At 41.2% G+C, this 121,136-nt stretch overlaps 2 protein-coding genes across 3 annotated transcripts; one reads left to right on the top strand and one right to left on the bottom strand.

The window, feature by feature from the left end:
- The first annotated feature begins 17,059 nt into the window (after window positions 1-17,059).
- LOC108928679 (opioid-binding protein/cell adhesion molecule homolog) lies at window positions 17,060-70,036 on the top strand. Of its 2 annotated transcripts, XM_029255267.1 has the most exons (8): window positions 17,060-17,292; window positions 46,219-46,303; window positions 58,151-58,386; window positions 60,477-60,602; window positions 67,883-68,017; window positions 68,391-68,511; window positions 68,714-68,865; window positions 69,732-70,036. In XM_029255267.1, the coding sequence occupies exons 1-8, from the start codon at window positions 17,232-17,234 to the stop codon at window positions 69,830-69,832; spliced, it is 1,017 nt and encodes a 338-aa protein (XP_029111100.1). In that variant the 5' UTR covers window positions 17,060-17,231; the 3' UTR covers window positions 69,833-70,036. The 2 variants fall into 2 exon arrangements, with proteins under 2 accessions (XP_029111100.1, XP_018598242.2); XM_018742726.2 differs by lacking the exon at window positions 17,060-17,292 and having other exon boundaries at window positions 45,549-46,303.
- A 6,447-nt stretch (window positions 70,037-76,483) lies between these two features.
- LOC108928697 (opioid-binding protein/cell adhesion molecule homolog) lies at window positions 76,484-108,488 on the bottom strand. The gene is made up of 9 exons (XM_018742756.2): window positions 108,422-108,488; window positions 88,634-88,724; window positions 84,542-84,774; window positions 82,325-82,450; window positions 79,788-79,919; window positions 79,230-79,350; window positions 78,816-78,967; window positions 78,363-78,404; window positions 76,484-77,305 (listed from the first exon to the last, which is right to left on the bottom strand). The coding sequence occupies exons 1-9, from the start codon at window positions 108,483-108,485 to the stop codon at window positions 77,217-77,219; spliced, it is 1,050 nt and encodes a 349-aa protein (XP_018598272.1). The 5' UTR covers window positions 108,486-108,488; the 3' UTR covers window positions 76,484-77,216.
- Window positions 108,489-121,136: the final 12,648 nt, after the last annotated feature.

Genomic DNA, 121,136 nt, shown 5'->3' on the forward strand with positions numbered 1-121,136 from the left:
AATGGACAGGGCCGCGCGCTGTTGGAGACACAATGCTGTGTGAATAATAAGGCTTTTCCTGGAATATCCTGGAGTCCAACAGGTACATCCCCCACATGTATTTAATTTTGTTTTTTATTATACAGCTAATGCCACCTGGCTGTAACCACAGCAGTACTGTACATATATCATCTCATGAAAATATCCATAGCCTATTTCCCAGATCCCTCTTATTTCTGTGTAGCTCGTCAGGGGCAGCAATGCAAGCAAACAAACGCAGTGGTTCTGAGGAACACGCAGTCCTCCACTTTATTACCCAAGGAGCAGCAAGAACCTCCAGTGCTCCTGGCTGGTCTCCTGCCTGGATTCTGAGGTCTGGCTGGTTTCCATAGAAACGCTGCCCAAGTTCAATGAGAACCTTTGATTAAATAAAAACATGTACTCCAAAAGTATGGACTGGTGGTGGAGGAGCTAATTCTCATATCTTGTAATGAAGAAAAAGTGTGTTTTTTCCCATTAGTATTATATTTCTTAATTTAGCAGATGCTTTTCTCCAAAGTAGCTTACAATCTTACCTACAATTATTTACCCATTTATACAGCTAGGTAATTTCTACTGGAGCAATTTTAGGGTAAACCTTGCTCAAGGATACTACAGGAGCAAGTGAGATTTGAAATAGCAGTCTTTTGACTAAAAGACTCCATCTGTATGTAAACCCCATAATAATAATAATAATAATAATAATAATACCACCAGCACAACCACCACCACCAAGACAGACCCAGATGCCCCATGTCCAGAACCCCCAGTAGTTAAACTGGATGTTAAGGGAAATGATGATGCTGAACGGTATAAACTGAAGATTCTCATCACACTAACCAACCTTTTTGTTCTGTTTGATGGCCCTGCTACTGTCCACATTGTCCACCACATTGTTCTTTGTCAGGGTTTGTCCATCGCATGATGCTGTGCTGCAGTGTGACATTCACCCACTTCTGCCCATATACTGAAAACCCATCTCCTCACACTGAGCCTGGAGGATTTCGAATGGGTTCGAACGACCCTAATGGGACTATTTCTCTCTTTTGTAGCGTTTTGTAGTCACAGTATAGAGATGAGTCAGTAAAAGGTTTTCAGCAAACCTATATTGCTGTACTGTACATTTCTGGTCTTAATTTATGAGACCAACTTTTCAACACGATGGTTACTACTTCTTTTATAAACCTTTGTAGTGAGAATAACGAGTGCACAGTTGCACAAACATCACTGCAGAGCAGATCATTTGCCAGCATTACAGAACACTGTTTTCCCTGTCCTCTCTTTAAAATGACACCTGAAGCCAGTCCTCACATCCAAGCATGGAAGGAATTTGGTCTTTAGCCATGGCCAGCTGCATTATGAATTTCTTGTTCCTACGGGGTGGATGGGAGCCTTGCATGAACTCTAGATGGGATGTCTCCAAGGGCAACTGCAAACCCACCCTTTCACTTAGTGTTTTATCTCTGGATCCAGCCACACGCAGACCACACAAGTTTTGAAATATGCGCATACAGTATTAGATACTTCAGCTCATGAAGCATTCAGCAGGATCCACGGCAGGACAATTCATCTTTGCAGGTTGCCTTTGGGATACTGGGAACAAGAGCATCCCTTCACTGGTGTGGTATCACTGTGGCCTACTTAGTTCAGAATCAAACATTCTGTAGGGCAAAAAGTTCATCAGTGCTACAATTAAACTACTACTGTGTTTAAATATGTATATTGTTTTCTCTTTAATTTATTCTTTCTATTTTTTGTAGAAGTATACAAAATATAGCTTCTTCTCTCCATAGTTGAACAGTGTCTGTCTGAATGTATGGTGTATTGGAATGTGATTTACTACTGCCAGCTTGTGGCAACGGTGTAAAATGCGTCCAAATGTGTAAATGGTCTGTGTTGTCCCAGCAAGTTATTTCCTTGTATACTTCTGAGACACAGAAAACCATTAAAAGTGTGAAGCTCTTCAGTATTAAAAAACATAAAATAAAGTCTCATCGGTTGGATACTAGCACAATTCTTTATTAAAATAAAAAGTACAATGAAAGAATGCTTTCTTCTCATACTAGTTTATTGATTATTATTCCCAAAAAGGGGGCGCGGTGGCGCAGTGGGTTGGACCACAGTCCTGCTTTCCGGTAGGTCTGGGGTTCGAGTCCCACTTGGGGTGCCTTGCGATGGACTGGCGTCCCGTCCTGGGTGTGTCCCCTCCCCCTCTGGCCTTACGCCCTGTGTTACCGGGTAGGCTCCGGTTCCCCGTGACCGTGTATGGGACAAGCGGTTCTGAAAATGTGTGTGTGTGTGTGTGTGTATTCCCAAAAAGAAAAAAATACAGATGAGCGCAAGGAAACAAAGGGAGTAATTTATATAGACATGAATTTTCCAGTATTCTGGAGACAATTTAGAGACTTTTTCACCAAATGCAGTTTTTAGGTAGTAAAAATGTGCTGTGGCCTGTTGTCAACATTCATTTAATTGTCTCATTCTTCCTCGTCTTTCTGTAACAAAGAAAACTTGAAAACCGTTCTTGTGACCTCCCTCCCCTACACTAGAACCATTGAAAAGCACCTTTAATTCAATTATCATACAACTATTACTCCTCCCTCAAGGTTTGACCCATTCCTGTCTGAGATTTCGGAAACGATGGTTACAGTTCAGGGAGTTGTAACTTTCTTTGGTAATTGGGGGGGAGGTGGTGCAATGGGTTGGACCGGGTCCTGCTCTCCGGGGGGTCTGGGGTTCAAGTGCCACTGGGGGTACCTTGTGATGGACTGGTGCCCTGTCCTGGGTGTGTTCCCTTACACCTGTGCTGCCGGGTTAGGCTCTGGCTCCCCGCGACCCCATATGGGACAAGTGGTTTCAGATGGTGTGTGTGTGTGTGTTATCTACAGTAATAACCCACCAGCCAGCCCTCACCCAAAAAGCATGGCAAGTGCAATTTGGACCAAAGTCTGTTCTTAACTCAATTTGTTTGTAACTGAAAAGTCACTTTTCATCACGATGCAATCACTAAAAACTGAATAGCACATATGCCCATCCACTTTTTAAGAGCTTAAGGTTCTGTGAAAACCTCACACAAAACTGTAATAAATAATAATAAAGAAACACTTCCCTCCATCATTTTACGAAAACCAATTGTCCACTGCAGTTTCAAGATGTCTGCAGCCTATGCCGTAACAAAACAAATGTCCCGTGATTTATTTATGGTTACATTAAAAGACAAAAAAAACTTTGTAAGACTTTTAATTTGAATGAAATATATAACTTTATACCTTTCCAACACTTATTACCTGGCTGGAAATAGAGCAGCAATTTCTTCAACCTTTTCAAGATGGCCCCTAGTGGCATAGATGTTGCGCTCTGCTTTCTCAGGCTTTCTTGTGTGTTTACTGATGTCCAAAATGAAATCCATTTGATCAGAAAGTCACCAACCAGCGAGCTATAAACGGAGGTGGGAGCGGTTTAATAATTGATGTCCATACCTTCCAATATGGATTTTAAACAGCATAAGACTGCTCACATGCCCCTTCAGTGTGTGAAGCGCCAATTTCCCCCGGTCCCGTTGTAACTGCGATCTGAGTCCCAGCTGGCAGGCCCTGCTCTTTATTGTTATGGAATATTGAACGTAAACTTCAAAATGGAAATTTAATATTGTATTTAAGCATTTTCTAACAAGCCAAAGATGACTGGGGGGGAAAAGGTTGCATTCACTCAAGCAATCCATAATTAAAGCAAATAAGTATTTGGTAATACAGTCAATTCTCATGTAAAGCCTGTTTTGATTACACTCTTTGGACATAATGTGACGAATAACACAATTTATATAAGTGGGACTTGGGAATAACCCTATCTCATTCTGAGGACTCTAACTTTGTACTCCTCATGTTTTGCAATAAATATTTAATTCTGATCTTTGATATTACAGTTGTTGGCAAGCACTGGTTGGCAAACAGTGAAATGAAGGGTTCTGGTGGTCCAAGTGGAGTTTGTATAAGAATAGCTCTAATTGAAGAACAGAAGATGGTAGTTATGAAATACTTTGACAGAAATGAAAGAACAAAGAGTCATAAACTGCACATTCTTTCATTATTGTCAGGTGTTTTATCATTTTTAATTGGATTATGTTTATTGATTGGTTTTACAATATTTGTCATGTAATTTTGGGTGAGCTATCTATCTTCCATTTTTTAATTATGCAAGTTTGAATAACAAATTTTTCCTAGGGACACAGCTATGGATTTACAGCAGAACTGATTGGAGAGTTTCTTTCCATTACTACAGCTCTTCTTACCTGGGCACTCTGTTTTGGAGGACAACCAGTTCTGGGCAGATTCAAAGTTGTTCCCTATTTTCTCACCTTTAAAATGATGGACTTCACTGTGCTTCAGGAGACATTCGGTGCACTGGAAATTTGCTTACATCCTTGCCCTGCAATTTTCAAAAACTTTGTCTTGAATCTCCTTGGAATTTGTTTTGGTCTTCAGGGTTCAGGGTTTCTTTGGAGTGGGGAAGCTCCCAGACTTCATGTCAAACACCTCAACTACACACAGGTGCATTCCACTCAAGTAACTACTCAGTTAAACACATCATGAATCCATGCTGTAACACGATAAAATGTAAAAAAATTCCAACTCACAGTCTTAAACTACTTATTTACCTATTTAAACATCTGGGCAATTTTACTGGGTTAGTTTGGGGTGGGTACCTTGTTCAAGGGTACTACAGCTGGAGATGGAATTTGAACCTACAACCTTTGGGTTCAAAAGCAATAGCTCTGACCACTACATTACCAGCAGCCTAAACAAAGCTTTTCGCCTGGGATTCAGTAAGACACATATTATCACACTGTAGTCCTTGCATCCACCTCCGTGACACACAGAACCAGCACACGTTTTTCCAGAGGGTGAAAACACAATCTTTACTGACATATATAAAATATTTGACTTGATAGTTTCTGCCGCAAGGGGCTACGACTCCACGCGCCATCCCGCCCCCTCCTGCTGCCTGAAAAGCATTGTGCCCAACCCCCATGTTGGACCTTGAGGGTGTTGGGTCCACATGGCCCCTCCACGTTTCCTTTTTCAGCAGAGCCCAGCTGGCTTACGTGGGGGTGCCTGGCCACCAGGGGCTCGCCAAGGAACAGCACCCCCAGGCCTGGCTCCAAGGGTAGGTCCCGGTGACCCTATTCCAGACAGGGTAAACGTTCTCTTGTTTACAGTTGCCATAGGGTTTTTTTTGGATCGTTTTAGTCTGGATCTTCACTCCAGACCTGGATGCCATGGGAGACCCTACCAGGACCATACTGCTCCCGGCGATATAGCTCTGGAGATCCCTAGATCACGCAAGCCCTTCCGCCACGATAAGGCCCCAATCCAGGAAGAGATAGTTTGTAATACAGTAACAAGTTTTTAACAGGAAAATACATTCTGAAAGTTAATTTTCCAAGCTAAGTTAGAAGCTATCATGTCAAATGTATGTACGCATTACTGTCTATGGAGTGTATAGTACTGAAATATTAAGGTTTAATGAAATGTGTGCAAAAAAAAAAAATAACATAATTGTATTTCCATAAAAATAAGAGAAGTGAAAGTGTCAGGAAGTGTTTTTAATTTCTTTCACAGTGCACCTCGACTGGGAAAATGTAGTAATTCAAGTGAACACCAGGGGGTAGTTTTTAATCACAGTTGCACATCCTTGAAATGTGCAAATCTTGTTGTAAAGCTTTAGGTGAACTGTTCTGTTTCAACGCATCTAAGTGTTTTTTATTTGGCGGTTAAATGGCAAACCCCCTCTACTGTGGCATTTCAGATCTTATTTTGTGACATCCGAATATTACACGATGATATTTTCTGAATTTTTTGCGACGCATATGGTTCAGAAACCGAAAACGTAAAAATTACGGCTGTCATTTCCAGCATTTTTTCGAAAAGAACATCAGTGCTTTATGTCATGGAAATATCTGGTAGTAAATTCAGAAGTTTAGATTCAGCTCCCATGTTTCCATGGAAGCAATGGACTGCAGTTTCGGAGAATGAATACGTACTCGTACGCGCAAAATAATTCTGGGCCATTTATGTGGATTTATTCATGGGAGGACAAATCCCCTGAAAAGATGTGGGGTAGCATGTTACAACCCTCAGACCCTAATGAATAATTCCAGTTACTAATTCTTGCCGTAGGGAAAGGGTTTAATAGGTTTTTTAGATGATCAATTACCCAGTGTAATAGGTTATTGTTTAAGGGTTCATTAAGAAATGGTAGGATATTAATTTTAATCAACAGTCCATCCATCTGACCTAGAGAATTTACCTTTGCTTCTCTTTTTCGCTGTGCCTTTTCTTCTATTATGCCCGAAGAGCACATGCACCCTGCTGAGACTAAGAATCATACACTGCTTTTTGAACTCACTGTAATGCACTGACATTTCAGTAGAACTTGATGAACATTTACCATACATACAGTGCCTGTAACATGCGATATACCGTACACATTCGGCACCAGTCAAAAGAGTGAGTACACCTGGATTACTTGTATGAGGCATGCTGGATGGGGAGTGAAATCAAAGCAACCCACAAGTGTCCCACAGGTAGGGGAACTGCTGGAGAAGAGTCGGGAAAACACGTGGACTCATTTCCTGATCAAACTTGTGAACCAAATGCCTCGTGAACGGATTTTTTTTCAACTTTTTTCAGTTTCAAACTTTAGACTGCCGCTCTACATTCGCGGTAGGCATTGAGTTTTGGCGGGCTACTGAGAGACAAGTTAAACTGGCTTACAATCGCATGTTTTACAAAGGATCTCAAGAGGAAGGTTAACAGTCATTCTCACAATGTATGGATTGAGTTACAGTTGTTCTATTGCTTTACTGTGCGCTCAGGAAAACCTTGTGTCCGTTATAACACGTCCAGCAGCATTCGGACAACTCAGTGGACTAGTGAAACCCAGCAGAGTACATTAATGTCTCCTTATGGAAACATGCTCTAAACGTCTGTGTTCTTGGGGTCTCTATTGTACTGTACTGTGCTGTGTGTGCTCTGCTAAACAGTGTGTGTGCTGTACTGTGTGTCCTGTTGTACTGTGGTGTCTGTACTGTGCTGTGCTGCAGCCCGTAATTGTCTGTGCCAAGAAGGGTTCTACTTCCCAGCACTGTGCTACCCTGTGTTGGAGGCAGTGATCCTGCGTGACCCTGGAGGCTGTGCAGTGTTGTGCTGCACTGTACTGGGTGCTGTAAACATCTGTGCCCCAGGGGGGCTGTGCCGAACTCATCCTTGCACTTCGCACTGTTGTCTGCCAGCATCTCTGATTCATTCCCCTGCTAGACGCTCCTGCCCAACACCAGCGCTACCCACTGTCTCCTTCGCTGTCCTTTGCTTCTGCCGCTGCTGCCTGACTGCACTTTTTCTCATGGGGCTCTATGAAGCAATGTGGAAAGTGGCTTGACACGAGAACTCTGTTGCTCTGGGTCTAATTATGGAGGGAGGGCGATAGCGCTGATTGCACAGCAGTGCGACGTGCTCCATGTTTTCTGTGACCGTGTGTCTCCCACACAGCTGAACTGCTACCTCACGACGATAAGGCGATGTTTTCCTTAAGGCTCCGCTGTCTTTTTGAGAGCGGTATTACCATCACATCAACACTACACAAGGAAGAAAAGAGAGAAATAAAAGTGAAGCAGAAAGTTGAACTTTAACGAGCTGCAACAATTAAAGTGAAAATCTGTGGAGGTCAGTTTGTTAGAACTTAATGCCTAGGATAGGCCATCTTTAAATGTTTATTTTGATTTTCTGTTTTTTTAAAACAGCTTTTTTAAGCAGTTTGGTGGTGCAGTGGGTAGCCTCACACCTCCTGGGCTCTGCGTTCAGACTTGGATCGAATTGAACTTCTCTGTGTTTGAGTGGGTTTCTCTTCAAGTGCTCTGGTTTCCTCCCACAATCCAAAAGCATGTGTTTCAGGTGAACTGGTGACTCTAAATTGTCCAGTACTCTACCTCACTCCAGGTGCTTTTGCGATAGGCTCCACATGACTGCGACCTTGCATTGAACAAGCAGTTATTGATGATGAATGGACTAATAAATCATTTTTAAGGACTTTTAAAGCTTGTTGGAAAAGTAGAATCCATCACACATAATTCCGCCTGTCTCGAATTTCAAAATCCCAGCAATTTTCTCTGCATAGATTTGCACGCCGGGCCTCCCAAGCTCTGTGGAAAAGTATAGTTGCAATAGTGCGAGACAGGAGGTGTCTCCTAATGCTCCAGGTGTCTAATGTGTAGCGTGATATGCAAAGTCAGGCACTCGGCCCGCAGAATTTGGAACGAAATGATCGTCCCTCTGTCCTAATTGAGGAGAGTGTTTCGTTAGAGAGGTCTCCGTTGTACTCAAGGGATTTTCCAGGCAACAGCAAAATGCAACTGATCACAACATTAAGATTTCTGTAATGTCCTTTAACCAAATTGCATTCTGAAGGTAAATACTACAGATGAAAATTAGCATCAAGGCTAGTGCGAGAACAACAGCCGATTTTGAATAGTACTTGTTGGGTATGCATGGGAGAGCACGAGGATGAGGGAATTCATTATGTGTTTTAAAAGCACTTCCATATTAATGAGTGTTCATTGTAATTCATTTCTTACTTGTGTAATGAAGGCCCATTTGTCTTCCATCTCGGGCCTTGAACCGGAGAGATATATTCAGCAGGGAACCTGATTTTCACTGCCATTGCATCCACAAAATGAAATGAAGTGTAGGAAATAAAATAACATGAAATAAAATGAAATAACACTGAAAAACTTCTCCACAACCTCAGCATCCATATACTGTTCATCCTTGAAAATCGTAGTTCTTCTAAATGACAGATATTCTAATTTACTTGTATCCTTGAAATAAAAAGTGTACCATGGTTTCATTTCAAAGTCATTATGTTAGTTATTGACAACTATACTCTATTTACCAATAATTCTTCAGCTGCTGCTTCAATTAATTATAGCATATGAAAATACTGTATATGCTGTACGCAAACACATGTACTTTGTTCTCCTTACAACCGTGTTCAAAGAGCAGAGTGTCACTGCAAAATTAGGTACTTCAACAAGTTTTTTTTAAAGGAAACCTAATGGATGTTGTCAAGCAATTTCCATGCAATAGTGTTCTCCTCACAGCCTGCCTGCCTGGACAAACAAATCAACGAAAGTGGTTCCTTCATTTTTCCATTGAAGAATATGTGTACTGTGTGCGTCTTTAATCAAATCAAAAGACTGCTCTTCCTGTCCCTAAGACCACTTCCCCATCCATCCATCCATCCATCCATCCATCAACAACCAGAGGACATAACACAGAGGATGCTGTGGATGGGACGCCGGTCACACACGTACACACACAAATACACAACTCCGACAGACAATGTTGAGTCACCGTGTCTTTTTGTGCTGTGTAGGGAAACAACTTGGAGGAAACCCACGGAAACAAGCGGACACCACGCAGACTCCACACAGGCTGAACTTTACATAGAGAAACGATTTAAAAAGGTGTCACTGATGTAAACCAGTGCACCTGAGAACCTATGTTTACGGTTGGGAACATTTTCTAAAGCTAACACGCTGCAGGCCATGTGAGGATTTAGAATGGGGGGATGCTCTATGAAGCATGTTGCTGTTTGCTGGCCCTTGAACGCCGAACTAAATGTTAGAAAGAAAAGGCAAATAAAAGCTTTGAACCGCAGTCAGCGGAGGAAGCCGGACGCTGATCTGTTATTTAATTTGGGTTATGTAAGGGTGCCGAAGTGCTCATCCCACTTCTATAGCCTCAGTCCAGTTTGCTTGTGATCGCATGCACAGCTAAAAATAAAACACAACAAACGCCTCGAGCAAGTCCTCCAATGGACACGTTCCCAGAGAGATTCATGCCGTGCCGGCCCAGCCAAACGGGAGAAGTGCATCCCACCTCCGGTTTATCTGGGCCAACTTTTCGGCAGTTTGCAGCTTTTATTTTCCCTTCTTCTCCTTCGCAGCCTGTTGTTTACAGGCAGCTCATGAGAAGGACTTTCCTCTAGGTGCAGCAGCCGTTCCCTCCTTCTGCAAAAGCTCCCAGGTCCCTCACACGAGTTCTTGCCCAAAAGAAGAACCTGAGCGCTGAGATCTACAGACAGCGATGGTTCAATGGTGCTGTGCTCCTCACTGCTCTCAGCTCCAGCTCAACATCAAACATCCTCCTGGGCACATATGCATGTCTCTGAATATCTATTGCTCCCACCAGAATTTTAGATGTTAGGTATGGCGAATGTGGATAAAACCAAACTTTGCTGTCAGAAATATTCAAACAGCATAGCATTATTCACATTAGTACAGACATCTAAAGAATGATATTCTACTTCAGGGTAGCCACTCTGAATTGACACAGTGTTCCTTGGAGACTGAAGATGCTTCTCAAAAATATATTTCTCAGTTAAAAACCTGAAGGGAAATATAAACTTAAAGTAAAGAAAGATCAATGGGCGAATAAAAATTAATAATAAAAAGAAAACATTATTTTAAAATGATTTCTTAAAGTTTAATATTCCTACCACGAAATTGCCCACTCAGTCTGTTATTATTTATAGTATTTTGTATCACTTACAGCTGTGCCTTGAAAATGTTCATGTTTTCAAAACCCTTGATATCAAAACCCTTGATATCATTTTTCTTATTTAATGAAGAATGGTCTTATTTAACGATAGTTCTCCTCAGCTCTGTGATTTCTTTAATAAGCCAGGAGCTGTTCTCCTGATGTCATACTCTCCTGGATTTTCCTCCATCTCTTAGAGGTAAATGAAACCACACAATATTCACGAGTGTGATACTCTTACACCGTCCCGCTGCTTCCCCTGTCGGGGTATGTATCGCAGTAAACCCGCTGAATTCGTGTCTGCTCGCTGCCCAGGGTGCAGATGTGTGAAGTAAAATGCACGTCGAGGGCGCTGTTATTCTGATGTGGGACTCAGGATCCCAGCTTGTTGGTCTGCGAGATATTTAAATATTTAAATAGCTTTACCGGGCATCCAGTTTCCGTGGGGTGGAGGGCGTCAGGGTGTACCATGTAGCCAGTCTATCGGCAGGGGGTGGCGTGACAAGATGCATCTCTCAGCCGGGTTTATCGGGAGGAATGCGTCAGGGTGAACCACCCGGGCTGAGAATGCTGGCACTGAAAAGTAGGCCAGCTTTTTCCCCCCAGGAGCAAACATAACAAGTGTTTGTTAGTGCTGTTGGACCAGGGAGCCCCGATGAGCCCGCAGACGCTCTGCTCCGAGGGTGAGAGCAAACAGCCTGGTTCCTGTGTAGGATCAGGCAGTGGGAGATGTTTACCCATCCAGAGAGGTGTGTCTCTTTCAGGCTGCTCCTTTCATAATATTGTCTTAACTAATTCCTTTACACCCCATGGATCATCTCAGGGAGCAAGTGATGCGAAAGCATTTCAGCTTCGACTTGAGAAGAACCAAATGGAACCCCTCAACTTGCCCTATTTAGCTCAGTGTTCAGCTACAGCTGGCATCGCACCTTGCTGTGAGCTATGACTGATGGGATATCGCAGGGCGTTATCTATAACATACAGCCGAGGGAAACGCGGAGCAATTTTATGAAACCACTGAAAAAGGTAGATTTAAAAACATTGGGCTCCCAGTTCTGGCACGTTTTGTTGCTTCGCTTGCGCCGTTATCTAGACGCTTACAGTGCTTAACTCGAATACCTCGGCATATTTGTGGAACAAATGAGAGTTAGCGCTTTGCTCAAGGGGACAACAACAGTAACAGGGAAAAGGACTTGATCTTAAGCCCTTTGCCATTACATTTCCTGCAACCTTAGATGGCCTCGGGACTGATTTCGTATCCATGTATAAGTGGTCATTATTTTTTTTTTATTTTCCTTACACGTAGTTTACAGTGACTAAGAAGCAAACCATGTAATTGCATCCTTCTAGCAACCCATCCCAACACAGCTGGGACTTTTAAATTGAAGTACAGCCTTTAAGTTAAAAGAAGGTTATTTAGATACACATATACATATATGCATACAAAGACAGATACATATACAGTATACATGCTCACTTGAGTAAAGTCTTTCAAAAGGATATCCAACTAAACGTATATAACGAATTTATTGTCTGCATAGAGCAGAACTGACCAAATAATCAGCAATGGCACCACAGTGCTGTAGGAATGTGTGAATGTATGTTTCCTTAGAGAAGTGAAGTGCATCTATTGTTAATAGAGTCTGGTCTGTAATTTCTTGCACTGTTTTGCAGTCCAGCTGGAGACGTCTCTGTTGCTCAATGTGGGAAACAACCAGACCAACGCCAGCATCAGGGCCTCGGGATGGAGGACACACTGGGACATGATGACAAATGACCTCCTGTCTGCAAGTCCTCCAGTTTAACAAAGCGTAAACATGTACACCCGGCCAGATGTTGACGTGGTTACCCCAGACATTGTGTGCGAGGCAGTTTTATTAGGAAGCCATCCCCAGAGTCACAACACAGCCAGAGCACATATCCCCTCAGCTGGAAAGATAACATTGCATTGCAAGGTCGTCTGAATCCACCGCAAGAGCTTTAATAAGTCGAAATGCGCTGGGCTGTTGCATTTGTGCACCTTCGCTGTAACCGCAATTGCCAAGAAGATAAACGCTCACAGCGCAAAAAACAATGGGCTCTTCTCAATTGCAATGGAAAAAATCTGTTAATATGATTTTTTTTTGTAAATTTCGGAGTCTTGATAGATTTAAAAATACAATGCCGTAAGGGTATAAAACATGCAAGGTCAATGAAAAGTGCCAAAACGCGCCCAGCGCAAAGTACTGCCGGAGAATTCCGTGGTACAAGCCAAATTGCTTTGTGTTGTAGATCTGAGTGCTTTGAAAGAATATTAATCTTTTCTATCTTAGACCTTGAGCACTTCAGAGTGAAGATTACTCAATGCCACCATGAACCTTGCAATTGTGGTTGTAATGTCACAGGGATTACAGAACCCTGGCTTTTCTTACACTGCTTGTGCCTTTCTGTAATTTCTTATGTTATGAAGTGTTCCTGTATTATGCCTAATGTATCTAATGCTTTATTTCCATAAGCTTCTTTTCAAAACCTTGAGACATCCCTCATATACATACTATATGCAAAATCATGTATCAAAAATGTTTTTATGACACAAATGTCACTTCTTAATGTGCTGCAATAATTTTTGGTTCAGTTAGTTATACTGACACCATGCTGACAGTGACTTCTCTATTTATTTACAAGTATTACAATTTTTTTCTATTTTTTTCACAAGTGAACTTGTTGGATTGTGTGTATGTTGGTGAGGGCAGCAATGTGAGCAGCACTAGTAGGCCATCAGAAGATGGATCTGGCTGTGAGCTGATGGAGGACAAGTCTGGTGCTGAACTGGTGTTTGGTTACATTGTTTTTACACCACTTTGACCCATTCACAAACACACCATTTGCCCTCAGCAAAGTGTAGGCCAACCCGCATAAACTCATATCTTCATTTCTGAATCCGTTCAAACACACACGCACACACGCACACTGTCGGAAACTGCTTATCCCGAGCGGGGTCGCGACGAGTCGGAGCCTAACCCAGCAAAACAGGGAGTAAGGCTGGAGGGGGAGGGGACACACCCAGGACAGGACGCCAGCCCATTGCAAGGGACCCTAAGCAGGACTCAAACCCCAGACCCACCAGAGAGCGGGACCCGGCCAAACCTGGTGCACCACCTCACCCCCCTCTCTGTTAAAACACTCCATTTTAAAATGGCTACAGCCAAGGGTTCTATCTCAATTTCTGCATTGAACCAGGTTTAGTCTATACCCGCAGAGAGCTAAATACCCTTTTTCTCACTATTTGTAACTCTGCAGCTCAGCTGTTTCTATATCTAGCTTTGCGTGAACGTTGTTCCCATTCAGGAAAATGCTCTAAACTGACTGAAAATCCTATTTCACTGGATCTTACAGAGCCCTCTGCACTCACTTTTTCACAATGGGAAAAATATAATGAGGTTTGTAACTAAAACCCAGGTCCACATCTAGTAAGAAAGCCACATCCATTACAGACACTTTTCACACACACACACACATTTTCTGAACCGCTCATCCCATACAGGGTCACGGGGGAACCGGAGCCCAACCCGGCAACTCAGGGCGTAAGGCTGGAGAGGGAGGGGACACACCCAGGACGGGACGCCAGTCCGTCGCAAGGCACCCCAAGCGGGACTCGAACCCCAGACCCACCGGAGAGCAGGACTGCGGTCCAACCCACTGCGCCACCGCACCCCAGATACTTTTCAGCTAAACATATTTCTAAGTTCAGCCTCCTTCAACCCTGTAATTGTTGTGATCAGAGATGCAATCTGCAGAAGACAGTAGATAAACAATTGTACTAAAAATATTTAAAACCGCCTGTGGTGTTAACAACACTTTTGCAATGGATTTCTGTTTATGTAGTCAAGTATGACTCAGGAATTTGGTAAACCACACCGAGGGGACAGGCAATGACATATCTGTGGTCCCAAAAGTGTTCCTCTTTGTGTGAAATTGGATTCCACAGACTCATAATGACAACAGGATCTTGAGCTGTGCGGCAGAGGCAGAGGAGGAAAAATGTTTAATTTCTGAGACGGTCTATGAAGAAAGCAGACAGACAAGCCGGGTGAAGTACGGCGGGCTCCTTTTAATGAGGAGATGGGAGGGGGAGCCGAGAGGGAATGAAGGATGTTTTCGCTTCTCTTCACCGTGGGTACGAAAGGGCCTGAGAAAACGCAGTGGACGAAGTTCCCGTAGAAGAGCTTACATCACCCATCTGCTTGTGGGTTTTGCACCTCTTCTGGCAGTCAAAGTCGGTGTCGGTCTGCCCACTCATCTGATAACACGTTTTGAGCTCGTTCACACCAACGTCCTCCACAAGGCTGAGACAGCTCATCGCAAACATGAGTTCAAGTACCTGCCTTTGTCCTGGAGGTGGATTCACGCTGATACCCGAAATGCTTTAAAATCCCACTAACACTGTTGAGACAGCAGGGAACAGCAGGGCGCATAGTTGTAAGTGATGTACACCTGGTACCACTGCTGTTATGCCGTTGAGCAAGGTATTTTACCTGAAATCCCCAAATGTACAGATTGGTATACGTTGCTTTGCGAAAAGGGTCAGCAACATGGGCAATGCATAATTATTATATACTAGTTGCTTGCAAGCTATAGTTTTCCTCTATTATCATTAGTTGTTACTTTCAGCCCCATGCAACAAAAAATCTACTACAATGCCTCTGAAATATATCTTTTTATTCAACGTACTTATTATTCAGTACAACAACATTTCAATGACCCATTATACGGTCATTTTATTATGCACAAAGGCTTCTATCAGACATTTTGGGACAGAGGTATACTCTTTAAGTCTCGAAGGAGGTGTCCCGCAGCGGTTTCTGTCTAGCTTTTTTCCTTCTGGTGAAATCTATTGTTATTCAACTAATTTCCTCTCTTTCCATACAGGCACTGGGTACAGACATATTTTTTCATGCACTTTATTTGCACGGTCACACTTATTCCATCACGAAATCAAATACTGTGTGCTTTGAAGAGTGAAAGACAAAAAGTGTCATTTACATTTATTAATTTAGCAGGCGCTTTTCTCCAAAATGACACACATCTCAGAGAAAAATACAATGCGTGCAGTACACCAACAGAAGAGACTTGGATGCACACGTGTGATTCTAAGGCACACTCGATTTGTCATATTCCACCATATGAATCAATGTACATCACATGATCAGCTGCATAAAGGTTTATCCAGAATTCTACGATTCTCAACACAGAATTCTTAAACATGAACATTTATACATTTATCTTTCATGCCATCTTTCGAACTTCATTTCATTAACATCCAGAAGTGAAATGATCAAAATGTCTCTGTCCAGGGTGTGCTCTCTCTCTTGCTCTATGCTTCTGGAACAGATGCCAGACCTCTGTGACCCTGCCTTGGACAAGCAGTTATTGATAACAAACAAATGAATGAATGAATGAATGAATGAAAATGTAAAATTGAAATAAGGGGAGAAATAATTTCTGCAACAATTTAAAAGATAAATGTTTGTACTTTTACCGGAAGCTACTTGAGGACGTGTGCAAGCAAACTAGTGCTATAAAACAAGAAAGCCGTTGCTTATTATTGTGTATCTAAAACTCTTCATGTGTTGTACAATACAGTTTTGTTTACTCTGAACTGTATATTACTAGACTTTGGAGAAATGCTTCTACCAAAAGCCTAAATATCAATGTCACTTTTGTTTTTTGTCACTTTTTTAAGAAATATTTTTGTTGATTCAGTTCTATTTGACACATCCCCCCATGGGACCAAAAAACTGAGATTTGTTTAGCTTGGCAGTTATGAAGTTTGGAGCAGTAGGGTACTGCGTGCTGGTGAGGCCTAATATCTGTGACTCCCCCTGCTTTTCCACTGTGTGTGTGTGTGAGTCCATAACCTTTCATAGGCAGAGGCTACATTTGTTTGCAAAACCACTGCGATACAACAGGGCAATTTGCTATACATGTACATTTCAAGAATTCTACAAATCTATAATTTCCATAGTTGTGACCAAACTGTTTTTGCTGTGATCTTTCATTCACAGTAACAAAATGCTAATATCCTACTATTGAAATGATAATATCGAGCAATGTATTATCGAAAAGATTTGGGTGCTGAAACACTTTATCATTAGAAATGTAGCACTGCCAAAGGTTAAAAAAAACTGTGAAAATAAGCAAAGGCAAAGTATTCAAAATCTTCCAGGGAGGTAAATATAATGCAGCAGAGTACATTCCGAATAGCCACTTGAGTACGGTTGCTGTCCTGCTGTATCCTGCAGACCTCTGGAAGAACAGCACAGCTTGTCTGTCTCAACAGCTCAGTGCCAACTGCGAGTGACGGACAGAGGCGTCAGCCAATCGGAGCTGGCCGGAGGCGGCCCTTTCCTACAGATTGCTGCTTACTCCTGCATCAGTGTAGTACAAGTGGGGGAATAATCAATGAGAGTCTCGCCTGTCTCCCGTCTCTGCCCAGGCTGGATACAACTCTGCATCAGAGGAGAAATCTAAAGAGTTTAAATAAATTAACGCAGACTAAGGAATCACAGCAACACTGTCCGCTCTCGTAGAAAAGAGGAAAAGGAGAAGAAGAGCACGAAAAAGAGAAGATTTTGAAGGATGCTTGGCTCTGTCTGTTTCCTCATCTTTCCATGGATGTGTGCCCTGCTCATGTTTTCAGGTAGTGTAACTTCTCTGACTTGTTGTAGAAGAGGAAAGATTTTGCTGTGGCGAGGAAGATGTGACCCCAGTACACAGCAGGTCAACTCAGCTTTCCGTTGTACCTTAAGTAACCCCAATCTGTACGTAGAAAATGTAATGTAAAGTGTTCTGTGCATTTACAATTTGTTCTCTCCTGTCAGCTAAACTATTGTTTCAATATTTTCTTGCACTTTTACAAAATTTCATGGCTGGAAATTTTACTCACCAGTTCCATTTATATAATTTGCATGGGGCTGCAATTGCAGGGCCAGATTCTGGGAGTTGAATCTGCAGTCTTCTGGTCCCAAGACCCGTTGCTTGTCCCATAGTGATCATTAGTAGATGTTTTTATGCGAATGTATGCAGCTCCTTCTCGCCAAAAATCAAGAGTCTGACACACATGAAAAACAATGCTATTATTCTGATAACAAACCAAGGTTGAATGAGGTACTTACTAAAAGGTAATTGTTGCTGATGGTTTGGAGATAATCTGGTGAATGAGAAGAAAGCTTTCAGCTCCATAAAGTCAGGGGTTTCTGGTGGGAGGAACGTCTCTCTCAACAATACCTTTAAGTTTAGAATGAGTTTTATAGCCATGGTGGTAATCAAGCGAAGGCCCAGAAGTACGTTGGCGTTCTTTGTACATGCTGTAGTTTCCTCGGACTCCAGCACGGTGAGAATGGATGCCTGGTGAACTGATCTCACGGGTGGAAGACAACATTACACTGCTTCTCTGAAAATTCCAGCTTTCTAATGATTTATTTAGGCAACAGGGAACAACAATAGCTGCTGTAAATGTGAGACATGAGTAGTGTGCCTTGGACTACAGAACAACAATTACACTTTAAATTTCACCTAATTCCTAAGGCGCTATTTTTTTACATTTTATTATTGTTCTATACTTTTTCATGAAGGGCCAGAGAGAAATCAACGCACGGCTATAGCACCCTGCAAATACCTTAGTTAAAGCATCAGGTGCACCAGAGTACCAAAATTACTTTTACTTTATATTTTCTATATAATCTATTTTTGTAACAATGTCATGTCATTTCACCAGCTTCTGGGTGTGCTGCTTGTTGTTGACTCTCACCTGCTGTTTGAAATGAGTTTTCAGAAAGAATTACTGTGCCCTGTGGACTCTTGCTTGTCAGCTCTGACAGTTCTGTTCATTTCAACTCTTTCAGAATTAAGAGATTGCTGGTGGAAGATTAGTGTTAAATCCCTACTATCTTTAGCCTTTTCTGTTTGGTATAGTATTTCTATAGCATTACTGGAGCTGTATGGTGTTCTGAGAAGGCTTTAACCTCTGTGCATCCCAGAAGATTTGCATGCAGGAGCATAATGTCCAGTGAACGTACGGTGCGATGTGATCAGAAACTGCAGATCCTTTACGCACTGTGAGAAAACCTTGTAAACACAGAACGATGTGGTGGCATCAAATACCCCCCTCTGCTCCCACAACACTTTGTGCTTGTTCCTCCTGGCTAAAACAACCAGAGGACAAGTTTTGACTGTGTTTTTCCCCGTGGTGTCCCACAGGGGCAGGGTCAGTGGCACATGACCTTGCTCTTTGCCACCTTCAATGAAATTAATTTGCAGAAAGTTTCCTTGTAAACATTACAGCGGTTTCAGCAGGCATATGTGATTTCTGTTATTCGTAATTTAAAATTTTAGAATTAATTAAGTGTGAATCAGCAGCTGTCAAACCTGCAAACGTGTTAAATCTTTTCATTTTTAGAGTGATGAAATGTGTACATTGCAGGAGAACAGATGTGGGATTTTTACTGGGTTTTAGGTGACACTGGAGAGGAAGCAGGGGAAGCTCAGAGCCTCCATGGTGGGACAAAATGCATGCTCTCATCTGACTGTTCAGTTTTCATTTTGCGTTGGTGTCAGCTCCTTTTGTCTGTGTGTTTTTGTGTCCTTACAGGAGGCTATAATCAGTCCCTGAGTTGATAGAATAAGTAAACGGTCTCTGACAAGATAGGATCAAAAAGATACAAGGAGGTCTGACCACCTTGTATTCATATGGAAATGAAGTGAAAAGCATCTGCAGTGTGTTTGACAGATGCTGTAATCTTAGTTCATTCACACCGCCATCGCGAAACGTTGTTTTACATGTGCAGCATGCTGGGTTCAGTTTCATAAGGCTCTAATGTAGGGATTCCCGGGTCACGAACAGCAATCACGTCCGCAGGAGAACGGCGAGACGGTATCCATATCAGTCAATAGCCACTTGTCAAAGTTTTATGTGCAACTGCAGAGCAAACTGAGGTTTCATGTGGAAGTAGGCAGTGAATCCAGGCTGAATTGTCTGATTTAATGTGACTTATTCCTTACACTCACTGTGCACTACATCAGTGTGAACAGGGTCTACTCGGCCATGGTGTGTCTTTCGACCTTTGAAAGTTTGGTTGTCAAAAGAAGTGATATTTATGTTTCTCTCAGGGGCCATTTCTATGAACTCACAATGCTTGGCAAGAACAGGAGAACATTTAAGAACCCTTTACATTATGTAAAACCTGCAGTTTAAATCTTTTCTTTCTCTCATAGAACTTCTGCAGCCTACATTAAGACATTGCAGTGGATTGTATAATGATGCTGTTTTTGAGGGATCACATGCATAATTTAATATCAGGCTTTACTCTGTTAAGCTTCATGCTGCAATGACTTTCATGGTGTCCTTTACTGTGGTGGGGATGAGTCGTCTTGCAACGGGGATGACTTTCTGTGTTTGTGTGCAACAGGGATGTGCGTCAGTTTGTCTCTGTGCGACAGGGATAAGTTTGTATTTCTATGTGCAGCAAGGACGAATTTCTGCTTGATTGCCTGTCTATATGTATGCAGCAGCAACGAGTCTCTGCAGAAGTCAGTTTCTCTGCTGGAATGTTCATTTGACTTTGTACTTTCATTTGAAGCAGATCATGGCTATAAAATCGAGGACTCACGTAGAGCAAGCAGACACATCCTACACCATCATTACGGCAATTAGCCCCCGGTGGAACCCCCCACGCTGAACCAAGCCCCGGAAGATCAGGGTTGGCTTGTTGTGATATAAAATTATCCACAGCTGTCACCTCCACCTGGCAGCTGTTGAGTTCCAGCATGTGTGCCATTGAAACTGCATTATAGACCAACCAGAACGGATCAAAAAGGGCGTTTACGCAACTGGGGGCTTTACTGGATTCAAAACTACCCACCTAGGGATGAATCCTGGCTCAGAGAATTTCTCTGCCTCCTGCCTATGGCCTCTGCTTCGCAAAAAAAAAAAAAAAAAAAAAAAAAAAAAAAAAAAAAAAATCAACACTTTTCCCCAGAAGAAGGATCGTCTGGGTGACATGATGAGTGAGAGAGAAAAACCAGTATGGAAAACCACCAAGCTCTCTGGGGCCTGAAATATTGAGTTAAATTAGTTTGTGGGAAGCTCAGCATTTTGCGTAATCCACCACAATGTTTTTAAATATTTTTTCCACCAAGGTGGCACTTTGGCATCCCAGTTATGCCACTGTGGTCCTGGTTGGGAGTTGGCAGTCATGGAAGATCAGAGCAGAGTGAACCCCCTCTTACACTTGCATTCTTCTTCTGTGGGACCAGGAGCAAAGCACACACTTGTCTATGGGGTTTCGTTAGAGACGTGCACACAGGAGCCTGTAGGCAGGAGTAGTCTGGATTGGGCCACAGATCCCCAGTGCTGCGTAAGGCTTTTTTTGCAGTGGTGGACACAGATGGTGAATCTCCCTTTGGAAAAAGTTAAAACCGCTAAAAATGAGTAACTTTGGAAGAGTAACTCATACTGTTTACAAGGACAGATTGCAATGTGACAGCCTTGACACCCTTTCTAGATATCCCAAGCCATAAAAGAAGTTTCAGTGCCGCACAGTGCCCAGCCGAGCAGCAATTACCATGGCGGGTGAAGTGTTTTCGCTCCTTCTCTATTGCTGTACTTGGTACACAGCATTCACAAAGCAGTGTTCTCCATACAGCAGGACGCAGTGACGCTAGCCCCTGCGTTGCCATGGTAGCGGCTGGCGGGTGGCAGGTACAGGAGAAACGGTTGGCATGACAACGATGGATGGTTTTCTGAAGCACTTAAGGCACAGAAACCTGTAGTAGTTTGAAGGGAGTTCTCTCACCAAAGATCCAGAAGATATTCATGTTTCCTCCTAAGCATTGCAAGTGCAGGTCATTGTTGGGTCACAAAGAGTCTGGGTGAAAAGAAATGAAACCATCCGTATGGGTTTAGGAATTTGGAAAGAAAAATGTTAAAGACTAGTTTGATTGTTTCTCTGCTGTTACGAGATTTGTTTTTTGCACTGAAATTCTGATGTTATTGTGGGAAGACAAAATAATTATAATATGCATCCAAGTAACTGTAAAGTCAGTATCAGGCTTGTATGTGTAGAATTTAGTTTGATACATTTTGCATGATCTTATGCCAAAAATGTTTCCATTGCTGCTTGTAAGCAAATGACACATGAAAAGAGTGTACAGGAAAGCAAGACCTTTGAGTTGGCAGAATCTGAATTATTCATTAATGTACAAACACAGACTCAGAAATTCTGCTCTCAAGGGCTGACAGATTTTTATTATTTTTTTCTTTCTAAGGCTTCAAAGGGAATGTAGTTTTTTCATATTGAACACAGCAAATGTGCTCTTTACAGCTGACAACTGCCAGTTCTCAAACGCAGAGCAATGACATCGTAACAAACTTCACTACATGGTGGTGTCCATCCGCCTGAACAACTGACAACGTGTTCTCCAAATCAGAGCAGTGGCATCACAACAACAACAACAGCAGCAACAACAACAACAACAACAGCAGCAGCTTCTCCCTCTGCTTTTCAGTAAGAACAAGGATATACAACGTTCAATAAGAACACATCAAAGACAGATTGCCAATAAATTACAACTGTGAAACATTAAGGAAATTACAAAATATGAAGACAGTATAGTATGAGTAAAATCCTCAATTTGAAGGTGCCCAGAGCAGGAGACTCCCTGATATTCTTGGGAAAGGAATTCCACAGTTTGAGGGCATAGCAAGAGAAAGCCCAGTCTCCCCTGGAATACGGGTCAGTCTGAGTGAAATTTAAGAGGCCAGATTTAGAGGTGGGGAATATAACGACAGAATGCTGGAAAGGTACAGAGTGTAATGCCGAACAGAGGACATGGAAGAGTTTGGACCCAAGTGCAAGTGAGTTTATTTAAAATTGGAGGACAAGGCTGGAAGTCATAGTCTGGGATGGGCGAGGCATCAGGCGATCAGTAGTCGGAGTGTGGGCGAGGATTCAGAGAGGTAGTCAATCGATGGGGCGAGGGGTCAGGAACCAGGAAACGTGGAAGAGGTTGCGAGGGGAAAGGGGAGCCGGACATTGGACGCAGGAGGCACAAAAGGGATAGTTGTCTCTGACGAGATTCCGATGGAAGTGGCGGCGGACCGGCTCCCTTTATATCTGATCTGGTTGATCGGGATCAGGTGCCTGGGGCACGGTGCTGGGCGTGACACAGAGGTGCAAAGCCATGTGATGCTTTATAGGTAAACATGACGATTTTCAAGCCAACAGAGAACATTACCGCGCAGGGATCCTGACACAGGATCTTGGTCAGGAAACGAGCTGCTGAATTCTGAACATACTGAAGCTTGTTTAATGTGACTTTCGAGGCTCTAGTGAGGAGACTATGACAGAGTCAATTCTGAAGAAGAATAATGTGTTAACCAGCTTTTCTGCAGCAGAACAGGATGACATTGGACACAGTCTGGCAAAGTTTCTCAGTGTGAAAAATGAGGTTTCAACAACGTTCTGCACATGTGCATTAAATGTAAGGTAGAGCTCAAATAATATTCCTAGATTTTTCACAAAGGTTGGAAAGTCAGTAGAGAGGTGGTGTCCATCTGTTCCATACCCCCAACAACCTGTTGTGTCAAAGACAGGGTAATGACATAACATTGGTCGAGTAATAAACATACCACTTGCATCCCACTATTCAGTTTTGCTGCTTCATGTAATCAAAACGGCATTTATAAATCAAGAGAAACAATAAAAATCAATGGTAACTCTTGTCTGATATTTGTTTTTTGACCAATTTTGTACATTTTAGCTGATGAGAGCAAACTCCAGCCCTCAAGGTCGGCAAGCTCTATGACTTCCAGCATTTAATTGCCCTAATGAAGTCATTAACAGCATTGTATGCCTCTAATTGAAATATATTATCTACCTGCCGGACTCTGGCCCTCAGGGACCGGAGATGCGTGCTCCAGATACTCTTGTTAAATCACTATGATGTCCTTTTGTGGTATATAGATATGAAGATAAAAGCAAGGGCTAGAACCCGTTTTGTTCCTGATTGTGTGTGTGTGTGTCTGCGGATGTGTGTATTTATCTGAGTTATGGTCTGCGGTCATGAAGGCCGGCCGCTGATCCTCCAAGCGCACTGACAGCAGAGATTGCTTTGTTCACGCCTGCTTGTCAGAGATCTCTGTTAAAATAAGGCTGCAGCCACTGGCAATGAGTGGGCTGGCTTACAGGTGGGAAATCACTTGTCAAGCACTGGGCTTAACTGTAGCAATTACACAGAGAGGTTGGAGGATGCGGACCCTGCTGTCACACACACAGAGTGGTGTGGGGGGACGAAATTGGCTTGGAAATACACAGCGCTTCCACTAAGATCCCCTTGAGCGGCTAAAATGGTTTGTTTAATATGCTGCTGGATACATTGTAAAGGAAATATTTGCAGAAGGACAGATATCTGTATTGTCTTTGTTATGGCTAATTTTCATGACCAGCGATTCTTTAATCTGTCCCTTGTTCCAAACACTTTCAGGAACCATGCGGTTCAACTTCTGTGGCATCTTCAAGCGATTTCCTGAGAAATCTCGGTCAATTAACAGTTCATGAATTGTCAACAATTCCTTGTTGTAATACAGGGTTTTGGTAGTCTGGGGCCTATCCAGGAAATATAAGCTGTAAGGCAGTGTACGCCCTGGATAGAAGTAGACATTGTTGTACTCTAGAGTAAGGTACTTACCCAAAATTGCTCCAGTAAAAATACCCAGCTGTATAAATTGGTAAATAATTGTTGCCATGTCCACGCCCACAACTCAGCCGAGAGCACCTGACTCTGGTCTAGCACCTGACTAACTGCTCACCCTTTAAAAGACCCTCCTTAGCTCCCATACCTTTGCGGAATCTCGTCAGAGACAACCGCCTTCCTTCATGACGGCCAGTGCACACTCAACACTCAACACTCAACACTCAACACTTGTTCTCTGTTCTCGTCATCCGGTTTTCCTCCCTTCGCTTTGTTTCCCGACCACGTCCTCGGATCTTCGTTCCAACGCCAACTGCAGACCGACCAACCTTTCGCTTCGTCCCCTGACCTCGCCCATGGATCCTCGCTCTGACTCCGACTGCTGATCGACCGACCGTTCGCTTGTCCCCGACTCCGAGAACTTGCCTTATCTCCCGAATCCAGACGAACGACTCCGCACTTGGGTCCTGCCGTCCCGGTTCTCTCAGCCTCGTATGACAATTGTAAGTTGTTTTGGGGAAAGCATCCGTAAAATGAATAAATATAAATGAAAATACATATTTCTTCTAAAACAAGGTTGAGCATGATCAGGGTCTGTAGAGTGTGTGACCACTGTAACCCCTGAAGTACCTTTTTAAACACCTTTTAAATGACAGCTCTTATCCTTATTTTACCTAGATTACCTTTTCCTTTTGCATGTGGATTTTTACCTACATTTCATAGCCTGTCTGGACCTACTTACAGTAGTAACGTGTGTTTCGAAGCATTCAGCAGTTGAACGTTTAGCTTGCTAACTGTATACAAAAACATTTGTCACATCAGAAAGTAGTTACAACTTTCCCCCAGTTCTTTAACTGAATACTGTAGGCCATTTAAAAGCCCGGTTCCCTACAGGGAAGAGCTGGAAGTTCGATATTTGAAAGTGAGTACAATTGCACTGACAGCTGCCTGGAGCATCTCTCCGTCTCTCTGTGCGCTGGCTTTCCGTGCCCCCGAGGACAGAGTGCTGTACAGTGCACGGATGGATAGTACAAGCGAAGCCGTTTCTCCTCAGATGCAAAATCCAGTTCATATTCATTACAGTGAGATAATAATGTGCTCTGTATCTCGGCAAACCTCTTTTAATTATAGAGAGAGATTTTTTTTTTTTACATGATCACGGTTCCTGGGATCAAATACGGTCAATTCCTGTGCGCACCGGGTTCTGCTAATTACAGTTAAAGCCGAGCTCAGCTTATTACAGGTGAGAGTCGATCAAATATTACTTTGTCTCACAGGAATAAGAGTTGGCAGATGGATTTCTAGTATGTTGCTTTAATTTAAAATGATTAAATGGCTCTAATGTCTGAAACATTAAGAATTGTTTGAGCAGTACAAGATCACACAATATAATTAAGCTATAGAGTTATGCATCTGAGCCTCCATAAACAGTGTGCCGAACGTCATATTTTGGTTGCTTGCTGAACGCCAAACTGTCATTCAGCAGCGCACACTTCCGCAGCTTTTGTTACTTTACAAATCGTTCTCACACCTCTTATTGCCTTGAAGTAGCTCAGATGTAGAGCATAATATGCAGGGGCTGTGTTAAAATATAATTTGGTATCGATACCCATTATTTTGAAGTGTCAAAAAATAGGTATGATCACAGAAAGATTTGTGACATGGGAACCATCAGTAGCTTTTTATCTGTAGCTGTCATATGAAAGATTTTGCCTCCGCGCGAAGCTTTTTGTAGCTAACATTGCATCGACCTTCACATAATTGCAGTTTTAATTCCCCACTGTTTCTAAGAAAAAAGAAAATATGGTTCAGGTAAAATTTTATTTTGAACCGTAATTACCCAGGACAGGTGATAATGTGAAAATACCAAGACTCATATAATACGATGTCTGTGGAAGGGGGGAAAAAAGAGAATCAAAGACATAATTATATTTAACTAATATAACTGTCACAGGCAATTATTGCTGCAATATATAACCTGTGTTTTCAACACCCAGAGGTACAACGCTTTTCTATTGCCAGAAGCAACTACTGGGTACACTGGGCAACACTGGAGTCTCTGCACTCATGCTCTCGGGGTTCAGGTGTGGGTTCACATCCTAGCCTGTGTGTGGGCTTTCTGGAGGTGTCCTGGTTTCCTTCCAAAGACATCTTTTTTGGTTATCTGGTGACTCTAAACTGGCCTTAGTGTATGTAAATGTGTGCGCTGTTATCTCTCTAAAGGCACTTTAAACTTACCATAACTTGCTGATATACACACACACGCACACACACATCTTCAGAGCTGCTTGTCCCATATGGGGTCACGGGGAACCAGAGCCTACCCCGTAACACAGGGCGCAAGGCCGGAGGGGGAGGGGACACACCCAGGACGGGACGCCAGTCCGTCGCAAGGTATCCCAAGCGGGGCTCGAACCCCAGGCCCACCAGACAGCAGGACTGTGGTCCAACCCACTGCGCCACCGCACCCCCTCCTTGCTGATATACAAATCGGTTATTTTAATTTCTTTTTTTATTCTTTATATTTTATCTGCAGCTACTTGTGTATTGTGTACTGTTCATATGGTGGCATGTGACAAATTGAGTGTATTCTAGAATCACGTGTCTGCATCAAAATGTGTCCTTGTGTCAATGTGAACGGGGCGTGGTGGTGCAGTGGGTCAGACCGGGTCGGACCGGGTCCCGTTCTCCCGTGGGTCTGGGGTTCGAGTCCCGCTGGGGGTGCCTTGCGATGGACTGGTATTCCATCCTGGGTGTGTCCCCTCTCCCTCCAGCCTTATGCCCTGTGTTGCCGGGTAGGCTCTGGCTCCCCGCGACCCCGTGTGGGACAAGCGGTTCAGAAAATGTGTGTGTCGATGTGATGCTCTCTGAGATATACTGTATGTCCCTTTTGGAGAAAAGCTTCTGCTAAATGAAGAAATGTTGAATTTTCCAGTAGCTTGTTTGTGTCCCAGCATCCCTCCGTACCAAATCTGGACCAACATCTGCAGAAGGCCTCTCCTGGCTTACACACACCCACTGACACTACTTGGTAACTGGTAAAGATGAAGGAAGGTGGGATCCCCGATGGTAAAAAGTGTTCTGAGTATTCTTTCTCATGAGCTGTGAGCACAGACAGAGCACATGGTAAGTGGGCGCGTGGGTGTCTTTTGCTGTATCTTACTGATTTCATGTTGGTATTGATGCTCTTATTTTTTTTTTTTTTAACTCAAAAGGTTTTCGCTGCTTTGGTATACTGTATATTTTCAAACACAGATCATATTCCAACAATGAGGTCACCTGAACAGCGTGTCTTATTAGATTTGGAGAGGGAATTTTGACACTAAAAGAGAGTCTGCGCACATTCGGTATGAATCTGAACTGGACCTTAACTCAAGACTCGTAAAGCTATTTAGTTATTATGGATTTTATTTTATTTTGACTTGGTGCGTGTAATCAGAATACTGTATTCTATTTCTGTCTCCCTATACTTGGTGGGACATTTTTAAAGAAAATATACTGTATATATAAAAACATGTTTTCACACAAAATACAAAAACATTTCTGTTTTTGACATGAACCTAGCAACCATTTATTGTGTGTGTGTGTGTGTGTGTGTGTGTGTGTGTGTGTGTGTGTGTGTGTTTATTTCCCACAGCAGTACTGCCATCTGCTGGGCTGGTATTAGGTTTGGCTGAAAACAGAACAGCTCCAGAGCCATGTTGTGTGGTTGTTCACTACCTCCTGGCATTTCCGCCTACAGCTTCACGTTCGGATAACTACCTGCATGATCACCTGTTCATATTGCCTGCCGGATTTATTGTCTTGATGTTTCCATTATCTTAATGTTTATGATAATTGCCGAAGAGACTCGAGCAGGCATTTAAAAATTAACATTGCATGTGCGTTTGGCAGATGGTTTCCTCCGAAGCAAAGTACAGCTCGGCACTATCAGTTTGATTTGTGTTTTAACATTTTCAACACCGCAACATTAGTCTTTGTTTGGAGTGAATTCAAAAATTCTCTTAGAAGTGTTTCCATTTTAATTTTCCTTCCTCACAGATGTCCGGCATTGTCTATGCCCCTGGAAAGTCCATTATTCTAATGCTCAGTCTCATCAGGGACCAAAAAGAAGTGTATGAGATTCTGATTGAGATGAGCACTTTATAAGACAGTGCTGAATATTTAAAAGAGGGAAATAATGATAAAAACCTAGATGACCTTTGCCAACTTTCATGGCAGAGAATAGAAAGTTACATTTCGAAGAACGTCTCATATCACCTGACTAGAGCCATTAGTGTGAAGGAAAAAACGTGTCTGTGAAGAAAACACGTTTGGAGACGGCAGATAGAGTCCTATATAATGCACCTCTATTAGAATCAAGGGTGAAAACTCATTCACAGAATTTGGCTTAATCCAGTGTACCTTTCATGTGGTTTTTCCAAGTACATCTTAGCTGGGTTTCAAATGTAAGGCTGCTCTGTTTATTCTAGGGATGTGACAGGATTCTAGTTTCCTGAAACAATGTTCATTTAGCTGTTCCAAAGATCCATTAAGTTTTTGTCCACCTCTGTATTTCTGTTATACCGCATCCAAATTCTGTTTTTGATGAATGTATGGAAAGTTTGTGGATAATTCTTGCATGGTTAGCAAGAAAATACATTTTATTGCTATAATCTCGAGGGGGTGCGGTGGCGCAGTGGGTTGGCCCACAGTCCTGCAGTCCGGTGGGTCTGGGGTTCAAGTCCCGCTTGGGGTGCCTTGCGACGGACTGGCGTCCCGTCCTGGGTGTGTTCCCTCCCTCTCTGGCCTTACGCCCCTGTGTTCCCGGGTAGGCTCCGTGACCCCGTATGGGACAAGCGGTTCTGAAAATGTGTGTGTGTGTGTGTGTGTGTGTGTGTGTGTGCTATAATCTCTGCCAAATTCTCCCTCAGCAAACATGAGTTTGACTTGAATGTTTGATGCTTGAGCTGCCCAGCTTTTTGGACCTTCTTGAATAGTTACACAACCAACCCCATCCCTGCTAAATATAGTAACTTTTTGCCCTTGTGCTGTACATATATATTTGCATTTTATAGGTATGCTAATTATTCTCTTTGTTTGGTTGTGACCCAGTTCTGTTCTGTTGATAATTAAAAAATTAATTAAATTAAAATGTATAGAGACTACAGAGAAAGTTTGGCATGGGTGTCAGGAGACTGCAGACAAGACCCTATAAATGTGTAGGGGGATGGTAGAGGGGGTCCATTAAAACTGTGGAGATCGCAGAGGGGGTCCATTAAGTGTGAGCGGAGAGCGCAGTGAAGGTCCAGTAAATCAGTGGCGAAGCCAATACTCACTGACGGAAAAAGGTCAGGTCCTCACAATGCTTCCCTGAGCAATTTTGGGCTATTTAGATCTGACCTTGTGTGAGACACTTGCTCATGAAATAACCAATGAAGTTTTTATTGTCTGTTTGGTGTCTCTGAAGGCAAGGTCAGGTTTTTTCAAGTTTTGCCATTTATTTCCATGAAACAATTCCTTCCTTAGGCCGGGAGCAGGGCAGCTGAGGCTGTGCGCTGATTGCCATTTTTCGCAGTGCACTTTATCCCTGTCTGATGAGGTCACCTCGCAGGCTCCGCTTCCTTGGAGCTGCAGCCTTGCTGTTAGACAGAGAGAGCACTTGAAGATACTGTTCATGCAACCGACCAGTTTCCCATCTTTCCGTGCCGTCCGCTTATCCTCCACCGGCAGTTTCACAGACGTCGCATTCCGAAATCTGCTTGCTCACATGTTTTTGCTTGAACTTGCATAATTATTTTCTCAGTATGTTCAGCTGTGTAACCGGGAACTGCTGTGTTTAATTGCGAGACGATGGCGATGGCATGGGACAAGTTGCACAAGGCATCCGCAGCAGGAACGTGCTGCAATTCTTCAGCCTTCCACCGTCTCTCCTTTCGAAGCGCTCGGCCCGTCTGTAAGCTCAGCCAAAGTTTAGGATCACCATGTGATCTGAGCACGATGAAGGCAGGAATTGACGCTTACATTCGTGTAGCTAATGCTTTTCTCCAAAGTAGCTTATAATGTTAGTCTACCTACAATTACTTAACCATTTATACAACTGGGTAATGTTACTGAAGTAATTTTAGGGTAAGTACCTTGCTGAGGGGTACTACAGCCAGAGGGGTACTACCAGCTGTTTCAGTTTCATTCATAAGTTTAGGAATTGGGGGAGGGGAAGGGTATGGCTGGGGTGGCTGGTAGCATAATGGTTAATGCTGCTGGCTTTAGAGTCAGAGGTTGCAAGTTTGAGTACCACCTCCAGCTTTACTATTGTTGAGCATGATACTTACTCTAAAGTGCTCCAGTAAAAAAAAAGTATCTAACTCTGTAAATAATTGTGAGTTGCTTTGGGGAAAAAAGTATCAGCTGAATGAATGTGATATTGCAAGAAATTGTTCTTTGCTGTAACATTCAATTTACAAGTTTCAGCAGAAAACTGTGGTGACAGCTAGAACCACTCCACTACCATGTCTTCCCAGCAGTTCCCAGAGATGTAAGACATTTGCGGGTTGTTTTGCTGTCACTCTTCTCTCCATCTAATCCCACTCAGGTACTGGCCAAGGTGCCAGGCTGTGCTCAAACTTTTTACAGGCACTGTATACTGTTCACTCTGCTCCTCAACATCTGGATGCTTAAGTGACATATCCAGAGTCATTTCTGGGTTATATAGAGAAAAGATTGAGTCCACAGGGCTTATTCTGACATGTTCAGCCATATCTGTATCCAACTGCAGTGCAAAGGAAATGCTAGCATAAATATGAGTAATACTAGCATTACCACTGATGAGGCAGATAAAAGCACAACATGCTGAAAAGAGGAGTTCATTAAAAAACTGCAGCCTCATCCATCTGAGTGGCTGTAGGCGATCCAGATGCCTCCGTAATGGAAGACTTGCTGTTTTTTAAATTACTCCATATTTTAACAATTTGAAAAGTTAATCTCGGACAAGAATTGAGTTTTGCCACGCAGTAAGTTGAGAAACAACACATCTCTTTCTTTACATCCTTTTATATCAGCGTCTGCAGCTCTGGTGCATCACAGCTCCTTGGTCCTGGGTTTGGGTCTGGGTTCGAGTTTGGCTCAATCTGTGCAGCGTTTGGGGGTGTTTCCTGGGTGTGTGTTCAACAGGCGTCTCTGTACTGCAATTCTTTGACATTACAGGCATAAAATAATGCAGGAGCCATGTCGAAACCAATTTTCAGTGTTCTGCTCAATGTTTCTACCTGTTCTGTTAACAGCTGAAATGCACATGAAACATCCCAGGGCTATTAGCACAGTGTGCTGTTCACATACTGTGACACAGTTGTTTCTTGGTTTTCCAGGGCTCTATAAACCTCAGCATGGGGAGACAATGTGCACTGATGGGTTGCAGCATTAATTACGGGTGAAACTAATGTCTTGGTAGTGAACACAGCTATCTGTCCGCAGAATTGATTTGCCCTTCTGGTGTTCTGGGTAAAGGAATGCCTCAGGACCTGTGTAATAACATGCCGGTTTCTGATGACCTGAGAGGAGGTGTACTGGGGACTCTGGCTGTGGATCGGGCTGCTGAAATCATTGCTGTGTCTTTGCCTTTAGGGGAATTGAGCAACCCGAGTGTTAAATTAGGGCCCTGGTTCTGCACCAGGTCCATCTGGCCTGAGTCTCATCTACTTTGGCAATCTTTCTGTGAGACCCTTTAAACCACCTAGCAAAAAACAAAACACAGAATAGATGTTCACCTTAGGTCAGTGGTGTACTTGGGGCATTGTGTCCCTGCTTCTATATCACTTGAAAATATTTCAGTCCCATTGTGTGGTTAGGACTCTAGAGATATGTTCTGACCAGCATAAACTAAATAAATAACAACAGTACGCAATGCTTAAGTGAAACTGAACGTAACCTGTGTGCACAATTACATCAGTGACAATTCAGCACCTTTTCACATTATGACGAGGCCAAATGACAGCCCTTTTGTCTTAAAGCCACTGTCGCAGAGATCGTAATACCCCAATGTTGCAGTAAAAGTACACTCCACATGGGGTCACAGCAGCACTGTTTATCTCTAGATAGAACATAAGACATGGCAACCTACTTGTGTCAAAGTATTAAAACATTTCTGACAAGTGAACAGAAAAAAAAAAAACAGATTATACCGTACAACTAGAGGATACTTGTCACTCCAGCAGGCTTTTCATCTCACAATACTCACCCCGAATGGACTGAAACGGTCTGACTCTTGGGTTCGACATGTAGATTTCAGATTAGCATTTACTTTGCTTATCATTTCGGGTCCACAGTTTATCCAGGAGCAGCAGGTAACACAGCGACAAGAGCTGTTGCCTTGGACTCAAAATGACCCTGGTTTAAATTCCCTTTCCCTCTATAGTACCCCTGAGCAAAATACTTACCATGAAATTGTAAATTGGGGTCCATCCCAAGTATAACTGCTGTATTTCTTTAGTATATTCCACATCGACCTACATTAAGTCACACTAACACGCTTTCTAAACACTCATTGCACAAAAACTCACTTTTTTGCATTACAGCTATTAAATCTGTTTACATTTCTGTTTATTGTACATTTTATTGTACATTTCTATTTACTGTATTTAGTTTAGTAGTTAGTATTGTGAATTGTACCGTAATAGTATATGTTGTATACGTTGTCCTCTGTGTCACGCCGTGGTCCTGGAGAAACGCCATATTACTCTGATCTATGTTCCAAACATATTGTGGAAGTGACAATGAAGTTGACTATGACTTTTAAAGGCTTACTTCTGAGGAAGGAAGGTGTCTTTTCTGCTGTATTTGAGGCTACACTAACAGAATCGCATCTGTTGGTGTCCCAGAAAAGAATATGAGAAGTCAAGCTGGAGATGTTAAAGTTCATGGATGTTACCATATGCCCTTGAAAGCTGCTCTGGTTTGAGGGACCCTGTAGTCAACTGAGACTGGAGGTCACTGGCATGTAAAAGGTTTATTTTAGGATGACAAATGGCAGCTGAGAATGAAGTCATTTCTGGGAATGATAAAACACACTGTTAATATATTTCAACTTTACTTTTCCTGTTTGTGTAAAAATTCATTCTGTTATACTTAGTTAATGGAGGTAAAAATAACTTTCTTGTAATGAGAGTGTTGCAGTTCCTAGACCTTGTCCTTTCATAGAGTAATACGACCACCATATTTCCAGTTTCATCAATCTAGGTTACAGGGCTTAGTTTAGCTTTTCTACTTTAGAATTTTTGTAAGTATTTGCAATTGTGTTGCACAGATAAACAGGAATGTTCCAAATATTCAGCTCATTATAATTTAGAGTGATGGCACCATAATCATTCCATATGATCATTGTAAATTTAGTTACAGAAGACACCACAATTCAATAGACTCAGATCTTCTGTTTGGAAACTTGTCCTCAATCTTGAACGTAGCAGCTTAGGGACACCATGCCAGCCTTCTGTTGCCGGGTCCGATACTTTGCTCCAAAAGCAGTATAATTTGGTTTTGAAAATGACAATAGGAAGTGAATTTCAGACCATTTCCATATTTTTGGTTGCATTTTGCTACAGCGGGGTTGACGAATAGACTTGGGTCCTCCTGCTGCCAGCAGAACTTTGCTGGGTAGATGACAGAATGGTAGCCAGCTTAGTCCTGAACTCAGTCTAGTTGTGGGCTTTTCATGCATGATTGCACAAGGGTAGTGCTGGTCACTCTTTCACAGTGTGATGCTGTTTAGCCTTCACACTTCGTGGTGCTTCGGATGGTCGCGGCACTGTGACCAGTTTAACATTGCTGTGTTACGTCTCCAGGAAACGATCAGCCTCCTAGGCAACGTGTATGGAGCCTCTGGAATGGCTCACACATGGAAACCGGTGTCTTAATACAATCGTACATCTCCTATTGAACTGCCAAAATTGGTTAGATTATGGGTCATTTGTTCTGAAATTAAACTCTTTTGTTAGTCTTTTCTAAAAAAAATAGTAGTATGAACATTTATCAGTGTTTAACTTTTTACGCAAAGGGAGTTTTTTTTGTCAAAAAATGCTTACAAACAACGTCAAAATACAAACTGCAAAAGTCTAGTTAATCTAATTAAAGAGCCCACTGATCTGGCTAATGGAGCTTTCTGAAATATTGCTTGTTCTTCTCTGAAGACTACATTTTTGCACAAGGCTGAACAAACAAGAAACGCAAACCTCCAGCTAATATAATCCCTTCAGTCGACACATGATATCAAACGTACCACAAAACCCAATAATCTGTCACCAGAATCAAATTTTATCAAACTCAATGGAAATTCAATGCTGCTGTCCTGCTGCATGATTAATATAGTCTATATTCTTCATACAAGAAATGTCATACTGTGTAAATACTTCTGCAAAATCAGACTTACAGATTTGCTTGCAATGTGAATTTTGCTCTGACTCCTTATCTGGCACTGGGCAGATGTGATGTAGCCTTAGATAAAAAATAATATATATTTAAAAGTTTTTTTTTTTCTTTTTTTTTTTTGCAACTGACTTCTCTCATTCGTATGGAACTATCAGATGGAGACTGCAGAGTAACTTTCCATAAACAGCCTCGCAGCCAGGTCTAACGGGAACGTTGTGTACGCAGATGCCTAGAGACCGTGGTCATAGAATAGGGCAGCTTCTGTCTGGCTTTCTGTGTCAGACAGCCTGTGGAAGAACTGGAGGACAAAACGGTAGAGAGCAAACAGGATGGACCACCTAATGGGATGTTACTTCCTTTCTGAGGGTGTATGTGTCTGATATCAGCACTATATGTTGCAAAGTTACGCAATATTTTATGTTATATAATGTTCGGCTGATTGCTATTGTCAGCATTTGTTGTCATCAAAAATTCAGAAAATGATTACCAGGCAGCACTTTGTTCTGGAGGTGTGGGGAGGAATCAAACGCAGCTGCTTGATTCATCCCTGTCAATAATTATGTCTCTGATTTCAAGTGATTAACTGAAGTGTTCAGTGAATCAGCCTGATTGTTGCTGTGCTGCTCTTTGATAGGTACAAATAACATCAGTCTGATGCTGGACTCATCAGAAGCCTAAAAATAATACATTAAGGAGCGATACAAATATCTGTACAAACACATGCACATATCCATCCATTCATTATCAATAACTGCTTGTCCAATGTACAGTCACTGTAGTGTGTTACTGTAAGGAGTCAGGCAGGATACACCCTAGATAGGATGTCAGTCTGTCACGGGGCAAGCACACGGGTACTCGCTGACACCCACAAAAGACCATTTACAGTCACCGATTCATCAGATCGGTTAGCTGTGGGAGGTAATCCATGTGAACATGAGAAGAACACGGAAGCTCTACACGGACCTAGTTACATTGAAACCGACAACTGACAACAGCCCAGGATCTCGGAGGCTACCTGCTGTGCCACTCTGGATGCACACACACACACACACGCCTTCAGAACCGCTTGTCCCATACGGGGTCGCGGGGAACCGGAGCCAACCCGGTAACACAGGGCGTAGGGCCAGAGGGGGAGGGGACACACCCAGGACGGGACGCCAGTCCGTCGCAAGGCACCCCAAGCGGGACTCGAACCCCAGACCCACCGGAGAGCAGGACCCGGTCCAACCCACTGCGCCACCGCACCCCCTATATATATATATATATATATATATATATATATATATAAAAAATATACACACACACACACTACACTTTACACTAAAATAACATGTACTAAATCTCGCCTTAAGTGTTAACAAGAGAAAAGTCAGCCGAAGAAATGCTTCTATTTTAAACTCATTAGCACCTTGCATCGGACAGCTTCTGTTACCGTAGTAGTAGCAGTAGTAGACGCGGGGGGTCAGCCATGTGAAGTAATTAGTTAATCAACACCCACAGTTGTGCCTTTACGCTTCTGTGTTGTGTTGTGGGCACTGCATTCTCCAGGAGTGATGTGTGATCTTCTCCTTTGCTCCTGTCTTGTGGGTGTAATGTTGCGTGACAAAGCTTGGACTCGCATCCTCAGCTGGATGGACGCAGAGGCCAGCGTATCGCGCCCGGCGGGCACACTGAGCCCAGGCTCTTTTTCCACATGGCTGCCAGGTGCATTTGGTGTCAAATCCCACACGGCGAGGGGGCCAGCTGGTGTCCACAGTCCCCCACAGACACAGGCCCCGAGACAGTGGCACACACAGTATATTGCAGCGTGCCCTCATTCCTGCACAAATGGTTATTAAAACTGCGTTGTTAAAGCCCACCCATGATGTTAAAGCCCATCCGTTAGAGACAAGCTGTCAAGGGCAAACGCTGGGGCAAAATCAAAACATGAAAAATACAGAAATTGGTCCTGTTCCAGCAAATCTATCCAATGATGCTGCAGTGTGACTTCTAGCACATTGTTTTGATTTTGAGTATATTGACCAACTTAATGAAGCCGGTTATGCCTTATAGTTTCTGCACCGCCAAGTGCTGTGGGAGGAGGAGTGGGCAAGATTGAGCTGTCAAGGGAAACAGAATCTGTTTAACACTTGGTATTTAGAAAACCACTGTGATTTTAACAGAAATACTGAGATGTGAAAAAATACATGCTGGTTTTAAATTAAAAGATATTTTGTCTTGACATTTAGCAAGTCTACACTGGCACTTCCTGCGGACCGATTTCCACTGCTTTGTTGTTGGATCACCTGGGAGTTTTATTAAAATTGTCTGAAAATATGTTTAATTTTTCTTCAGAATGAGACATTTGGTTGAAAGACCACATGAATATCAGACTTTTTTTTCATGTGGGTTTGCACCTGCGCAAGTTTTTTCCTTTTGAACATGAAATGGATGCGCAATTTCGGCATGTGTTAATGATGTTGAGAAGGACAGCACACCCTGTTGCTTCTATCACAACTGTACCTTGAAGCTGGGTAATCATATGCAGCAAGGCTATGGTTATTAATGTCCTTCTACCTGGCTCCCCCAGCGTTCCACTCCGTTTAACAGCAGCCTGAAGTCAGGAAACGGCTTTGAGTACATCGCCATCACCGTGTGCTGCAGGACGATATGGCATTACCCACTGATATAAATGATTACTCGAGGTATTATCGTTACACAACATCAATTCATCTCCTCTCTCATTGGTACCCCCATTTGAAGAGTCAATTACCGTTCCTCTGTTTTTCTGATCAATACAACACAACCAGTTTATCCGAACATGTCCGGTTTACATTTCCTTTTTACGGGAAACAACAGCTTCCCCGTTATCTTGCGTGGTGACATTCAATGGCACTTTCATTGCCTCTGCAGGGGGGTGAAACAGAAAATTCTTGAGACAAAACCTTCATGGAATCAAACTGTTGTACCAGACATAGGCAGTGAACCTTCTAGATGCTGACAGAGTTATTCATGATATAGACTTTCAAAAGTCAAGGGTGACTTGTTTCTGCAGACTCGGTTTCAGATGTGGTTTGTCTCCCTGTTGCTCAGAGGTGATACTCGGGATGAGTAAGTATCTTGTTTCCCCAGTTTCCAGGATTACTCATCAGTTACATTCATCCAGTGTCTGTAGCTGTGACATTTACTCCTTTAGCTTGAGGAAATTTTTAACTGAATTGTTAAAACGCTGCTGCTATTCCGTGTGCCTTAATCACTGCAACATCAATGATTAAAACTACACTGCATTTTTAGGCGGATTTTTTTAGCAAAACACGACTGCCTTTGACAACAAAATATATAAAATTAAGTTCAACGGAATTAAAATAGTGCCACATAAATAGCAAAGTCAAACTCTTTCCATCAGAAATGTGGATGGCGAATTAAAAACACGTGCCACAGATATTCATTTTTAATGCAGATTACACTTTACAATTCTTTTGCCATTGTGCTTAGTTCAAGCACAAGCACTCTCTTGAAAGTTCAGGTGACGTGAGCATACCAGATTAAAAGGAGTATGACCTGTGCGTCAGGCAAGAAATAGTATCTGCTGAAGCTATTCTCTGATTGATTTAATAACCTGAATGACATAAGTTATGGATGCTGTCATGGGCAGAGGTGGCCTCTAGGGCAGCACAGAGGCCAGAGACAGCAGGTTTTATTAAGAAAGTCACCACAATCAAGCTCCCAAAACCAATGGGGGAAAGGACCCATATTCTACAAAAGAGCTGGTTACAAGGAGTTCTCCAGTACCCTCGTTGGGCTCACCTCACACTCTGTCAAACCTAGCCCAAGCTGTCCATCAAGTTCAAACCCGCCTCATGACAAGGCTCTGTCTCTTGTAAGCACACAATCTACAAAGAACATGGATCAGTTTTCAAATGTATAATTCTTCTGAAGTGTCATAAAAGTGTTGAGAAAATATCAAACGGGAAAACATAACAGTGGTTAGCTGCATTCATAATAGCTGTCGGTATCAATAAGTGTTAATTGCCTTTACTCCATATTTTAATTAGCCTCCCAGATTATTTTCAAATTAGATCCAGGGTAGTCATAACTCCGGTGTGATAAAATCAATAAAACTCACGTTTCTGCCTGTAATGGGTTCATAAACAAATATATACATTTTGGAGAGGATGATAGACAACACGTTATTTTTTTGGATGTGTGTCTGATGTCACACAGGTGTTTTGTGGACATGGTTTAACAACTGTATATTTATATGCATGTGTACAACACTTCACTAAAACTGTTGGCACAAATTATCTGTGAGTAATTATGGTTACATACAAAATATATTAGTATTAAGTATGTACTCAGCATGGGGGCTCAGTGGGTAGTAACACTGACTCATTGTACAAAGGTTATGGGTTCAAAATGAGACCCTTTGTTCCTTTAAACTGGAGCCATCCAGCATGTACCCTAATTTCTGTCTCATGCTTCTAGGGATAGAATTCCCATCAATACCACCCTTTAAATGGACAGTTATTTAAAGTGGGAAAATGTTTTATTAGAAGTAAAATGTGCTGTGAAAACAATACTGAGGCAGGTATCGTGCTGATGTGCTGATCAAGTAACTGGATTTATGATTAGCCAGCTACACATGTAGGTCCATGTCCCCAGAGGCACAGTGCTCTTGTCTTTTCAGTAAATTCTGCACCTTTTAATGCTTTGAGAATCATAAACCTGTAAGTATAAAATAAATTAAATCTACTGACATTCAGCAATAATTTTACCGTTGCGCTAAGCAGGAATGTTGTGTATCGTCATAGTTGGCATACTGAGCTGTAAATCCCACTGACACCAATTTGTGAGTTTGCTTATGACTAACTGCAGTAAAATGGCATGTGTCCAGAAACCACCTTTTATAGCCCTAGAATTTTTTTTTGAGCTAAGTTATGCCACCCATAGAGGCAGACCTTCCGTAATAGCTGTGGTTCCTGAAACAAACGTAATAAATATGAAATGGGACATTTGAAAAGTGACCCTTTGCTTGCATGTGTCCAAGTGGAAGTAAAGGGCCACTTTTCTGTTGTTCCAGACAATTTGACAGCTCATCATCTGTAAAGGACTGTGACACCAAAGGAATGAAGGGCTCTCTCAGCACCAGACTGATGCTCCTCGATAATATTGGGCAGATTGGCCAGAAGGAGAACCAATTGTGCGCACTGAATCATAGGCTGGATATTATGATCACTAGGGTGCCAATGAAAATTTTTCAAAATGTTTTTCAAAGTCTCGCCCTTTTATATTATTCCTGTCACAGTGAAATAGATATGAGCCAAATTTCAGCATAATCCAACAACTTGTAGTGGTCACTCAAGGATGTCACTTGTGTGTACTAAAGTCAGACTATATTGCCACGCAGTCAACTCTGCAATACCAAAGTTGAAAGTCCTCACAGCTACACTTTCCATACCCGTGAGGTCTTTTGTGAGGTGGGTGGGAAAGTCCTGTTGGTGTTTCTCCACAATCAAAACTACCAAAACTGTTTCTGTTTGTCACGCCCACACCCACCGGCTCAGCGACAGCAGCCGTTGCCGTGTCGGCATAAAAGCAGTGCCGACGCGGCAACGGGTGCGGAATCTACAACACCCTTCCTTAGGCTTGTACATTCAGCGTCTTGCTTTCCCAGTACCCTGTTCCCTGTTTACAGTTCCTGCTTTTCCTGGCTCTTCGACCTCGGATTGTTTACCGGTTTCTTGAGTATTGCTTCGCCCCTTACAACGACGTTCGCTCTTCGGAAGATCCTTTCCTGTCCCCGACCTCAGTCTTTGATTGCTCCCTTGCTTTGGCACAACAGCACCCGCACTTGGGTCCAAACCTTACCTCCCGTCTCCTGTCTGTGACCATGACGCTGTTCCTCCGGGCTACTCTGGGCCAAGCTGAAGGTCTTCATTAGCACTATGCCACGTTCTATTGCTTCGTGCACCACTTTTAGCCCAGCGACCCTTGTTATTGCATGAATACATGCAGTAATGATCCAAATGTGTAAACAAAATAAAATCAAAGAGTATTCCAACCAGCTGTGGCTTTGACCACATGTGTCTCGCAGGCAACACATGATATGTGAAATCAGATTGTTAGTTCGAAATATTCTGTCGAAAAGACTTCTCTGGTATATTGGTGTATTTGTGAGATATTCACATTTTTATACATGCATTACTCTGAATAGAAATAAACTTCTGTTGACAAAAAAAAAAAAATTCTGACAACACAATTCGAATCCTGTCCCAGACAAACTGGCAGGTTGTTATTAAAGATTAAAATTAGAAGACTTGCATAAAATAAACATGTCTGGCAAAAATAAGTTAGTATCAGCTTTAAGAGTCCAAAAAATGTTTTTTTTTTTTTTTAGTAATGAAAAGGCTACAGAACGGTATTGATCATAGAAGATTAGATACTGAACAACCTGTTAGAACTGACATATAAACATTTTTTTTTTTTCCCACAAAACTCAGTTCATCAAACAGAAGAAAATAAAGGGAAAATTTTTTTTTTTTCCTCCATATCCTTCACTGGAGCCATAATGAGCATTCGGAGCCGCTTACATCTTCATATTATTTTTAAAACATCCATCAGCTAGCACATTGCTTCACAGATATATCATTTTTGACTGTCACTTACATCTGTTGGTGTGCGTGTGATGCTGCCATATAATTGCTGCTACAGCACCAGTCAAAAGTTTGAGTACACCTGGTCAGTATTTGTATGGGACTCACAGGACAGAAGAGTGAAAATGAAGCAACCCACAAGTGTCCTACATCTCTGAGAACTGTTGCAAAAGGGCTGGAAGACATGTTTTCAGCTTGTTTCCCAGGTACAATGCTGCTTCTTTAAGAGATGTTGCTAGGCAGTAGTATAGCGTGGTGCATTGTGGGAAGCTTCATCTACTGTATAATTATGGGCAGCTGAAACTGTGCCCTAGTGTCCCTGTCGCAACTTAGCTTCTCTTCAGTTACTTCCTGCTTTAACGTTACATTCAAATTCAAAATAAATTCCCACCTCTACTGCTTTGCTTCAGGTGTGTTTCTATTAAAGATTTAGTGTAAACAACCACTGATATCTGCAAAGAACATAATACATGGCGCACATACTGTATTTAATATTTAATATAAAATCAAGTGCAAATCGAATAATTCTTACTCTCAGGTCCTATGAAATTGAAGAGAGGAAAACATTTTGAAAAGTGTGTGAACTAACCTGTTAACATGTGAACTGGGGAAATGCTTGGTTTAAGCTTAGCATTTCTCTTGGCTCAAGCCTGTAAGAATGCTGCAGGCACTCAATTCAAATGTAGTGAGCCTTGAAACGGTACTAAAAATTGGTTATTGACCAAGTTGTTGTTTTGAGACTTGAGGCCGAAACAATCAGAAAGAACATTACTTCCGCAAAATCTCTACTGTCAGCGGGAGGTCAACAACCCTGCAGCAACACCAGACTCTGTGGGCAAAAGGCCAGTGCCACGAAAGGGATGCATGAAAGCGAAGGGTCGCTTTTCAAACAGCCCATTTTAGGATGATTATTTGGAAAAAAAAAAAAAAAAAACATAGCACTACGAAGAAGATAGTTACTATGATTTTCTCATTTGTCAATGCATTTTTTTTTAAGTTTTTGTCACATTTTATCACCTGAATAACATTTAGAATAATATATAAATTCATAATTTTTATAAAGTATTTTATCCTTTAGGACTGCTGTTTACTAAAATCATGCCAAAATAACAGCGACCTGGCTCAAATGGTCTGCATGGCTTTCAGCTCCACATATACTCTGCTCATTCTTCAAGGATTGTTGTCAGTCTGTAAGCATTCATATGCTTTAGTTGGTAAAAACGATGGTCTTTCAGTGCTTCTTATGTTGTGGCTTCTTCTCTTACATTTCGCTTTCTTTAGAATACGGTGTAGTAGTTCAACATTGCCAATTTTCATCGGGCCTTCCAGCTTACTATTTTCAATTTTATGTGACGTTAAAGACCTTTAGGTTCAGTGTTGATGGGTTCCTCCTAAATCACTCTTAAGCAGTTTGCATGTAACAGCCCCTGAAGCTGTCAGCAGGTGTAGTAATCCGCAAATAACTGTAACTACCAATTATTGTAATGTCCAACATTTGGCTTAACTCTGTGATCATCACTGTCTTTTATCCTTATGTCCATATAATGACACCCATAGTATATTAATCAGGACATAGTGGATAAATAGTGGCAAATGAAGTGCACTCAGACAGCAGAAACAGTAATTTAATTTGTAAATAAACTCCATCACTCACTGTCATATACCGTATATTTCAATCTCTGTGCCTTCAGACATACACAGTGAAAGAAACGTGTAGGAAAGAGGAAAATAAATAACCTTTGAAGTGAAATCAATATATTTCAAGAACTATAGCAAAGATGATATGACAAAACAAAAAGTAAAAGAGAATTCTGTCTTGGTCATGGGAAGCCAAGTTAAATGTTTACTGTCATCGACCCGTACATGCCAATAGACTGTGATTTTGGGTATCATTGACTATGTACCAGTTATGACCCAGATATAAGTACATTTAAACTAGCACAGGATGATTTGTGTGAGACATGACCCTCACTGATAAAACTGCCTCTCCCTAGTTTGCCATTGATGATGCAACAATAATGTTCAAGAATAGCAGCCTATTGAAAAAGTATAGAAGAGATAATACAGTAGTCTTACAACAACTGATAAATGTTGGTGAATCTTGCTAAATTAATCCCAGAAATATTTGGGTTTAGACTTCTAGGTTGAGGAACACAGAGCATAAATGGGTGTAGCCTGCAAATGCCTGATAAAGGGATTAGGAAATTGTACTAAGCAGAAATTAAATGTGAAAAAGTGGATTTTGAGGGACTTATATTTACAGTACACTACACTTTGACTGGGGACATGAAAGATGAATTAAGAGGAAGAAAACTGAATGTTTCAAGTTAGTTGTCTCAGTTTCACATTGTCATGTGTTCACACTACACACGTTTCTTTAAGCAACTCCCTGGCTTAAGGTGTCTGTTCCATTCCAACGTGACATAAAAGTTCCGTTTAAGTGTCCTTCCAGATAGATCTGTTATGGCAAATTATGTGATTTACAACAAACACGGTGACAAACAACTAAATTCAGAGCTTCAAGCCTGGCAGCATTGTGATAGGATATCAAGGGAAAGCAGGTGGTATACTGCTCCTGAATATGGGCACTGGTCATTGCCAGAGGTAGTCGTGAGTCAGTGCTTCGCTCTACGCAAAGGAAAAAGACATTTATTATACCAAGGGCGTAAGAAGGGTCATGGCACTGCAGTGTGTCCAAGATGACAACATAGTCTTAACTCTTAAAAACACCTTATTCACATCAAATACGCTCTTGTGCTCCTGTCTGACTGTATGCTTAGGAACAGCAAAGCCTCCCAACCACGGCAGATCACTAAATTCTCCATTTGTGTCAACATGCTGGATACAGAATCCTTGGATGTGATCTGTTTATGTTGAGGACATATGCATTCTGTGTATTTGATTAGCGTAACTTGATGGGGCTGAACCCTCTGCTTTGCGGCAGCCTCTAATGAGGGCATGTGATGTCTGTTTCCTCCTGCATGACTAAACAATCAACCAATTAGGGTTCTGTCGGGGGAACCGATGTTGCTAGAGAGATACCAATTATTCCTTCTTGATGTCCATATAACCAATACAAGACTTATATTTCATCATTGTTGAAATCCCATGTTGTTTTAGTATTCAGCACAATAAGTATGCTTTAATATTTATAAATGTTAGAGGAAAAAGAATATGACAGCAGTTTAAAGTGACACCAGCATTGTGCTCCGGTTGGATTGCCTATTTCAGATACACTTTGTTGTTATCCGTGTTGTAAGTCACTTTGGAGAAAAGCATCTGCTAAATGAACATACAAAAATGTTATTGTTGCGTTATACTGTCATGAGTGCGACTCATCTGCAGATGAGGATTCGCCGTCAAAAATGCGGATTTGTGAGATCTCCTGCTTCCGCCCAGTGCTGCTTCTTCTGCTACAGGAAAGTTCTGACAGTGAAGGATGGAGACCGTGCGTCCTTCCCAGTGCAGCGTTTTTCATCTTCTAGAGTTCAATAGCTTCAGGGTTAACGCGCATATTAATCTTTGATGTCTGATGGACTCTGAGTGAGTGACAGGGACAGGGGTGTAAACAACAGAAGCAAATGGTCCTGTAAGAACAGAAGGAGCTGCAGCCATCCCAGTTCAGAGTTTCATATCTGCTGTCACAGATCATTAGGTTACAGATCCACATTATCCATTGCATCACTAAAGATTAGGAATATGGCTGCAGAATATGAGTTTTGCAGGAGGGGATTCTTCTGGGCACAATTTAAATATCAAGATGAGCTAGAAAAGAGCTCTGAGCTAAGAGGACACGGGTACTAACACCGCCATCATTAGTGTCACACATGCTTGTTAAATTATATGAACTACTTCATGGTGAAATTTAAACAATTACATAGAATGAAAGGGCCAGTAAGAAATGTAACGCAGTTACACCGATTCACAGTGTTAAACAACTTACAATTTCTCCATCATTTCTTAAACAGACCCTCAAAGGCATTTGTGCTTGTTCAAAATAATCACTTAGGACACGGAACTCCAAAAATACTACAGGTTATCCATATGTACAAGAACCACAGTCCTGCACACCCAAAACTTGTGCTGTATGTCAGCTGCTGCCATGACGACCATCTTTGTGCGTTTCACAGATTTTTTTTTTTTTTTTTTTTTTTCTTTTTTTGGTTAAGGGGGAGGAACGGCTGAGGATGTTGTGTTCTCAGCTCAAGGGAAGGACTGAAAGCACAAGTTGTTTTGTCTTTCCTGGTAGATCAGTGCGTGCGTGCACACACACACACACACACACATAATCATCATATTCTAACACACATATCTGATATCAAACTGTAACGGGGACTTACTTATGAAGCACCTATAACGCAGCACTGTCGTTTTACGAAGGATCAAGTTGCTGTTACAGTAATTGCACGGGAAGTGCGCACACGTGGAGGGCTGGCGCACATTCCGTAGTTTTTCCCACGGACGCTGCCTTCCTTCGCTTCGCGTTTTAAGCTTAGGATACCCGACACTTTTTTCCTCTTTTGCATCTTTTTTTTTTTTTTTTTTTTTTTTTTGCGAATTCCACAACATACCACACACGGACGTATACGCACAACTGGACGTCTTTTAACATCTTTAAGGGCACCTTTTCTTTTTTTTCTTGCAATCCAGCGCACCCGAGGCTGTGTTCGGCGAGCGCGGGCGGGGCGCCACTTGCGCTTCTCCTCCTCCTGGATCTGAGCGCTGGGGGCTCCGGACTCCGCGGGAAGTGGCGCGGGGAGCGGAGATGGGTTCGCGCGGCCGTGCGGGCTCTGCGTGGCGGGGCCGCCTGGCCGTGGTAGCGCTAAGACTGCTGTGTGTTCTGCCCGCAGGAGCGCCCGCGCGCAGCGCCGAGTCCTCCTTCCCCAAGCCCATGGACAACGTGACCGTGCGCCAGGGCGACACCGCGCTCCTCAAGTAGGTGCCCCGGCCGGCGCGTCGCTTCTCGCTGCACGCACGCCGTCACCGGGGAACACACTGACTGTCGCCTCACCATCAATGATCATCATCATCACCCACCATCGCATCGCATCGCATCGCATCGCGCACTTGGGGAGTTTCACTTTGCGCTCCCCAACAAACTAACTAGTGAACGCAGAGCCGCCGCCGTGTCGCTCTCTTGCTTATCTGCGTCAGGATCTTCACTCAGTGCGTCCCTCATCATCATGTCGTATGTTTTAAATAAAACAGTGCTGATGAGCAAATCATTGCAAAGTTCGTTATCAAACATTGTAAGCCGCCGTGGAAAGGTGTTCCCTATAATAATAATAATAATAATAATAATAATAATAATAATGCAAAAGTGTTGAACACACTGTCAACGACATTGTTGTCTGCTACACAGTGAATTTGTGCGTTATTTCGTGTACCGGTCCTGTGGGTTTTGCTGTTAAAAAATGTTACCGTTCCTAATATAGTTTATCATAAATCTTTACATTCGTTCATGTGGAAGACGCGTTTTTTTCAAGGTGGCGTGTGCAGCCCGGGGTAAAAAAATATTCCAGCCTTTACGGACCATTTTTAAGCGGCTTCTCTGAGTCTGAGCTGTTGTTTTTAATTCGAACCGACTTGCAGTGTCGGATTTTCAACTTTACAGTGATATTCACGCATTTGCGCAGCAGGGTATTTTAACTATACAGTTTGAGGTAAATCAATGCCTTGATCAGCAGTGGGATTCGACCCAACGGCCTTCTGGCTGCGAGAGGACTACCCCGAACGCGCCACTCTGTCGCGGAGCTTAGAGCACGACACACGGTGTGTTTGTCCCCGGGATGCCATCAGTGGATCGGCGATCAGAGAGAGGAGGAGGAGTGCGGAGCGCTGCTGCTGCTGCTGCTGCTTGTTTGGTTCCCGCGGTGTGCTCGGCGCGAGGCTGGTGCGCGGTGCGCGAGCGCTCACACACACAGCAGCGCAACTGGCACCACTGGTGTGTTTATGGAGCGAACTTGCGCAGACACCACTAGCCGTTCTTTTCTCAGCGGTGAAAAATGTAGGCACACGTATAAAGAAAACCTTTTTTCGTAATTATCTGTTGCTGTGTGTACGCGCCGCCCTCACCGACTGTCCAGTCATCCACCGCTTCTGTTGCGAACGTTTAGCGCTGAAAAGACGCGTTTCACCTGAATCGGTGACTACATGATTCCTGCTGCCCGTTGTGCGCGCGCAGCTACCCTGCGATGGACTGGCGTCCCGTCCAGGGCGCAGCCTGCCTCGACACTGTCTGTTTCCGGGATGGGCTCCGGACCACCGCGATCCTGCAATACGACGAGCGTCTGTCGACAGTGAGTGTGAGTGGCTGAGTAGCGTAGATCATAGATAGAGGGAATTTATACGGCTTTTCATTGACCATCGTTGATCCATTCCTGTCTGTAATTGTTGTCTTCGTGCTCACACACAGCTGCCAGTTGTAATAGAATTAGAAAAGGGTGCTCATTTTTTTTTTTATTCCAAACTGATGTATTTTAACGTGTTAGTGTCACGCTTCGTGGTACAACTGGTAGCATCGTGGTAGAGCTCCTGCCTTTAGATCCGAAAGTCACAGGTTTGGTTCCCTTCCCCTCTGTAGTACCGTTGAGCAAGGTACTTTCCTTAAGTTGTTCTAGTAAAATTATCCAGCTTTATTATAAATGAGTAATTCTAACACTATAAGTTGCTTTTTAGAGAAAAGCATCGGCTAAATGAATAAATTTGAAGTATTCCTCCATTGAATTTGCTGTTTTACAACGGGGTTGGAAAATCACCCTGGTGGTGCTCCTGAGAACGCCGATGACACACTGCACACGTCCTCCTGCCGGAGGTGCATCACATACAGGCCTGCCTGCGCAAACTTCCTCCGCAGACATCGCTGACACCTTGTACAGTTTCGCAATCTGCTATGGACGTGAGCATGTCAGCATGTATTTCTTTTAACATTTAATGAGCAAAAGATGCAGCGAAAATTCCAAAATGCCCATGCAGAACTTTTTAATGGCTTCTTGCACTATGACATTGACTGAATCAGTATAAGGAAAAGTGGTGATTTTAAGAAAGAGTAGATACATGACATGAATAATAATACAAGTATCGATGTGGGGAACTTGGGTATACAGTGTTGAAAAACTGAGTTTAAATCACGTACAGTATGCGATAATGATTATATTGGGAGGAACCTGTACAATATGTTATGATTGTGCAGAGCTACACTTTATGATGATTAGTCAGGAAAAACAAAGGGTTCTTCAGTTATTTGTATCAAATTTTTGCATGTTCTTTTGGAATTCATGCTCATGATAATTCAGGTTGTTTATGATATTATAAATGCCCAGGAAGCTGTTGATTGCATATTTTGTAAGGAATAACTTCTTCTTATGTCATAACCATTGATTGGTTAAGGTAGTACTGAAACTGGAAGCATTAAGGGCAGGTGTGGAAAAACAGTGAGCGCAAATAAATGGCAGATGTAGACACACTGAAGTGGACATGATTTTATCTTGGTTTATTTTAAGTACAGCTGTGTACTTTTTTGCCCTTCTCAAACCCAGAATTGGGAACATCACCAAGGTGACCATAATAAAGAGGCAACACACTGCTGTATGACTCAGACAGCTGTGATTTTTATAAAAATGTAGATGATTTTGGATTTAAAGCTTTAGGGTGTAACATGCTGTAAATTGTGCTGAAATGTGTTTAAACCCATGCCTCTGTCAATAGGTTCGAACTGTTCCTGACAGTTTACCCATTGAATTGTGCTTAAATGACTGTCCTATTACAATTTCTTATGAGGAAAACCAAAGTACATTCCTCCACCTCAAAGTGACTCAAATTTCATGCAGATGTTAAAACAACATGAAAGCAGCCTATATAACACAAAGAACAATAAGTTCCATTGTAATGACTAATAATTTGTGTAATAATTGTATATTGCTTAATGCTAAGTAATAAAATTGTGAATAAGGAGGTAACAAATCATCTTCATCATCATCAACAACAATGAAATGCAACTAAGACATGTTATATAAAATATACTGGCCGTCCAAACACCTTTGATCATGGTGTTCACTCTGCTGGGTGATAATGAGTGGGGTTCTAGTGTGCAACATTTATTTATGATGCAACTTTAGAACATCATCACCACAACGTAATGAAACATGAAGTAAAATGCTAAAAATGTGGGGAAATGGCCAACAATTAAACGAGCCGCACACTTTCTGAAGAAGAAGGTGAAGTAAGAAAATTGAATGAGGCACCATGGGGTCATTTGCAGTGTGATGGTGGCAGAGAGTGGGACTCATATTCTATTCCCACACTTAACATAAAACTTGTGCACTGTGAAGGGGAATATGTGTTCCGCTGCCCAGAGGAGTTATGGGCAATTTTGTCTCCGGTGGTGGGTGAGCTAAGTGAAGAAATAGCGGTACAGTAAACTAGTGCAGTCCACCACAACTAACTTACAGCCAGTGTATTTTGCTGTGTGTGCCACTGGTTCACTCCGGTTGAATTTCCTTAGCGAGCGTGACGAAATACAATATAAATATAAGTAAAATTTCTTTGTAAACCTGTGGCACTGATGTGAAGTTATCCCATAACACCTGCGAGCTGTCTTCCATTTAGCTTCTTTGCTCACGTTGCAGCTGATTTAATGACAAACAAACACTCAGAATTCACCAAAATTGCCGCCCTGAGCTCAGGCGCCCCGAACCTTTCAGATTTTTAGTGGTTCCGATGTTGAGCGGTAAAAATACGTCCTTGGATGTGAAACCGAATCACAGATTCAAGCACCGTTTGCTTTGCAATGTCACCATACAAATTTGCATGAAAAAACTTTGATAACTTTCCTTTTAATAATTGCACCAACCGTGGCAATAGTGATTTTTGTAAAATAAGAGTTGTCCAGACTGTTTATTTTTTCTTATTCAAATTTACATGTATTTTCGTATTTATTTATACGGGAGGGGTGGTGGTGTAGTGGCTTTGCCCTGTTCCCGCTGTGTGGCGGGTCTGGAGTTTGAGCCCTGCTGGGGGTTCCTTTTGGCAGACTGGCATCCTGTCCTGGGGGTGTCCCCCATCCCCTGGCCCTGCGTTCTGTGTTGCTGGGTAGGCTCCAGCTTCCCGCAACACTGCTTGGGGCAAGCGGCTGTTGACAATCCGAAAGTATTTATACATGTAAACACATTTTTTTATTCTTACTTAACCTTATCATAGTTGTCACACGCAACAATTAGTGACACAAGTCACAGTACCCAGTTTTCAACACAAGAGGTATAACGTGATTAATTTCAGTAAGTGGAGTAGTTGAGGGGTACAGTGGTGCAAGTGGGTAGCATTGGTGTGTCACAGCTCTTGAGATGTGGATTTGGACCAGGCTTTGAATCTGGATCATTCTATTCAGAGTTTATATGTTCTTGCTCTGACTGCTCCAGTTTCTTCAGTCCAAAGTCATGTGCTGCATGTGAGCTGGTGACTCTGAATTGCCTTTAGTGTGTGTGTGTGTGTGTGTGTGTGTGTGTGTGATTGCCCTGCCATGAGTTGGTGTCCTGTCTCAGCTTAATGCCCTATGCTTCAGGGATGGGCTCTGGACCACCATGACCTTGAATAAATGGGCATGCTTTTATAAATTATGGATAGGGGGTCATTTAAGTAACTACCTTTGTTTCTTTTCATGTTTATAGTTAAGGATATTTGTGCATATTATGAACTCTTCAAAACATGATGGGTCAGCTATACATTTTTGCTGTCAGTACGTTAAACTGTGTTTCTAGCTGCACTGAACTACGAATCCACTTTTCGAATCCAGCCATACTCACTGTATTATCGTGGTCCGGCAAAGTGTAAGCGAATGAAAGCCGTATCATTATGGTGATGAGAGGAATAATTAGTGCCACAGTAAACGTGCCACAGATAGGGCAAATGTCTCCTCAGAGCTAATTGAAGCAGTTTCCACTTGGATGAGAGCACAGCGAGAAGCAGGTCAGCGCACTGCAGAACGTTCTCCAAAGTTGTCGTCAGACAGGTGTTTGACCCATATGTTACGTCTGATGTCTCCGTAATCTGGTGAGCACAGCAAAGCGATCATCTGACCAGTGCTTTACGCTTCTACTACTTCTGATTTCTTCGTTACTGTACGAGAACACAAATTGCTGGAGTAAATTGCTAAAATGATGCCTTGTTTAAAACTCTGCAATGAAGTTTCTGTATAATATGACTTTCAGCTCATTTTCAGCTCCCTAAATTACCGTCGAAAATATTCTGCCATCTAGCTTTGCTGGAGAATCAAATTTGAATTTTATTTTTGAGAGTCTTTCTTACATTTTTTTTTTTTTTGTCAAGCTAATATTGGTATCAAGCTAATGAGGTAGAGCAGAGAAACAACACCACTTCTTAGCACTTTAAGAAGCAGAGAATTAAACTTTCTGCTGCTTCTGGAATTATGCACACACACTTTTATAGCAATTTTTCTCAGGCTTCAAGGTTCTGTACATATGGTGGATGTGGTCTGAACATTTAAAACAGAATTTTAATTGCTTTTTGAAGGTGTTCAGAAATTGGTAGATTCTCATCATTATTTATTTCCATCTGCCATTCTTTCCCATTTTATGCATGCTTATGTTTCTTGAGTTGTTCACATCCTTTAAGGACAAGCCTGACTGAAACACATATGTCAGTCCTGAACAAAGGAGAGACGAGCTTTGAACCAGTATCTGTAGTACCTATTAATTACAGTCCTTTATACTGCTTTCACATTATGAATTTTGAGCCCAGTTTGAGAAAAAGCAGAAAGTGTAATAAAAATTAAATTCAGTTTTTTTTTTTTTTCAGTAGAAGCATTTTTTTTTTTTTTTTTTTTAAAGTTTAAGCTTTTTATAAAAAGATATTTAATATAATATTTATTTTCTCATCATTCACTGTGAGTTCATGGTTCCACAGTGACATTATTTATTAAGTGAGGAGTCTGATCTGAATAGCTGAGCTCAAGGCAGTTATTAGGCTATGTGTGTTCCAATTACCTCAAAACTACCAAGATGATTGCCTCAATTAAAGCTTAACAGACATGTCATTTGGCCTTTCTGGGATTGCAGTCCAAAAAGGTTGGATGGGTTACTGTCAAAAACACAGATTTTCATATTCACTGTCAAGGATGTTGAATTGTGATGAAGCAAGAGATTGAGCGTAAATGTACTTTTAGAAGTATATTTTATATTTCTTTCATTTTTGGCCAGTGTGTTTCTACATTTGTTGTCTGAACCAGGCATTTAGGAAAGAAATGTGAATTTTGATAAATTAATTTTTTTTGGTTTAAAATCACATTTAGTTTTGCTGGCAATGGGGTTTGTCTGGGAGTAAGTGCTATGTCACAGTAGTTTTTTTTTTTTTTTTTCCCGGGAGTATTGGACTGGGCATCCCTGAGATTAGAGTCATATTATGGGTGTTAGAATTATGACTTGGTGCTTTCATTCATTTATATTAGCTGGTAGATAGATCATTGTAGGTGTTATTGTATCAGAGTAGTGTAGTGGTTAAAGTGACTGCCTTTAGACCTGAATGTTGTAGGTTTGAGCCTCACCTCCAGCTGTAGTACCCTTGAGCAAGGTACTTACCCTGCATTGCTCTGGTAAAATTACCCAGCTGTATAAATGGTTAAACACACACACACACACACTTTCAGAACTGCCCATCCCATATGGGGTCACGGGGAACCGGAGCCTAACCCAGCAACTTAGGGCGTAAGGCTGGAGGGGGAGGGGACACACCCAGGACAGGACACCAGCCCGTCGCAAGGCACCCCAAGCAGGACTCGAACCCCAGACCCACCGAAGAGCAGGACTGTAGTCCAACCCACTGTGCCACCGCACCCTCCTGTAATGGTTAAATAATTGTAACCTTAACATTGTAAGTTGCTTTGGAGAAAAGTGTCAGCTAAATGGAAAAACCTTTTACATGAGTACAATAATTGTCAGTTATAGCTCAGTTTCAAGTCACATAGCTTTTCCTTACACAGTACCAATCAAAAGTTTGAGTACGGTTTCTGGAAACTATTATTTTCTTGACAATTCATTCAGTTCACAAGTTTCCATCAGAAATGAGCTGGCATGTCTTTCCAGCTCTTTGCTGCAGTTCCCAGAGATGTAGGACACTTGTGGATTGCTTTCACTCTTCTTTTCAGCTCATCCCATTCAAGTTTTGCCCAGGTCGCCCAGGTGTACTCAGACTTCTGACTGTTACTATATGTGAATAATATACATAGTGAGTGGAACAAGTTTAACTGCAGCATTTCTGTGTAGATGCCAGCACCCTGGTACCTTCTGTCAGTGGCCTGCTGGGCTCACTCCGAAACTGTTGCTCTGAACATTATACTGAATAGGAAAATCTGGGCTAGTTGAGACACAGTGCATGTCATTTGTGTTCGAGTTTTGACTAAGGAGTTGAGAATTATTTGACCAAGTGGTTGTAGACTGCTCGATATCGGTGTATTCTTTAGGAAAACTATTTTAAATCTTTCAAGATAGGCTTTTGAAGGGCAAATGAAGTGATGGCCATATGGAAAACTTGGTCACTTCCCTACAGCAATTGTTATCAGTTGAGCCAATTGGTGTCTAGACTGCCAGACAAGTAGTGAGTGGAGTACATTAATTTTTATGAGATTAAAGCACAAATGAAATTTTCAGCATGTAGTTATCACCAGTTCTCTATAGCTGCAGTGCCCGCATGTCGGTTCCTCGAGCAGTTTGATCCTGAGGAAATCCAGCAATGAGCCGTCTAAGAAGTTTTCTGTTGTCGGTTGTCAAGGTTTAAATTCCGAATGTCATTGTTAGGTCTGCCGACTGCACTAGTATCTTATTTGATCAATTTCAGCTTCTTGTAGCATACACCAATGACACGTTCAAAGTGTTAATGCAATCTAGGCCAAAATAGCATGTTCCCTGTAGACAGTAGGCACCATCTTCTCTCATTTGGTAATATTTATCTTTGTGCATGTCTCTGTGCGCAATGGAAATGCTGTCCACGTAGCTGTGAGTGTTACGGCGCTGGTATAATACAAGGTTAATGAAGGACAGAGAACAGCAGGTCGTATCCTTCCCATTGGTGAAGTCAGGAGCTGCATAACTGCAGAGCTTAGAGAGGACCGTTGAATAAAGACAGAGTGCAGATAATTCAGACTCCAAATCAAAATGTACGGAAGCAGTTTTCTTTAACACTTTTCTTTGCTATTAAATGCAATTTTCTTTTAATATCGTGCATGTCTTGCTTTAAAATATCCTTACAAATTGCCAGATTTCAATGTTGTGATTTTGGGAAGAGAACCATTTGACAGCTTCGGTCCAGACAGAGTTGAGATCAAATGTTTTTCACTTTGCCCCTCTTTATTAGTTAAAATCCAGGTGGTACAGTAAATGGTGCCTGTAATCTGTAAACAGGCTATATGAGGGTCTCTGAGGAAAATTAATCCAGCTGTTTTCATGGCTTGATTCAGGTCAGGAATCCCACTGACAGCTTTTAAATTATGCAGGAGGTGCATGAATAAATTATTACTGAATTGGTTTGTTTTGGAGCATGATGTCAACACTTGCTGACAATGAATCACTCTCGGCAGCAAAGGATGGTCTCATGGTAGCGCAGCCTTAAATCACATTAAATGTACCGGAGCAGGGGGTGAGGGGGCACCGAGGATGGGCTAAATGACACAGCGCAGGGAGGGCACCTCGCATACTCTAACCCCGACGCAAGAACTTCACAAGTCTATTCTACTGCAAATATCATGGCACTTTTATGTACAATAGGTGCCTATATATCCCTGCAAATACTTGGGCAAATTCCATAAAATTGATGTAAAATCGCTGGAAAGGAAATGGCAACAAAAAGCAAGCATTGCTTTGATGCACATTCACATCAAAAGCCTGCTAGCTCAGCGTGCTATAGAAAGATGGCGACATTTTGCTGTTGTTACAATATGAGTGGTTTTATATAACCAGGAGGCGTGAGAGGCACACAAAGAAAAGTGAGGCACAGAATTTGTTACACGGCAGGTCTTTGGATATTTGGATCTTTGATATTTTTGGGGGTCCTATTGTTGCCAGGCTGTAACATGAAGGGCCCAGAGCGTTTTAACGTGCGGGACGTTGAACGGAGTGCGCGTGGGGAAGGATAAACCAGCAGAGGCGGCTGACCTCGTCTAGGTCAGTGCTGTCCTCAGGTTCCTCTTAGCTGTCCTTCATTTTTGGCATTGGTTCCATTCTATGCGATCGTCACTGCCATGATAAGGAATGACCCAGAAATGAGCAGCATGTTTTCAGAAGGAGAGAGAGAGAGAGAGAGAGAGAGAGAAAAAGAGCAGGGAGGCAATATTATTGCAAGGAGATGGAATGAAAATCAAATACAAATAAGCAAACTTGGGCATCCAAGTGATGCAGGAATGTATGTGCAGCTATTGTACAGTAAAAGTAGGAGTGACTGCACTGGATAGAGCCCACGCTGCAGTAAAGTATACAGCATGCTGCCTTTCAGTGTGTTTTGCATTTCCAACATCTGTGGGGGGCTAGATGCTTTGAACATCTGGCATGTTGTGTATCTGATGTGATAGACATGCAAGGTTGGACTTAAATAAAAGGGCTGAGTTTTTTTAATGGCAGTGCTTGAGTTAGTGTCAGGGATAGATTTCATATCGTGCTGGGAATATATTAAATTGGCATAGGACTAATAATATAGTGCAATCCAGTGGTACAATGATAATGCTAGGGAAGCAGGTATATATGTGATGATTAATATGGCTGTGATCAAAGAGAAGCTTGCCTTTGACTGAAATCTCTGCCTAAAGACATTACGAACGCTGGAAATACATGATGCTGCAGCTTTCAACAAAAATTCTTAGAAGTAGCACGCGCATCACCTCGCTGAACTGTAACTAACAAAATGTTCGGTCTCTACTTTTCCGATAGCGCTCCCCTGCACCAGTCAGCTGTCTATCACTGGAGCTGAACTTACTGTATATTATGCAAAATATAAAAGCCCAGTGTGAAGCCGTGGAAGAAGTCAGTTTTTCTAAGTTCTGGAATGGTTTTCATCAAGTGGTGTGGAAAATGAGGCATATTTAATATTGTAAAGTGTGCTGAAGACCAAATTGACTGAGGAGTAGCTCATTCCGTTGCCATCATGCTGAAATCTCGGCTCCAGCTGACCCCTGTTCCGCACTGAATATTCGTGTCCGTTGCAGTTCTGCAAATGATTCGGCTGTGGCATCTTGGAATCAAGTTGTGTTCTATACCAAAATGTTTTCTGGTGTATTTTTATGCAAAACGGGGTGCCTTTCACTGCTTCCACTGGATGCTTTTATTTTTTATTGATTTTTTTTTTTTTCTTTTTTCCATTTCTTCTTGACAGTATCCAAGAAAAATATGCAACTTGTATTGACAAGCAGCCCATTCCTTTCTATTTTAAAAGTGGAAACTGGAATACAAATTTACCTTCTATTCCACTGGCAAAAACGGTAATACAGTATTGGCTTTTGTCGGAAATGATCTTTTTTAATGTCGAGCCTTTGCTAAAGACATACTTTGTTCCGTTATGGGATAATTAAACTCTCTGTGTTTCTGAATTTACAGTAGATGCAGTGCTTTTAAATTGTGTGGGCGTTTCACAAATAAGGGACAGCAATGTCATATACCTCACTGAGTGCCTGAAAACCACCTGTGCAATGCAGAAACCACTCGTTAAGATATTCAATATATTCACTGCCTGTAGGGCAAACACCCGTTGCCATCAGTTACAATGCTCGCCTATCCACCATTGATGAACTTAGCTCTCTTTGCTTCCTTTGTCAGACCTGGTCAGTGGCAGGCAACTGCTGTTACCCTCTAATGGATTTTAAAAACCTGCCCCAGTTAAAAGGTCGTCGTCTTCAACTTAATGAAACTTTCCTTCTTTGGCAAAGCATGCTGGGATGGAAAACAGACCTCTTCTTTATTCTGTGGTTTCCCTGGTCTTTACAGTCAGTGTAACTTACTTAAGATGGATGTGCAAATTCTTGAGTCATTGATCTGAGGGAGGAAAGCTTACATGGTCAGAAAAGAAAAGAACATCTTTTATCTCGAGGGTCAAATATCACTTTATGGTTAGAGAGAGTTCAGTGAGGGCACAGAAAACTCATTGGCTGTGTTTGAATACATTTAGAATGTGGAAAAAAAAATGGGAATGTTTGTGCGGTCAAAAGTTTGCACCGGTGGGTCAAGTTTCAATAACTGACCCAGTTTAGACCGCTGTCTCAAGACCCACTGGACAATAAACAGTTGTGACCTTGTCTGACTTGTGGTAAACGTGTCCATTACAGTCATCTGTTTTTCACAAGGCAACAAAAAACATTAATCCACGATGGTGCGATGGAATTCTGGGACACAGTGTCTGATTGGAAGTCAGAGGCACATTAAAAGTCAAGACATCTTGAACCTGTGTTTTGGGCACTTCCACAGACACCCAGACGCATGAACTTACGAAACAAATTAAACAAGTTACTTAGTTTTACAAGCATAGTTATTCTTCTCCCTCAGCTGTCAGTTGTGTCCATTGTGATTAGAGCTTTGCATTCATAATACTGGTGTTTCCATTCAAGCAGTTTTACTTCTTTGTGGTGTTTTACGCCGACAGGATGGTCTTCGCTCTCCGGGCTGCAGTGATTCATCTTGTCTTGGAGCATTGGCATACATCAATGAGCCATACTTGATACACCTTCTCGGCCCCGGTCAGGACATGGTCTCGCAGAAGGTGCCTTCTGTAAAAATCCCCCGCTCATTTATGCAGATGCATCACGGACAAGAAGGTGTCCAGGGTAGCGTGGCTGAATCGTACCAGCATCCTGTTCGCCGGCCGGGAGAAGTGGTCCCTGGACCCGCGTGTGGTCCTTCTGAACGACACAGCCATCACGGAGTACAGTATTCAGATCCGCAACGTGGATGTGCACGATGAAGGGCCCTACGTCTGCTCTGTCCTCACCAACAAGAAACCCAAGTCTTCAAAGGTACACCTCGTAGTACAAGGTATGATGCTTGGCCTCCTTTACCAATCTTGCTTTGTGGAGATGTTTGTGACCTTGCCATCTCCTGGCATTGTAAAAAATGAAAGTTGCCGCCAAGGGCACAAGGATTATGTATAGATGCCACCTTAATATTGCATATTTTGCGTCCAGAATGTTTGCTTTGTGATTGATTATGCTAAGAGTATACACACACACACACACACATCACCTGAAACCGCTTGTCCCATACGGGGTTGCAGGGAGCCAGAGCCTAACCCAGCAACACAGGGCGTAAGGCTGGAGGGGGAGGGGACACACCCAGGACGGGACGCCAGTCCATCACAAGGCGCCCCAAGCGGGATTCGAACCCCAGATCCACCCCAAAGCAGGATCAGGTCCAACCCACTGCACCACCGCACCCCCCTAAGAATATACAGTACAGTGAAATAATAAAATACTTCAAAAAGATGAGCTGATTTAAATTTAAAAGTGATGCTCTGTGCTGGGCTGCTTTTTAATGGCGTTTTTACTGTAGAATGCTCGGTGGAAGTCTGTTGACAGCGTTCGGCAAGCTCAGATAATTCAGCTAAACGACTGCAGTTGTGATCTTTCTTTTCTAATTTCACTACAAAAGCTGTTTAAATCCATAATTAACAGTGTCAAATTAAGCATGAACATCACTTAATTCTTGTGGAAAAGTGTCGTTTCATGTGGCAGAGCTGGTTAGTGAAACGACAGCATTTTTAGCCCGTTCCTAAATGAGTTCTTGCGCTGTTTAAACAGACGTGGTAATAGCCTTTGTTTAAACAGAGTCCTGGAAAACACACTGCAGCACGCACTGTTGTGTAAAATCACATAATTGAATTGACCTATGAGATCGATAGTCTATTTTCCTGCCAGTTTCCTCTGTATTCACAGCTGCTCATTACTCAGTGTAACACGGGGAATTCCCATCCATAATTAATTTTCGGAAAATGATCCCTTCTGAGCGTTAATCTGCGATGAAGGTCAAAGGAAGCGGTGGTCTGAATCTAAACTTGTCCACCAGACTCCCCCGGAGCTGTACCTTTCTGGGTGCGTGGAGATTCGGTGCTGTGGCGATGTAGCGGGTCAGGGCGTAACTAAGACGACGCGGCTGGAATTGAAGGCAGCGCTCATTGAGTGAGAGCAGCTAATCCACAGGTGAGCTGAGCCAGGCCACAGCACTTCCTGGGTTCGGGTCACTGAGGTACTCTGAAGGCCTCTCCAAACCGATGGGGCACTTTATCCACGCTTCCTCAGGCACATTTCCCACTTGATCTATTCGTCGAGCACAGCGGGGCAGTGATTTCAGGCCTGATCACTTGTCTTTGTTATGTAGTGCTGCGTCACTCAGTGTTCTGTTCCAAACCACTGTTTTGTGCTTCCGCTCTGCGCTGAAACCTGTGGAAATTCATTCACTGGTCTTCCGCACACAAACTACATGCAAAGGTATCTACAGCAGCTCAACTGTATTCTTTTATTACTACTACTACTACTAATAAAAAAAATAATAATAATAGATTCACTTATGAAGGGGGCGCAGTGGCACAGCGGGTTTGACTGGGTCCTGCTCTCCGATGGGTCTTGGGTTCGAGTCCCGCTTGGGGTGCCTTGCGATGGACTGGCGTCCCATCCTGGGTGTGTCCCCTCCCACTCCGGCCTTGCGCCCTGTGTTGCCGGGTTAGGCTCCGGCTCCTCGCAACCCCATATGGGGCAAGCGGTTTCAGACAACGTGTGTGCGAGTTACTTATTTCAGTTGTCAGTATAATTATTTTCCCATTTGTACAGTTGGGTTATTTTTTATGTTTACCAGAAAGAACTTCTGTCTTCTTTTATTATCCATCTCTTGTCTGCTTCTTAGCACGTGCATGACGTGAAAGGCTTATTAGAGATGAGCCTTCAAAATGTCTATTTTTTTTCATTAATGATTTAAAATTTAGCTGAGGAGAATGTGTTGATGAGTCATGCAGTCTCTGGAGTGTCGCACTCTAGAGAGTAAGTCGTGCAGGTCTGTAGGTAGTATTACATGTGTTCTGTGAGCTCTCTTTTTTGCTTTTCTTCTTTTCATGCCTTTATTTTTGTTCCCTGCAGTTCCTGCAAGGATTGTAAACATATCCACTGACATCACAGTGAATGAAGGCAGCAATGTCACCCTCACGTGTGTAGCAATTGGCAGACCAGAGCCCAGCATCACTTGGAGACACCTTTTAAAGAGGGGTAAGAGAAAAGCCTGACTCTAAAGTTTGCTTTTTAATATGGACTTGGAGTGTCAGGTTCATTTCCTGAGGGTATTTCTTGGAAATATGGTCCCAGAGCACTGGAAAATTAGATCAATAGGAAATCATTATGTGGATGCAGAGTCCATAACTCAGTGACTGCCCTCAGTGGGAGGGAGCATTTTTAATGTTCTGTATTTCAGAGTAAAATTGGAATTGAGTTCACCCAGAGAACAGTCAGTATTGTCAGAACACTCAGAACTGTATTGACATGTGGATGGTGAGCTTGGATGGATGCTCAGATTTATCCTCTAAGAGTGTACCACAGGCTGTCCAGCTCTCCTGATATTAAAAAAAAGGACTAATATCAGGTGCAAAACACAAACACCATTGCAATTTTATAAAATATTCTATATTAGTATTATTTTAACACAAATAATGTATGAAATTAGTGAAAAAATATAAGGAAGCCCTATAATGCAACGAAGCCCTCGCATATATTATTTATACCTCCTTCTGATTTATATAATTCAGTATAAGAGGATTTGCAATTTGTAATGAAGTCAACATTAGTCAAGGTCATCGGAATGGAACCCTGCTGTAAGTCAAGGAGCGTAATTGAAATTTAGTTCATTGTTATCAATGCGATTTAGTCTAAACTCTTATCAGTACCGGCTATTTGCACTATTGAACTAGCAGTTTGCTGCATTTCTGGACTCTGTGCCATAAAATACACGCAGGTTTCTTTCACAGGTGCAGCAGGTCACAAGTGAACTGATCAGCCAGTCCTGCTCACCTGTAGGGATACCCAGGAGTGCCACTGCATGGGGATTGAGAGGAAGAGGGATGATGTCAGCGAGAGAGCAGTTCACCCAATGCGATCACCATGCGAGGCTGTTTCTTGCTTTCCTTTCTGTTGGTGTGCATTTGGACGGTGCATTTTTTTCAACTGGTTTATTCTGGGTGCTTCAGAGAATTGTGTATCCACAGCTTGGTCTTTATAAATTGCGTCTTCTTGTGGTGGCACCACAGTAGAATGGAAAACCTGGGTGAAATAATAAAATGCAAAAGGGTTGTGGTGCTGAGATTTATCCTGAACAATTACTACTGAGAAAGAATGTAATAACCTCTTGTTTAAAACAACCTGCTGATTATATGTCCTTTCCAGGTAAAAATAAGAAACATAGCTGAAAATATATTTAAAAGCTCTTATTAGGAAGGGCGGTAGTTTTGAGTCAGACGTGCATCACGTAATGGTTGCTGCAAGGCAGTGAGTCTGTCCTTGTGACCTTCAAGCCTGGCAGCCTAATCTAATTTAGGAGGCTTGGGTTCATCTCAAAGCAGGCTGACCTCTCTCGTAGCAATCGAGTTCTTAATGTTCCCCCCATTGATTTAGATTCTCTTTGAAGGACAAGGTGCATTTCAATAATTGTGTTCAGTCTGCAGCGCATGTTTTTGTTTTTAGTCTTTGCGCATCATCATTATGCTGTACATAGGCAATCCATTCAGTGTTACATGACAAACAACTTTCATATGCTGAAATAGAGCATTTTGCCTGATTTTGTAGGAGGGATGACCCACAAGAAAGTGCACGATCTACCTGTTAGAGCGTATTGTTTGCGTTTCCACAGGGAGCTGCATTCTGAAATACCCCCATTTACCAAACTGATGTTAATGCACCAGAATGAATGTGTATCTTAGGAGTTTAGTGTTTGTACATACACATGATCCTGAAGGGATCCAGTTGTTTTGAGCCAAAAGTCAGTTGGCAAATTATTTTCCGCCCGCTGTTCTTTTGAGCCCTGTTAACGGTTGTCCTGTGGTTATGAGCCATTACTCATGCGGTTGACCTTTTAAAAATCAACAAATTGTGCAAGTATAAATATCAATTTTCCTGTCAGATTTATATGACAAATCTGAGCTGAAGCAGACTGATTTGTTGTTACATATTTGTATAATGGGATGAATTAAGGTGTTATTACACCCCGGGACTGGTTTCGGTGGCTTTCAAGGGTTAATCAGGCTCCTCTGTTTCTTTTTCCACTTAAAAATAGCCATATGTGTCTCTTCTTCTCTCAAGAACAATACCGTGCCCATGTTTGCACCGTCGAGCGCACGCGGCCCACTGCAAGTCCACAGGGAAGACATTCTACCTCAGGTGCATTACAGGTCAATGTGACTTTGTTGGAACAGTGTATTAATTATTCTAGGCATATGACAGAGACCGCGGGTCAATGAGCCCGAGATGTGAGCTTAGACACTAGTGTGCTATATGCAGCAATGATAAATGAGGGCCGCACGGAGGAAGGCAGGATGTCGACTCGCCTTTCGCTACCACTCTTTAGGCTTCCTGGAGGTGCTCCACTGGTTATGTTTTAAAATCTGCACGAGTTAACTTTTCAAACAGCTCCTGGCCTTAGTGAGGCAGTGAGCGATGGAACGGTGCATCCGCGCAGATTCCCTCCACAGCTTGTTGCTGGGCGTAAATCAGTAATTTACCACGCGCATCCGTCCTCGCAGAATTTCTTTCTCGTTTTCATCTGATGCCTTTGAAGTCTGTTCGCATCAAATACTTTTTCACATTATGCTGTAGTGCTTCGCTGTAGATGAGGATCTTTACTTTCTAGTTGTAAGCCATATATCTGTCTTCTTTATTTTGAAGTGCTGTGAGAAGCTCCTATAAAGGTGCTATATAAAAGAAAGATTTATAATAATAATAATAATAATAATAATAATAATAATTATTATTATTATTATTATTGCTCATGTAAGAAGGTGCTCCTATTAAAACATGCAGACTCACAGAGGGGGCAGTGACCCAGTGACCCGCACACTGATATTTCACACTGGAGCTGTGCAGGGTTTCTTAGCCTCGACACACCTTCTCCCTCCAGTCCTTTCAGTGCTATTGTTCACGTGGTCACAGGTTGTGGTCCAAGTAAGACAACGAGAAAATACAACTTCTTGAAGACGTTTCTGCCCATTGTTCAAGTAAATTGTGTTTTTTCTACTCAGACTTTTACTTAGTTACAAATAAAAAATGTTTTGTGATTTACTGCATTTTTAAAACTCTTCAAACACGTTTTGAAAAATGTTTTCGTGTTTTTTGTAAAAAAAAAAAAAAAATCTAGTGTTCTTGCCATATTTTTGGCTTTTTAAATTAAGTAGTTTAGTGTTTTTTTTACCTTTTTCATTTGGTACTTTAGAACAGATTTTCTGCTTGACTAAAATGTCCAAAATACTTCCACTTTTGCACAGCAAGAAAGTATGAATTTTCTAAGACCACTGTTTTTCTAAAAACACTGACTAAGAAGTAGCTAAAAAGCAACTCTGAGAAACTGGATTTCCTACTATATGACTAGAAGCTTTTTAAGTCATGTTTCTGGCATTACTGGATTTAGTTTGAAGTCCTTCCAGCAAATGAAGAAAAATGGAAAGATTCATGGATTTACATTTATTTATGTAGAAGAAACTTTTCTCCAAAGCAACTTCCCATCTACTGATGTTCCATGTGTAATGTTAGTATGTTGCCATGGTGACTTGCACTGCTAGATACACTACTTACGATGGGCCACTCATCCATACACCAGCAGAACACACTCTCACTGTCACTCAGACATTATGGGGGAACCTGAACAGCACGTCTTTGGACTGTGGGAGGAAACCGGAGCACCCGGAGGAAATCCACGCAGACACAGGGAGAACATGCAAACTCCACACAGACTGAGCGGGGACTGAACCCATGTCCTCTTGCACCACCCAGGTGCTGTGAGACAGCAGCACTACTCGCTGTGCCACCCACATTCATGAGTAGTTGCATGTGGGTACCAGTGAAGCAATTTCTCCATATTAGAAAGCACACACACAGTCTCAACACTGGGGTCTCGGCGAACCGGAACCTAACCCGGCAACACAGGACAAAGGCTAGAGGGGGAAGGGACACACCCAGGATGGCCCACCAGTCCATCACAGGGCACCCCAAGCAGGACTCGAACCCCAGACCCACCACAGAGCAGGCCCCGGCCAAACCTCCTGCACCACCGCGCCCCCCTTTATCAGAAAACAGATACAGTTTAGTGCAACCAAATAAAAGCTCATTTTAACAAGCACAATGAGAAAGTAATTACATAAGCACGAACAGCCAGTAACACGCACTCTGTCGCTTTTGTCTCAGAAACAAGAGACCACTGCCAGCTTGAGATGATATAGTCTGCTCGCAATTTGGGACTGAATGGTCACTAGCAGTGATGATCTGGCTGAATTCCAGCCCCCAGCTATCAGCTCTGAGGGTGCCACAACGATGCTGCTCTTCATCAATTGTTTCTGCTAAATCAATTGTTTGGTCTGTCACCAATCACTTTAATTTTATGTCTGCAGAGACAACTGAATAGCAGGAAGGCAAGCACACATGACTTAGGATTTTTTGAGTATACTGTAGTTGAAAAGAAACAACCACTGAAAAGATGACATGAGTCGTCTCTTTGTTTTAGTGTTTTCCTGGAGTTTTATTTTGTATACTTTAATACTTTGCTCTTGCGCTGCATTCCATTTAAAATGCAGGTGGGTGAATGCAGATGAAGCTGTGTTTCAGGGGCACCCAGCACGTTGAGGCTACCGATCCAAAATGTATACCATCATAATTAAAAGTATCGGCAGAGCTAAGCTTATCTGGTTAAAATGACCACATCTCTCAAAAAAGGAAACAGTGATGAGACTAGAGAAATGTTCAGGCAGGCTGGTTTTGTGACTGGATGATGTGAATGTATACTGTGAACTTTATGAGCTCTTCTTTCGCAACCAAAAATGTGTTGTTTATTGGAAACAATACAATACATTCTGAGTAAGTCAAGTGTGTTGGTGTTATGAGAGGATGGAAATGCCACTGCTCGCAGTTAGTGCCAAACAGGTTGAGACAGGATGCTGTGAATTCATTAGTTTTGTGTGTGATAAATCCTACCTAATAGGGATGACTTTGTTTTTCACTTAAAAAAAAAAAACAAAATTGTCACTACTCTTTTCATGCAAATTTTCCAGAATGTTGCCAGACACTGTTGTTGATCTGGAACACAAAGGAGTATGATGTCCTGCTCTACAAACTATAGACCAGGTGGATTTTGTAAAAAAAAAAAATCTTGATCATTTTTTTTAAACAATCGCCATTAAAATGTGTGTCTCTCAGATGCAGTTTATTAGCTTATGAAGATACCACACCACTTGATCTGTAAATCTATTTAGAAGAGTTGCACTCAGATGTTAGTAGCTTTCATTTCATTTCGTGAAGTAGCATTAATGCACCATGAGACAAAGTTTAAATTGTGCCAAATTATTGTTTCATAAAATTGCTCTATATAAATGAGTGGCACAACAAATTATGCTGGGAAAAAGCCAACAAATAAAGCATCCAGCTGAAAACACATTTTTAAACACAAACAATCAAAGTAGTAACTGGAGTGTCTTCCCACTTCAGAAATGCAGAAACACCTGTGTATTTGTGGGCTGATGTGTTTCTGGAACGTTGAAACTTCCAAATGACAGTGTTGATAATACAGCAGAACAGCTGACTTTATAAACTAGCCTCATTTGTTTCTGCGACTGACAGGAAGCAAAAGACAACAGTTGCAGACAGAATGCTATAGATCAGTAATCTCTCTGTAACGTATTGCACAAGCAGGAAGCAAAATTATAATAATTGATTGTCAGTGAGACATCAAAGCCACTCGATAATTATACTTCAAAGGCTTTAATATTAATTCTGCAAATGAAGAAACTGTATATAAGCTAGATATATATATTATATACTTATTTATTTACACAAGTGTTTCAGATATCAAAGGAGAAGCAAGCAAGGAGGGCTTATTGATGGGTTCAACCAATGAGGTTACCATGGTGACACGATACTTGAGGAATTTCAGCCAGTATGAGGCATTCTGTTGAGTGTCTGGTTAAATAGCCATTCAGCTTCTATTTGGTTTTAGTAATCTGCATTCTTACAGTGCAGAACAAAGTTCCACTTGTCACACGAACCCACGAATAGCACGGCAGTTTCTCCTCTTAAAGCCTCAAATGAAATCACGTAGAGCGAGTGTGACCGAGCGCCCTGAGAAAAACGTGTGTCCTTTCATCTTCGGTTGTCACCTGTGAGATGATATGAGGGAAACAGCTGCTTATCACACTTCCCACTCTAACCTTGGGCACCAGGTGGTGTAGTGGTTCAGGACATGAATATCTAACCTGGAGGCTGCTGCTTTGAGTCCCGCACCCTTCCGCTGCTGTAGTACCCTTAAGCAAGCTACTTAACCTGAAATACCCTCCTGTATAAATGGGTCGGTACTCTGAGTTGCTTTAAACAAAAACAACGGCTACTGTAAGCAGCAAGTCAAAGGTAATAAAAAGTTCAGCGAGGAAGTACCAATGTGCACATGCGTACCTGTTGTGCTTGCAGTTGATCCCACACCACACCGGTGACTTTCCTTTTAGCTCCCATCACCTCCTGCCCACCGCTGCAAGGACAGGTGGGTTTAAAAGAACGATCATCTGATCGATTCGTACCGGAGTCTGAGGGGGAAGGGGAGTAGTTGCACTGGTTTAGTTTAACTGGTTTAGTTTAACTTCTCTACTTCAACTGCACCACATGTGCTTCCAAGCAGAGTTCTTCAGAGTTTATTAACCAAATTTGTTAATTATTCTCATTCGATTGATTAAGCAGTTGTGTATGTTATTCTGTTTCTCTTGTTTTACCACTCATGTTTTTATGATTATGATCACACATACAAATTCTATCTCAGCTTTCAACACTGGAGTCAAGGGATGAAGAGTCTAATGTGGCAGTGCATTGGAAGAATAAAAGTTGGTCAACAATGGAATTATTTCTGAAATCACATCCCACACATATGCTGAGCATTTGGTTAGATTAAGCATGTTTTTACGATGCATCGCACTGACAGGTGAGGTATCTCAGGTGAGCAATTCAGCAAAGTTGGGCAGGAGGTTTCATTTGGACTGTGTCTGTGTTTAAATTCAATTACAGCAGGAAAAATGAGTAGGAGTTGGGACACACTGCGTGTCGAATCACAGCCGTAATTTACATACTGTGTGTGAAACATGTTTAATCGCTATTAATTGAGCTTTACAGTTCGAAGTTAAAAATACAAGTATTTTTCCTCATTCTTAATAGGACGCTGCTGGATTGCTGCAGGAGCGGGCGGCACGTTCGGCTCACTTGTGTTTAAATCAAAGACACGGACTCTGATGTACAATTGAAAACTTGTCATCTTTTCCCAGGCAATAAATTCCTGAGCGAAGGTGAACACATAGAGATCAGTGCGATCAGCAAGGAACAATCTGGAGTGTACCAGTGCAGCTCCACCAACGACATCTCGGCTCCTGACGTGCGGACGGTCCACATCACTGTCAACTGTAAGCAGCACGAGCTTCAGCAGCGTCCCATGTGAAAAGTCCCAACAGCTAGAGCACTTTTTCATGGTTGTTGACCGCATAATGAAGTCTCCCCGCTCATATTAGCCCGACTGTTTGGGGATCCAGGTTTGAATTCCACGTCCAACTTGACCGCAGTATCTCCTTGGAATACTGCACATACAATACTATGTTGTTAAAGTCGGAGGATTCCCTCGTTATGCTGGCATCATTTTCAAACGGATTAACTCTCTTAATTGTGCTGTGTCCCGTTGACCTGCCCCCCTTCCCGATTGGCCGAACCGAGTGCGATGTGGCCTGTGAACCACCCGCCCTCCTTCCTAAGTGGCCTAACAGAGTGCGATGTACTGTGTAGACCCGCCATCCATCCTGAGCGCCAAAGGCACTGGAGCCGCAGTGGGGCAGAAGGGCGTCCTGCAGTGTGAGGCCTCTGCTGTGCCGGGGCCAGATTTCCACTGGTATAGAGAAGACCGCAGGCAAGCGATGGGAATGAGTGGCATCGTCTGCGCAATCTTTTCTTTTGTCTTTGTTTTATTTGTAGTAGCACCAGATCTTATCATGCAAACCATTGATTAAGTTGCCTGTAATGTGGATAGTCCCGCAAACTTTTCACGTTAATCTTAATGCACTAGTCATAATGTTACGTGTATAAACAGCCAGTTTTTATTCTCATTTCAGGCTCATCAATGGGATTAATGGGATAAAAATAGAAAACAAAGGCAAACAATCCATGCTTGTGGTCTTCAATGTTTCTGAATCAGACTACGGGAATTACACATGCGTGGCCACGAACACGCTGGGAAACACAAATGCAAGCATGATGCTCTATGGTATGTACAGTTCAAGTCATGCTGTGCTGCAGAGGCCTATATTTAAAATTCAATATATCATTATTGCAGCAAAATGTACATGTATATCTTCAGTCAAGTAAACAAGTGTTACAAAATCAAATTTGTTTTCATACACAACCTCACAGACAGAATCAAATATCTTCATTATTTATAATGGAAGGCATATCGAAAAATATTCATATTGCCGAGAGTATAAATTTGTGAGGTTATCATTTCTAAGTTTAGGAGGTTTACTTTTTTGTTTTTGCCCACCCTTTCAACATGTAGTGAGGCTTGATCATTTTTTAAATTTAGTGTCCTCTGTTGTCCATAAATATTAGGTACTTAATGTTTACCCTGGATAAACACGGTATATTGATATTTACGTGTTTTATACATTTCGGAATTTGTCCAGCGAATTTGGTCAGCTGAAAGAAATACACTTAATTTGTGAGAATTATTATGAGGAGAAATGCTTATATGAAACACTGGAGTTTAATGACGCAAACCAGCATCCTATACGTATCTGCATTTTTTTTTTTGAAAAGGAAGTTTTCTCAGTGGGATATAGGAGAACTTTCCAGAGCAGTGCTGAAGGGACCAGAAAGGCTGATGTATCGTATTTAAACCCAGCATGTGGTTCAATGCATTCCACACTATGGTGTAATACTATAGTCTCAAAGTGTCTCTGCAAGTCTGAGGTTGCTGCTCGGGAGTTGAACACATCACTTTAGACAAGGATTGACATGTCAGTAGAGCACAATGCAAAGATCATTAGTGACTGTTAATCTGCATGACTGATTGTTAATATGATTGTTAATCAATTGTTACTGATTGCTGATTTACCATTCTTTTAACGCTTTCAGGACCAGGTGCCATACATGATGTCAGCAGAGCCCAGCTTTCGCAGCACTTCTCCATCTGCCTGCTCTGGACTGTGACTTTGCAATACCTTGTCAAGCTTTGACGGCGCTCCAGCTTGTCTCCTGTTCTCCTCGGCATAACAGCACAACAGACTTTTTGCTCCATGCAACCGGAGGAAGCGAAGCAGAACACCGTGTTTTGTACATATTTCAGTTTTTCTTCCCCTTCTGCTTTTGCTTTGCTGGAAAAATGGGGGATTAAGAAATTGATTTAACATTTTTGTGGTGAACACAGTATGAAATTTTTTGCCCCGTTTTTTTTTTTTTTTTTTTTAAATCAAAAGATAAAATAATATACAGTCTACTCCAGCTAGAAATATAACTTTTTAATAATGCAAAAAAAGGAAATATCCTCACCATGAGTGGGAGATGGTATCTGGTTGAATTAGTATTATTATTATTATTATTATTATTATTATTATTATGTAACTGGAAAGTGACTTTAACATAAATGTTAGTTCAAATGTAAAAGTAGCTCTTACTGCAGTATTATAAAAATGTGCAATTACATAAGAAGTCTGTTATGGATTTTACATTTAGCAAAGTTACCACCCATTTCTTTGGACTTCAGGTAATTTCATTTGCTGTTTAAAGTAACATCATATTTCAAAAGCATCATCATATGCTCCTCTTTAAAGACATGACTACAGTATCTACTGTGGATTAAGAAAAGGGAACCAAGAATCAACAGTGAAAATATGTAATTAAATTAATTTAATTTCTGGTATCGTATGCCTGCTTCCCCTGGAGATCTCATCGGGTTGCTTTGCTGGAAGTAGGTACCCTCAGGCCATCCTGTAAGCAGCCTGCTCTGACTAATCTCCTGCGGTGAGGGTCAGCATTAAAGGGAAACAGTGTACAGACAGCAGGCATATCAGGCAGGAGAGGCGCGGTGTGTGTGTACTGAGAATGTGGGGACTCCTCCGCCACGCCCTGTTTGAGAAGTGTATCGCACCTTAGGAATGGGCCGAGATTTTGCTGCGTCCTCATGTTCTGTTGTTTGGTTTGCAGATATAGGTATGCAGATACACTTTGTGTCTTTATCATTACCGCATGATTCCCACCGAGTCGGCGAGACTGGGGACGGCCCCTGGGAGCCCTTATCTGAAAAGATGCACACGGGGACAAGCTTTTCCCTCTCTCCTGAAATGCACTGATAAAGAGAAAATGCTGCCGCAGGAAAAGGTAGGCAAAGCCTTTTTCATAGAACATGGAGACTAAAATTAGGCGCCATAAGGGATCTACGGATAGCACAATGTTTTTCCCCAAAAAAAAAAAAAAAAAGACGTTCATAATGGTGGCAAAGAAGAGAGAGAGTGATGGATGGTGGACCAAGGGTATATCTGCAGAACTCCAGGAAAAAGATGTTAGAAGTACGACTTACTGCTTTGTTTGTTGTCCAGTTCATTAATGCAAAAGCAGATGCAGCTTTACCGGTTTGTACAGCTGGATATTTTACTGGAGCAGTCTAGCTTGTTTCGGTAAGCAGTAAGACCTGCCTCCAGCCTTGAGATTGCAGATTTCTGCCCCGAACCACCGTGCTACCGAGTGGCCTACTTAGCGTTTAAAAAGTCGTGATCCACAGCACAACATTTTCGGAAGATATAACAGAAGCGCTTCAGTCGAACTGTGAAATACAAAGTTCCACTCTGAATTTGAGCTGCGTACGTAGCATGCCCTGGAGTTGGTCGAGTTTTCTGAGGGAAGAGAAACCTTTCAGTTTCGGGGTGTGCATCAGATCCGTCTCCAGCAAATGTAAATGAGCAGTACAAGGAAAAGAAACTTCGGCTCTGCGAACAGTTTGCCTTCAGGATTGATTGTCAATTTACCTGCACAGAACCCATGAGTACTTTCGAAAGGAGTCTTTAACAGTATTTCTTGACATTTGTGTTTACTGGATGTTAATGTGATGTCGGGTGTCACTGAGGTCAGTCCTTCAATGCCGTGGATCCGGGTTTCCTGTCCATAAAAGCAGGGGGACGCAGCAGTAGTGCAGTTCCTGACGGTTAGCTGAGAGCGCGCAGGAAGGGATCACGTCGTCGCATGAGGATGCTAGCTGGTCAAATAAGCGAGTGCTGGGTGAGAGCCAGCCAGTGAAACGCAGAATCCATAGGCAATGAGTAGCAGAACAGACAAGCGGTGGGTTGAAGACCGACAGGAGGAGAGCAACAGAGGGCGAGATCATAGCCCGTCACGCTGAAGTCGAGGGACCAGAAGTCCCAGAAGCGGCACTGATAAGTGAAGATAACAAGTACAGCTTCAAGGTTGAGCACTGCCAAGTGTGTGTCTGCTGCACAAACAGGCCTCCTGAGAGGACCAGGTGAGCACAACCTCAGTGTTAATGCCTCCACCATCTAGATCCAGGATGGGCACCATGAACTTTCTCAAATGGCCCATATCCAGAAAATTCATGGAAAATAGCTATGGGAAAAAATTCTGATGTTACTCTAACGAAATGCTTTTGGACAACTTACGACTTGCTGGAGAAACAGTTTGAGAAGTAACCTTTTTTTTTTTTTTTTTGTTCCAGGAACATTTGTTTCTCTGCTGCTGAACTTTGAATGAACTGACCGTGCAGTTATGGTTTTCTTCTGTTCTGATAAGGCTTTGTGGAAAATTTGTATGTTGTCTTTTGAGAAGCTTAAAACATAGAATAAGAATCGGTGCATGTTGAAGTATACTTGTATCTTTTCTAATAAAAAAGTGTAGCATTGTAACTGTGCAGTGTAAAACAATAAAATTCTAAATTTTCTAAATGAGAACACATCTACTATACTGAAATCTCTGTATTGTTCATGATAGCCATGTTAGTCTGCCATTACCAGTCTCATCCCACACACTTTGAATACAATTTGATGTTTAGTGTGATTTTTTCTCTTTTTATAGCTCCCAGTATGACACAACAAATTGGAACAAAGAGAAAGCCGTATTGTTTGTGAGTAAAGCATCCTTGCATCTTTTTTCAACTTAATTATGAGGTGTAGAATACGGAGGAGGATCTATTCCCCTCTGTAATAACATCTCAGCTCAGTCTCCAAAGAGAACCCCCCGTAAAGAAATCCCTCTCACCTTCACCTTGGTGAGGTTTCCGTTGCAATAGAATAATCCATAGCCCAGTTGTGCACAAGCAGAATATGGCTGCACCATTCCTTAGCATGTACAGAAATGAAACATAGCTTGCATCTTGACAATACCGTAAAGATGGAAAACTATTTAAAAACACACAATTTTTTTTAACTGAGTAAAGAAAAAAAAAGAAAAACACCCAGGGATGAGTCAAAAGTTCAGTGTATTATTTGCGCTGTTCTCAGTGTATAATGCGGACGAGTTGGTCTGCTATTTCCACCACAACCCTGCACTGGGTAAGGTTTTTTTTTTTTTTTTTTGTTTCTTCGTTTCTTTGTTGTTTATTCTTTCGTAAAAAAAATGAATGGAGGGATGTTTTGCAAACTTATTTTATAACATTTGGCAATTTAATTTTTATTTGTTGTAATTGTGTTTCTGCCGTTTCATTAGCTGGCAATAATACTGGATGCACTGCAGCTACAGATTTGCGCCCTGCAATTACAACCAAAACATTACATGCAATTACTGTAAGCTACTAGGGCTAGATAATAATAAAAGTGTTTCCCTTATAGCTTTTTCAAATGTCTACATGTTAAATAGTGGTAATACTGTTAGTTGAGCTCCCCTTCTGAGTATATCTTTCCTCGTAACAATCCGGTAAACTATAAAAAATTGGCTCATTACGGGGGGCTGCAAGCACTTTTGCCATGGTTGTTTAGTATTTTAGAATCACATTCGAAAGGCAAATAATTTCTCCCAGGACCCCATGAGCAGGATCTGACCACATGGTACCAAAATGCGTGGTTTGCAAATACAGCTTCTAGCAGAAATCCAAACTGCCCACTGAGATGAAAGATTCCCAGTAAAATTTCCATCTGAATGCTTTGCTTAAATGTCTCATGAATAATATATATTTAAGTTCCTTATTAGGAGCGGTACACAGACCACGGATGGTCTGTTTTGGAAGTCTTCGTGGCAGCGCATCACGGCAAACTAAAAAATATAAATGCATGGTAGAAGAGCGAGGCTCGGTTTAACGTCCAGTGTTCTGCAATCAGCAGTTTCACAGCAGCAAACTAATTAGGGGCTGTAAGTGCGCTTGAGTGTGACTTTTATAGTAAGTAAGTATTTTACCATCCCTAAAGGACATGCTGCTAATACAGCATCATTAACACTGAAGCAGCAATGAATAGCACATTCAGCAAAGCCGATAAAGAAGAGTCGACATGTGGGACGCAGGCGGTCGGCTACAGCCCTATCTGTTCTTCCCTTACTCTCGTTGCAGATTTTCTGTAGTCAGAGATGTATGTTCTTTTTCATGACTACGTATTGCACATATTCTGGTTTCCCGATCACAAATGAGATGAACAATTAGAAGCATTTTTAACCTTTCGGCCTTCAGCCCTTGCTCCATGTACGTGGACATATTTGCAATTTCTCGTTGCGCTGTCTCTGCCTGTATGTTACAGTGGCCTTATGCTGTTCATTTATTAGAAAAAAAGCCATTTGAAGCTTTTGTTTTTAACATTTATATTTCACTCGAGAAAAAATAAGGGTGTAAGGGGTTTAGTATATGGTTATTCAGCTCATATTATGAATTATTTTGTAATTTCACTATTTTATGTTAAACTGAACAAAAAGCCTTTGGCAGAACTGTATCTCGCTCTGTGTCCCAGCACTAAAACTGATTCACTGGAAGTCATTGTTTGGATAGAAAGTAACATCACCTGCTTTTACGGGTGTCGCACTTCCACGTATCCGCCACTTTCCAGGAGCGGTATTTTTTTTCCCTCCTCATGAAAGCAAATACGTGATTAAATTCTGGGGCACAACAAGAACTGTTAGACCCTGAAACTTTTCTAGAAAATGACTGTCCACCGTTGCATTAGAACAAGGCCCATTAGGTAAAATGCTGCATTTCCTAAGTAAATATTCATGAAGTTTGTCCTGCCTGATAAATTAATCCCAATGGGACTGATATACAAAATTTACATTTGCAGTGGTATTTTCCTTTATAGCACTACCATTTGCATGTCAAAAACTGAGAAATCTCTTGTCCTTTGTGTTTATACACACATAGTTGTGGAAAATTGGGCCCCTTTTTGTGTGTTCAGTGAGAATGACAGGTGATCAACAGAAAAGACACATCTATTTTGTTGAGAAAGAGCCCTCAGCCTCCTCCAACAGACAGATTGAAATCACTGTCTGCCACTTTGAAGGTGTAATCTAAAAACCTGGCAGCTAGTCTAAAGTATCTGAAAATGAGTTGCTTCTTGGAGCTTCATGAACTATAGTACTAAAGGCAATACATCATCCTATGTGAGATGAAATACTGATAACCACCCTCTATATATAAATAGGATTAGGGACACCACTGTGTAAAAATGACCTGTGAAATAAACAGGAAGCAGCCCTTCCACTGCTCGCCAAAATCTGACCTCAAACATCTATATATAACATTTCACTCTATTTCTCTCTATTTCACTTCTATTTCTCAGTGTTGTACAATAATGAAATCCAGCTGCAGGACTCCAGGAGTAGATGTATTCATAAGCTCAATAAAGGCCAGCAGAGAATTCAAAAATCCACCCAGTCTTATGTCTCGTAGGTCATGTGATAAACAGGCAGCTGTCTTCCTTCCTTAATGCCAGGTAGTCGTAGTAAAATTTATGCTTTTTATTTAGCCGACAGCTTTGCTAGATATGAGAGCTAACAATGATTTACTCATTTACGCATCGTTTAAATATTAGTTTAGGGTAAACACCTTCAAAGGTATTACAGCACAAGGGCTAACCACTATGCCACCACCTACCCCATCACACCAGTCACATGACAGACACAATTCATACATTTTTCTTTTTTTTTTCACCTTTACACGCATACGAAAGAATGATGCAAATCGTATATGCTGCACACTGCGTCGGTATTAGCAACTTTACATGTCCTTACAATATATTATTATGAAAATGACCACATTCTCCTCTTGAAATCATCACTGAAATGGTGAAAGCGCCAGATTTTGAATGTACTGATGTGTATTGCAATTTCAAAGCAGCATCTACTAAGGAAATAAAGACCTTTGGATATGTGTGGACATTGCTGTCCTCTCAAACTAAGTAACAACTGTGCTGTGGACACACAAAAGAGAAGTTTAAGAAATGACCTTCAAAAAACTTGAACATTACAGTTACAGTGATCTGGGAATAATAAAATATTCCCATATTTCTCCTTAATATGACTCCACACTTTACGGAGGGGGAAAACTATAATTGCTGTAAAGATAAACTGTGTTAGAAAATCCAGAGTGGTATTTTAACAGTTGTAAACATCCTATTGTTGTCATAATGAATTGGTTTCTTGCATTTATTAGTGTAGAAATAAAATATGACACAAGGCAATAAACTTCAAGAAAAATGTACTTAAAGCTTGACACTAACTATGAGAGAATGAGGGAAATCACATGAAAGTCATTTGATAGTTATTGTCATTAGTTTTAATTTATTATACAGCAGTTGTGATAGCTGTGAAATAATATGAAAAATTAGAGTAATATTTCAGTTATAGCTGCTGTTCTAACATATTTAAATAAAGCAGTCACTGATGAATTAGTACAAGACCTCCCACTCCCGCAGAGCAAACTGTTCCCATGTTCCATGTCTCCATGTGAGGTCACATACTAACAATAACGTTGTTGACGTCATTCCTCTGCATCAGGCCACAGCGTTTGCATTGCATGAGCATTTTAGTTGAACAGCTAAAGACAAAATATACAAAATACTGCACTGGAGGTACAAATTTACAGTTAAAATCATTGGTAATAATCCAATGAAAAATAGCTTTAATGCTATTAATATCTTTGTGCAAAGTCATATTCTGAAGTGGTGTGCAAGTTCAGCATCAACTGTAACCCTAACCCCCTCCAACATAGTATATTTCATCCTTCAAGTGCCTTGTGAGTATAGATCACACACCAGTCACCATTTCATCACTGCTACTGGTGCACACGCACGCACGCACGCACGCACACATGCGCACACACACATGCGCACACACACTCGCACACAACAGGCACCAGGTACAGTATGGAAAATGCTACTGCCAATTTAACATTTACATTACATTTACATCCATTTGAAACATATGACTTCATCTCCAAAGCTGCTATTCTACTTTTTGTACACGATACGTGCAGTCAGTAATAACATCATCATCATTCTAATTTTAACATTTGAAGAGAACCACGCAGTCGATATCGTTAATTTACTAATGAGACCCGAGCAGACGGGTTTGCTCAGCAGACACTGTCCTGCAGTCTATGCTTCCAGAAGAGAATGAACTCTGCTTCTCACAACACTGGAGACATCAGAAGTGGAGCAAGATGTGAACGGAGATGACGACAAGCAGACAGATGGAGGCTTGTGCCGTGGCGGTGCTCCTGTTCCCATCCTGCACTGCTCCGAGCCCTGCCAGCCACAGGGGACATTTGGATCAGCAGTGCGTCGGTTAACCTCTGAACTCAACAGGTGCGCTGGTTAATGCACAAACACATGCATACGTATGGTGCGTTTATTAAAACGCGAAAGCTAAACACATTATGAGCACATTAGTTTTTTTTTGTTATTGGTCATAACATCCAGATTACAAACATGCATCATTTGTAGATGCAATGTTTTCTGTGTTTGTGACGGACTGGCGTCCCGTCCTGGGTGTGTCCCCTCCCCCTCCGGCCTTGCGCCCTGTGTTACCGGGTTGGCTCCGGTTCCCCGTGACCCCGTATGGGACAAGCGGTTCTGAAAATGTGTGTGTGTGTGTGTGTTTTCTGTGTCTGAGACATAAGTATAAGAAAGAGGAACCGCTCTCTCCCACAAAGCGGGGTTGCGGCAAACCGGAGCCTAACCCGGCAACACAGGGCAGAAGGCTGGAGGGGGAGGGGACACAGCCAGGATGGGACACCAGTCTGTCGCAAGGCACCTCAAGCGGGACTTGAACCCCAGACCCACCAGAGAGCAGGCCCTGGCCAAACCTGCTGCGCGACCACACCTCCCTCCATATAATGCAAAAATATATAAAGCTAAAGAAAGCTGGAGAATGAGAATGAGTACTTACACGCAGATATTGGAACACGTACCGGAAGCATTGTGTTAGGTAATATTGGATGATTAAAGGAAACAAAAATAAAGCGTTATTAAATTATTACTTGGTGAAACATTTAAGCACAAAATATGTAACATCTCCGACAATTAACGATAGCACACATTCCTCAATATGGCCGTTGTATTACTCAACATTAAAATAATTGTCCACTTTTACAAAGGTTTAGTAATCAGATTTTATTTTCTTTCTAATTCATTTAGTTCATTTTTAAACGCCTTTTTACGATGTCTTTCATTTGCTGTGTACAGCTTTGTGAGTAGCTGCACATTACATTACATTAGATGTTTAAAGTAAAAAGTGAGCATGCATTTTTTTTATCCAAATATGAAAAACATGCTTGTGCTACATACTAACCTTGCAATAATGTCGAGCTAGTGGGCTCAGTTACCTTTATCGCTGAAGAGCACACAGAACAAAGGGTCCGTGACAGGAGATACTCACTTAAATACTGTTCTGATTTCAAAATGGTACAAAAAGTTCAAAACAGCAGTGTGTTTCATGTCTCCCATTGTCATACTTAGTTTTAACACTTAGAACCAAACCATGAAGTTTGAGCGTCTGGTCCTCCCACATACTGCAACTGTGGATCTTTAATAAACTATTCACTTTCCTATTCTCTGTTCTTAATTCAGGGTCCGTGAAACTACAACATGCTTTTGATTATGTCTTTAGTGCTGTGCAAAAATTTCCCAGTGTACAGTAGACCTTGATAAAATATGTGTTATAAATAAAATATTACCTATTTTAGGAGTCTGTGAGTAGATTTAAACTGCATTCAATTGTGCAGAGCATATATCCCATACTCACCGAATACGATGATGCTTGTGTTTGCGCTGCCAAGTGTGTTGGTGGCAACACATGTGTAGTTGCCATAGTTCTCCTCCGACACGTTAAAGATGGTGAGTCTCGAGAACTTGCTCACGTTCTCTATCTCAATGCCGTTTAAGCTGCTGACAATCCTGTAAAAAAAAAAAAAAAAAAAAAAAAGAGTGAATATTACCGGGAAAGTTCACGGAAGGGAACGCATTCTTAATGTTCGGCCAGGTGTATAACAGCGCATGATCGCTTACAATGAAAAAAGTTCAGTTACGAAAAAGCAGTGAGTAATTGCATTGCATTAAATGTTTCCCAATCTGGTTCTGTAATCCTCTGCTTTCAATAAGACCATGTGCTGATGACTGGTGTTCAATGAGTAATTGCTGTCAGCCTTGTTACCATTACCGTCTGTCATCTTTGTACCACTCGAACTCCGCTGCAGGCTCTGCTTCGGCCTCGCACTGAAGAACACCTCGCTGCCCCAGGGGAACGCCGACATCTTTGCCCTTTGACATAGACGGGGGGACTGCAGACGCAACAGAATTTTCCGTACAGAAATGAAGACATCAACCGCATTGTGTTCTAACCGAACCGTGTGAGAAACGGAATGGAAAATATATGAACTTACAGACAACTGCAACTAATAGATCATTGAGGAGCCCACAGGTCCCATTAGTTTATTTAACTGGCACCTAATTAAGGTGACTTCCAATGTTTTATTCATTTGTACAGGTGGGTAATTTTTACTAGAGCTATTGAAGGCAAGTGCCATGCTCAAGGGTACGACTGAAAGAAGGGGGATTCGAACCCAGGCCCTTCGAGTGCAAGCTGTCAGCTCTTACCAGTGTACTCCACTACCTGTCTGCTGACTGTCAGCAGTAATAATGGTGGGATGGAAAAGTCATTAACTGAGCGCTGACCGTCACCTCTAGTAGTGACAGGACGGAAGACCGGAAGACTCACAGTTCACAACCAGCTGCAATGTTCGCACATCTGCAGACACTTCGTTGACAGCAGAACACTCATAAATTCCCGCTTGCTGCCTAGTGACAGCTGGGATTTCCAGGTACTCCTCCTGTGAGACAATGCCCCGGGCTGGGAACAGAGGAAACGGAACAGAAAAATCTTAAATTCCAAAATTTGCGTGTGACTGTCAACTATCTTCACACAAGATGCTTTGAACACATGAAATGTTACACAAGAGCAGATTTCTGCTTTAGGTAGAACAGCGCAATTTTCTGTGGGGCCATTTTCATGCGTTCAGAATTTAAATTACCCATAATGCAAGCCGAGAAGCGGCAAATGCGTGTAAACTAAAAATTACATTGTTTATCTCTGGAGTTTGCCATCAACTGTCATCTCATCCAAAGTGTCCCTGTCTGAGCAACCAGTGATTTTTAAGATAGGCTCCAGACCACATGGACCCTGACCAGGATGAGCAGTTAAAGAAAGTGAGAAAGTGACTGAGGTTCTCTGGAGAGACAGAACACAAGATCAGGTTCCTGATCTTATATGTTCCATTCCAGTGGATCAATAGCAAGAAAAATAATTCAGAAGACAATGTTTAATGAAACAATATTCTTAATCCATAAATTGTATTCATTATTTCAAATTGACATCCAAAGAAATGATGCGTGTTTAAAAGGCAATTCATTCAAAATGCTTCACGCTGTTATCTTGCAGCATTACGCTTAAACCTAAGGCGATCTAACTTGCTTATAAATTTCAGTAAACAGTATCGGGCACTCAAAACGGAACCCGTGTCTTCTAGACACAAACGCTCACAGCAACTTCCTGTATGGATGGATTTCCAGCGTACGTTCAGATGGTCGCTCATAGAAAGTGCACGAAAAGTATGCAATCCGGCTCTGAAAATAGCGGTGATCATGAGCTCGTGATGGATCAAGAAAGAGAAGAAACCTTCCAGTCGTCAATATGAAGGGAAGGAAAGAAATGCTTAGTTTCTTGTATAACGTTCCAGGTGTCGTCTCCGACAGCAGCAGAATCGTCCTTTCCTACAGAGCGGGCCGAGAGAGGCTGAGCACCACCTGAGACTCGCTGGAAGTGCAAGGCTCCATTGAAAATCCCCAGGGGAATCACAGCACCAGCCATACGGGGGTGGGCTGGACATTCTTCCAGTAACAAGGTTGGACAGCTTTGTTTTTCGGGTTTATTGCATGAAACAAAGTCCTTGATCAGTGCCTACTGTTGAAAAACAGATGAATTGATTCTTCTTACCTAACGGCTTAACCGACGCAACTTGCGGTTCACTTATTTTTGCACCTGCCCTACTTCTGTTTTTCTGCTACACTCATGATTTCCTTTAATCCAACATATGGAATTGGTCATTACACACCTATATGTCAGATGAGGAAGACTGCTTCTGATTAAATGATGATTTCTTCATAATCTTCATAGGGACACAATACTTTCAAGCAGCACAATATCTATAAATACATTTACAAGTAATATACGTATTTTATGTATGTACAGTATGTATTATTATTACGCAAATATTTACATAACATTTTCCCTACTGAGAAGGAAGTTTTTTTTAACATGTTTTTACCAGTTTCATGAATGTTTTATGCTGTTTATTTACCATTGCAGCTGTTGCCATCTATCTGCCTGAAAGAGGACAACCTTGTCAAAGTAACTGTCCATGATGTATTGCGAAAGACGGTAATAGCAGGAAAATAGAGACTAGATCTCGCCTGACAGAGCAGTGAAGTAAAAAGCCATCACAGATCACTGTGTTTGAAGGACTGCTCCGTGCTCCGTTGCTCTGGTGCCGCAGCACCAAATGTCTGCGGACCGAAGAGCCTCCGCATCCAGGATCCCACCGGCGCTGTGCTTAAAACGCAAAGTTGTCTTACATCTTGTTATCCTACTTCAAAAATGCTCTTTATCAGTCGTGCCACCGAAAGGAAAGTGAGAAATTGATTTTTTTCTTATTAACAGATGCAGGTGTGCACCGTGGAAACTGGCATTACACACACAGATTGTGGATAACGCAGTGATTGTCTCGCGCTTTATCTTTTACATTGAGATTGCAGAACAAAGTGTGTGACGGGTGACGCAGCAAGCAGCGCAGCTGTCTGATAGTCTCCGGGCTGTTCAAGTGTAATTAAATTGAGTCGGATCTGGCTCGCTCCGTCTGTAGTAACATGTTTGTCCCATGTTTGGGTGGGTTCTTCCCGCAATGCAAAGACTTATCATTCAGATCAGGTGGTGACTAAATTGCCTACGGTGAGAGTGTGTGGGGACCCTGCAATGGACTCGGGTCTCATCCGGGGTGCTCATTTCTAGCCGCGTGCCCTGTGATCCAGGATAGGCCCCTGACTTGGACAAGCGATCAATGAAAGTATGAGAGTGGTTTTAGAAAGAGTGAGTACAAAGAAGAGGAAATGCATAATGCACACTGGAATTTGAGTGGCTTGAGAAAAGAGTGAGAGACTAGTAGAAAACGTGGAGAACGGAGAGTCGGGGAGCTGGCCCACCTGATGGAGACAGGATCCTCCACGTAATGGAGGGCTCAGGCCTTCCGCTGCCAGAGCACATCAGGGCAATGCTGGATCCTTCATTCACTCTCATGTCCTTTGTCACATTTGTGATTTTGGGAGGAACTACACAGGGCAGGAAGAACAATTAAAAAAAACAAGGTTTGTCTCATAACGCAATCCCTTGGGGAGAAGGAATTTAAAAAAGCATGTTTAAATAACATAAAAATGACTGCTCAACATTTAAGGACTAGGACAGCACAAAGTACCGTGTATGGTTTTTTTCAAAGCAACATAGATTTTTGCATCCTGGGTACATTATGCTCAGGGTATTTTATTTTTTTTGGATTGTATCCGCACTTGTGATACTGTTCGCTCCATAACCCACGCATTAATGCCAATGATTAGAGAGAAAATGCATATTTAAATAGTTACTGTTAACTTGTAAGGCTAAATTTGGGTATGGACCTCAGGGAGTAAGAAATACAACAATATCTACACAAACACCTCAGTGAGCACCTACATCAACGCCTACATTAACGCCTCACCGTGAGCAGCTACACTGGGAACGGGGTGATGGTTATCCAACGCTCTAGGAAAGCCCAGTTTGGTACAAGAGCCTTTAACCAGTCAAATGAAATGCAATTTCTGCACCTGTTCAATCCATTAACATACTCTACAAAGATTATCCATATTTCATTAACGACTTATTCAAGGTATCATTTGTAACAATTTCTGTGAAATGTCAGGCATCAGTCCATTGTTCAGAGAAATGATCTCCATGCATATCATTTTGACACGTAACATCCCTTTCGGAAACACAATCTGTCTGCATTAATAGCGGCGCTCCTCCTGCCTCAAATCTTTGAGAATTGAACACGCTCCCATTGTACCTGAAAGCAGATTCCTACAATTGCTGACCTTTATGCAATGTTTCCAAATCAAGCTAGCCTTCCAAATCCATGTTGCCTTGGCAACCGAGCACAGCTTTTGTAGACCCATTTGCTAAATTCCTAATGTGTTACTGGCCAGCTCATCAAGGACCGGGGGGATGCTTAATGCACGGACTTATACGAAGTACACCCAGGCTAATGTAATCCAGGACGAAGATCATTATAATTGATGTTAAATTACTCTGTTCTACAAATGTCAGAATATCATGGCTAACAAGAACACTGTGCACGGCAAAGCACCAATTAATTACTTGGGAGTTATGGTTTCATTGGTCTGATTTTTTTCAAGTGGTCTGCCGTCAGTATGAAAGCTTGCTTTTTTCTTTATCTGAAGTATTCTTCCACTTAAAGTTATTACTATCAACTTAATATTGCGTCCTATATTGTAACATAGAGCGCAGCGCAGCTAGTCGCCGAGCTCTGTTCCATTCTGAGGCTTTTAGTCTATAAATGGAGCGACGGTGGGTTTCTCAGCTCCGACTCCTAGAGTTCTGGATCCTTTATAGCAGTCCGTGGGAACAAGTCCTCACACATAACTATGGATCTTGAGGTTCCGAGGGCTAACGATGAAAAGCAGTTAGATCCACGAAGAGTCAAAACTGGAAACGCAGCTTTCTCTGAGTAAAACCTGGTACGCACTGGAACAGTTTAGAATCAAAGCAAAAATAAACACAATTCTCCCCAGAAACGTACATCACGGAAGCTGAAGTGTTTTCCTGCCAAAGCTTTTTAATCAGACGTAGAGCGCGCGTCGCCCATTAGCATTCTCTCCGGTTAACCGTCACCGCTCACTGCACCAGTGCTCACACCTGACATCTCTTTCCACGACTCCCCTCAATAACGAAGCATAAAACAAGGCGCTGCAATGTAGCATCAATGCAAGCCACATGTCTGCTTCACCAAAACATGTAGAGGGTATAAATGGAAGCTTTGCAAGACACATTTATACCTAAAAAAAATATGGAATTATGGAAAAAACTGGTATCTTGGGGTAATATTGCTAAAAGGGTTGGTTGTGGGGTGTTAAAGCTTCCTGGGGAAAAATTGAACAAACTAACGCTCTCTTTTATTACTTCTTCATACAAGTGTCTTTCGTGTGACATTTACAAAGTGTGTTTAGAAACGGGGTGTTTCAGATTAGTGACTTGTACTTCAGTTGTGAGGTTAATGTTTAATAATCTCGCTGCTCTTTAATGGGGGTGGTGAGATCAGAAAAAGGATTTTGAGGAATCGGTGGTGGAAAAGCACGAGAGACACACGTTACCCTGGACAATGACGTGCACCGACGTCGTCCTGGGCCTGCTCCGTGTCTGGACCGCGCACACATACTGCCCTTCGTCGTACATGTCCACGTCCTCGATCCTGATGGTAAACTCTCCTCTGCTCAGCACCTCCAGGCTCACTCTTGGGTCCACCGACCACTTGTCCTCCCCCGCATACAAAATACTGGAGCGGTTCAGCCAGGCCGTGCGAGTCACTGCATCACCCTGCAAGCACCTGGACGCAACAACAGAAAAAGCTGTTTGACACCTGGTAAAAACTTGGTTGCGTGGTTTTGGTTTCACCTCTGCAGCGATGATGCATTTGAAGCCACAGGGGACCAACAAGGATGAAATCTGTCCCGGTGAAAAGAAAATATTTTTTTGTAAAATATCATTTAAATCCATTGAAAACTTTCTTAGCACAAAAGGATTAATTGAATTATTCCTTCAGTCCTCCAAATAGTTTCGGAGCAATAGTCAGTGCCAAACTGCAGTTTTGTTACCGCGCTCTACAGGGTCACGGGTGGGAACTTAAAACTACCATAGTCAGTCGGTATGTCTCAGTTCTCCCGGCAGACAGCTGAGAACAGAGAAATGGGCTTTATGAGTTCTGCTGCATCCTCTTTGTACCCGTGTCCGTGACCAGACGCGAACTAAGGGACACGTTTGGTGACAGTCGGGTATTAAATTTAGCCCTTCCGTCTGACTGCTGCCACTTGACTATGATTTGCAAACCAGGGCACTATTAATGTCTGTTTCTGCAGATCAGGATCTGTGTTATCTGATGGTTCATTAAGCCAGACTCAATTATTTTACCAAAGCTGTTTTAACAGTAAAATGTAATTTCAGGTTATAGTACTGCCTGTAATAATCAGCTTTAGTGTTATTAAGGGACTTTCAAAAATAGCCTTAAAGAAACAAAAAAAAAAAAAAAAAAAAGATATTTTGGCCTTGAGCTGAAAGTTCTAGTAAACTCGTTGCAGATCCACTAAACTTAGTTGGTCCTGAGGGATTATAATCTCCTTGCATAAACTTCTGCTGAAATGAGGAAAAGTTGACGAAATATTGTGCTTTAAAAATGAAATATTTCCCTAAAATGCTAATTGTCCTCCATGCTGCCATTGATGGTCAGGCAGGCACTGTCTTTTCACTGATACACTGAAGTCAGATCATTTTAATGCTTTTGCCAAATATCCCCTGGATAAGAGCCTTTGCAAGAGAGCATAGATGAATAAATGTAAATCCACGTAATTTCAGAATTTGTACTTTCAGAGGATATTGTCTTCGACAGGATAAGGTAATATTTGTTGCAATATGAACTAAAATGTAAGTTTATTTGAGCACCACAAATCACCATAGTGTATTGCAGGACAGCTAGTAGTGCAGTGATTAGAGCTACTGCCTTTGGACCCAAAGGTCAGAGGTTTGATCCCCACCTCTTGCTGTAGTACCCTTCAGTAAGGCATTGACCCTCAATTACTCTAGTAAAAAATAATCTGGCATTTAAAGGGGTAAATAATTGGAGGTAGCTTAACTTTATAAGCCGCTTTGGAGAAAAGCATCTGCTAAATGAATAAATGTAAATTTGGAAGAGTGATGTCACAGTATGTCATTTCAAAGACCTTCCCCCCCCCCCATATACCACCTTCAAGCAATAAACTAAAAGGCTAGTTTAGAGCTCTTAGAGAAACTTTCCCAAATGTAAAGCAGAATAAGGTTTTAAAATGACAGGTTTATTTGGACTAAATGAAAACTTAGCACAATATTGTATTGAACCCTCAAATATCCAGACTTACTGTATAACCCAGATTTCCAATACTGCGCTATTTATATATACACTGTACTGAGCACAGGGACTTCAGGAGTGAGACAAAAGAGATGCAAATCAGCATGGAATTAATCAGATTTCTTTATAATGACACTGTCATTACAAAAGCATTTCATTTTCCATTGCACAAGGTTCTTAGTCATGACATTAGTGACAAAGGACGATAAATAAACGTGTCATGAATGACTTTTGAAAACAAATACAGCTGAAACAAAATTTGGTTTTTGGCACGATCCTCAATATCGCTGTGTGTGAGTATGTATATATATATATATATATATATACACACATATACATACATATATATATACATATATATACATACATATATATATACATATATACACATACATATATATATACATATATACACACACACACACACACACACACACACACACACACACACACACACACATATATACACACACACACAGGCCAGGACAAGCAGATATAGCATGCATTTGATGACTAATCCTGCTCTGTACTACACAGAGGCCGCAGGCTTTTTAGAGAAAACAAAAAGGAGTGTAGAACCAGGAATCCAAACCAGAATGAACCTGATTTAGGGATGTTATGAATCACCGATTAATGAGCGTCTGCTCAACTTTAAGCAACCGGCCCCGCGTCACTCACAAATGCGCTCTTGTCCGAAAGCTTTAATTGTGAGCAGCTGGAAACACCGGCGCTGAGAGGATTTAATGCTACGTGGAGACAGAGGTGGCACAGAAATCAAGCACCTCCCACACAGAGCGATTACCAAGGTAAAAATAGTTCTCCTCCACAAGAGTACCAGAATGAAAGACTAATCATCTGCTATCAGATGCTGTTATGGAAATCCAGAGCATAGCTGGTCACTTTAAGAGAAGTCGTGCTCTTTCAGAACGAAATAGGCGAAAAGAAGCGGATCCGTACTGGACTGGCTTGCTGCAAAAGAGGTCAACTTTTTCCATTCAGTTCATTTCACAGGTTGATGGCATGGGGTTCCTTCTGCTCTTCGTTCATTTTTTTTTTTCCTCCTGAAGGAGATTGAACCGTTTCAGGAATTATTTCTTGTCTTGTTCAGTTGTCCGGACAATTAAGCATCTCGCCGTTTGATTTCAGCTGAGAAATAAAATTTATGCACCTCGCATGAAAAGGATAACGTCAGATAGAAAACACTGTACTCACGCGTCTACCATCAGTAAACGCAACTGCTCCTAGTTTCTGTCATGGTTCAGAATCTCTGACCTGAAATGTTCCCAAATGTGGGCCGTGGGCCTGTGGGATGACAGCGCCCCTTAGTGGAATTAGGGTGAGGGAGAGAGTGGCAAAGTAGAGGCACATTGAATTAGCACAGAACAAATAAATATTCATGGAACAGCATATGACTGAAGCTGAAGAACCGTGACTACCAAGAAAAACAAGGAAAGATGCTTCAAATAAAGATATGAGAACAACCCTCAGTATATTAGGTACTTTGCCTTGAATCCATCAGGAGAAAAAGAATGCATCTCCTAATTGCATTACATATGAACAAGAAGAAATGAGAACACGTTGGGGCTCAGCAGAAATGTGAGATATTCTAAGTGCTTCCACGCTGGAGGGGGAGAAAGTGCACCTGTGTTGGTGCAAGATGACCACATGGGGGCGCTACAGCACTGTGTGCCATGGCCACCGAGGCTGTGTTTTGCAACGTTGCAAAGCTCTTCCTTCAACAGCCGCTGGTAAGGAGAACGTCTAGAAGAAAATCAGCAATGGAATGAGAAGATAAAACTTCAAAAGGCATTTTTCGAGTGGCTGAGGGAGATCCTCAGTCTGGCTTTCGGGGGTAAAAAGAGGGACACGCTGCCCATCCGTACTTCATCCGGACTCATTCACACCAGTCCCTTGAGATGGCCACAGGGCTGGCCTCAAACTCAGGTAACTCTGTCCATGGGGGGGTTCGCAATGGAAGGACCACACCATCCATGGTACATTCTCAGTAGAGCTACTGCAGATTCCTTAAAAATTGATGTGCGTGACACAATTGCAGTTCTCCACATAAGTTGATCTCTTGCCGTAATCAACTACTCTTCAGTGACTTGATATATGAAAAATTATAAAACCCCCAAAATACTCCTGGCAGAAGCATGCAGTTTAAATATTCATAACTTATGAAAAAGAGGAAATCCACTTTCAATGTATCATAATTACACCCCCCCCCCAGTCCTCCCACCTGACAATTGCAAGGAAGCTCAGAATACCGTAACACACGGGGCTGGTAATGTAGTCACTTCTAACTTACCTGAGAAAGACTGTTTCCCCTTGCCTCACTGTAATATTTTCCAGTACTTGGCTGTCAGATAATGAATCCCCCTGGCCATGAACTGGTAGTCCTGAAGGTAAAATGAACAAAAACAAGCCAAAACAACATCAGGCTTCCACTTTTATTGTGAGCCTTCCTTTACAAGTATTCAGACTTAACAGCAAAATTTAATTTGTATCGCAAGGTTCCAAAAAAAAACACACAACCTACTCAGACTTATGAGAAGAGCTCACAATAACTCAGCTGGTGACATTGAGACCCAAAGAAGAAGAGCAGCCCTCACCCTCCACATGTGGTGTGGCTTCTCCTCCGCATCTCAATTGCTTCGTTGTAGTGTTCCCATAGTCTCTCAGAAATATTGTGGCGTTTTAGCATAGTGTAAGCATTATCAAAACAACAAGGTCTAAAACAAATGCATTTTAAAAACATTTAAAGAAAGTGATTAAAAGGCTGAAAAGGCAAAGAAAGCCTTACCTGCCAGTTTAAAACCTGAAATGAGAAAGTGCATCACATCACTCTGGAGAGTTGTTTTTGCAGTTTCACAGTGGCAGCATAAATGTCACTTTACTCTTCTGTTACTGCTGTAACCCAGCACTCTAGTTCTGCATTTTGATCTAGTTAATCTTTTCTCTGTTGCACGGTAGTTTTTCTTCTAGCTATCCAACTGGTTATTTACGATTATACCAGTTGCTCCATAATGTAATAGTGCAGTGTGATGTACACTATTTGTGGCTCTGGGGGGGGAAAAAAAAAAAAAAAAAAAAAAAAAAGAGCATTTGCTTAGTTGCTAATTACACAATAGTTTCAGCTCTCAGATGTAATGAATTAGCTTTGTTTTGCACCAACTGATGTCTCATGGTGTGAAGACAAGGGAGTCTACCGGGGGGGGGGTCCACAAGGGAAGCCACCACTAGGAGTTCTGCAGTCCATATTACGGCCTGTGGAATATGCTCTGAAAATGTCTTATGTTGAAAATTAGAATTGTCATCACAGACCCAGATGTTTTCTGCTGCAACACTAACCTGGCGTAACCACAAATCCTCCATCCTGTTTCAGTTTCTCTACGGACCTCTGGAACTGTCAGTGAAGATGGTTGACTTCATCCCAGCCTATGTCTCCCACCATTGACTTGACCTCCTGGCCCTGACTCAACTTTGCCCAGAGAAAAGCCCCGAAAACACAGTCACTCCCACAACCCCCTCTACCGACAACTCCTCCTTTCACACCCCTTATCCCTCTGGCAGAGTTGGAGGTACAAGCCTTTTCCCCTGTACCCAATGGCAATATTTGGCTCTCTGCCTTTTTGATATATCCTCCTCTGGATTCCAACGTTATCGCTATCGTTACCTCAGTCACAATTTTAGTTATTTTCCATCACCCTCCTGGTGCCTTCCTTGATGACCTCAATATCTTGAATTCCCTGCCAGGGGACAAAACACTAGTCATCCTCCTGGTTGACTTCAACTTGGATGTCAAGGACATTTATGCAAGCATCTTTCTGTCACTCTTGTATCTTTCCTATTCTCCCCATTCCATTTTTTCCTGATCATTTCTTGATCTTCTTTCAGCACTTCATATTCATTTCTTACCCCCTTCTACCTTTGTAGTCTGTCACATTCTGCTGTCATTTAAAAGCTTTCCTATCCTCCTGCCTCTCCTCCCCATACTAATCTCCCTTCCATCCACTGCAAGAGTTGTCCAAAAGAGATGCCATCAATATCTTCCCGTTAACCCTACCCTTCTCTGAACTCTCACTCTGCTCTTTAAATTGCAGACTAGTGGATCCTAAGCCCAACCCATGGTTATCAAAGGTACTCCATGCCAACAGAAACAAGCTTTGGTTTACTGAAAGGAACTGGCAGAAGTAAAGAACTCCCACAGACTTAACAGTTTATAAGGACCTTCCTGCATCCTTTCTGTCTGCAGTTTCCTCACAAGAATTACCTTCATCCAGAACAAAACAACAATCTGCAGCCTGCAGTCCACAAGCTTTTCTCTACTTTTTCCTGTCTCTTCTAATCATGTCTACCCTTCTCCTTCAGTGCTGATATTTTTGTTTCATTTTTCAAAGACAAAGTCAATTCCATGGCCAATAAGTCCTTGGCATCCACCTATGCAAATTGTGTTGGATTGTCCAGCATAGCATCACTCTCCACATAACACCTAACAAAAAAGGAAATGTACAATGTCCTGCTCTCACACAGACCTACCACCTGCTTCCTTGATTGCATCTTTTTGCTTCTCCTACAGATTATTTCTCCACAATTTATTTCCCCTATCATTAACTTGCTCTCTGCTGGTTGCTTCCCATCCAGTTTCATAACTTCCCTAATGTCACCATTGTTAAAGCAACTCTATCTGGACTCAGATTCAGTCCAGAATTACTGGGCAGCCTAGAACTAGTTATTTGCATTCTTCGTCCAGAATGTTCTCCTTGAAGGTTTTTGATTTTTAACCAAACTCAGTCTAGATTCTTCTGTTCACTATCAGATGCTCTCCAGTCAGTTGGTGACCTCCATCTTCTTGAGCCTCATTTTTTTTCTGACCTACAACATTTGACACTATCAACTCCTAGATTCTACTTACCTGTGTTGGACAGCTTAGCCTCAAAAGAATGACAATGAAATGGTTTGAATTCTCCTTATCAGGTGGTTTGTCATGGACTCCTGTCTTCTACTCACCCTTTCTCAACTGGAGTTCCACAGGGGTCTCTGTCATTGCCTCACAAGGATTCTCATACCACTGCTATGCCAGCAATATCCAGCTCTTCTCTTTTTGTCCTGTAGCTACAGATATCCTCATGGGTCTGTTTCTCAAACTATGTACTCTGATGTCTTGTGCAATTGTGCCCCTGCTTCTTCAGTTCTTTGTTTTTTTTTTTTTTTTTGTCCTCTCCTGGTTAGAACCCATTTTTCTCTCAAGACAATATTAGACACCTTTGCCTGAAATCTTCAGTTTTTTGGTAATCTTCATTTCCATAGACTATAGAATGATATGTTTCTTAAGAAAACAGTTTAGTTTTGACCATTTTTGAATCTATAAATGAACTTTAGGAATATGGGTACCTTGTAAGAAAGGCAAATACTGTGCTTTCTTGAACAGAATAGTGATTTTCAGCTGTGCTAAGAGAATTACAAAGGTAATTGCCATTAGGACCATTACCATTAGAGTTTACGATTAGGATCCTGCAGCCATACTTGAATAATAAATTATAAATCAGTAATTTCAAGCAGTAATAGGCATTAGCAATATTTGTAATTATGTTTTAGTTATATTTTTAAAGCAATTTAATGGTGCCTTGGTAAAAAATTATAAATTCTTCCAAAAACATTAAAATTACAGGGTGATTCCAAATATTATATTACTCAAATGATTAAGCAGCTCGTTACTTAATACATTATTTAAAGACAACATTTAAGTTGTTGAAATTTTAAGAGACAAGTGTTCTGATCAAGTACACATTAATCTGTCATCAGAAGGCAGGCAAATCAGGTGACCAGCAGCAATCCCCTAACACCCAACTAATTATAGGCTTACTTGGAACAGTTCAATACAACCAAACTAATTGGATGCACACTGGGGACATAGAAAAATGCAAAGTGAGGCTCAATTTGAGTGAGAAAACACTTTGCGCTTGGCAAACATCAATCAGAATGATTATTCAACCATTGGCTTGATTACGCTTTAAAACCTTCTTTTCTGGCACTTCTTTACATGAATTAATTCATGTAATTTAATAAAATACTGTAAGATGCTGGTTGATTGCTTCAGGAAAAAAAAAAAATATATGTTGGATAACAGATATAGTTACTTTGTTATTTAATACTTTATTTTGAATTAAGTTTCAATGACACTGAATAATTTTAATTTTGGTCAAATTTCACACAGCTTCTATAATTTTTCCTAGTAATTGATTTTAATAAACATTTCCTTCACTGTAGTATTGTAAAAGAAATACGAGATCTTCACCTGAATAATCTACTTTAAAAACACAAAAGGAAGGTTAATTTGTAGCAAAAACCCATTCAAGGAATTGAAACGTCTGCAATTCAAGTTGGTATGAGGTGAGTTAGGCCACACTCTCATATTCTTGTCTTAAAAATACATATAAATTTAGACATAAAGTTTTAAAAGTCATGCAGAATATCACAAATATGAAAGAAAACAAAATATATTATCTTCAAATTGATTATTATTAATAAAGGTGTACAAAAAATGTGCAAGGTTTTCAAAAACAATTTTTGGTTTTTAAAGAAAATTTTCAAGTTTAGTTCTATTTTATTCTAGTGAAAATGTAAAAATACATCTGGTAAAATAATATATGGAGTATTTTTCATTCAATGGGGGGGCGGGGGTTGGACCGGGTCCTGCTCTCCGGTGGGCCTGGGGTTCGAGTCCCACTTGGGGTGCCTTGCGGCGAACTGGCGTCCCGTCCTGGGTGTGTCCCCTCCCCCTCCGGCCTTATGCCGTATGGGACAAGCGGTTCAGAAAATGTGTGTGTGTGTGTGTGTGTGTGTGTGTGTGTGTGTGTGTGTATTTTTCATTCACTGCATCTAAAATATATGTGACAATAAAATATGACCAGGTCTGTGAGACTAGATTATAAAAATGAATGGATTGTAAAATGATTTCCACCATAGCAAGTGTAATTAGAGTGATATAATCAATCATACATAGCTGTGCTGGTTGAATTAATGAGATTTTTGAGAATCATGTAATTTATTAAGCCACTAAGCACCCTGTTTATAACACACAAACAATCAACAAAGTCCCCATATGGCAGAGACTGAGTAGAGATCTGTGAGTTTTGCATTCATTTTATGCAATTCATTTGAACCAGCACAGACCTCCCTTGCTATCTAAAAGGTGAAAATACTGTCTAATTGTGTTGCAGAAAATCACTGCCCAGGCCTTGTAATGTCTACTGTAAATATCCTCTCCTGTCCTGTGTGCTTCTACGGTTATCCACGTCCGTTATCCTTAGTGGTCCTTTGGCAAAACATTGCACTGGATAGTGGAGAGACTAGTATGTATGAATTTTTTGCTTGAAGTGCTGTACATTTGAATGATTTTAAAATTCTTTGTTTTAATCTAAAGGGGGTGCGGTGGTGCAGTGGGTTGGACCGGGTCCTGCTCTCCTGTGGGTCTGGGGTTCGAGTCCCGCTTGGGGTGCCTTGCGACGGACTGGCGTCCCGTCCTGGGTGTGTCCCCTCCCCCTCTGGCCTTACGCCCTGTGTTGCCGGGTTAGGTTCCGGCTTGCCGCAACTCTGCTTGGGACAAGTGGTTTCAGACAGCGTGTGTGTGTGTGTGTGTGTGTTTTAATCTATGACAGAATGAGGGAAGCACAAACTTTGCGTTATTCATGGTTGCATCTGGGTCTGACTTTTTTATGTTCTTGCTATTTGTGCTGTCATTACAAAGGGAAGAATAACTTAGTGGGTCACATGGTGGCACAGTTAGTGGCACTGCGGTCTCACAGGACCTCGGTGGTGCAAGAGGACATGGGTTCGATCCCTGCTCAGTCTGTGTGGAGTTTGCATGTTCGACCCGTGTCTGCATGGGTTTCCTCCCACAGTCCAAAGATACACTGATCAGGTTCCCCCATAGTGTGAGTGACAGAGAGAGTGTGTTTCACTGATGTATGGATGAGTGACCCATTGTAAGTAGTGTATCTAGCAGTGTAAGTCACCACGGTGAATAAGGTGTGTGGGCTGATAGCACTACATAGAGTTCGTTGGAAGTAATTTTGGAGAAAAGCATCTGCTAAGCAAATAAGTTTAGCTGATGTGCTTTGTGACTGTTTGCAGGCCTGTAGATGTAATAATGCAAAACATACTTTATTACTTTCACAGCACAGGCAGATGACAGTGAATATTACAATGTTACAGGTTTTGCTTTAATTGTAAATAAAACTGCATTATTATGATCCGAACTTCAAAGGGACAGCTGGATTTTTAGCAGCTTTACATATTTAACAAATTATTCCCAATCAAGTTTACGTTTGTCTTTGTACAGTTTTCTCAGATCAGCAGGCTGAAAACGCTTTGTGTGGGACCAATGGCCATACTGCTAATGGTGTTTTTCAAAATGATAACATTTGGCCACTTTAAGAATTTATTATTTCATAAACCTAATGAAATGATTAACTGACATTCTACTGTGTACTAGCTGCATCACTAGAGCATGCTTTCTCTCAGCATAATTGCAATTATTTACTTCAGTGTCTGGGCCCATTTTCATTATGTCACTGCTCATTTTATGTTACTGATGCAGAGAATTGCTGTAGTTCACAATGAATAATAGTGGTCTCTCAATAGTTCTAATTATAATGGATAACAGAACACATCTGAGCTTTAGTTTCACAAAAACTGATCATTCAAAATTGGGCATCCTTACCAATCTGTGCACTGGTATTAGTCAGAATTTCTACAGCACTAACAAAACTATGTCAATGAACTAAATGGAAAAAAAAAACACAAGGCTTCAAGATTATGAAGAATTTATGCATTAATAGAATATATATTAATTTCCAGTCAAGGAAATTAAGCAGTTGATATTGAACCATCTCAGACTTTAAGGCAGTGAGTGAAACATTAATTAAGGAATTAAAATTTCTGAGGAATCATTAATGTTATTTTTGAAGTGGACGCAAAATAAATATAATATAGAAACATTGTCCTTAATACAGTAGTATCTTAAATAGGCCATCTCAATAGCTCCCACAGCACTGAGTGCCAAAGGACAAAGCAATAGAGGTCGGTTACCAACAAAGACACATCACACACTGGCTGAAGCTGCTTGTCCCAAGCAGGGTCGTGGTGAACCAGAGCCTAGCCTGGCAACACAGGACATAGGGCTGGAGGGCAAGGGGACACACCTAGGACGGGATGCCATTCTGCTGCAAGGCACCCAAGCAGACTCGAATTCCAGACCCGCCAGAGACCAGGACCCGGCCAAACCCACTGCACCACTGCGCCCCCCTAGGGCACCTCAGCTCTAACATAAGATCAAGGCCAACTCCAGTGCAGCGACCTTTAATCTCAAAACTGGACCAGGGACCATGCTCCTTGTAAAACGGTCCCTTGTCTTGAAATTGGGCCCATCTTCAGCTAGGAATAACTGGTCATTTCACCTTACTGTGTCCCTGTACAGATCAGAACTATAGACTCAGTGTTTTGAAAAATGTTAGCGCATATTCATTTAAATTCATACAGAAACAAAGAAAAGAAAAAAGTGTAGGGAATTAATAAAATCAGCATTTGTTTTCCTGCATACAATGAAGAACTGCTACATACAGTTAATCTAATTACTAATCCCTAATTAAATTTTAGCCATATGAAATTTTATCAAATTGGTTCAATATCAATTTCAAAACAAACTTATTACACATGTACGATAATTATACATCCTTTAATTAGAAATGACACATTTGCTTATTAAGAAAAATGCTCAGGATAACAATAACACATTTCATTCTACAATGTCTTTATCAATATGTTGTTTTTACAGCAACACCGAAAAAGTTGAATACTGAATACTTAGCTACTTAAAATTTGAGAAACTCAAATCTGAGATGTAGTGCACAATACACATTTAAGTTTGTTTTCTAGCCACCTCCAAATTAAAATGCAGGTGAAAAAAATCCAGTCAGTCTTCCTATTAATTCCATAAAGAATTTCATAAAGCAGATCTAAGATTTGAGGTTCAAAAGGCCTGTTATCTTTACGACACACAATCGTATAGTAATGCAACCGCAACCACAGACGGGTCCACACAGCCGTACAGCGAGGCACAGCGTAGGTATCATTACAGAGCACTAAGTGCTTTGATGTAAAAGAGTGGCCCATATGCACAAAACACAAACAAAAATGAATTTGAATATAACAAAAAGTTAACACTCAAGGGTTTTCAAATGCAGTATGCATATATGCAAACAACACATGCATAAAAGATTCAATAAAAGAATGCATATTCTAAGAACAAATGCAAAAAAATGAATATTCCAGAAAGCTATAACACAGTATGAAAGAACATACCGTACAAAAATGTGTGTGTCAGGGCCACCGTAAAATCATCTATATAGGCCATCTATCATGATGGACAGTTGTGAACTCACCATTACCCAGAACAGGGAAATGTATTCACATCGGTGCTATGAAGCACCACAGACACTTAAAACAAATGTATTTCGGCTCTTTCCCCATCCCACGCATAACCGAAGCAAGGGCAGAAATTTAACATCCCATTTCTGATTCATTTACAATTGTTAAGATATTCACTAGCCCTAATGATGCCATTACTAATAATAAATAGAAAGTTGTATAGTGCATACATACATCGCATCAATTAAAAACAAGCACTTGGCTGAAAGGCTTGTATTCGACTGCCACCTATACAGCAATGTAAAGGCAATGTTGCATATTGTTTGTAATAACAGAAATGAATACAATTGAATATTAGCAATATAAAATTTGGGCTGTTCAGCCGGCAAGTTAAATGAAACACTTCTGAACGGAACCCAAAGGTCATCAGGCAATGTATCTGCACAAGACCATTAACTCGGGAGAGAAAGTGCCTCTTTACAAGAATGTTTTATCTGCCTACCACTTACTAGAGAGACACTGGAGTGCCTAGATCATTAAATTATCGTATCCTATTTCAGCTATAGGGTTAGTTTGGTTTTAAGAATGTAATTACAGTTAGTTCATCGTAATTATATCATGGGATGCCTGAAGGACTCAATCATATTTCCACCAAACATTTTTGTGTGCATTTCTCGAGTTTCATGCATGCTAATGCGGACGCCCATATCCGAGAGCACACATGCTGCAGGCCTGAGCTGAATGTTTATCAGCGCCCTTGACGGAGTGAAACGTACGCAAGCGTTCAGAGAGACAAGCTCGAGGCGGTGCAGCTTTCAGAGGAAAGAACGCAGAAAGAGAGCGGTGGCACCAGCAAGGCCGTTGGGAGGCGAGCTCTTCTTCTTCTTGGGAAGTAGCAGTATGAAGGAGCACTGACTTGGAGAAGAGAGAAAAAGAAGGCAAAACTTTTTTGCTCTGACTTGCCACAAAGCGGCCCGTGAAAGCCTGCCACTTCACGGCACACTTTCTCAGCGGCTTCAGACGGAGAGGTTGAGCGGCTGGCAGGATGGAGTTTATTGTCTGAGCTGAATAATGGGCCACAGAGGCACACAGGGCTGACACACTCCCGACACTGCGAGGCATGCTTCGTCACATGCGGTTTTGTTCAGGGGAATTTTCAAACGAGGCATTTTCAAAAATAAATAAATTAATAAATAATAGTCTGCGTACTGTCCTACATATTAGACTTTGATCAACTGATTTGCTGCTTTAAGGCATCGTTTGAAAGACGTCTTCATTCCAGCAGGCATTATTGGCCTGCTAAGCAAGGTTACTTGTAATGGGGCATTGTTAATCTTGAGAAGAGTCTCTTTCCAGCCCATTTTAGGTGTGCTGGGTCTTCAGGTGTTATTTTATTTGTTTTCGCTGTCACGAGGAGTTTGTTACCAAACTGAATGCTTTTTATAAGACTTGGAAAAGAGCTGGATTAACTTTTTTGTTTCACTGTCTTAAAGAAAAAATGCAAACAGTCATTCATCATTATTACTTCTTCATATTTAATATTATTTTCTTTCTGCTTCTCCATGGTTAATTATTTCCGATAATACAATAATTAATGCTTTCATATTCACTTAGCTTCAAGGAATAATTATTTATTCTATATAATCTATTAAAATACCACCACCATCATTACGACACATAATTTTCAGATGTTTAATATTAAATGAAATGTAATGAAATTGTTCATAATTAGTTTATATCAAAATTAAAAAAGCAATTTGACAAAATGGATATTTGTGGTATTAGCTTGTAATGTGAACCTTTAAATTCTAAAGCATACTGCTAAAGCATTGTTCCGGTATTGCTTGTTTTGTCTGTATAACAGGTGTTTTTATTCCCAGATTAAGAGGTTTCTGGGGACCGTATTTGGGAACAACACAGCAGCTGTGGTGAAGAGGTGAAACATAGTCCTGGAACTTTAGTTGTGAAGAAGAATTTATGCAGGCTGCCAGCCGTTGATGACACCATTACCTCGAAAACGATGCATCAGAGCAATACGTTATATACTAACTAGGTGTTACATGACTGGTTGGTTTAAGTCAATTGTTAGTTTATTTCAGACTTCCTGACTCAGGGTTTTATGGTTTTAAAGCAGTTTGGACATCTTAGCTTCAAAGTGACGTTCCTCATTTTACGGCCCAATGTAGTTTGCAGAGGCATGGTCTAGAACATAATGTAGCGTGCTGCATTCTGGGTTCAGATGGGGCGAAGAAGGACACATGGACAGCATTCATTACGAACGTTTATTAGAACATGGGCGCACGGTGAGAGGTATCGGCGTGAACACAGCAAAAAATGCTCTTGGTCCAAGGACCATTTTTCCTCCAGGACCTGCACCTCAAGCCAACCTTCTCAACCAGCTTAGCCCTTCTCAAGCCTTTCTTTTCCTTCTCACACTGTCCAACAGGCACTCACGCCCTTATAATTCCTGTAAGCTCCCACAGTGGTTGAATAATTATTTCACATTTTACCCACAATACTCAACTACTTACAATAAACATCTTTTCCCCAATCAAACACGACACTCCTCAGTAACGCGGGTTTTTACAATACTAAGAGTTTGTCAGATACTAAGCAGATTACACAGCATGTATATTTCCTTATATATAAATATTTCTCCAACCCAGCTATGCTGAAAATACTGTAAATTCAAAGTAAAGTTGTTAGTTACAGCTAGTATGAATTGTTACCCTTTTTGGATAAATGGTAATGAAAGAAGGTATATGGATGGATTGCTCAGTCCGACTCTGAAAAATTGAACATATGTTTTAAACTTAAATTTATTCCAGTTATCATCAAGTTGCACACTAGTTCTAACTACTTTACTCAAGAGTTTATTGGATTTTCAAGAAAGGAACTCTTATCAAATCACCGCTTTTCGTAGAGTGACTATACCTTAACCAAAAATCACATGTCAACAGACCTGGATGATTCTCCAGTGAAGTATAGAAATATGAATGTAGATACACATGTACATAAAGTAAGGGTAAGCACCATCGAGTCCAAGTCAGTTTTTATGCAACCACGTACAAACTTTTTATGGTAGGGCAGAGGACGGAAGTGGTTTACCAATGCATTCTCCTCTGCATATCTTTGGAGTGTTGAAGAAAACTAACATAAATGCGGGCAGAACTTTGAAACTCCGCACCAGCAGAATTAGATTTAAAATCTGATCTGAATCCACAGATCAGGAGCTGTGAGGCATCAGCATAACAGATACATGGCAAAAATGTCGTATGTATATAGGGGTTAAAACCTTACCACTCATTGAAGTCCTTCTAAATCAGAGCTATATTTACTGTATTGTAGCTACTGTCTAGAGCAGCATGTAATATAGAGGTCAAGGACTCAACTTGAAGGCCTTGGTATAGTACCACTGAGGAAGATCCTCAAACCTGAATAACTTCTAGAAGATATCTGTCTCTACAGATTGATAAAATGTTAAGTCACTTTGGGTAAAACTATCAACTAAGCAGCTACGTTTCAGAATTTAGATTGACTATTCAGTGAGCAGGGAAATCTGTAAGACAGCTGTCAGCGGAGTTCGTTGGTCTGCAGATGGACTAACTGCTCCCTCCCAAGGGGGAGAGATGTAACGTCACGTGATGTACACAGCCGGAGGGAGCCGGGGGCTTCTATAAATACCTCAGTGAAGAATCAATATGAGGCGAGTCCAAGGGAGCTCAGGGATGTGAGGGGATCAGTGCGTTGAGAATGAGAGCAGGAGAAACCTTGGCCTTAGTGTATTCCACACCTGCGCCTTAGTCTTATTGCACAGTTTATCACTGCGTTCCATGAACGGGGAGCTTACATACTGTATGAAACCCAAAGGTAATGTCCACTACCTGAACTGAATACACAAATAAGGACAGTATCCTGGAGCAATTTAGTGAAATACTGAAAATTAACTTTGATCAAATTCAGCTGAATTTGAGCACATGAGGCTGAAACAATGCTACTTATTGGCAGTAGAGAAACTCAGTGAGAGTTTTGTATAGGAAATGAAGTTTTCTCTTGCCATTTGTAAAAATTTAACATACAATTTCTTGGCATTATAGCCATCAGATGGAAATCTATCCTCTTTATCATGATCACAAAAATTTCACAATAATCCAGCAGCACGTCTAACAATGGATACAATGTTTTAACTGCGGTACAAAGAACATTACTTGCTTTTCTTTGCCGCATATGGTGCGTTGGCCAGTGACCACAGAAAGACATGCTTCATTCAATCTTGTCTGATGCATTATTTCATAAGAAGCACTGCCTATAAATGCCAGGGTTGTAAAAACCTCCCAAGGGCAGCAATTACCAAACAGTTACCATCATAAAATGGTTTAAGCACTCAAGCAGCGTATTCTTTGATAGTTTCCTTTTCAAGAGAACATTTGAATCGGCCTATATTGTGTTTCTATCATCATAAATGTCACCCACTCATTGCTGAAATCCATTTATCCTCAGGCAGAGTTATGGCAGTCCAGAGCCTGTTTTGGAAGCATAGGTGTTAGGCTGGGCAGGGTACTCCCTGGATGGGATGCCACTCCATCACAGAGTAGATAAAAACTCTCATTCTCACACACATTCACACTATGGGCAATTTAAAGTTTCCAGCTGAGTGAAATGCATGTCTTTGGAGTGTTGAGAAAATCCTGCATGTCCTCCCAGTGTTTCTTCAGACTTCACACAGACTGGACAGGGATCAAACCATGTCCTGCCATATGGCCCAGGTAGGTATAAGTGACCTGACCTCTGCTGCACCATCATGCTGCCCATCTTCATAAATTTTACCATCACAAATCTGCCACAAATTGCTATTTTCCTAAGACTAGTGAGTGGAACAAAAGTCTTGATATTGCAGGCTGCCTACTGTCTGTACTACAAATGGGCAATTAATCATGTACTATTTATACTTTATATCTCAAAGCCTCTGCACTTCCTGCATGACATCACTTAGTGACAAATCACACCTCAGCAGTAGTTCTTTTCTCTTTTCCAACAAATTAAATCTCTAATTATACAATCAGTAAACACATCACCTCTTCTACAAGCCACCATGCACAAAGCCTTGCCTTAATTAGTATTTGAGGAAGGTGTCTAGCATAAATTTATTAGGAAGTTATTTTATTTCATCAGCCCACCTGTAAGAACCCAGTGAGAACAAACAGCAGGATCTTTGAAAGACCTTAACATCACAGGATCTCACGAGCAAATTCAAGTGCGCATATCTACATTTTAATAGCTGTAGCCTAACCTTTCATCTTTAGCAGCATCTGCATAGAAAGCCAAAAACAGTTAACTTCTATAATGTACAAGGAGCAACAGGAAATTTATTTAACGTGTTGATTCTGAAAGGTTCAGTCAGCAATGGCAAAATCTTAAAAATTATGTAAATTATGAACTTTGTATCAAAATATTGCAGATTCTCATATGACCTAATGTCATAATTTTTAATTTTGTGTAAACTATAAATTGGTCTTTTGTGTTTAAAGTATTACGGTAGCTTAAAAAAAATCACGAAAAACACATTTTTATCACAATTTCCATATCAGTGAAAGATAAACACAAGCTGAATACACTCTTTTTAAGATCCCCTGTGGAAAATAAAGGAGATGTATTGGCTTAAAATGACTATGGGCCCTAAAGCATTTAGAGAACACAGTTATTAACTGTTGTATCCCATCAAAGCCATTAATACTCTTACCCCACAGTGCCCCAGGGATTGGAATTAGGAAATGTTATCACTTAATCCACTTTCTATATTGCTTTCGTAAGGTGATGGAGCAGAGAGGGAGGCAATAAAAAAGTGACATTTGATACATTTTATAGTTCCCAAAACATTACCTGCCTCAACAGACATAAGAAATATATGACCCAAATTCTGACAGTGCTTCCTTTATTGTCTCCTGCTTCTCTTCTGGGATGGAAAATTTTGGTTTTATTTATTTTTTGTACAATAATATTTTTTAATATGTTTTTAGACAATAAAGCAGAGCTGTAATTTATTGAAGGATTGCCTGCTGAAGTGAAATGGTTTTAGAAAGGACAAGTTAACCTGATGTACAGTAACCTAATCAAAGGAATACTGTGGAAGGTGGTGGAGGTGGCTAAATACTCCAGAGATCATAGGTGTGAGACAGGGTGAGAGCTGAGGTAGGGGTGCCATTAACCATTTACACATTACTTCTTACATTTCTTAGGCATACAGCCTACTATAATGTAAAGCCCTTCCAAAGTATGCATTCAACACACACACACACACACACATTTCCAGAACCGCTTGTCCCATACGGGGTCGCGGGGAACCAGAGCCTACCCGGTAACACAGGGCGTAAGGCGGGAGGGGACACACCCAGGACAGGACGCCAGTCTGTTGCAAGGCACCCCAAGTGGGACTCGAACCCCAGACCCACCGGAGAGCAGGACTGTGGTCCAACCCACTGCACCACTGCACCACCACACCCCTCTTGCATTCAACACTTTGTGTGCTTAGTAGTTTTTTTTTTCTTTTTTTGGGAAACAACGAAAGCTCATAGGTTTACAGTTTTATACCATTGTACAAAATAGATCATTGCAATTGCTGAACCTTTATGTACATCTCAAAGCAGACGCATTTCCCTCCAGATCTTTAACATATACAGGCTGCTACAGTCCATACAGACTACAAGGTGGGGGGAAGTGTACTGAGTCATAATTTCAATAATCATTCTTTTAGAGTGCAGGTGTGTGTCTATATATAATAGAAGGATAAGAACAAACTTTAAATTGCACAAAAGCCTTTATTTTGTCTTTTATCATCGCTGTGTTTGATTTGTCAGAAAGCTGTAGCACACAACAAATATACATCTGGGACATTTTAATATACAGCTGTTCAGTAATGTGACTCTGTAGAGGGAGTTATTTGAACCTTTAGCTGGATTAAGTGGTTGTCTGTGGCTACTTACTTTAGGCTATAAAAGGGACAGGCCATTTCAGGGAAGAGCTGAAATGATAAGTCTCCTTTACTAGACTTACCAGCTCTTGTCATTGTTGGTTAATCTTATCGTAAAGACTGACAGGGAAAGTACTCAAGGGAGTAGTGGATGCAGGTACACACGTACATAAGGCTCTCCCTTTATGTCTATAAGATTTAAAAAAGAAAAAAAAAAAAACCTATATCATTTAAAGACTGCAGCAGAATCTTAAAAATCCTCAAACTGATGACATTAAAACTAATATAAAACATTATATGATACTTAAATTTGAATGTAATAACATGAACACGGGGTCGTTGTTTGTTATTGCTTATAAACACTGGCAATAAGAAATAAATTGAAAATTTTAGGCATTTAGGAATTACTGACATTCTTCAGAGATGAGACGCAAACTTTTCTAAGGAGTTAAATTATTTTGCATGAAATGCATTAAATTTTGAGATAAATCAATGTAATTCAATTTTACATGATTCCCTTTATGAAAAATTTTTCCATGCACACAAAATTTCAATGCGCTATTGTTATGTGATGCAGATAAGAGATACTTGGTTAAACTATTAAAGAATATAAGAAATTCTGTCACCTAACAATTTATCCCACTGCCTTCTGACTTGTCTTTTGTAGGTGCACCCTGATTATATGTGTGAGCGACACTGAGATTCACACCAAATCCAACACACCCGTCAATCATGCTGCTGCGGGATGTGACGATCAATCCGCAATCTCTGACTGCCATTTAACACCACACAGGCAGGCAGTACTGTCTAAGCCAAGATATTTACCTGCCTAGCAACAACCATTGCAGCAGGCTGTTCAATAGAAACACACACCTCTGACGTGCTATATTTCTCCAGCAGAAAGGTGAATTACCAGACAAAAGTTTTTACTCTTTCCGATTACTTTAGGGAAAACTTCTAAGAAAACGAGCTTTGTCGTAAATAAAACAAATTAAATTTGGCAGCAGTGTCTGAGTGCAACCGTATGTGCAATAATAGGATTGGACTATTGGATCAAACCCCAGACATAAGCCTGTGTGTCTTGAACAAAGCTTTCTGCAGGAGGACTAATTACTTGTTAGTACAAGCAAACTGTAGGATTTCATCGACCAAAATAAAGATGTTGTTACATACTAAAAACTCCCATGCTCAAGATAACTGGAGTTCGATTTAATTTTAAAAAAATATATATATATATATTGATTTTTTTTCCTTTTTTACAGCTGCTAAGCCCCCTATATGAGGTCAGTTATTTAAAACAAATCCAAGCGCTTTGTTTACTTGCACAGTTCAACAACGGCAGCTGCTGGCTCTTTTAAATTGTGTCCACATCTTCCTCAACCCTCACGCTTCGCAGTAAATGGTTGCTGGCTTGATTCACACTGACATCCTCAGATGTTGACATATTTTATAATCTGTCAAGAGTTATGATGGTTGTCGTGCGGAGTACAGCAGAGAGCGGAGCACAGATCACGGTACAAGGTTGACTGGGGGATGGAGGTGCTGCTGCTCCAGTCAGCCAACTTGGTCCCACTGAGAGACACACTGCTCCTCCAATAAGTGCTGTGTGTCATGTAGTGTTATGCAACACTATGACCTGCCACGTGATTCAAGGGGTGTAGCTCTTGATGTTTGATGCTGACTGTCAGGTTCTGAGCAGCACAGCAGACAGCTGAGCATAAAATAAAATGTATGCTAAGCTGAAGGTGTATGAATGGACTACCTTGGAGGTACAAGGCTACTGTAAACCATGTCACTTGCAGCTTGGATTTAGACATCCAGTCCAATTTGGCAGGGCAGCTTCACCTTGCAGGTTATTATCAACAGATGTACTAAACCTGCGTTTAATGGTTTTCCACATTTGACATTTGTTCCAGCATGGTGATGTAATGATAATTATTTTTGAAGCATATGGATTTTACCATTATTGCGGGATAGGTGATAAAACAGCAAGGCCACAGTATTTGCTCAATTATTGAAAGCATCACCTAAAAGCACTGCAATGCAAATCAATACTGTAAGTGCAAATAATAAAGGCCTACAACAGAGAAACCTCAGCAGTATTATTAACGACAGAAGTGAATAACATTAACCAGTCGATGGTTTCATGGATGCATGCAATGTCTCCATTGAGGTTAAAGGGCAGCCTCAGCCTGGCATGAATGTCAGTATGATCTATTGATATACGTTATAGCTGTTTGTAGCAGTAAAGAAACACTCAGATTACATATTTCACATGCAAAGAAAGCAGTCTATTCAGTCACATTGTCTAAAAATCACCCACAATACAGTGACCCATAATGACATTAGTGAACACCTTCAGAAAGCGTCACCTTACATTTTCCTCTGACATGAATGAAAGCACTTTTTTTAATATAAAAATATTTTTAAAAAATAAGCTACTGTAAGAACTGGATAAACAATATGCCACTAAAAGCACAGGGCAATATGTTAGCATACCGAGAGTAAAATAAAACACTTCAAGCACAAAATAAAATATGACACTTTGCACAGGGTAAAAAAATAAACAGCAGAGAAGTCCTTTTGCAAAAAAAGCAGAACCTCTGAAGTTGGCAGTTCAACAGTCTCTTGAGATTTTATTAAAAACAATCTTTTATTTTCACTGAGAGTTGAGTTGGCACAGGTGACCATGGTTCCCTCACACATTGTGAAACATTGCATAGCTCACAGACACCGAACCCATCACGCAAGCTGGGAATTTTGGATAATAATTTTTTGTTTTATGAGGATCATAAAGTCAAAAACTATTCACAATAATAACTTTTTCATAAACAAACCCTGTACATTTTCACATGAAATTGGATATCTTTTTCATTGTAATGAAACGGACCCCGGAACAACGTAAAGTGCTGTCATCATCTAGTTTCCAGAAAAGTGTTTTTAAGATTATTTTTGGTACTTGTATATTGGAAAAGATATCACAGACCCGCTACCTGTATATCTACATAAAATTCAGTGCCACAGTCACAATTTCAGGGAATTTAGTCTGGCAGAAGGATGTACACTCAGCAATAATCAATCTCTGATTGAACCACAGTCATCTGTATACCTCACAAAATAAATATCTGATGCAAAATTAGTTACTATAAAAATCCAAGCTAAAGTTTTTGATTTAGAATTAATCGTGTCACCTTGTAGTTGAATCAACTCCTAAAGAAATATTAGAGTACAATGCACAGAAAGCTGCAGCTCCTGAAATGAATGCTGATTCTTCCAGGGGCTATAGCAGCACCTTTCCGTTTGAGCTCCCCTGCAGGTTGTGATAATGCCTCACCGTGACAGATGACAGCACTAGTGAGGAAAAACCTAAGCTCTGAACAGAGCCTCATACAGATGACCTGCCATGTACGCATTAATCACAGACAGAAGGATTACAGCCTCAGTCATGTGGCTCTAAATGGATAAGGAGGACTACTCACCCATCTGCTTGGGAATAACACCTCAACTCATCTCCATGCTATTTAAATAGCTTGGCCCATTGCAGATCTTTCCTCTTTACCAGCTAGAAGTTCCAACGATCACTAAAATGACAATGGAACTTGGTTGTATAGTAATTGCTGTGCAAGTCATTCAGCCCAAGTATCTGTTCCTCTGAAGACAGAGGGGGCAAAGGTTTCAAACATTTTTTGGTTGGCGCTGTGAAAAGTAGCATTATATGAAATTCCAATTTTATATACATATAAAAAAATTCTAATAACATCTTCTCCATGACACATGTAATACTTTAATATAAACATGACAAGGTATTATAATCAAAACGGCAAATCCATAACAACCAGTAACTTATACAGTATGTCAGCTTCACAAAAAGAAATAGCTCATATATACTGTACATATATAGCTCAGCTTTCATTGTCTATACATATATAAACTAAAATTAAGAGGGTCTTGTTTTTCTTATGTTAACAGCTAATTTGTGAAAATATTTGAAATTGTTTCTTATTATTAATTTATTTTCAGTTGGCATGGTATTGAAGTCTACATGATTATGTTATATAATAGAGATTATGCATGATAATATATACAGTGTTGTGACTGGCGACAAAATCACTTGAAAACAGAAAAAAAAAGCTGTACAATACTGCATCACTTGTACAGTTAGCACGGAACATCTAAATGGCTCTCATTACACTGGTGGACGGAAATCGCAGAGCCAAATTAAAGACCAACAATTAAATTATAAGGGAACTTCAAAATGAGAATAAAAGGAGCTCATTGATTGAGCTTAATCGTTCTTTATTTGGCGGGCGCTTACTTACAATGAATGGATAGATGTTAATAAACAAATTTAGAACGACTGACACACTTACAGAGGAGAGTAATGTAGGTCTGTGAAACCAGGGACCTTCAGCCTTAACCACTACGCCCCCTGCTGCCCACTCTGCAGTATAGCCTTCACTTCACATCATACACTGATCGTGTTAAAAGTGCATTGCCTCCGATAAACAAAACATGGGCAGGAAACGCTGCTCTACCGTTCCTATTTTGGCAGAGCTCTGTCGCGCACGGTAAAAGAACCTCGTTTTTCACTGCTCTCTTCAGCCCGGGGGCTGTAAATGTCAACGCAAAAGTTGACACCGGCTCTGAAAGCGCTTAACACGTGAAGATGAAGAGGACGAAAGGCTGAAGCGAACGTACCGTGAGGAATTAGGAGGATGACGGCTCCGATGAAGACCCCGCAGACGCTCCCGTTCATCATCATGGTCCAGACGGTGGTGTGTGTGCGTGTGTGTGCGTGTGAGTGAGTGAGTGAGAGAGAGAGAGAGAGAGAGAGAGAGAGAGTATTTCAGTATTTCACACGGCGCCTACTAATACAGCAATTAAAGAGCCGCGATCCTGTCGGGAGTCGGTGTCCGCGGCGCGGGGTGCGACTGAGCCTGGCGCTGAGAATCGTCACTGAGGAATCGGAATCCCGCCCGGTCGGTGACAGCAGCAGCGCGCTGCTTGGCACCTGTCAGCGGCTCGCGGCCCGCGGCACGTGGCACGTGGCTCGCGCTCACCTGCAGCGCCGGGGCTCCGTTTCTCGCCGCTTAACACACGCGTCCGGCGCGCGCATCGCCTCAGACGTCCGCAGCCCGCGCGGAGAAGCGAGACGCCCTAAAATGAAGGGGACAAGTTTGAGTGAGACGATGCGAGGAGTGTTAGACGGTGATGGTTATGTAACCTTACCTGACATTCGCTCTTGCTGCAGAAGAGCTCGGCTGGGCTAATGGGATTACGATTAGGAGAAAGTGCTTTTCTCTTTACAGCTACTCACTCGGGTGGTGCAAGTCAGTGTCATGCGGTGCGACCGCAAAATGTCTTTCTAACACCACCTTCACTCACTGTGCCTGTGTATGTGTATCACTTTCGACGTGCTTATTTTTAGTGTTATGAAACTATTGTCATATTAATAAAAGTGACACGGTACCTTTTCTCTTTATTAGAACACAACTACGCACTCTCTTTTACTTGTTTATCTTGTATTCATTAAACCCCTTCTTTTCCTCGTCGCTCATTTGTTTGTGTCTCATGCTTACCCTTTGTTCAGTGAGGAGTACAACCGTACCTGGAAGGAGATCTGCCCGAAGTGCAAGCAAGGTTCAGGAAAGGGTGAGAAAAAAAGAGACTTCATCCTATGTGCAATGCGCACACGCACATTGGCTGAAGCCGCTTGTCCCAAGTGGCGTCGCAGCAAACCGGAGCCTAACCCAGCAATGCGGGGGACAAGGTTGGAGGGGGAGGGGCCACACCCAGGACGGGACACCAGTCCATCACAAGGCACCCCAAGCGGGACTCAAACCCCAGACCCGCCAGAGAGCAAGACCCAGCCAAATCCACTGCACCGTTGGAATGTACAATGGATCCTTGAAAAGACAAAACAATACCAAAAAGATGTCTCAGGTGTTTCACTGAGTACAGCAAGGCCTTTTGACTCTATAAAACATGGTGTGTAAACTCTGGGCCAGAAGCACAGGTAGACCAGACCACCTCGTGCTTCTCATGCACAACCTCTGCACCGGTCAAGAAGCAACAGTCTGAATGGAACAAATAGAAACAGAATGACTTAAAATCAATGAAGGAGTACGAAAAGGCTGAATACCTTCCCTACAGTATATCCTTTCAATTTATATGCAGAAGAAGTCGTCAGAGAAGCAGGACTGAAGAAAATCAAGGTGTGAAAATTGGCAGGGGACTCATCAACAACCTTCATTATGCTGACAATGCTACATTACTGGCTGAAAGCGAAGATGATCTGAAACATCTGCTCATCAAGATCAAAGAACATAGTCTCAAAATGTGCTTGTACCTTCATGTGAAAAAGACAAAAATCCTAATAAGAGGTAAAAATGAATATTTTCACTCTTGGAAAATATGGAGGAAGAAGAAATGGAAATAGTGGACAACTTCAGCTTGCTTAGATCCATAATCTGTAATGTAGGGATAAAGGGTAAAGAAATCTGACGACTAGCCACTCTCAGGAAAACAGCTCTGTAGAACCTGGACAAGATTCTTCAATGCAGAGATATACAGTATCTTTGTGCACAAAGATTTTGCTTTTCCAAGCTAAAGTATTCTGAATAAAATCATATGAAGGTGAATGTCAGACAGCGAAGAAACAAAACAAGAAGAAAATAGGCGCCCGTGAATGATGGTGTTGGTGAAGAGCACTTTGTATAGTGTGAACTGTCAAAAAAAACAAATCAGTGCTGGAAGAGGTCAAACTTGAGTTTCTCCTGGAAACTCAAATAACAAGACTCGTAGGTTGGACATATCATGCAAAGAGGTCGATCATTAGAGAAAGGCACCACGCTTGCAAGGCTGAAGGTCAACGCAAAAGAATGTGATGCAACAGATTAATACAATAGCAATAACTATAGATGCCACTCTTGCAACAATTAGCCGTCTGACTGAAAACCGAACACAGTTCAGGAAAACTATGAGTCGACATAAACTTGACTGCGGTTAGAGACAGAGACTGCTCATCATACTGAAGCAGAACAGTACTGGAGCTGTACTGATCTCTTACAGCCACATGTTTCTGCTAAACGTTGATCAATTCACACAGATAAAGTGTTTGTGAGAGACGGTAGTACCTACAAGTCCCAGGAGCACTGACAATAGTGGAAACCTGGGTATACATTTGTTCTTCTCCTGTCTTCTCTGATTTCCTTGTGAGGCTGTGCACAGAAAGGACAGGCAGACATGAAAGAAGTTAAGATTACATCTAGTGTCAGTGTGGTAAATTTTGCCGCACATACTGATTCGTTTCATTCTTCCTGATGACTTCATTGAGATGAATACCTGCTCAGCAGCGATGGTATTCCATCATGGCAATATCAAAGCACCTGCACCTCTGTTAATCTCTATTAGTGCATGTAAGCAGCTATATGGGATTAAGAGTGTTTAAAATGCTATGAAACATCTTTCTATGTTGGAAAGCTGCTTTTGATCCTCTTTTATTAGGAGAAATTCAGAATCTTGATGAGCCTAAAACCTGCTAGTGAGATTATGTAGCTATATACTGCTCTCTCCTGGATGCCCATAGTACTCCACTGCATGTCCTGTCCATAAAATAATTTTTACAAAAAACTGATGATGATACTGAAACATAAAGCTGTAAGTTAAAAGAACTGAACTGTAATGGTATTTAAAAGTCATCATTGCACTCACGTGTGTTATATAAAATCAATAACATTTTGAAACATATTGGTAATTGTACTATTTTATTAGCTTTCCTAGTGAAACACCATGGTGCCTACACAGATGTGGGACTGAAATAATTTCACAACACGGTTAGCTGAAAAAACCTAATTTTTTAAGGCACATTATTGAAAACTGACTTAACAGAATTTGGAAGAGTAATGCAGTTTATAGACACCAAAGTGAACCTCATATGTAGGGAAAAGCACAACAGAATCTGAATAACAGTAACTGAAAACGCATATCTTTTACAATTACAGTTAAAGAGAAACTTGTTAGAAATTTTTTAGAGAGGGGCTTTTTATAGAAAGCATTATTACTTTTTTCTCATCTTTGTGCTCATGCATAAATCATCTGTTACAGTGTCCAGAGCAAATTACTGGGAGCAAACTATAGTGACTGTTGGATATGAAGCACCTAATGTGATTTATCAATGCTAATTGTGGTTCCATTGTGTGTGTTTTTAATTGTCTTGATGTAGTTAGGCACTTAACAGTTCAGACATGGCATTAATCACCTGTAGAAGTACTTTCAATTATTAATGAGCGTATAAAAGTGCACTCAAATAGGACAGAAGAGCTTTGATGCAGATGTTAGGTTTGACTAAATATAAGTTGCATTTTGATAATTACTGATGCCGTTGTTTCTTTCTTTAGTTTGTTTGGTAATACACACATTTCTACCATGTGGGTAGAGACTGTGCAGACCGACACAAGTCATGTACGCAAGTCATGTTTCAGCTAACCGTGTTGTGAAATTATTTCAGTCCCACATCTGTGTTGGCACCATGGTGTTTCACTAGGAAAGCTAATAAAATAGTACAGTTACAATTACTTGAAAGAAAAATCATATCCCCTTACTCAGACAACGTACACAACTTCACTAATTTGTTGCTGTCGTTTTTAATCGATATTGATTTTTTTTTGTAGCGTAGTAACGTGTGCTTAAACAAGACCATGTTCAGGACAATACAAAGGAAAGCAATTCCAGAAATTTGCTTCGAATCTGCACCCCATTTGTAAGTTTGTTAAATCACCACCTTATGGCCAATGGTGGCCACTTAAAAGTGCTCATCAATTTAATTTAAACCAGCTCATACATATGTAAGACCCGTTTCAGAAAAGCTGAATGCACTTTGAGGACTAATTAAGATTGGTAATAAATTTGTTCATTCTTGCACATTGAATGGGAATCTTGGTCTTGTCACCAAGGATTACGATTTACTGCTCAAACAGCAACTTGAACGACTTAATGTATGTAAGGGCTCCTTTCGAATAAATATACATTCCGTATTAACATGAGTGGAACTCCAGCAACACTGAGTATTAATGGATGGATTTCTGCAACACAAAACTATACTGGTCTGTATTCTCACGGACTACCTATAATAACATCTTAGTATAGCATAGAATTTCAAAAGGAATACTGAATTCACCTGTAGTAAACTTCACAAGAAATAAAAAAAAAAAATGAAGAAAAATACTGCTGTGAAAACATTCAGCAGATCACTGTAGTCTTTTTGATTATTTATATAAATGAGTAAATAACTGAAAGAACAAAAGAACAAAAGAAAGTAAACATTTTGAATTCCCTCTGCTGTCAGAACTGATAAATAATCCCACCCGAGACTGAACAAAACAGCTTTTTGGATATATTTCTCGAGTTTGTAAATAGTCATCCAGGCCCCACCCCCAAAGTAGTATCGTTTAAAAGCATAAAATGTCCTCTATAAGGTGCTTTAGAGGCCAGAATTGGATCTTATACAGTTAGAGAGATATAGTCAAAAACACATGTCCTCTAAAGTGGATGAAAATGAATGGCTGGATTGCAGAAGGATGTCTGCAACTCAACAGTCAAAGTAAACCTATCCATGTTAGTTTAGTAATGAAGACTGAGAGTGTATTTGATTCTGGATTTATTTTTTGACATATACTCTACTGTAGATCTGCGTGGGAAAGACACGATTTCCACTTAACGCCAAAGATCAGCAGCATCAGCATTACAAGCGGATATGAAAGTTTGGATGCAACTTTATAATGCATCTTCAAAATTCTTGAGGCTGAGAGTACTTCAGCTCTCCTCCCACTCCATTGCGTTAAAGCGCAACTGAATTTATTTAATACAAAATTAATTCAATTCTCTGTCCTTGTGGCCTTGCTATTTTCCAATCTTTAAGTGTTCTCACAGTTTAATTCTGTCATTCTATACACACATATATATATATATATATATAATGTAATGTAATGTATATATAATATATATATAAATGTGTGTGTATATATATATATATATATTTTACATTTACATTTATTCATTTAGCAGACGCTTTTGTCCAAAGCGGCGTACATCTCAGCAAAACTACAATTTACTCATTACATTTTATATTTATATATATATTTATACATATATATATCTAACAGCAAATGCATATAGACAAGGCTGAATGTTTATAAAGAGCCAAAAGAGAAGTGTGGTCTTTGCAGGACGTACAAATCTCAGCTGATTATGGTAAACATTGGACATGGATCCAGACAACAGGTCTCCCAATCTCCGAATTTCAGCCCAACAGTCAGCAAGGTTTTTTATCAAAAATATTTTGTTCCTTAAATCAAACTTTTCAGGAGTATTTTTCTCCTCTTTTTCGGGCCCCCAGACGCCCGTGCTGAACTACAGATGTCCGGTGATGCCATCTCCTAATTCATTGGCTTATCCTCAGTGCCTGGAAAAATCTGAATACCCTTGCGCTTTAACTTCAGGTATGTATCCCTACAAGAATAGACCTGCACATTATTTTTGCAGCTGAGCAGCAGAATAATTACATTGGAAGCATTAGCAACCTGTCTCACAAATGATTTGGACATGCTTTTAAAACGTGTTCCATTTTGTTGATAATAATTTACTGTAAATGTGTTCCATTTAGCTAATAATTATGCCATTTATGTTCTAAATCATAGTGTTTGCAGCTTTAAAATGTGCTAGCAGGAGGAGTAGGTATGGCTCAGTGCTGTCATTTGAGTGTTCCTGGGGAAAATAACCCTTAACAAAATGGGAAAAGGACTATGAGAACCAACCAATTATGGCAGGAGGTGCAACACTAATATTGCAATGGTTCTACTACAGCATTTTACCAAGTATACCTACTAAGTACTTTCCCAACCGTAAACTTTTTAACTTGAAACATTATGCTGTGTATGAATTAGGTTTTTGCTAGTTTTTCATTCCTTCTTGAGTGTTGTGTTACCCCAGTACCACAGTATACTGTATGTGTAGCATTATTTCTGCAGGAATTCTGATTCCCCTCAGTGTTTCAGCATAAATCAGGGATGTCTGGCCCACAGTGCAAATGCAGGAAGGCCAGAACCGTCTTCACTGATGCTCAGCTATCTGGTTTGGAAAAGAGGTTTGAAATTCAGCCACACCTTTCTACTCCTGAACGTGCAGAGCTATCCATAGCTCTGCATCTCTCTGTAAATCAGGTGAGGAAAATTTCTGAAAATGTGGCACATCTTCTGAAATGTGCTCTGTCTCTGCATTTCTAATATATATCATTCTACTTTTTGATGCAGGTAAAGGCCTGGTGTCAAAATAGAAGAATGAAGTACAAACACACACACACACACACACACACACACACACACCGTCTGAACCGCTTGTCCCATACGGGGTCACAGGGAACCAGAGCCTAACCCAGCAAAGGCTGGAGGGGGAGGGGACACACCCAGGATGGGACGCCAGTCTATTGCAAGGCACCTCAAGTGGGACTCGAACCCCAGACCCACCGGAGAGCAGGACCCGGTCCAAGCCACCATGCCCCCCCCACAAAAAAACAGATACGGAAAATGCACAATGACCTGGATCAATCACCTGAAAAATGTTACATTATAAAACATTTAGAGGAAGTTAAAAGTGGAACAAATCCAAATACATATGAAGAAAACCAGGTTGATATTTACAGTGCAAGGAATATATACCATAAATGAAAAGTAAGGATTAAGTGATGAACAATGTAAATTGCTATGTTATTCTTGCTGGCAGAGAACATTATGTAATTAAGAATTTTAACTGGTTGCCTTCTGAGTCAGTTTCAACACATATGAGTTTTTTTATTGGTTTTTGTAGATACCAATGCATTGTAGAAAATATGACAAATGCAGGTAAATGAAAGGAAAAAAATGAGTCTGTTCTGCACAGAATCAAGATTTTATACATATCATGTTCTTATGTTCTCTTTTAAGCATATACACACACACACACACACACACACACACACACACACACTTTCGGAACCGCTTGTCCCATACAGGGTCGCGGGGAACCGGAGCCTACCCGGTAACACAGGGCGTAAGGCCGGAGGGGGAGGGGACACACCTAGGACGGGACGCCAGTCCGCCGCAAGGCACCCCAAGGGGGACTCGAACCCCAGACCCACTAGAGAACAGGACTGTGGTCCAACCCACTGCACCACCGCACCCCCCTAAGCATATACAGTATATTATATATTGTATACTACAACATATACTGTTGTACTCTCATATATACTAAATAAAGACTATAATAAAAGAAATAAGTTTTATTAAAAATGAGCACATTTTAAGGCATTTGAGGCAGATGTTTCATGAGTCTTTTCATTTTTTGTTTAACAGGTTTATACGAACTCAGACCAGTTGCTTTCTTCTTTCTTCAGTGCCAATTAAAATTGGTGAAAGAAAGCATTTGCATCATTATTTATCAGTGGATCAAAAGGAGCTCTGTCAAGCTCGGTGGACTTTTCTCCCATTCATTTTCTTCAAATTTTTTAAACTGAAATAATTCAGAACAAAAAGATAATGAATTAGGAGAAGAATGGGAACAATTTGCAGTTTATGTTTCCCAACACACAAACACCATTTGATGCAATAGGTCATCAGCTCATTTTCGGAGAGCTGCCATCCCTTCAGTTTTGTCCAGCGATCAAACACTGCGGACCCTTTATAAACCCAAAAAAGGACGATGAAGGACTCCCTGAAATAACTGAAAGCTATAGTACTGTGGAATAACAAGATGCAAAGGGCTCATCAGAAAAGGGTGCATTTCTCCTAAATAGAGCAGACCTGAGGTTTCAGCCTTTCATTTGTTTTGCATATTTATAGCAAAATCCATCAAAAGCCGTGATATGTTACTTTAGGACTTCAGTATCATTTCAATAGGGTCACAAAATAGCTTGTAACAGTCGTATAGACGTTTGTCGGATATAACTGATTTAAGTGCACAAAGAAAGTGCAGGAGTTTAATGCAGAACAAATTCTTACTGTATTACTTTTGTGATTTGCTTTTGATTTGTACCCCTAAAAAAGAAATAATCCACCAAAATTTAGAACAGTACATTGTTTCAGGTTAAATGTATGTCCAGTCATGAATAAACAGATGTTTTTTTTTTTTGGTTTTGCCTAATCAATATTTTTTTTCAACACCTGTTACTATACAAGTGTGTTTGTCTATAAGGGATACATCTGTTTTCTAGCATTTCAAGTCTCTTTCATTTTATCACTGATATTCGCTTCTCCCTTAACAATGTTGCATTATGCATATTCTGCAAATTCGTCATGCTCATTGTTGCCTTCCTTACTGAAAGGCTGGGTTTTTCTTTTAAAGGGTTCGATGACATTCTGAAACACAGAATGTTTTTGAACTGCCTATAAACTTCTGATGTTCCATTAAAACTTGGTCCTGGGTGTTTAAAAGAAATCCAGCATCTAAAATGTTGAGATTTTTGTATTTTGTTTTCATCTTGTACTTTTTATATTTATACTGTAACTTAAAAATGAAGCACACAGACAGCCACTTTCCTTGTGCTCATCTTATGAAAACTGTGTTTTTGTCTATAATCCCGCTGGATACTGAACCTGCTGAAAGACCTACCAATCTCTTTTTTTGTTTTTTTTTTTGGAAGATTTTATTCCTCTACAGACTATTTAAGATTACAAAAGATGTTTTTTTTTTTGGCCAAGTTAAATTTAGTGCATAGCAAGCTTGTTTTTACGGGTCCCAAAGTTGGACATCCTCAGTGTAAAGACAAAATCAGATTCTCCCTCCTGTCTACACCTTCTCATGATTTGATGTAATCTCCCACAGGGATGAGTAATGTATATCTTCTTCTGCTCACCTTGTTATTACCGTGTTATAGCTTAATCTGTCAGGGACATTCCATACCTGACTTGGCCAGACTAATTGTAAATAAAAAAAGGTACCATTTTTCACACTTTCTGCTGCCTCCTGCTTGGGGCCATCTGTCCTGAAGCTTATAGATCATCTCCGGAACCCTGACATCAGGTTCACAGCAGTGTTCAGACAGAGGAGCCAAGTACAGTGCAATGTACCATTCTGATCCAGTGCCCTGAGTCCACTGCTCTGAGAAAAGATGAGCAAACCTATAGCCAATTACCAGAGATGAATGGCTGTGATCAAGGAAGTCCTCAGCTGTCGTGTCACTCTCTTCAAATGGAACAAATTTAATTTTCTCCTGTTAAGTCAAATTGTTCAAAGGTATAAACTTTGGGCGTATTACCAAATTGTCTAAGAAATCAAGCGTGTTTAACTCTATAGATTCGTAGGGCATACACAGATAAAGAAATGTATTCTTCAAAAATTGACAGTGGTCCTGTGGAGAGTTTCATAGAAATGTGTTTCTAGGGACAATAAGACACAAGTGAGCATGTGGGTGACACTGCGGCACAGCGATTAACGCTGCTGTCTCACAGCGCCGGGGTGGTGTGAGAGCGTGTGGCTTTGATCACTGCGCAGTTTATGCGGAGTTTGCATATTCTCCCTTTGTCTGTGTGGGTTCCCTCTGGGTGCTCTGGTTTCCTCTCAAAGACATACTGTTCAGGTGGATTGGTGTCACAGAGCTTAGATGACTCTAAAAGTCAGTGTGATTGACAAAGTGTGTTTCACTGGTGTACGAATGAGAGACCCAGTGTAAGTAGTGTATCTAGCAGTGTAAGTCACCTTGGCTGAATAAGTTGTGGGCTGATGACACTACATAGTGTTCACTGGAAGTTGCTTTGAAGAGAGGCATCTGGTAAATGAATAAACGTAATCAAGCTAAATATGTAACTGCACTTACTAATAAAGTATGAAACTGAACGTGCGGGGCAATGCTGCCACTTGCAGGACAGAGGCGGCAAGAACAGAAGGAATTCATAGCTTTAGCAGCATCCCAGAAGTATTGGCTCATTGGCTTTGGTGATGTTCCAACTTCATATCCCTCAGTATTTCTCAGTCAGTGTTGTTCCCTTTTGTTATTTATTTGTAACTTTTTTTGATGATTATTAGTGAAAACCCCAAGCCAAGAACAATGAAAGCCACTCTTAAGCATCACAACAACATAAAGCTTGCCTTAGCAATTTAAAGTTGTTTCTGCAGGAGGATAAAGTGTTTAACTAGGCTTGCAGAATGCTGGATTTTTCATAAGTTTGACAGTAATTCCTAGATTTATCACCAGGAAATTTGCCCTCTATTTGCATAATTTTCCCTCCTGAAATGGTCATTAACATTTCTGTTTACCATGCCAGAAAGCAGAAAGAAGAAAAATCGAACCTTTGCAATCTGATCCTTGATAAAGAGTATCCATAATGCACTTTGTCCCACAGTCAGACTTGCTATCATTAATCACATTAATGGAGGGCACATTAAAATTACATTTGTTTCAACCCATAATTGTTTTTGTTTTCACAGTTTTTTTGCTTGCGTAAAACTTCAAGTTAAAACCTTGAGTCCTGCTATAGGACAGACAGACACACAACAGAAAATCTGTGCTCTGACATCAGGATCAAAGAAAATCTTAATGTGCTGCAAAAAACTGTTTTTTTATCATACTTTATTTCTCCAGTACAGTGACTGCCAGGAATCTTAAAACACTGAAAAAGTCCAGTTTGACAGGAAGTACCACAGAGGTACCTTTTATCACACAAGTTGTCTCATCCCTTTGAAGTCTGCAAAGTTTTTCTATGGCATAATGCATTGTTAGTGTTTTTTTTTTTTTTTAATTGCATGTGCCATCATGTTATCAGAAGGAGCAGAAAAAAAGAAAGCAATTCCTGTATTAACATATTTCCCATGAAAAGTTTAAAAACAAACAGAAGTTGTAGTTTGGTTGCAATGATAGATCTGGACATTTTTGTTTATATTTTAATGTGATTAGACATAGAGGGGGATTAAAGAATGAAATGAAGGAAAAAAGAAAAACCTTCTGCTTACTGTAAATTCATAACCTTAACCACTTTGCTACTTGTTGCTTGAAAGATGTGAGACAGTGTTGTGGACAGAACTTTGACTAGTAGTTTACAGGTAGTAATTCTTATTTACCTTTTTAACTGAAGTCAGGCAAGACTGGCATCACAGTTCACACAGGAAGCAGGCCAGTTCCATACAAAACACTCAGGATAAAACACGCTTGCAGTCTAACTCATCTGAAGATCTCCAGCTGTCAAAAAGATGAAATATACCTGTATTATCATGCCAAGAAAGTCAGGGATGTGGGTTTGATTTGAGCAGAGTGCTGTCCACTGTCATAGTGCTGATGGCTCTGATCAGACAGCACCTGTCCCTGTATGCTGGAGTCAAACAGTCAGTCACTTCAGGTACTGTGATGGCCTGAAATTTAGTAAGTCATATTTATTTCGTTCACAAACGAATGCTGACTCAGTCGTATTTGTGTTGTGTTTGGCTTAACAGGCAAACTAAAGTGCTATATAATGCAATTTTTGGCACAGACAGTATAAAGATAACTAAGAAATAAATAATGAGCTCTCATCTCTGTTCAGTAAGAAAGTCTAATATAAAATTAATTTCGTGATCAAATTAAGATAATTTTGTTTGGAATTAAAATGCATAGTTTCCCAGATTCTTAATGTTAAAAATCTAATTCAAGTAAATTTTTGTCCAACAGTATACATCCCCTTGTCATGTGTAGTGCAAATATCCTAAGTCATGATGGCCCACAAATCATTAAAAACTCAGATTCTTTAATAAATTATATTAATTTGAAAATAGCAATTATCTCACAATACAAAAACATTAAATTAAAATAATGAACCAAATTATAATTTTTTTTCTAAGGGGGTGCAGTGGCGCAGTGGGTTAGATCACAGTCCTGCTCTCCGGTGGGTCTGGGATTCGAGTCCCACTTGGGGTGTCTTGCGAAGGACTGGCATCCCGTCCTGGGTGTGTCCCCTCCCTCTCTGGCCTTACACCCTGTGTTACCAGGTTGGCTCCGGTTCCCTGCGACCCCGTATGGGACAAGCGGTTCTGAAAATGTGTGTGTATAGGTATATAATTTTTTCTAAGTTTAAATAAACTATATTTTAAGAATGCCACACCTCCTAAATACAGTGTAACAATCACTTACATCCAAAGATCTAAATGTGTTATCAAGGCAAGTTTTATTTTACCTATTTATTTTTGGCCTCAAAAGCTGTCTGTAAAACAAAAGTTAATCCAGAGCTGGACAAAATCCTTGAATTATTCCCCATTGACAATCTTCTACATATCCAGGTCAATAATCTTTATACATGAACTTGCACATCTTACACAGTCGAAGCATATTGATTGCAGTCTTTAAAAATATGCATCCAGTTTCCCAAATGATAACAAAAGAGCTCAAGGAAAATGAATGCATCTGAAATGAATATTA

The sequence above is a fragment of the Scleropages formosus genome, chromosome 10, assembly GCF_900964775.1.
Source record: "Scleropages formosus chromosome 10, fSclFor1.1, whole genome shotgun sequence".
Taxonomy (NCBI): Eukaryota; Metazoa; Chordata; class Actinopteri; order Osteoglossiformes; family Osteoglossidae; genus Scleropages; species Scleropages formosus.

Bases quoted from the DNA above. Each gene is read 5' to 3' on its own strand.
- LOC108928679 (XM_018742726.2), top strand. From the start codon at position 46,134: ATGGGTTCGCGCGGCCGTGCGGGCTCTGCGTGGCGGGGCCGCCTGGCC. The intron at 68,018-68,390 runs GTAAGCAGCACG...TGTACTGTGTAG, and splicing joins GGTCCACATCACTGTCAACT to ACCCGCCATCCATCCTGAGC. The intron at 68,512-68,713 runs GCAAGCGATGGG...TTCTCATTTCAG, and splicing joins TGGTATAGAGAAGACCGCAG to GCTCATCAATGGGATTAATG.
- LOC108928697 (XM_018742756.2), bottom strand. From the start codon at position 108,485: ATGATGATGAACGGGAGCGTCTGCGGGGTCTTCATCGGAGCCGTCATC. The intron at 79,351-79,787 runs GTGAGTCTTCCG...TTGCGTCTGCAG, and splicing joins ATTGCAGCTGGTTGTGAACT to TCCCCCCGTCTATGTCAAAG. The intron at 78,968-79,229 runs GTAATGGTAACA...TTTTTTTTACAG, and splicing joins TGGTACAAAGATGACAGACG to GATTGTCAGCAGCTTAAACG.